Source organism: Chroicocephalus ridibundus, chromosome 2, assembly GCF_963924245.1.
Source record: "Chroicocephalus ridibundus chromosome 2, bChrRid1.1, whole genome shotgun sequence".
Lineage (NCBI taxonomy): Eukaryota > Metazoa > Chordata > Aves > Charadriiformes > Laridae > Chroicocephalus > Chroicocephalus ridibundus.
In genome coordinates this window covers 154,691,784-154,835,962 of record NC_086285.1, presented here as the reverse complement: position 1 = coordinate 154,835,962, position 144,179 = coordinate 154,691,784, and the positions used below count along the sequence as shown (strand labels likewise).

The 144,179-nt window shown below is 41.6% G+C and overlaps 2 protein-coding genes across 7 annotated transcripts in view; both read left to right on the top strand.

Moving 5' to 3' along the window:
• The window catches only part of TAF2 (TATA-box binding protein associated factor 2), a 66,091-nt gene extending 34,513 nt beyond the window's left edge, over positions 1–31,578 (top strand). The window contains exons 17-25 of the mRNA XM_063324092.1: positions 401–511; positions 2,465–2,658; positions 3,247–3,386; positions 9,245–9,314; positions 11,470–11,579; positions 13,964–14,193; positions 16,990–17,142; positions 17,556–17,661; positions 27,061–31,578. Of these exons, the coding sequence (XP_063180162.1) occupies positions 401–511; positions 2,465–2,658; positions 3,247–3,386; positions 9,245–9,314; positions 11,470–11,579; positions 13,964–14,193; positions 16,990–17,142; positions 17,556–17,661; positions 27,061–27,326 (1,380 nt within the window). The 3' untranslated portion in view covers positions 27,327–31,578. The remainder of the gene's footprint in view (positions 1–400; positions 512–2,464; positions 2,659–3,246; positions 3,387–9,244; positions 9,315–11,469; positions 11,580–13,963; positions 14,194–16,989; positions 17,143–17,555; positions 17,662–27,060) is intronic.
• Positions 31,579–53,298: 21,720 nt separating this feature from the next.
• On the top strand, positions 53,299–130,440 carry ENPP2 (ectonucleotide pyrophosphatase/phosphodiesterase 2). Of its 6 annotated transcripts, none has more exons than XM_063327454.1 (25): positions 53,299–53,520; positions 69,589–69,691; positions 75,618–75,773; positions 77,900–78,025; positions 80,104–80,164; positions 81,399–81,496; positions 82,623–82,702; positions 84,005–84,124; positions 93,196–93,251; positions 96,019–96,084; positions 96,805–96,877; positions 105,791–105,902; positions 107,263–107,388; positions 109,754–109,785; positions 110,598–110,725; positions 112,797–112,884; positions 113,013–113,100; positions 114,455–114,627; positions 114,911–114,962; positions 117,466–117,602; positions 118,082–118,217; positions 119,421–119,498; positions 122,040–122,172; positions 122,790–122,946; positions 127,712–130,440. In XM_063327454.1, the coding sequence occupies exons 1-25, from the start codon at positions 53,299–53,301 to the stop codon at positions 127,880–127,882; spliced, it is 2,772 nt and encodes a 923-aa protein (XP_063183524.1). In that variant the 3' UTR covers positions 127,883–130,440. The 6 variants fall into 6 exon arrangements, with proteins under 6 accessions (XP_063183524.1, XP_063183525.1, XP_063183526.1 ...); XM_063327455.1 differs by lacking the exon at positions 53,299–53,520 and adding an exon at positions 69,018–69,148 and having other exon boundaries at positions 127,712–130,439; XM_063327456.1 differs by lacking the exon at positions 53,299–53,520 and adding an exon at positions 69,018–69,148 and having other exon boundaries at positions 114,914–114,962; positions 127,712–130,437.
• The last annotated feature ends 13,739 nt before the right edge of the window (positions 130,441–144,179 follow it).

The following is a 144,179-nucleotide window of genomic DNA, read 5'->3' as shown; positions in this document are numbered from 1 at the left end:
ATGCTTCTCAATGGTAATGGAAGCTTAGACATCATGTTCACAGGAAAACACCCAAATTCAGTGTCTGTCGCAGAATTAGTTCCATCATTGGTTTCTGTTTTTCATTATTTTTCATTTATTACCTTTTTGATATTTTCTTGACTTGAGAGTCTTTTCTTGGGTATACAGCTTTTTTCAAATATGTCTGCACTATGCCTAATCATTGAGCAATAATTACATAGTTTATTTTACCTGAAAATTATATAGCATGTGGTGTGGTTTTCAAAAAACATTTAAATACAACTTTTCAGAGATTTTTGTAAAATTGTTAATTGCTCCTTTTCAGGATGTAGCGCTTTTCAGAGTGTAACTATCATTTCACTAATGCATGAATGATGATAGTATTAATTTCATTAAACAGACTATGCCTGTTGCCATGGCCCTTCTGAGGGATGTTCACAACCTCTGTCCTAAGGAGGTTTTAATGTTTATTTTGGATTTGATCAAGTATAACGATAACAGGAAGAATAAGGTAAAGAATGTGCTTATTTTAATCTCTCACTATTTTGTTGAAAAAAGTCTTAGTTAATATACTGTATGATATTTTATGCCATTAATGTAAATATCTGGCTAGGAGAGTTGATAAAAAGGTGATACACTAAACTAAACAATAAATGTTACAGAATGTGTTCTGTAGCTGACATTTCTGTGGCAGCGTTTCTTGGATATTTCTAAGCTCTTTGTGCTTGTTGACTTACTAAGGACCTGCTAGTCTTCATTTGCACACATACTTTTCATGCTTTACTCTTTTTCATTCAAAAGACCCATGTATTTTGAGAAAATGTGCATTAGGGTAACATGTAGCATGCACAGTTAAGCACTGGTTTGTTGGGGCTTTTTTCAACTTGAGAAGAGTATTTGAAAGAGAAAGGAAAGGAAATAATTATTATTTTTTTTAATGATGTACAGGACTCTGGGATTCAGGGTTCTGAAAGTCAGCACTAGCTCACAGAACTGGATTGTCTTCACCTAGTTAAAAATCAGCTGAAACCCAGGTTAATATTGTTCCATCACTAAATTGAAGCATCTGAGTTGTCATCTAAAGTTCTTTCCCACACAGACCACCTCTGAAGGGTGATTAGACCCTTAAGATCCTGAGACGATACAAAATTCCATCTCCCTAGCTGCAGAGGAAGTCTACAACTGTTAGGAGCCTAGCATAATCTTTCCAATTAAGTATCCAAAGTTAAGTGGAACAAACCTGAAGCCTCTTAAGCCTCACTTTCTTGTGTTGTAGAAACACATACGGTAAAGAGACACTTTTTTGCAAGATACTGAAATAAGAAGATGATAGAGGTAGAGAGTTAGACATGTGAATGCAAGCACCGGTAGTCACAGAATGCAGTCAGTTTTGTGAACACGCTTATAAATACTTGAAGAGTGGGTGTCAGGAGGATGGGCCAGGCTCTTTTCAGTGGTGCCCAGTGACAGGACAAGAGGTAACGGGCACAAACTTGAGCATAGGAAGTTCCACCTAAACATGAGGAGGAACTTCTTTCCTTTGAGGGTGGCAGAGCACTGGAACAGGCTGCCCAGAGAGGTGGTGGAGTCTCCAACTCTGGAGATATTCAAAACCCACCTGGACGCGTTCCTGTGCAGCCTGCTCTAGGTGACCCTGCTCTGGCAGATGATCTCCAGAGGTCCCTTCCAACCCTGTGATTCTGTGAACATCTGCCTACCACCAAAGGAGAGATCCCGCCTCACTTTTCCAAGTATCCCTTCCACGGATGTATTTGACATCTTCTGCCAGATCTGAGAGATAATGGGTTTGTTTAGATTAAATTAACTAATATTCAAGTCTGGTACTTTTTTCTGCTTTTTAACTTTTATTTTTCTACTTTTTGCTGCTTATTAAATTAACACAACCAACAAAAGCAGCCAACGCAATGGAAGAGGTGAAACTGTGAGCCCAGGCAAAAGGACTGAATGAAGAAGCAAGTTTTTCCTCACTAAGCAGCAGTGAACCCATTAGTTCAACTCAGAAGCTTGTGAAATGGCTCTCTAGATAAACTGTCTGATTTTCTGAGGTGCTAAGCACCCCTTAACCTTGGTAACCTTGGTACTGAATATAGAAACAGGTAGTTTTAGATGCTCACATCTAGAAATACTGGCTTTTATTTTCCATATCTGGAAAATATTCAATGCCTGTTTTTTCCATTTTTATAAAACAATGTATTGTTGTTTATAAAACAATTAATATGCTCAGTTTACACAGTGAAGATTAATGATTGATAGTATGCCTGCTTGCTCAATCACTCTCCAGTCCATTTTCAGAACAAATTTATCCCTGTTTTCCTTCCTCATGCAGTTTTTCACATGGTTTTTGGTTTAAGATCTTGTTCTGTAAGAGTGCTTGAACATTTCTTAGCTTTTAAAGACTATATATTGTTATAGTTGCTTGTGTATAAATGCTGTTTTTATCTAGTTTTCAGACAACTACTATCGTGCTGAGCTGATTGATGCCCTAGCCAACTCTGTAACTCCTGCAGTCAGTGTGAACAATGAAGTTCGAACATTGGATAACTTAAATCCTGATGTTCGGCTTATTCTTGAGGAAATTACCCGTTTCCTAAATATGGAGAAGCTTCTTCCCAGTTACAGGCACACCATTACAGTCAGGTGTGGTTTAATAATTGTCGTACATGTGAAGAGAGCAGACACATTAACGCTACTTTTTTGGGTTTTATGTACCCTTCTGTAATTAGTATTTGAAATTTTAGCTTGTGTGTCTTAATCTTAAATGTCAAATCCCTTCCAATTTCCAAAAGCTGATAAACCAAGTTTGTCTTGATTGCTTTATTTTTCAGCCTCAATTTCTATCAATGTAGACTTCTAATAGCAGATATAAGTTGATCATGCTTGTGCCTTTTTAAGAAGAGCATTTATGAAAGTTTTGCAAAAGGTAGCCTTGTAACAGTATCTGTAGAGTACATAACATAATCCGAGCTGTGTTTTCTCTGTAAATTTGTACACTTCTACTGAAACCAAACAAGGGATTTGACATGGTGGGGAATTTTGATTGTGTTTCTGCCTAATTCAGAGGTAGTGAGAGCTATGTGTTAATGTATGGAGGTAATTGTAACATGATAATATGGATAATGTAATTCTAGAAAAATTGCAGTACTTGATTTTGAAAAAAACAATGTTGTTCTTCTTGGCTGACATTCCATAAACCTAATGTAAATTTCCTCTTTCTACCTCATCTAGCTGTTTAAAAGCTATTCGGGTGCTGCAGAAGAATGGTCATGTCCCAAGTGATCCTGCTCTCTTCAAGTCATATGCAGAATATGGGCACTTCATAGATGTCCGAATAGCAGCATTGGAGGCTGTTGTTGATTACACAAAAGGTACTTTTTTTCAAGTATTTTAACACTTCATAACACTTGTGATATAGTAGAAAAATGTAATACTTACCTCATCGGTACTAGGTTGAAATAGCGTCCACCAGAAGAGCTTGTATGGTGACACATGTATTGATAAGAACCTGAGATTTCTGTGAATGTTTTATCCTAGAGAATGCAAGCTTTATGAAGATATGGCGAGCATTGTTTCTCAGTGTCTTGCAAATTGAATCAGATACCTCAGTTTTGAAATAATAAGTAGACAGCACAATGAGTAGTGGTAAGGGCTTTTGATAATTTCTTTTTAACACTTAATTTTCAGTGATTTTGATTCAGTTGAGTTCAGCCATAATTGCCAGTCAAAGTTCTTGGTTTTACTTTACCTTCTTGCTAATCTCTTTAGTTTGCGTTTTGCGTGCATCTTACCATTATAGATTTTTGAAACTTAAAAATCAACCAGTAATCCTTAAAATAATCTGCTTTGTCATTCCTTATACATAGCTTATGTTTGTGAGATGTTCCCATTCTTTTAGTATTGTCTTTATCTTAGTTGACTGTTGCAGGTTCTTGAAAAAAATACTGGGTAGCTGTCTTAAATGCCATTTGAAATTGAAATCCAATCCTGACAGATTTTTCTAGAGGTAGTTAGAAATTATAGCTTTAATGATTTGCATTTTATAAAATGAACTTAGTACTACATTGGCCTGTTCATTTATTTGTGTTAGTCTTTCTCTGTTCACTAGATTTGTGGCAGTTCTTGTGTTTGAAGGGTTATTCCCATCAAAGTCGCCAAATCCTTCAATTCTTCCTCTGTGAGCAGACTGGTGATTCTAGATGTCTGATTATTCTGCCTCAAATTTCATGTTTTCATTTTCAGGATAATGGAGAGTTTCCTTTTGCTTTTTGCATGAATAATTGTTTTCTCTTTCTTTATAAGGGCTTTATTACTTTGGTAATGACTGCTGTCATTCTGTCCAAAGACTTCTCAAACTAGATGGGCAATAGGAGGTTTTAAGGCAACTGGAGTCTTTGAGTGAATGCATCTGACAGAATTTGGACATACACTTACGGACTGAAACCAGACTGTCATACAGAAAACCCAGTGACTTCAAGGGAGGCTGTGTGCTGAGTGTCAGTCTCAGGCTCAGTCCTCAGTCTTCTAATTCACCAGGCATTATGGATCCATGACCCACAGCATATGTATCATTTGGTGACTCTGTGAGTGATCACAGATTCATAGGATCATAGGGTTGGAAGGGACCTCTGGAGATCATCTAGTCCAACCCCCCTGCCCAGAGCAGGGTCACCTAGAGCAGGTTGCACAGGAATGCGTCCAGGCGGGTTTGGAATGTCTCCAGAGTTGGAGACTCCACCACCTCTCTGGGCAGCCTGTTCCAGTGCTCTGCCACCCTCAAAGGAAAGAAGTTCCTCCTCATGTTTAGGTGGAACTTCCTATGCTCAAGTTTGTGCCCATTACCTCTTGTCCTGTCCCCGGGCACCACTGAAAAGAGCCTCGCCCCATCTTCCTGACACCCACCCTTTAAGTATTTAGAAGTGTTGATAAGATCCCCCCTCAGCCGTCTTTTTTCCAGACTGAAGAGACCCAAATCCCTCAGCCTTTCTTCATAAGAGAGGTGTTCCAGTCCCCTAATCATCTTGGTAGCTCTCTGCTGCACCCTCTCCAGCAGTTCCCTGTCCCTCTTGATACCCAGCTAGAATTCAGAGCTCTGAACTCTACTGGTGCCGTGCATCTCTCTGTTAGGCTGCTCACTTTGTTCCTCTCTTCAGAGGGTGTTAGTGGAAAGATTTGCTGGAGAATGGAAAGCTTACTCATCAGCCTGCTTCCTTTAGAATAATCTCCTCGCTAATTCATCCCACCCTTTGGAAAGACAAACCGATAGAAATAATGTTTTCTCATTAAATTCTTGACCTTTTATGGATGGTGTTCACAGTTAATAACTGACTTGGAAAGAAAGTGTTTGTACTGCAAAGTAATATATCTTTAAAACAGCTGATCAAATGGGTTGCTGTATAAGCAAGATAGGGTAAGTTGCTTGAAGTACTCTATAGGAAAGTAAAACTTGAATGGTAAAAAGTAGTAGAAAGAATACTTGAAAAATCAGTGATTGAGCGGAAGGTAATTTTTGGCAGAGCTCACCGTGAAATCTGGAAATGATGGATTAGAGTATTACTGTACCTAACCACCTTGACCCCTGCCAACAGCTTTTTTTCTGATGCGGAGGTAGCAGATACAAATACTTACCTGCTATAAAGTCACTACAATTCACAATACAGCCTACTATCTAACTAGTCGTCAGTACCATTTCTCAAATACAGCCTTCCAGCACTGAACACATTAGCTTCTGCTCCTGCTGTATGACTGGTAAGTTTTTGGTGGAGGGGTAGATCGGGAAGCTCAGCGTACTAACTGACCTCTTCAGCTACTTGAAGTTAGCAGTGCTTGTCTCGCAGAGCCCTAAACCGGGCTTTGGAAGGCAAAATGATTGGCCGTCTATTGCCAAGAGGTCTGATTCCAGTTGTTCCTGGTTACCTGGTTTCCAGTTCATACTGGATGTAAACCAGCAGCTATCAAATGCCTGTTGCTTGTGCCAAAGCTGGCTTTTTAACAGTTCTTGTAAAGGAAGCTGACAGATTTTGTAATTTCCATAAAAAGCAAAGTCTGTATTTTCTGGGGCAGTGTGGAACTCCCATGTTTTTCTATCAACTGTTAGGGTAGGAATAGCACTGCCTTTTTTAAGTTACTTTAAAAGAAATAATTTCTCCATGGAACTGAATAAGTTGTTTTCTTTGCTGTTAATAGCAAGGCTTTTTTTGAGACACGGTAACTCTGTAAAATGCTTGAGGCAGCATATAAGGACGTGGACCATTGATCTAAACTGGCTTGAAGTGAACAGACGTTATTAACTTTTTAAAGTTAGCTTTTGATAGTTATAAGTATACAACAAAGCAGTTGCATGTTTATAAGGCCTAACAGCAAACTGTTCTAAATAAATATCCATAATTATCTAATCATCTCATGAATTTTAAAGTTTAGGGTCACAGAGATGCTCTGCTGTAATTGAGAACTGATACACCATCTCTTGTAATTTGAAAAAATCTCAAGAGGATTTTTACTTCAGAAAGCAATTATTTGTTTTTATGACTACCAGAAGTATGAAAATACACACATCTTTCTTTTACCATAGCTGTCTCCTAGACAAACTGGCAAGACACAGACAGGATGGGTGATCTGTGAGATGGGTAGGAAATTGGGTCATAGGTTACACTCAGAGGATGATGATCAATGGTTTTTATTCAGGCTAGCAGCCTGTCACAAGTGGGGTGCCCTGGAGACATCTGCATAAATTATCTGGACAACAGCATTGAAAGCAGCCTCACCAGGTTTGCTGATGACACTAAACTGGGTGGTGAGGTGGACACGTCAGAAGGAGAGCCATCATATGGAGAGACCTGGACAGGCTAGAAGAGTGGGCAAGCAAAAACTGCATGAAGTTCAATAAAGACAAGTGCAAGGTCCTGCATCTGGTACAACATCACCAAAAAGCCCAGCACTGGCTAGGATCTGAGGGCTGGAGAACCTGCCCTGTGAGGGAAGACTGGAGGAGTTAGTCTCTTCTCTCTGGAGAAGAGGCTCAGGGGGACCTCATCAAAATACTCCAGTACTTCAAGGGCAGCTACAAAGACAATGGAGGCACTCTCTTCACAAGTAGCTACATGGAGAGGATAAGGGGCAACAGGTACCAGTTGCACCAGGAGAGGTTTCATCTTGATATAAGAAATAAATTATTTTATGGTGAGAGCCAATCAGTCAGTGGAACAGCCTCGCCAGGGACAATGGTGGAGTCCCCATTGCTGGAAGTTTTCAATATGTAATTGGACAGGGTGCACTATAAGGAAAAAGCAGGGAAGACTTACGTTATTTCAAGCACAAATAAGTTTAAGAAGCAAAAAGACTTTCTTTTTTTTTTTTTTTACACAAAAATATGGTGTTTTTTGGTTCTGTTTTCCAGTAATATCAGCCTCTAAAAGCTTAATCTCCTAGACTTTTCACTTTCTAATCAAAAACCATTTTAAAATCCCTTTTGTTAGCAGTCGAAATAATTGCAGCTTGCTTACGATTGTGACTTAATGTCTTCACCGTGTTGTGAGTCTTTGCTGCATGGTTATATAATATTATTTTTCTTTCACACAAAACAACTTTTGTATGCACTGTTCTAGGTGCCTTCTATCCCAAGCAAGGGAGCTGCCAGGGAAAGCAGCTGTGCATGGAGTTGAGCACAGGCAGTCACTAATCCCTTAAAAGTATGTCCTAGGCATAGCTTTTCAATGATTTCTCCGGTTTTTAAGGCAAATCTGAGATTGCAGTTCTGGTCTGTATGGAGATTGTCTGTATGGAGTTCTGGTCTGTATTCTGATCTGGAATCATCCAGGACTGTGTAGCCATGGTCTAAACGGTGCAGAACATGAGCTAATACATTCTGCCTCTAAACAGGGCTTGTCAGCCTAGTTCAGTGTCTCACCAGGATAACCAGTTCTGTTCTGGTTGCATTGCAGGAAGAACAGAGCTGACTTGCAAGTGGCCTGCAAAAGACTATTCATCCATCTTTTAAGCAATACTGTAATGTAGTTTTTAATTGCTTGGCTGCCTCCTCCCAATACAGGAAGAGATATTATGTTATAGCCATCCAAAGTATTTAAGAACTTCTAATAGAACTGAAGTGGTAGTTCTCATAATATAATTTATATAATTGCCTCTTCCTTTAAAAGCAGTTTACCCTAGTGAAATAACAGGGGAATAATAGGTATTAGAATTGATTGGACTAAAAAAAATTATGTTTAAAAATTGTTGACTGAAAACTGACTGAGATCAGGAAGGAAAGTTGATCTTGAGGTATTTAGAACTGAAAATACAGTAGGCTGTACAGGGGAAGAAAGAAATACATTGCTAGGACCACAAAGTGGAAAGCAACAGAAATGTTTTTGGAGCTGTCCATACAGGAATGATTATTACACCCCAAATTCTGAAGTAAAGCAAAGCCTAAGCAAGCTCTTCATTGTTTTGAGGAAATGAGATGGGAATACTGCTTTAAAATCTTAACAATTATGCACCTGAGAAAAACATTACATAAAAATTCTTTGATTTTTTTTGTGTAATCAGTGATGATGATATCCTGTGTTGTTTCCTATTTTGCAATGTTACTCTGACAATCGAAGGAATTTTGCCAATGTAATTTAAATTTTAAACTAACAAGCTGATTTTGTTTCCAACAATGTCAGGCAGCAATTTTCTGTAAGCATCTGCTGATAAGTTTCAAAATACATTTTAATTGCAGAGTATACTGATTAAAAAAACTAAAGAAGGCTTCTGAGAGGAGCATGCTTGCAGTTTTCTATAACCCCTGTAGTCTGCCTCTTTCTATCCTATTTATAGATAATAGTCTTTCACGGATTGCTGTGTATGAGCATTGTATATTCTCTGTTCCCTATAGAAAATAGTATAATTGTGATTGTTGAAAGAATATTTGAATATGTTAATTTTAGGAAGGACACAATACCAAGATGATCGTTTACTTTGTGATCTTCCCAGTCAACGCTCACAAGTGACAATTATATGCTAATAGTTAAGTTGGTGGTTATTGAACAGTTGAAGGATGAAGAAGTTTTTGTGCACATTTCTATTTCAATGTAAAGTAAACCACCTTTTATTTTGAATTTGTGATGTAATTAAGGAGGTCCCTCTGGTTGCAGTGATTCAAGCTAATTCAGGAATTTGTGATTGTCTTGATCAAAATCCTTACACTTCATATATATTTATAGGCATTTTATTTTATTTTTTTTTCCAGTTGATAGGAGCTATGAAGAACTACAGTGGCTGCTTACTATGGTTCAGAATGATCCTGTACCCTACATAAGGTCAGTGAGTTAAAAAAGGGCCAGTATTTTTACTAATGCTGGAACTAAATAAATTCTTGGCCCAGAATTGCTAGATTAGATTAAATGCCGAACTGCTTAATACTTCTTCACAAGACTGTTTTTTCTGCTTGTTATTTTTTATAAACTGAAACTTGTTCTGATGTTTCAACAGCTTACCTCTCAAAAACTAATATACTCTGTTCTTATTCTCCATTATATGATTTTTGTCTTTTATGTTCCACCCCTGTTGTGGAAGTCTGAAGTTAGAGGTCATTTCCTGATCATAAATAAAGTATATAAATCTGATGTTGCATATGTCAAAAAGTCTTTGTAATATTTAGAAAAGACAAAGGTTGACACATAGTGCACACAATGTTTTGCCAGCAAGGAGTGTAGAGCAATTGTTAGACTGTAGATGGGGTGAAAGGATAACGTGAAAATATGGTGTAATTTCTAGTATTGCCTGTTTCAACTTTGTTTCACCAATGAGGGATTGTGTATTTTAACATGTTCATTATAAACCCTTGAACAGCGAGGTTCATAATCATTGTTTTTTTCCCTAACACTTTTTTCTTATAGCCACCATTAGAATACTGAGTTTCAAAGATTAATAATAATAATTTTACTCTCTATAGGTGATTTCTTACAAAGATCATAGCTGCAAGATTGTTCTCCATTTTATTTTTGTCATTCTTGTTAATGAAAGCAGATACAGTTAGACTTACTAGAGAAGATTTAGCTTCAATCTTGGAAGGAGATTTAGTATGATTTGTATCTTTTTAAAGAGGAGTTTAAATTTTGTATTCAGTGCTATACATAAGCCTCTTCTAACAGAAAATATAAAAAAAATCTGTAAGAGTTTTCTTGTCCAAAATGAGCAAGACAGCAAGGGGAAGGCTGGCTGTGCAGGAAAATGGTTAAAATAATAAGTAATGGAACAAATAATTATTCTCATTCATTAAATGTTTTCAAGGCCAAGTTTAAAGTCAGAAAGTGGGGAAAAATGTGTCTGCTTTCAGCTCAGTGTATAAATATTGTAAGCAAACATGGTAAGTGCAGAATTTTTATACAGCAATGTAACTTAAGAGGTGACAGTGTTCCTTTCCAGAAGTCACTGGGTTTGGTCCTGTCATTTTGTATCAGTCATAAACATTAAAAGTTATTTAAAAATTCTTTGGTGTCAGTATGTAAGGAGTTTATATGACAATGTTGCTCCTTTTTGGTAATTATAAAGTTAGTGTGCAAAAAAAGATTGTTACTAAACAGAAGAGCATAGTCACGGAATCACGGAATCTTCAGAGTTGGAAGGGACCTCTAGAGATCGTCTAGTCCAACTCCCCTGCTAGAGCAGGATTGCCTAAAGCACATCCCTCAGGGCTGCATCCAGGCGGGTCTTGAAAATCTCCAGAGAAGGGGACTCCACACCCTCCCTGGGCAGCCTGTTCCAGTGCTCTGTCACCCTCACTGTAAAGAAGTTTTTCCGTGTATTTGAACGGAACTTCCTATGTTCTAGCTTGTGCCCATTGCCCCTCGTCCTGTCACTGGGAACCATTGAAAAGAGCCTGGCTCCGTCCTCCTTAAACCCACCCTTTAGATACTTGTAAACATTAATCAGGTCCCCCCTCAGCCTTCTCTTCTCCAGGCTAAAGAGTCCCAGCTCTTTCAGCCTTTCCTCATAAGGGAGGTGCTCCAGTCCCATAATCATCTTGGTTGCCCTACGCTGGACTCGGTCCAGTAGTTCCCTGTCCCTCTTGAACTGGCGAGCCCAAAACTGGACACAGTACTCCAGTTGTGGCCTCACCAGTGCAGAGTAGAGGGGGAGAATGACCTCCCTCGACCTACTGGCCACAGTCTTCCCTATGCAGCCCAGGGAATGTAGCTTACAGTTTTGTACCTAACTGTTAAAAATCATGTCTAATAACTTCCTGCTGCTTTGCACCTTACTTTTTATCTTTAATTTATATTGCTGATGGTAAATCTGTGTCTATCCCTATTGAGGACAGAAAGAAGAGCTAAAAGCCTATCATTGGTTAAAATTTTGGAAGAAATCCTATATTTGAATATTTTGTAAGAATATTGCAAACTGAACAGACTTTGTAGTCTTAGTGTATTCACTTGGATTTAATAAAGATGATCTTTCCTATTTCTTTTTCAGGCATAAGATTCTGGATATGCTCACTAAGAATCCACCTTTTACGAAGAACATGGAGTCCCCTTTATGTAATGAAGCTTTGGTAGATCAGCTTTGGAAACTGATGAATTCAGGTTGGTTTTTGGTTTGGTTGCGGTTTGGTTGTTTTGGGGGTTTTTGTGTTGTAAGGTTTTTTGAAATAAGTGTTGAAGACTTGCTTCAGAATGTTGCCAAGAGCTCTCTTAGTTTCGATAGTTAGAAATTGAAAATTCAGTCTCAGAAGTTCAATGTCACGCATGTACCTCCAGAACTTTCTCAGTGACACAGGGTACCAAACCTCCTTGTTTTTCGTTATTTTGTCTGCTGCTGCAGTGTGCTTTGATGTACTTTGGCATAGAATGATTCTTTGACCCAGATTTTGAAAGCAAATGTTTCCTCAAATGATGATATCTGTGATACCTTTTTCTTTATAGTTTGCTTTAGATTAGATAGTCTCTCTTTGTCCCCTTTTACTAAACTCTGAAAGAATATGAGAGGATAACATTTGTATAGATAATTTAAATGAGATTTTTAGAAGTGTATTATAAATCTAAGACTCAATTTGCCTTGTGTGATTAGGAAAGATCCTAATGAGAGAAGGGCTTGCATCTTTACCATTGACCTGGTTTTCGTTACTGAAGCAGTTTTATCCAGTCCTGACAAACTGCCCTTTAACATCTGGCACATTACTACATTGATTACGTATAAACGTTTATATAGCTTTTTTAGGTCATTGAAGGCTGTCTGTTCTCTGTGTATCATTATTTTTAGTGTTTAAAAGTTTACAGCTACGCTCCAGGGGCTGAAGTGGAGAGACTACTAGTAGTTCAGTTTTGTAGGATTTGCCAAGTGTCAGGCACGGAAAATAAACAATTTTGATGTTCCCATCAGAGAGTTTGTTTTTCCTTTTTCTTGAGAGAAGAGCGCGTGCGGTGTTACTTACAACCATTACCTCTTTTTGCAAGTAACAAATAGGGTATACATTTTTATTATGATTCATGGGGCTTTAAGTACTTAAATTTCTATGCATCGGGATGACATAATGTTTCAATTTATTTTCTGTAAGGGATAACTGCAGCATTCCAGGGTGCCTTGGAAAAATGTTTCTTAATGTGAGACAAGTTAGTAGCCAGGTTTAAAGCTGCATGATTCTAGACTCATGAGTTGCTTTCTTTTAACATAAGCACATGCAATATAAAACAGACTCTGATGGAAATCTGTAATCTTTTTCTTTTTTTTTTTTTCCCCTGTGTTAATCTGCCTTAAATTGATAATGCTCACAAATTCCAAAGGTTGCAGAGAAATTCAGCAACCAATTGTGTTTAAGCTTAGCTGTTCCACTGGAAAAAGAGAGAGATACTGAAGGGCAATTCATCATGTAATTTTAAGATGTACTAGTTTAAGAAGTTTAGTAAATTATTTATAGTTTTAAAATTAATATTTGTGAATGTGTCATTCTCTGGACAGTATTTTAATGTTAGAAATGTCCAGATTAATATTCATATCCCTTTCACTTGTAACTAGGCAAGTGTAGGTACAGCTAAGCATATGCAAAACAGTATTTAGCCCCATGAAACTTACAGGGATAGATCTTGTAATTTTATTTTGTGCTAAGTCTTGCACAGCCACATTAACATGGCAGTTGGCACATCTGTGTCTTGTTTACCAGATACAGTTCTATTCCTGCTGTGGAACAATATGTTCAATAAACTTGCAATCAGTCAAGAGCTGGGCTGAGTTAACACCAGAATCGCTGTATTTGCAGCATTGCACCAGATGTTCGATGTCTTTCTGGTGCGATTGGTGCCAAACGTGCTTTGACCATTTGTGTATGAAGATATAAAAGCAGCACACAGTTTGCAGTGAAAAAGAAAATTGATGCATTGCTTTGTGCAATAAGAATACATATCTCCATTATGAATACAAATTAAAGTATGGAGTATCCAGTGAAGTATGTGACGTAGTGGTGATATCAAAAAGCATGTTTCTGCATTGCTGGTTTGTGTTATCAGTGCAGTTTCCAGAGGTTACAGTTCTCAGTCAAGCTTAAGGCTCCTACCCTATTTCATGGAATACATAGGCAAGTGTGACCAAATCCATTGATAGGGCAACTCAGTTTGGTAACAAAACATTCTATTTAATTGTTGCATAGTAAAAATAAAAGTGAAACTTTAAGAATAAAAGCATATGGTTGTGATTATTTTCCTTTTATTTTTCATTATGTTGTTATAGCACTTAGTTTCCCAGCTTTGTTCTATGAAACATGCCTGGCTTACAACCCAAACAACTTAAAGCCTTCCTTTTAAACTGGATGTGTCAGGTGAGTTTGAGTCAGTAGGAGGTAGGAATAATGAGGGAAGTGTATCTTAAGCAAAGAAAAAGTCATACTCTGGTGGATCCAGATTGCTTAAACTGTCTTATTTGTGGGGGAGAAGAAGATTGTATCTCTGTATTAACAATAATCTCTTTTGGACTTTAGGAACTTCACATGACTGGAGATTACGATGTGGTGCTGTGGACCTCTATTTCACACTTTTTGGCCTCAGCAGACCTTCTTGTTTACCATTACCAGAGCTTGGACTTGTTCTTAATCTGAAAGAAAAGAAGGCTGTACTTAATCCAACGATTATCCCCGAATCAGTTGCAAATAATCAGGAACCTGTGAATAGTACTAACAATCACGGACAGTCAGTAGGATTTCAGAACACCGTAAGCACAAACCATCTGCATACGTCCCATTCAGCTGGCTCTGAGTCCTTGCATTGGTTGCTGATTTAATTTTGTAATGTGTTCAAGCTTCTCATGCTTTTACCTAAGCTACCTTGATACCTTGTTACTCTTTATTCCTTTCACTTGAAAAACTGGCATATACCGTAACTTTTTTGACTTTTTTTAAAACTGCTTTGCATAGCGTATGCAAGCTTTTTACTTGTTTTTTCTAGTCTCATCATTTCTGTTCTTTATAAAACTTTACTTTTTCTGTATTGCTTATGAGACATGAAGTGATTCACAGAAATGTTTGATGCTGTGATGAAAACTTTTTTTCATTAGACTAAGAATATTGCTTATAGGCAAGTTATGCAATTTTCCAAAACAAAACCTTTTATAAGTAAATTTATTACACCTTAAAATACATAGATATACCTCTTTTTAAACAACTTTAAGAGATGTTAAAGTTGGAACTTTAGCACATCTTTATTGAACACTTAAATCCGACTCCTTAGCACTGTGCTCTGAAGGATTTGTAACAACTTCTGAAAAATCACATACATTAAGTTTGATATCTTTCTGGCTTTGGAGGCTTCAGTCCATTGTGTAGTTAGAAAGCTATTCAAGCTTACAAGCTATTCAAGTCATAACTTTTCTTAAGAATAACCATCACTGCTGCAAGACCAAGTCTTTTTGTTGGACAAATTTAATTATGAGGGGAAGGGGGGACAGTGTAAGGAACGGGAAGAGGACAAATTTAATTACGAGGGGAAAAAACTCAACAGACACGGAAACTATGAGTAACGTCCTTAACAGTTTCAAAAACTACATTTGATTGAAACTGCTTAGGAGAAGATCCTGAAAGAGAATGTGAACGTGTTGTTAGCACATTTGGCACTGTTTACACCCTTTTAAATGAGATGGTTCACTGTTCCTTTATCAATCTCATAGTTAATTTCTAAATCGTTTTTATTCAGAAGTATACTGAGAGTGCAAATTATCACAGTACTGTGCAGACTGTTTCCAGTAGGGGGAGAAAATTATGATGGAGTCCAATATCATTAGAGCTATCCTACATCTTTCCAGAATATGTAGCAAGTCCTAGTTTGCTGTGCACAGACATCAGAATTAAATAGCAGGAGACATTTTGTTGGCAGAATTTTAGGCTGCAGTTCAGTGACCATCCAAACCTTTTTAGCAGCCAGACTACCTCAAAAGATTTTGTCTTAACTCTTCTTTTTCTTATACTGTTCTCTCCCTTACGCTAGCACAGTTGTTGTTGCTGCATAGTGAGCTGGATCAGGGGAGGATCTATTTGAAAAATGCCTTTTTTTTTTTTTTTCTTTTATATCAGTTTCCTGGTGTAGTTCATCATGTAGTTATGCAAATCCTTGTGGTGGCTCAGGACAGATATGTGTAAGGAAGGGGAAGAGGCTGCTTCTTTTAGCAGCAGTACTGGTTTACACTACTCTGAAAATGCATCATTAGTATAAGCCTCAATTCACACTTCATCCCTTGTATCTTCTCCTATGCCTCATCTCCATCCTCCTACCCCTTACTTTGTTAAGGTTAACATTTAACCTTAACATAGGTTAATAAGGTTACCTTACCATAAGGTTACCATTAACTCGCCCAAAATTCAGGGAACTGGTTTTCCTTTTAAAAAAACCAAACCAGTAATAGAAAGCAAAGGCTGCTTCTCATATCAGCCAAAGTTTATCCAGAAGTGTTTCACAACAGCAGTGTGTTGGCTTAAATAATAGGGATGAAAAAAGGGAAATATGTATTTGGGGGGAAAAAAGACTTAACCGGTGATAGAATACATCAGATTAACTAGATTCTTTAAAGCAGACTGTATATTCTGAGAGCATAAACATGTTAAAATCGGTACTAATAGACCTGTAGCATTGAATTTGCTGAGGATGCTAAAAATTACCCACTTGAATTTGAATTGTTCAGGGCACGAGTTTGTGGGGCTACAGTGCCCTTTGTAGAACAGAGGAAGAACAGTTTAGTGGAGCAGCATGTGCTCTTGAGAATCTACGATACGGCTTTTATCTAGTTTTTAGTATATCTAGTTTTTAGTGGACTTTTAATTATGTTTGCTTCCTTAGGTACTTTATTTTTCCTTCTATATTTTGTGTATTGGGCTTCTTGAAACCACTTGTCTCCTGTTTTAATGACTCTATGTGTAACTTCGTAGACTCTTCTGCTATTTTTATATTCCTTTGACCCTGTTTTTGTTGATAATCTAGGTAATTTACAAAACAGTTTAACTCTTCTTAGTAAACATTGTTGTGAAATCAAAAAGACCCCACCCCATGTTATATATAAGTGCTTGTTATGATTTGTATTCAGCAAAGTAAGCATTAGCTTTTAAAGCTAACTAAAAGAAGATTTAGCTAAATCTCCTGTGTAGATCAGAGGCTATCACAGTTTTTCAACTGAGATTTGGACTGAGGAGAGTCTGCAAGGCACAGATTTATAGAAAGGCTATTCAGAGGCAGCAAATGTTGTTGCACACCAACAGTACCATGATTGTGAGAAGGGACAGAAAAGATGCCAATGCTAGATATGCAGAGGGAGCAGGGACAGAAGTAAAGAGAAACTATGTTTGTAGGAGAGGTTGGCACAAATCCATACAGGGTTTTAGAAAATACTTTTTGCCAGAACTACAGGGAAAACTTTGTTCAAATCACCCACTTTACTCAGAAGTGTTTTCAGCTATCAGGTCTCTTTTAAGCTGAAACATGGCTCTTGCTATCTTCTAATTTTGGTCTTTTAATGCTGCTTCAGGAGGATGATCATCTTATTAAGGAAACAGCATCCAGCATTTCTGGTCATCAGCAGGGGGTGAAGAGGAAGGCTGATATGCCACTCGGGTCTCCATTGGAGCCAGGGCAAATACTAGAGAAGAATGAAGACAGTAAAGTCAAACTCAAAATCAGAGTAAGAAATGGAAATTCAACTTGCACAATATGTAGGGTGTTCAGAATAACAGCAGTGGCTTCTGCTGACTTCCCTTAAAGCTGTGTTCAAACAAAAGACATGTTGTGTATATGTGTACAGTAGCTGTTACGCTTACTTTGGCAAAATCATTTCCCATCAGATTCTTCATTGGCTGGCAAGAACTAAAGTTGACAGCTAATGCTCTTGTTCACACAGCTTCACGGTAAATTAGAAAGAAGACACAACACTGACCCTTTTTAATTTTACTGAATTTTTATTCCTTTGCAGTGGTAGATATCACTTCCTTTCCCTCTCACCCCCAATTTACCTCAGAAATAAAATATTTTAAGATATGTGTAGTGATATTTCTATGAATTATTAGCATCTGCTTATTTTTTTTCCTGATATCTTAGTTCTCAAACTCTCAAGAAGAGGAGGAAATTGATATGGACACGGTTCATGACAGTCAAGCCTTTATTTACCATCATTTGAATATGTTGGAGAGGCCATCCACACCAGGTATGAGTAAATTTATTTGCAAAATGATAGTATGAATTTTTCAACTGTTTCAGTTGTGGGGACTTTTTTTGCTACTGCTTATTCCTGTACATGCAATGCTGGTAAGTGTTAAATGTTAACTGAATTCAAGAAAGTATGTAAAGGGTGTGTAAAAACATTTCTTTAGCTTCCAGTATATTTATAGATAACTGTGTACATGTGTGTTTTCATACATATCTGAGTAAGGTAACTATGTATTATTGTGTTTATAAAAGTGAAAAGCTAAGAAATGAATAACATAAAGCTGAAATACAACCACATGAGCAATTACGTAAAACTTATTTGATGTAGTTGTCATTGAGAAAGTAATAATTTTTAAGATTAACTTTAAAAAACATGTCAAGACTATTCAGGTTAAAAAAGAATCTCTAATCTTCATGATTTATAACATAACATTAGTAGTTAAAAAACATGCAGGCCTCAAAGATGCTTAGAAGGGCTTTTTGAAGCTGAAAAGATTGCATCTATGAGTACAATGGTTTAATTTCAATCACTTTTCTGTTACTGCTTCTCTTAATATCTTTTTCATAAAATATTTGGCAAAATTTCTTCTCAAAGAATAGTTTTCTTAAAAACCTTAAGGCAGGCTGAACTTCATTGATGAACTTCCACCTTCTTCGTTTATCTGTCACTAGCAAAGAAATTCAGTGGTTAGTCTCATTTCCTCAAAATATTTTAACCACATTTCTTAAGTTTAATTCCAGAATGTGCCAGTGGAGCTAAGCTGAGGTAGTGTGGCTGTGTAAGAAGCATTTTGAGAGATCTTCGATACACATCCAAAATGAGGTTTTAGGGTTGCAATACTGCAATGCTTAAAAGTGAAGTATTTGGCCTTAGAAGTAGGATTCAGAGTAATTACGCTCTTGCTTGTTTTTCTGTTTTTATCCAGTGGTTGCCTAATGTAAAACAGAAGTAGACCTTAGCAGCAGGAACTGGAACGTTGGTTCTGTCCTCAGTGCCCTGGGTCCTGAGCTGCGCTGACAGGCGACCTCAATTGCGTTCCCTGTGACCTGGCAATTTAGTGGCCCCATTTAAGAGAAGGGCTGGTGGATGTTCCTGCTCTGAGTATCCTGCTGAGGCTGGTGCCTTGGTGCTGGCTGGGGGTGTGGAAACTGTAGGCTCATACTCCCTTAGGGCCTAGGACTTACGTTTTTACTTCTTTGGCAGATGCTCTAGCCACTAAGGGGTTTTGTTGTTTTGTTGTTTGTTTTTGTTTTTGTTTTTTATAAAAGGTAACTGCTGTCATTGCTCAGCTACAAATTAAGTTCATGTGGGGACATAAAACACAGGGAGGTCTAGTTTCTGGATTCCAGATGGCCTTTGGTTAATGACATGTGCCAGCTCCACCAGGATGGATTTGTTGTTGGATACATAGAGTAGCAAAACTCACAACTTTTTGCCTAAATCATAGGCATTTCAGCAGAGCGAAGGAGAAGGCTTGCATATAGGTTGCTGTCATGAACTTAGGTGCCTAATTCCACACAGCCTTTAAACCTCTCAGAGCTGCTTTGAATTTTGTCCTCAGTATTATCGTCAACCATCACATTTCTGTTACAGCAAAGAATGACATATCCAGGGCATGCAAGTGTGAAGCTGATCCGCTGAGGATTAGTATTTATAACTCTTACGTGATATTTTGCAATGAATATTTTTTTACTAGATTTACACACTCTATGGAATATAAAGTCAAAAAAACCCAAAAGTCTGCCAAATACTTCACAAATGGGACTTACGGGACCCTCTGTACGCCAGCTCTGTGCTCCAGGACTGTTGCATATTCAGTTTCCACTAGAGTTCAGAAAGGGTAAGGTCTGAGCGGAGTAATGGCCAGTTGACTGCTGCTTTTGTAGACCTACAGCAGACAGAAGCTACTTTGAGTTTCACTTGTGTGCAGAGTGACCTTCTCACCTCTGCCGTTTAGGCATTCAGCACACTGCAATACATTTTCTTTCCTAGGTAATAAATGAGACAAATCCTGGGGTTTGCTACAGAATTCATTTTAAATAATAAGCCTTCGAAAAGCATTATTTGGAAACACTTCAGATTAATTTAATTTTCTTTGGTTTGTGTGGTTAGAAACAGCTCCACTTCAGATATTCTTTGCTTCTAAAATTTCACCTGTTTCTTATTCATAGCATTTTTCTTAGAAGCAGAGATGTATGAATTTCAGACCGAGTAAACGAAGACAGTTCAATCTTTAGGAAATGGCATACTTCTGAGAAGAAATGCCAAACAGATGGGGAAGAATAAAAGCATACGTAAATAAAATTGTTCGCACATAGGAGTGTTCTGTTTTACAAAGGAATTGCGGATAATATTTCCTGAGGGGTTTTGAGTTTTTGCAGCAATGACGGAGGATGGGCGCACTTCAGTGAGTGATTATTGTGAAATAGATTGACAACAGGTTCTGAAATGGTCTCAGTATCTTGTTAGTAAATCGTAAGATCTTGTATCTGCCTCAGTTCTGTGACTCTTACTTGGAACGCAGTGAGCTCTTAGTCCATACTCAGTTTTCCTCTCACAGCTGTGGGTTATGTCCCCACATGTCACATGAAGTGTTAGGTCATCAGCCAAACACAGCCTGCGAACAGCAGCTGCCAGGAGGAGGTTCATGTTGGGTCTAAATTGTGCTGTATCTGTGTATCTCTTCTTTTTTTACACCCCCCACACCACCCCAAATGGTAACTTGGATTTGTTCAAGTTGTTGTAACCCCCATGAAGCCAGGAAAATATTATTTTTTGTTTAAAACCTTTTTTTTCTATATGCTTCTGCTCATAGACGTGAAAGGTTAGGGTTGAGACATACTGCAAAGGCAAGAAAAGAATTCTTGTACTGCAACTCTTGCAGGATTACAGATTTCAGTACTATAATTACAGCACCTTTCATAGTTGTTCATATAGAAAATGTTTTAAATCCTACTAAAGGATCATGTGTACGATAATAGAACTGTGGACTCCGGTAGTTATAAGGGATTCTGAGCATTTTTCAAGAAGTTATTTAAACAAACAAAACATCAGTTGTGAACTGCCTGAAGAATGCTGTTGATTATTCATCTGCCCTAAGGACTAGAAACATGGTAGCCTCCTTTGAGCCTCTAAAGCTGTGCAAGGTCACGTTTCTAATGCAAGACCAGATTTTTATTTGCTACTAAATCATCAAGAATAGTAGTAATGCTCCCTACTCTTATCTAAAGATCAAAAGAATTTCAAGATCAAATTTTGTGTAAGCAGTAGGTTTAAACTCTCACTTCAGGCTGTAAGGTGACTTGTCGTGCATTGTTGACTTCAGTGAAAGCAGATTAAGATACACTTCTTTATTTAGTTTATCCTTTCACATGAGTGAGATATTAATACTTCAAAATTAACCTTGAAAAAGTTCTGCTGTATGTGTCAGTGGTTATTGAATGGCCTGTACTTTTCTACTTCCAAAATAAATGCCTGGCTGTAGCCTGTGTGATCTAGAAGTTACACATCATTATGGCTTAACAGGTCATCACTGATAAACATTTAATTAGAATTTTCCCAACTATTTTTGGTAGTTTGATAGTTGATACAAAGCAGTATCCAATTCTCTCTTCTCTTTATTTCTACAAAAGAAAGAAAAAGTAAATATGGCCATGTTCTCTCTGTGCCCTGGCAGCCCTTTTTCTGATCACATTCAGGAGCAGTGGGGCTTTGTGGACACATCCTGAGCATTCCAGCTCACATCGGAAAAAAATCTTTGGCCATTGTATTAATCCATTTGTTGTTTTCCAGGATAATCAAACTGGAAATTTCCACTGCTGACCTTGTTGGTCACTGTCTTTACCATGTAGATGTACATGAAACTTGGAAGGTCTAGGCTACCCTCATACATGTTGATTGGATTGTGGTCTTGTTTATCACATTTACTGTCTGCAGTTTCAAGAAATAATGGTTTAACTGGATTGAATTGTTTCTGGAATGATTTGAAACTGGATACAGCACGTACTTCCGTAAAGTGTAGAGTGAAACTACTGTAGTTACGATGTTTAAACAGTACATTGGAGCCTGTGGTGCAAATCACTGCATTTCAAGCGTGAATACAGTAGTTAATAGGAATTCAGTCGGAACTGTGTAAAAAGTCTGGTCCTCTGCAGCTCAAGGGAATTACCCAAGTTAGCGATAGGAGCAGCAGTACCTCAGTGTTCAGCCATTAGTTAGTGGCTCCCTGTTAAAAAGCATTACTGAAGCATCAGCACACAGACGAATATATAAACGAACGCTTCTCGGATACCACTGACAATGATGGATTTTTGCTTCACTTTTTAAGGAGGGAAAAGCTGTTAGAACTGTTCTGTTCGACTGTCCTTTAATTACATACAATATTAACATAATATCTGTTTGATAGTATCCATTATGTTGGATACAACACATATGTTGACTTTATTACCTAAAATATAACTGCTTCCAAACTGGTAACTCATAGGCTCTGAGGTTCTGTAGATACTTTTGCCTCACTGAAATAGTATGTGGTTAATTGTACCCTTCGTAAGGAAGGGTGTTTTCAAGTGCTTTATCCTAAAGTGCATGAAAGCACTTTAAAGAAACATAAGCTCAGCATATAAAGTGACAACATAAATGAGAATTGCATCAGTGCATGGCTGCAATGTGTCAACTACATGATTTAATAAAAGCAACATAATATTGTAGCTGTGACTGTCTCTGAGAAAACAACTGAGCGTTCTCAAACCCCTAAGATGGATAAGGCTGGCAACGAAATTTTCAGGTGGACTACCTGAAGCTGTTAGAGGCACCAGGTATTCTGAATTGACCTACTGATTTAAATGTTCTTTTTCTCTACAGTAGGGAATACTCTAGAATTTTTGAGAACATTAAAGTAAATATAGTAAAAGTAACACCACAGTTAAGCTGTTATTTTAATGTAAGGACAAAGTTAAATGAAAGCAAAATGAGGAAATTAGTAAAACTGGTTAAAAGTATATTTTAGTTAAATCACCAGCTCATCTTTACAATACTTTAACGGAGGCTATCCTTTGGTATAGGTATAAGGACTTATCTATCTGGATATAAATCCCACTAAAAAATATGAAGCCAAGTGAATTGGTAATTGGAACTAGTCAAGTTTTTATGTTGGAGCCAAATTAACTGATTTATTTAGCACATCCTCAGAAAAGTTTTGGGTGGTTTTGTTTTTGTTTTTAACTAGACCTTTACTTCTCACTCTCAAACTTTAAATTTTGTCATATGGTCCTTAAAAGAACACCCTATTAGACCGAAAATTGGTAACTTTTTTTCAGAGAGATATAATTTTGAAATTCTGCTTCTTAAGACAAATGACAGGACACTCGCACTCTGGAAGTTTGGGATTATTTATGCTTGGTGACTTTCTGTGTGTGCTTTGTTGATGGTGCAACAGATGCATAAACACAGCATTAAATAAACAAATAGTGTGTCTTAGATGTTTCCAGGGTAATATTAAAAAAGAAAAGCAGAAATAAGGAAAAACAGGGTAATTGTCAGAACAGTTTTTAAGATCTTTTCAGCTTTTTTTAGTGTTTTCTCTTTAGAGAAAAAGCTAGCCAGAGCTACAGTTCAACTGCTAGGCAAAGAGAGTGCATTATTTTTCTCATTAGCAACCTTTCTTTGGGTTCTGGGAGAAATACAGTAAGTGTTCGCATGCTTGTGTTGGTGTCCCCTTCTTCCCAGAGGTGGTCGGCATCAGGTTCTGGAGCACCCGCCTCTCCTCAGCTGAAAGACTGGACCCATGGGCCTTACCCTTTGCTGTGATTTATGAAGTTGTTTTCTCCCTCTCTGACATTTGGATAAATCAGGGTGCGAATGGGGTCATTTTTAACAAGTATCGATTTGGAAAAGTCCTACATAAGCCAGCTGTTTTAAAAAATAGATTGTGCATGCGAAGAAACAGAGACTTGTAAGTCTGTCGTGTCCCACGACACGTCACACAAAATCAGAAATGTAAGAGAGACCATATGGAAGATCTTATGAAAGTTTGTTGGCGTGTTAAAGTCTCAAGTTACATGTTCCCAAATTGTAAAGGTTCAATAAATAAGAGTAAAATAAGTAAAACACTGTACCCAACAACATTGGTTGATGTTCATGCACCGATGATTCTCAAAATGATTTGTCCTGGATAATTGATGAACAGGATGATATAGTTATCTGACAGCAATTTTTCTTGTGACAGAAAATGTTACTTTAAAGCTTATCAAGATCCTGAACCCTTTTCATTCTAAAACTAAACTATGAGATCTGTGGGTAGTGGGTTGGAACTAGATGATGTTTAAGGCCTCTTCCAACTCTAACTGTTCTATGATTTTGTTCTCTCTCATGATATCTACAGCATTTGTATCAGTCCCAGTGACGAGGTGTGCACATAGTTTCTGAGCTTTGTCCTGTGGGTTAGTAATTGTGTCTAATTTTAAACACGTACCCAGTCAGCTGGAACACTGCAAAGCCAATAATTACATTGGAATCTCCACATCCCAAACAGAAGGAGATCCAAGTGGATAGACACGCGTATGTGCATTTTCTTCCAAGGAATGCTACTAACCACTTCAGAAGCGAGCTCCTGGGCTCACCCTCCACTTTTTGTGTGTTTCTGTGATTTGAGAAACCCGGGTTCCAGTCCTGCTCCCTCCGCCAGGAGGAAGTGGGTTCCCTGCAGGAAGAGGGAGTGCTCCGTGCCTCCTTGCAGCAGTCCTGCTATCCCTGTTGACATGAGGATGATATTAATGCCCTGGAAAGCAACTCCTCTGTAGCGTTGCTTTTCTAGTTTGGCAAGATCCTGGCATGGGCTTTAAGTAGATCTTAATTAAAATGAAGAAGTGTTCTGCAAGTTTAATGGTGAATTTTACAGGTACAAAGCTGTAAAATTTTTTATAGACCTTTTACATGTCTGTCCATTTTACAGACAACTGAGTTCAGTAGTCTGTGTACATTCTTTCTGAGACATCGTCCAGGATCAATATATTTGATTCCTGATTTCAAAGCGCTCTTTAACAGTAGGAGGAAATTTTCTGGATAGTTGTTATTTTTCATTTAAAAAACCAACAGATTATAGCTATCATTGACCTCTATGAAGGAAGTGTATGTGTACTCCTAGTACCGGCTCAGTAAATGTAGATTTTTTTTTTTTTTTTTAATGACGTTCTTTCATTTCGTATTGACATTTGTGACATATTACGAATATTGACTGCCTCCTTAAGCATTAAAGTAGCCCTTGAGTTGCAGTTGGATCTAATGGCCCGAGTCAGATATGCCCCTTTTTCCACCGTTTTTTCTTCTGTTTCATGGCTGGTTTTGCATGCTTGCAACTGCTAAGGAAAATTTTCTTACTTGTTGAAAAGCTGTATGCTCTAGAGGAATGAGCTCAGGTTATGGGGATAGATTTAGGTACAGGTAGGAGTTCCTTAACAGAAATATAGTTGAAAATTGTTAAATTGTGAAGCAATCTTTTTGCATCAAATACAGTATACTTGCATGCTGTCTGCATTGTCAAGAACTGCTTCAGGTAACAATGTAAAAAAGTTGTAACTGCATTGAAGTCAACAAGTGGAAGTTTTAATTTGTGTGCATATCTTCTATCTGCCATCATATGCGTAAAAAAGTAAAGTAGTTGTGAGTTCTAACAATAAATCTTTGCATTGATAACATGAGCTTGCTACTGCACAGTTCTGATGAAATAAAAATTAAAGTTTTTTTTTTAAAAAAATACTTGTATATTAGAGATTTTAAGTCTATAGGAAACTATTGTACTCTAGTCTAGCCTCCTTCCTAACATCAGCAGAATTTTATGTGGCACCATATTCACATCTTGCAGTCGACCCTAAACATATTTCTAGAAGACATCACTTCTGCTGTTTAAGACTTTAAGCGATAGGGATTCCACCATGTCCCACAGTAAGTCATTGGTCATCCTCACTGTAAAAATGTTTTGTATTTCTATTCTGACTTCTAAACACTGCTTACAGATGTAGGTTTTGTTATTTCCAGCCATATTTAAAAACAAACAAAAAACCAGAACAGCTGTACTGTCTAGAAACTTTCCTATAGATGTGCTTGATTGAATCAGTTCTTAATCTTTTGGATAAGGCTAGAAAGATTGCTTGGAAATCTTTCTTGGTGCTTGTTTGTCATACTACAGGGAGCTGGCTCTTCAGACTTCCAGGAATCATTACCATAGGCCAGTCATTCTGGCCTTTAAAGATACAAAACCAACCAACCAAAATGATGTACTGGGAAAATATCCATTTTCAAATATACAGAAAAAGATAATTACAAAGCCCAACGTTTATAGCAGCTGTGAAGAAAATCCATTTTAAGTAATACTTAATGGAATAGCTGCCTTCAAAAATCTGATGGTGCTTTTCTACATTTGCCTAGTAGTTAAAGCACATTCTTGCAATGTAAGTGATTTGATTCAATTTCTGTCTAAAGGAATTTGAGCTTTCCTGCCTTCCAGTGTTTGCCCACATTAAGATGTTATTCTTAGATTATTGCCCTTTAATCCCTACTATTGAAGCTTGTGTGAAACAACAAAGTATTAAATGAGCCAAAGAGAGAATGAGAAAGTGAACCAGGGATTAAGAGATCACGGATCAGATTTTCTCTCCTCAGATACCAGGTTTACTAAATATATAAGTAGTTCTAGTGCATTTGTGAAATATATACTTGATAAAGATAGTATAATTGTCTTTATTGGAATTTGCTATTTGTTTAAGAACAAAACTTTGTGTAATCTTTCAAATAGGCTAATAGGTTGTAAGATGCAATCTTTGGAAAAAGCAGTTTAATTCTTCTGTTCACTATCAAAAAGTTTGTATGTTCTTGCAGGGAGCTTTAGCTCCTGACTAATAGGTGTTCACATCCCAAAATTGCACTTTAATTCATGCCAGTTCTGCGCTATCATAATTTTCATAAGCAGTTAGATTTTTATTATTCATGGTATAGTGGCCTTCCTACTCTGTTTAAAAATGAATTTCTGGAAACTAGTATAACTTGCAGCTCCTTAGCTCTCTACAGTTCCTAATTTTCTGGGATACTTTTATACTTTTGAGGGAGGAAGGAGTTCGTCTGTAAAAAGTGTCAGTAGTATGGGAGCTTTAATGGCATGTCCAGAGCCTTTTCTGAAAAAAAAAAAAACAAAAACAAACCAAAACCCAAAAACCAAAACCAAAAACAACAAAAAACCCAAAAACCCCCCAAACCCCAAAAAGCTAATGGTACAAGTATAGTAACAGATTCTGTGTTTGCATGTTTAAAGGATAATGTAGGTTTGATCTAATATTTCAGAATTTCTTATGTTTCAAAAGAATGCAAGTTAAACATTTATTAATCCCACTATATCCATTTTTTTAGGTAAAGAACAGTCTTCGGGAGAGATGAACATGCACCCGGTCTCAGCAGCGCCGATGTCTGTGTTTAGCAAAGAATCAAACTCCTCAAAACATAGTGATCACCATCACCATCACCACCATGAGCACAAGAAAAAGAAGAAGAAACACAAGCATAAGCACAAGCATAAACATAAACATGATAATAAAGAAAAGGAAAAGGATCCCTTTGCTTTCTCTAACAGTCCAGCCAGTGCACGATCAATCCGTTCCCCGTCACTTTCAGACTGATGTCGGTGGCTTCTCTGGAGTTGAACTTGCAATATTCCCTGAATACTTAGAAGGATGTATATAACTAAAGCTTCTATCTTTTTTTATGGAAATAAGAATATGTGAATTGCCTTAGCAATTCAGAAGCTCTGCCACCATCCTTGTTTGAAGCCTTCTATTTGCATATGCGGTTGTTGAAATAATCTGATTCAAAAAATATGTTTTATGATTCTGAGTCATTTTGTATTTCACTCTTCTCCACACCCCTCACACTTTTTTCCATTTTAAACAAAGAAAACAGCCCTTTATGTGAGGGCCCCGTGTCCACTGGCAACCCCCTGCACATCGTGCTGACCATGTGTACTGCCAGAATCAATTATGTTTTAATCCTTTGAAGAATGTTATGAGGCAGGGTATGTTTTAAGCAGAAGCCAATTGCCAGACCTTTGGTGAAGTGCTGTTTCCAGCGTAGTATTGTATAACCAAGCGTAGACCTCCTGAGAAGACAGGGATTTTCTGTAGTCTACAGTTGAGCTGTTTCTTGCTTTAACCATTGCAATGTAATGTCAGAATTTTAAGAACAGTATACGGAACATTTGCCTTTTTCAGGTACTAAAACTCTTCAAAAATTCCAAGCTGCTTTTAAGCTGCAGGTATTTATTATGAACATGACCCTTCGAATATAATGACATTCTGCAATTATGTTTTTGGAATTTTAGCAAAATGCTTAATGCATGTTTTGTCCTGTAATCAGGCTTTTAAAAATCCAATAAAGTTTGCAAATTATTTTGACAGAGGCAGATTTTTTTCTTCAAGCTTGACATTGGAATATAATTCTGAAAGATGGCTTTGCTAAAAGTAAAAAAAATATTTTTGAAAAGCTTAAAAATTAAAAGATTGAAAAAATATATATTTCCTCCTGCTGAGGGGTGGTTTTTTCAGAAGCGTTCTATACGATCAGCTCATGAATCCACAGGAGAAATACATTAGTAGATTAACCTAGGTCTGGGACTTTGAATGACGGATACATTTAAATTTCTTCAGCTGTGTTTTATGCAGTGTACTCTTTACATCCAGCATTTTTTTTTATTTAAAAACTTAAGTTTTTAGAAGTTTTGATAATGGAGAGAAATCATCTCTGCCACTTTTTATGTGTTTTCTTTATTTGTGTGTAGAGGCAGGGGGTTTATTTCCATGCACTGGTTGACTTCTGTTGCCCAGAGTTCACTTCACGTTTAGCTTTCTAGAAGATGGTATTCGGGTTAAACGTTTTTTAAATTTTTTTTTCCCAAATTCCTGTGTGAGACTGATTCTCCTTCTTAGGGTAAAGAGAGAAAGTTCAACAGGGACCCAAGAAGACTTTTTTAAGCCATATTCTATTTCATGAAAGTTAATAAATACTTTTATATTATATACCTGCTGTTGAATCCTGTAGTTTTTGTAATAACAAATTATCTGTAGAATGGAAAGCTGATAGACTGAGGTGTTTTGTAATACGCATATACTTTGTTATTCAAACGCCATATGCCTTTATTACTGTTGTGCTACTAGTTGTGCTAATCGTTGTACTCGGAACACGTGTTAAGGTGTATTTGGGCTGGATTCGGGCGTGCTGGACCTGGGCAGCGTCGCAGCCTCTCTCCTTGGGGGATGTGGTGCCCATCTGCTGCCACGCCAGCAGCTCTTCGCCCTAGGCGAAGCCCACCTTGGTGGGATCTCTTTCCTCTCTGCAGTGACTGTGAGCTCTTACAGCTTAGATGAGCTGAAGGTGCAGCAGGAAGAGGACACCCAAGCGTGGGTAGAAGGAGGAACTGATGTGTGTTGGGTAGACCAGCCATGTGTGCAGCTCAGTTTGCCACCTCTCTTGGGCCAGCGGACCGTGAATCACAGGGAGAGGTGGGGAGGCTACAGCAATAGCTCCGTGGAAATATTTCTAGGTGTTTTTCCCTTGGCTAAGGAGTGAAGTAATGCTGCCAAAGGTGTTTGTGGGAGACCTGGGCTAGTAAGCAATGAAAGCTGGCATTGTTTGGGAGAGCGAAGGCAAATGCGTTTATGTTTTAAAAATGAGGTCATGGATAATTTAGGCTGGTGTAGTTTCTGCTTTTGGAGACGGGGATTTACACTCTTAGGCTGAGGGGAAACATATTGTCTAGTGATACGGGCACAGAACGGAAGCAGAGCTGTAACGTGGTAATTCCACCATCGTATATTTGGCTGTATGACTTTTAAGTGAACTATTGAATATATGTAAAGGAAATAAGTTGAAGACACCGTTAAGAGAAAATTGGAGGGGAAAAAAAAAAATCTGAAAAGACTTTTCCAGTGCAATTTCTGAGGTTATGTCATGGTTCAGAATATCCCTTAATGTGTTTGCTGGACTACAAAGTCAGTTTGAGGTCTGCAGGTGGTACGGCGTGGACAGGCAGCGCTCGCAGGCTGGCGGGTGTGCTCGCGATTCGCAACAGCTGGGCAGATTGCACAGGTGATCCTAAAGCAACAAACTAAAATTCAGTAGGAATGAACGTGAAATACTGAACTTGAGGGAAAATTAAACGCGTGAAAGCAAGCCGTTCCCCCCCGACCTTGCAAGACACAGTGAGGAAAAAGAGCGTGGGGCTGCACAGAGGCGAGCAACGTGGGGCTATGGCAAAAAGCAAAATTCACCTAAGGGTTAGCAGGAATTTTTTATGTAAGATATGTAAGATGTGAAAGCGCCAGGGATTTTGGGCAACACATTTTGAGAAATGGCTGGGCAAATTCCCCCAAATGGAAACAACAGATAACATTGCATGTAAGAAAAAAAGAAAAAAAAAAAAAAAACCAACAACAAGGGGAACTGCGTGTTCTCGGTCTAGAATAAAAGAAGTCCGAAGAGGGAACTCTCCCTTCTAATACCTAAAAGATTGCTACGAGAAATGTTTATCGATTGTTCTTGGTGTTTCCTGTGGGAAGGCAGGGATCAGCTGTATTTGCAAAAAAAGATAGTCTTGTTCAATGTTAAGATGGAAAATATAACAGGCACCTAATTGTGATGTAAAAGCTCTTTTCTTGTAGATTTTTGAGCAGCGGGTTGCAGAGGTCTGCAGGGGATGTTTAGGGGATGCTGTGCCCTGCCACAGCGCGGGGACCTCACTGCTTTAGTTCCTTTTCGTCATTCCTTTGATCTTCCAGGTTTGTCGGCGCAATTACTGCGGTGGCTCCCGGGGTGTGACGGGCACTCGTGGGAGCCTTAGGAAACAGAGGTCCTCGCACCCATTGCACCGTAGCTTGGGTTTTTCTTCTACTGAGAAATCAATTGATGACTACTTACAAGTTATAACCTGACAGCAGCTCAAGTTTAAACTTTATCTGGGCGGTGGCTTAAGCTCTTTATCCTCGCCACCTTCACAGCTCGCAGGCTGGCTGTAACCTGTGCAGTTGATTTTGGTCCGAGTTCTGAGTTTCAGTTAAGACTTCTGGTGTATAGCGCGCTGTCCTTGAAACTAAAGGAGAAATAATTGATTTAGGTGGGATAGTAACTAAATGCTGGAAGAAGACGCGTTACACATACAAAGCAGAAATGCATGTGTTGTTGAAAATGTGCAAAGAGGTCAAAGTCTGGAGATTTTATTTTGACATCTCAGTTCATGAATTCCTTTATTTTGTTCATTATAAACACTATAATGCACACAAGTGTAGGGCAAATATCTAGTATTAAAAGACCTATATGCATTTTTAATGCAGACTCTTCGTTTATCTTGGGGTTCTTTTCTTTATTTCTCAGCATAATTATAGAATAAAATGTCCATGAAGTAACTGCCGCATCCCTTAGATTTGTAGACATGCTCACGTCTCTAATTAGGATGCGGCTTCTTTCCTTGGGTGTCCGAGTAAGCCTTTGCGCTTTGGTGGGTTGGCTGCCAGGCGCTGTGGGTCTGTCCTGGAGCTGTGGGGGAAGGACAGCAGGACGCGACTTCCCCGCGTGCTTGGGTGAGCTGGTGCTCTCCTCCCAGCCTGAACTGGGCCGTCCCGTAAAGCACTGCGGCGGGCGGTGGGGTTCGTATCAGTGACAGCGAGGTACCCTCACACCGTCTGCCTCTTCAGGGTATACAAGCTGTTCAGTGTTAGTTGATTGCACATTTCCAGGAATCGGGTAATTTGTGTGAATTTTAATATAAGGAATTTTTAGTCCTGTCAATGTATTTTGAGTTCCTTAAGACAGTTAAGTCACAGAAAATTAGGAACCTGATTTTTAATGCAGCAGCAGTATTGCATAGAGGCCCTTAAAATGCACACCATAAATATGAAAGTTTGGCGTAAGATTTAACTATCTTTATCTATTTTTATATGTGTGTAAATACATATATTATTTATTAAATATATTTATATTTTGTTTCCTGCCTTTATAATTTAAAAGGCAATAATAAGATATGAGTGTCTGCACGCACGTTAAGCCACGGCAGCTAATGTATAAAGCCTGTGTTATTCCATAGTCACCTGATATCCTAAATATAGTTTTGCTAAAGGCTTTTCCAAGGTTTTATTATTATTTTTGTCCAGATAAATCTACAGTGTTAGTAACCTTTGTTGATGCAGATGAGTCAGGATTTCATTTGAAGGACTTTGTATTTTGTCGAAGCACACTTTGCCTGGTGTGAATATGAATGTTTTTGTGGTGAACATCATAAAGTGACAGCAGAAATTGAAAGTGTATTTAGCTATGTTATTTTTTTTCATTTCTGAGTAGAAGTGAAACTGCACGGGTGGCCGCTTTGGGCTGACCTAACAACTTGCCATGGGGGAAGGAGCCATTTCTCCCCCCAGCCCCTGACCCCGCAGTCCCACGTGGGACATTCTGGGTGCGAACCGGGCTCTTCAGGGGCTCCGTTCAACTCTCTCAAACTTTGGGGGAGAGGCTGGGGGGCGGCGAGGCCGATGCTGGGCTGGTGGAGCCGGAGAGTGGAGTGGGGAGAGGGAGGGCGGGGGGCGCAAGTAGGGACAAAACCCTCTTTGGCCGCAGCCGCTGATTCCTTTGGCTCCGCTGCTCCTTGCGACTTCATGCCGAGAAAACGGCACGATAGGGTGAATTCAAGTGCTTACATCTGCGCCTCTCTGGGAGTCTTCATTTTGTCGTGAGTTGGTTCAGTGAATGTTTTGAATCGGATTCGCTTTGGGAATTTTGGCAGGTCGGAGCGAGATGAGCGTGCGTGACTGGCGGTTGGTTTTTTCTTTGCTGTGTTATAAATAAAAATGGAACAGTCTCAACAATAACGGGCAAAAGAAACTCTTCAAAAATTACTTCAAAGGTCATATCAGGTCAAATAAGGCTTTTTTTAAAATTCTTTTTATTCTTTTTTATGTATTATTATTCTATTTTGTTCTATTCTATTTTACTTTTATCTACAGAATTGAATTTCAGAAGTGTTAATATGAAGCATTTTGTTCTGAAAATGCACTTTTCATTTTCTAAATCTTCCTATATCTTATAAATAAATCACACTGTAAAATCTAAGTAACGGATAAAACTTCTAAATGAAAATATGCCCTAAAAAGAAGGAAAAGGCTTGACAGCACATTAGGAATGAAAGCATTTTTCAAGACCTGATTGACTTCGCCCCTTTTCAAAAACTTATTTCTGGAAAAAAGTCCCTTCTGGAAGTTATCTGTTCCTCACCTTTCCAGGAAAAGGAGGGATGACTCACAAACTTGCTGCCGATTTAAAAGCTGTTTGAATCCATGTGAGTAACCCTCTGTTCCTGGTGGATGCTGGAAGGGCTCGTGCCAAGCCTCGCTGGGTCTGCCCGGGTGTGGGATTCAGCGCTGGACCCCAGGGGACACCGTGGGAGCAACGGAAAGGTGGCCACAGTCTTCCTTCAGCGCCCAGCTACAGCCGATGTAGAAGCCGTCCTCGACCTGTTTTTCCTTACGCTACTGGTTCTGCTCAGCTTCTAGACACTTTGTTAAATCTTTCAAGTTTGTTTAGTGCCTTAAACTTTGGCATTATAGAATCATAGAATGGTTTGGGTTGGAAGGGACCTTAAGGATCATCTAGTTCCAACCCCCCTGCCATGGGCAGGGACATCTCCCACTAGACCAGGTTGCTCAGAGCCCCATCCAGCCTGGCCTTGAACACTTCCAGGGATGGGGCAGCCACAACTTCCCTGGGCAACCTGTTCCAGTGTCTCACCACCCTCATGGTGAAGAACTTCTTCCTAACGTCCAGTCTGCATCGTTCCATCTCTAGTTTTAATCCATTCCCTCTAGTCCTACCATTACCCGACATCCTAAAAAGTCCCTCACCAGCTTTCTTGTAGGCCCCCTTAAGATACTGGTAGGCCACTATGAGGTCTCCTTGGAGCCTTCTTTTCTCCAGACTGAACAACCCCAACTCCCTCAGTCTGTCCTCATAGGAGAGGTGCTCCAGCCCTCTGATCATCCTCGTGGCCCTTCTCTGGACACCTTCCAGCATGTCCATATCTTTCTTGTAGTAGAAAAGACTTTGGTCTTTTGGTAGCTCATCTCCCACTCAGGAAATTGAATTGAAGGACATGTGGGAAGAAGGGGTTTTAGCAGTATTGGAAATATTTGACATCAGCTTTTCAAGCTGATATGAAAGTTATTGACAGTGCATCCTTGTTTTGCTAGTTCTAATTACTTAATTCCTAATTTTTCTGTACGCTGAAGAACTGGAGGTATGGAAGAAGGAAGAGGAGGGACTGAGATGATCTGTCACCACAATGAAGAGAGACTTGGAGAGATTAAAGGTGTTCCGTCAGTTCTATCACTCGCCTTCCTAAGGCAGTTTCTACTGCTTTTAGGTATTTAGCACTCACCCATGGAGTTGCTTTCATCTTCACTTGTTTTCCTCCATTATTTCTTTACCTTCAATTCTTATTCCAGCATATTGATGTAATAGTCACCTGAGAGATGTCCAAGCTTCAAGAAAGGCAGATCACTCAGAGACGTCCCCCAAAGCAGAGGGTTTAAACTGCTTTGGAGCAGGATGATGCCCTGTGCTGGGGATTTGAGTCTCTTCTCTTGTTTTTCCATCGACTGTTCCCAGCTCTGTGGCCAGCAGGCTACTACAGTTTATTTCTCCTCCAGACATAGATGTTCCTTATGGACATCGTACAGTTCCAGAGTCTGGGCAAGCATCCTTCTTACTTTTTCTTGTTCTTGGAGCAGTATGGATAGAAAATATTTCTCTATCTCAAATGCTTTTATCAAAGGATGCGGTCATTTTAAAATGTTGGAATTGATGTGTTTGTTATTGAGTACTTGACAAATTTCAAAACACTGAACACTTTCAATTGCATTAATTTTAAGACTGAGATTTTTAAAAATAGACGTTTGTTTTTACAGCGCCGAAAATCTTCCAGGTACTTAATAAAACACTCAGCACTTACAAGCTAGGACAAGACATAGAGGAGGGAAGAGAACAAAGGGGGTTTGTACGTCTCTTCAGGGAAGAGAGAAGTGCAATTGTAAGAGAATTGATAAAGGACTTCAAGGAATTGCTAGTCGACTACTGCTGTAATGTAGGAGTTATGGAAACCTAAATAAAACAGTGTGGAGAGGGCAGCTGAATGCAATACTCTTTTTTTTTTTTTTTTCAATAAAAGTTCAACAATTCGATTGGAGAAAAATGCATTTATAAAATGAAAACAAGACACTGATAACTTGTGTAACATGTTAACAGCTGCTTAATTTTTGACTGTTGTCCTTGAGCGCTGTATTCCGTAGTGTTAATTGAGAATATAGCAAGAGCAACTTTTCTTTTCCGGAGTCCAGCAATTTAGCATGACTGAATACCTGTCATGTACCTGAAATTTTCTCTTTTAATTTTCCTTTAATGATTTATTCTATTAAGAATAGGGAAAGCTTCTAAATATGTGATTTACAGTTGTTTTACAAAAATCAAACCGGATTTCCCTGTTCTATAATTACGAATGTAAGATGTACTTGGGCTGCACAGAAATGCCATTGGGAATTGGCCTTTGTGCTCAGAGGAGCTGGAGTTTTACCAGTGTGTATTTCTGGTCGGGGTTCTGAGTTGAGCCAATGATTTGTACCCGTCCCTAGAGTCTGGTCCGGTTTTAGGTAATCGGTGCCACCAGTTGGAGCAGATATTACCAGACCATTGCAAGCCCTTCCACTTTCCCCAGTTGGACTACTGGTTTTTCTCATTCATCTACCTTTCTCGTACTTCAATATGATGCAGGCTTCACCCGAGGATGATCGGGAGATTCAGTCTGGGCAGACTTTCAGGATGGGATGATCCTGCTCCACACACTGGGCTCCTGAAGAAACTCCTGAGGGTTACCTGGGAAAAACAGGCAATCTGTGGAACTTAGGGCATTTTTTGAAACTCCTATTTAAAGCAAAAGTGAATTAGTATAAGGTATCCACAGTGCCTTATACTGTTAAAAGAAGCTCCAGGTGGTGAGATGTTGCATGTCTAGTAGCTAATATTCTTGGGGCTTTGACATTGATTAAGGGACGTGACTGTCCCAGCTTTTTGGATCCTGGTATCATTCAGGCTGGGTTTTTGGGGTTTTTCTTGCATCTGCAGAGCTCCTCTCTGTCAAGGCAACTTCCCTCTTTTCTTTCAAATTACAGCTCAACTCCTCTATTTGCGTGCAAATGACTTCTCTGCCCTTTCGAGGAGACCAGATAAAATAGACAAGAAATACTTGAGCTCACCCGAGCTGCAGTTGTAATTGCCGGGACTTTTTCTCCAAGCGCTCCTGCATGGTGACCAGGCTGTCCGTCGGCCACATCTGCCGTTTAGGTGAGTCATTTAGGACATTTCGTCCCCTGCTTATGCTGTACTACCACCTTGCCAGGCTGGGGAAGGGGGAGAGACTGGAAGGGGAAGTGTTGTGTAGCTCTCACAAGCTGAATTCACTGCATGGACAAGGGCCACCTCACACCACGTCAGTTCTCAGGCTTCTTCTCTTCTCCGTGTCCCAGTCCCCTTGCTTTTGTGTCTCCCCATTTCCTTCTCCCCGTTTTCTTTTCCTCTCCTATTTTTATTTCTTTTTTCTTTTCTACAGCCTCAGACATGAGCTGCTCAGGGTGTCGAGGCTTCAAACTCCACTGGGATGAAGAGTAGAACCAAGAGATGGAAGTATATTCACGCAGAAGGTATCAGTCCATGCCACCAAACAGTCTTTCATGCCCTTGAGACAATTACAGAGATGGATAAAACTGTATGAGCGTGCCTGCTGGTGAGGGCAGTCTGCTAATTAGCGGCTGTGTACGCCCACAGCTCGTTGTTTTACTTTTTCAGAGGTTTTGACTTTCTCCTGTGTGTTTCCGACCACTCGGATGGATACCGTTCTGCCCTCAGCTGCCCGGCGCAGCTCCGGCGTGTTGGAGCCCATCGGGGAGAGGGTCGGTGCCGCTGCCTGGCGTGGCTCTGCTTGCTGGGCGGGGGGTCACGCTGTCACTCCGGCCGCAATAACCCCCTTGTTTGGTCAAGATGTAAGCAGCGATTCGCCTCCGCACGCCGCTTGCCTCCAGCACCGTGTTTACAGGCTGGCCTGTGAACAGGCAGCTGAGCAGCATTTTCAACTTGGAGGAAAACAAGTAGTTTTGTTTAGGATTGGGTATCTTTTCTTTCTTTTTAAAAAGCTAGCCTTCTGTTAAACATATTAAGCACGTTAAGTTGAGCTAATCATTTACCATGCCCTTTCCATTCACAGACTGTAGATTTTTTCATATAAAATTTGTTTTGAATGATTGCAGAAATTTTATATAAATTGACTTTATATGGCACCGGTCACATCCTTTGGAGCTAATAATGCTCATATTAAGGTTTGATTCTGAAATATAGCAAAACCTCAGTAGGGCATATGGAAATGAGAGGCCCCGTTGTGAGCTAATGACCTCTGTGAATGAACGAACATGTCAGCACCGTAAAATGAGATACACTTAATAGCTTTTTACAATGGATGCTTGTATACGATACACATCAGCGTACTGTGAAGTGGCTTGTTATGATAAGACCATAATATAGAACTTTTCTGTTGAAATGGTTCTCTCTCTCCGCTTCTTGGGAAATATTTGTTCAAATAAATATGTGGGTTAGTGAGGCAACAGATAGTTATTTGTCTCTCAAGTGTGAGTAATGTAATATGAACAAGCATTAATGACCTAACTCCTTAATTCAACAGGAGATCCTTATTTTTCTTACACGCTATCTTATTTCTTAATATTTTGGAATCCATTGCTCAGTGTGTGTTGTGTGTTCCCAGGGGAGCTGAGCACAAGCTACAAGCTTTGGATAACTCTCAGTTCTGCTCAACTTTATCATCTCTTGGACACTCTCTTAGACTTCTTCATCTCAATGGCTGGCAACTATGTGTATCTGCTCCCTGAATCATCCACTAACATCTGCCTGAAATAATGAAAAGACTTGCAGTTTTCAGTAGACATGAGAGGCAGAATTGGCCAAACAGTCCATGTGATTTAGAAGCCTTTGCCCGATTTCCAGGAGAGGCTCCAGCATGGTGAAATCAAAGCCCTGTGAATTTCTGTGAGACTTACCACTGTGATACATGGCTGAAGCAGCTCGCAAAATTGCTGCCCCCAGGGCAGAGGCAGCAGGAGAGAACGGGCGCTTTGGGCTCAGCTGCTCCACACTGAAGTCTGGTGGTTTAGACTGACCCCCGATGAAGGTGAGTCAAATGTAAAATAGAAAGTTAAGCTAGCCCAGGGAGTGAGGGAACTAAGTAAATGGATCAAGAACTGGAACAAGGAACGAGTGATAGAGAATAAAGTCAACGGAAGATCTGAGAGGGAACGGCAACAAGGAGGAGAAGCTGGGCATTGAGGCACAATGGGCAAAAATGACAAGAAAAAATCCCTTTGAACCACAATCCCCTCCAGAAGTTGGGTTGTAATCAGAGGTTCAGGAGTCTCGTTGCTCCTGGGCAACAGGTTTTGTAGCCGTTTGCTAAAGTGCACACTTTATTCCTCTGTAGGTATCAGTTACCAAAAGGATGGCAATCTACAACATCTCTTAGTTGCCAGTCCCTCGCCTTGTGCGAGCCCAATGTTTTCCAGTGCTGCTGTTGAACCACAAAAGAGTCAATGTGCACCACATCATCGACACACTAGAAATTATTCTTCGAATTCAGTACTTTTTAAAGAAAACAAACCACTGAGTATTCTTTTTGGAGAATATGATTAAGGTTGCAATTCAACTGGAGATAAGACCATCTGGGCAATTTTACTCAGCTCCTTGGCATCCAAGTATGATTCTGTGACCTCAAAGCAGTGCCTCGAGTGGGGAATGGGGCTGCAGGAGGAATCAGGTCGTGCTCAGATCAGCTCAGTCTTGTTCTGGAGGGCTGAATGCTGTTTCTGTGTCTCCATAGACAGAATTATTATGGGATACTGCCAGGTCATTTCAGCTATAATTTTCAGAAAAGGTCATTTTTAACTTCTCTGCTCAGCACTCAGCTTGAGACGCACAGCTCTGATTAGAACTGCTGAGTCTTGATGGCTTCAGCTGGAGATGACAGGGGTCTGTGCTGCGCACACCCAGTACAGCAAGTCTCTGGTAGCGCCTATTACAGACCATGGTAGTAGTCCTATATAATGCTGTGAATTCTAAAAATTAGGATTCTTGAAGTCTTAAGGCAGGCTCTTAAAATTAGTGGAAATAGTTTGTTAATGTCTCACCTGAAAATAGTGATAATGCTGCCTTTACCTCAAAGGAGTGTTATCACAATATTTTGGAAACTGCTTGGACACCACCGCAAGGACATCTCTTGATCATCTTGTCCAGAGAACAGTTTTGGATGCTGCTCCGTAAATAAAGAAGTCAGGAATGCGTATGCGGTGTCTGTGCTGGGCTTCTCTGTGTTGCCGTTGGTATCACTGGCAGACCTGGAAGATTCAGCTGGTCCGGCAGCCCCAACGTGCAGCCGTGGAGCATACGATCAGCAAGGCTGGGGTGCTGTGCCCCTTTCTTCTCAACACTTAACACTGGATCTGAGAGAGCAAGCTGGCTCAAAACTTCTGATCTGGAACAGCTGCCTGGCTTGGTTTGCAGCGTGGTGGTGATGTGGGGAAGCAGATGGAGCAAGGGTGCTGTAAGACCATCTGATTGTTGCTGTGGATGATGTAGTTTGAAACAAGGATCTGCAGCCCCAGGACCAGTGCAGAAAGCACTTGAATAAACAGGACACACTGGAGTCAGAGCAGCAGAGCCATGGCTTGCCAGAGGACACGCTCCAGTGGGAGTGGGAATCTACCCTGGTTTGAGTCACTCGGAGTGCATTTTGGGAGATGTATTTTGCATTTAGGTGACTATGCTGATACCGCTAAGGGCATGGTGAAGCTGGTGGTTGCAGAGATATAAATATACAAAAAAGCCCAGGAGAAATGTTGGCCTGCATTGGCATCTTCTGAACACAAAATTGGTCTCTGTCTTGATCAGGTCCTCAGTAGCAAACACACAACCAGCTGGGAGCTCCTGTAGAAGGCAGGAGGCTGTCCCTTAGCCATACTGCAAGCTCCCTTCAACCTTGTACTGCATGTTGGACACCATGTGTCTTCTCAGTATTTGATCACCATTTGTATTTGACAAGCGACCTTGGAGCTGGGATGGAATATAATTCCCATCAGTGGCTACTTGCCATCCCTTGTTATATCTGCTTGCTTTAAGGTCATTGCAAAACATTAGATGGACTTCTGGTAAAAATAATTGGTTTTCTCTTTGGACAATGTTCCAAATTTAGCACATCCTCTCCGAAGCTTAGCAAAGCACTTTCCTGGAGCTGCATCAATCCCCAGTGTTCAGTGTTTAAAGCTTAGTGTTAATGCCTGTTGGAGATGATGTTGTAACAGTTAGAAGCCCCTGTCACACTTTGAGTGATGGTCTTGTTTTCTGGAAAGCTCTCTAGCATCTTGGAGATGTCAAATTTTGGAATCAAACGCTGACTTTAATGCAGAAATGTTCCCCATGGGCCCTGATGTTTTATCCAAAAATCCAAACCTTTGTATACAGTTGTTGCTGTTGATTTCCAGTCTAGGGGATTGTCTCAAATTCCCCCCAAGTTTGGTGTCACCAAAAAAGCTCACATTTCTTCGCAGCTAATCAGAGAGAGGGGCTGGGCATTAGAAAATCATCTGAATTTGAAGACATTGAAGGAACCCTGGATTACTAGCTCTGGAGCTGAAGATTTATAAAGTGATTTTATGTATTGTATTCCTTTTCCTGGAGGGACTGAATCCCTCTCTTGACAAAATGAGACATCCCTTTTCTGCTTCTCTCCATTCTGCACAGTTCACACTCCCTGGGGATGGGAGGAGTTCCTTCAATGAAATATAAACAAAAAAATCAAGATTCAGTTGCTACATAGAGAATAGCAATTAGCATTTTCACTGCGAACATTTAAAACCCTTCACATGTTTTAACCCTCTTGTTCTTGTTTTCCAGGTGAGGAAATTGATTTGGCTTAAAGCTCTCCAGAAAGGCCTGGGCAGTCCTGTCACTGAAACACAGGATTTCTTTGTGTAATGGATAGAGCGTGAGATTAGGAGCCAGAAAGTGCCAGCTCCTGGATTGTTTCCTCAAGCACTCATAGTGGGCATGGATTCATTCAGGCAACCTCTCAGTTTTGTCATGAAGTGTGAACTCCGCCATCACATTGTTGCATCTCCAGCTCAAAAGTATTTTGATGGGAGTGAGCTCCAGGTAAAATTCACGTCCAAGTTGCTTCGTGGCACCACGTGGAGGGTAAGAATTAGTGTCAGGTAGAGGAAGGAATCCCTTTTCTGAATGAACAGCCCAGCTGTGCGTTACTGCTCTGCCTGTTGCTAACGTTATTTCTGATGAGGCGTGTTTACTTACTTTCACCATGACTGTCCGGAAATCCCATGGCAAGGAGCGTCAGAACATTTGCCAAATCACTACTTCACCCATCAAGCTGATTGTTTCATGTCATTCGGTCTGGTTCACATTAAGGCTTTGCTCCATCGCTGCCTTTTCTCTTTGGGGGTATATTGATTACTGCTGGTGGGTTTTATAACAAACAGCCCTTTTTGAGGGATTGCTCCCCCCTTCTCTCACTGAGCCTGTGGCGTGTTAGTAAATATAGTACTAATCTCTTCTACTTCAGCCACGGTCTCTCTAAGGCAATTCATCCAAAGGAATCAAAAGCAAACTCTTTCTACTGGTTAATTATTATTGTAATGTCTTTTGCAAAGCAAACAAGAAAGAAACAGCCTACCTATAAAATGGAAGGAATGTAATAAAACTGAAAGGGGCTTAATTTCTTCTCCTGACAGGTATCTTATTTTTCCATACATCGAAACTGGTGTAAGAAAGAGAACTCCTGCAAGCAGAGGGAGGCCGGTGCTGCGTGAGAGCCAACTGGCTACGTGAAGGGAAAGTCTGGCAGCCTGGAGCCCGGCTGGCTGGGGGAGCACACCGCCGAGCCCCCTCGCGCCAGCACAACCCGGGGGGCTGAAGCCTCTCCAGGGGGCTCCTCCAGAGCAAAAGAGGAGATCTGGCTGATAAAGGCAGGCCTGAGAAGGCTGTCTCAGACCTGTTCTCTGCAGTCCCTGTAAAACTCCGCAACGGACAGAGGGGGCCTTTCACAGCCCGGGCTTGGAAGCCTGGCGTACTCCCCAGCCTCTGATTTAACAATTTCGTCTTACTTCCAACCTTAGATGAATGGCGAAAGCATAAGTGATCAGAGAGAGAAGACTGTTGCTTTGCAAGAGAGAGGCAACACCTTCTTGGAAGCCTTTGCAAGTTACATTATTGCTCCTCTTATTTATTTGCACAGTTCCACATTGATCCTGCTGTTTTTACCTATTGGTAAAGAATGAGCTGAATTAATAGAGGGGTGAAACTCTGCTGGAGAGTACATGCTCCAATAATTAGCTTTAAAAATGGGTTTCTTGTTTTATTTCTGCTATGCGTGTGTTGTGTTTATACCTAAGTTGGCTTTTCGTTGTGCTTCAAGAATTCCTGAGTGTCTTACAGGTAACTAGAGAAGGAAACAAGATGGGATTGTGCTCTGCAAATCCTTTAAAATGTAGGAAGGTACCTTGGAAAGCTGTTTTTTAAAGTATATTTTGTGCTTAATTTTACTTTTGAGATTCCTATTTGTCCCCTGTGAGGGCTGATAGTTCAAACAGCAAAATTCTACTTCTGTAGTAATTACCTGTTTTCTGAAGGTGCTGTGAGCACTTTGTAAAAGGTGAAATGTGTTTTTTTGCACGAAGGTGTTTATATGCTAAACATTTTATGGAAATGACTGTCAATGGGGCAAGAAAAGAAAGTGGAGGAAGGACGGGCGCTGTCACCCGTTAATTTGGCTCAGGCTTCCCTAGGCTTGTTTTGTGAAATGCTTCTCTCTCTCTCTGAAGAAATGAATTTATGGGTGGGATGATAATAAGAGGCATATATGGCATGATAATAAGAGCCTGGAGGTTTGTCCACCTTTTGAGCCAAAAGGGGCGGTAAGAATATCAACACTGGTACTAAGAATAAAGGACCTGGAGGAATGGAGTTACTGAACCTTAGAGAGGAACCAAAGAAATCTAACCTTAAATTAGGCTGTGATGGAGAGCTTTTTGGAGTTTCCCGAGCCAGTTCAACAGCTCTTAATTAATTGTCTAACATATGTTGATTTCAGTATTGTGGTCCGTAGCAGCAAAACCCGAATGGAAGCCCAAAGCCAAAACTCAGCTTAACACAACTCGTCAAGTTGCTGTGGTGTTTGAGTTGTAAACCTCTCTTGGCTACATGGATACGTTGCAGAAGAGGTTACAACAACTTAAACTGGAAATGCTCACAGCCCTGATGAAAGCTCTGATATTTGAAACATGGAGGAAGATTATGCTTTGGGCACATGCCAAAAAAATGAGAGGGAGGAGCTGACACCACCTTAGCTGGATTTGAGCTTTCATCGGCTGAGGAGAAATCAGCTGGGAGAAGACTTAAGAAAAAAATGCACCTCTGGTGAAAGGAAATTGTGTTCTTAGACATGCTGCAAGGGATTCCTTGCCATGCTGTCCCATTCCCCAGCATGCCTGTTGTGAAAGTGGCTAAAAGCTGTCAAAAAGCACAGTGCCAAGAGACATCATGTAAAGAAAATATGGATGTTCAGCTCCTACCTGCCCCAGGCCTCTTCCTTGACATCCTCTCTCTGTTCCAGCCTCACAAGTCCTGTGCACATGGACTGGAGAAGAAAATAAAAAATAAAAAAAATAAAAGGAAAAAAAAGCCTGGAGAAACATCTTTCAAACCCCTTGTTTAATAAAAGGTGGCTAAACAAGTCAACCTGATCACCAGCTTAAATTCACATGTCTCTGCTGGCAAGTTTGGGAGTCCAGTTGAAAAAGAATAGACAGAAGTAGCATTGATGGTAAGAGATCCTGCAAGAACTAAAGCAAAACCTCAGGACATGCAAATAAACATCCATTTCTTGGTATTTCTAGACAGTGACTTGCTGCTGCTTGTGAGCAGCATGGCGCAGCTGAGAAATCTGATCTCATTCCTTGGGTCCCGCTTACTCTTCACCCTCCTCAGAAGGGATACGGTGCCATTGACTTGCCTCCCTCATTTAGGCCACCACTCTGCAGTATTTCATCTCATCGTGCAGCTAATTAAATATGCAAGCACTTATTATAAATTATGGCCTATCAGTGGGAACATTCTGTCACAGATAAGTCTCCAAATTCGCTGCTGTAAATCTTGAATGGCTCATTGACGCGTGGTTAGAACACAGCCGTAAATCTCTTTGTGAGACATGCGGTGAGGAAGGAAACACACGGGGGTTTTTCATGACAGCAGTTACAAGTTAAAAGCTCAGAACTCCTCGTTGCTGCCAATCCCACCCCATCCGTGTCCGAAGTAATTAACGGATTCCTGGTTTTGTACCACGGCTGGAAAGTGATAAAAAGAAACAATCAAGTCGCTTTTACCTTGATTCCTGTCACTGAGAAATGCAAACACCCATAAAAGCCTTCAGGTGTTTTCACTTGAGTTCAAGTCAAACATTGCGAAGTTTAAGGTTCGCACCACCCGGTTTTTGATCTGGAGTATGATGTAATCAAACTGTTTGCATCTTTAACTTAAAAGTAGGTGTATAGCTAACATATACCAGCTCTGAAATATGCTTAGATGCTGCTGCAAATCTGTCCAGGTGCTAAAATTGCCATTGTTTTCAGGAAATCTACACTAAAATATGTTCTCATATTTTTGTATTGTAAAATGCAGACACAAAGGAGAAGGTACATGGAGATAGAGAGACTCTGGGAAGGTTATATGGAGCTGCTGCTGTCTCTTTTCTAATTAGGGTGTGATTCTACAATTAGTTAATCCAGGACTGCTGAACTCCTGTCCTCCTCCCACTCCGCATCTGGGGATTCCCATGCCTCAGCCCAGAGGCTCACCTTGGTGGGGTCGGTCAGCCAGAAACCAAATCCAACCAAAATCAAGGGGGGAAAAAGTGTTTTGTGCCTTTTGGGGACCTAAATTAAATCCCCTAGGGGGCCAAGTGAGGGCCAGGGGTGGTAGAAGGAGGGGGCAGTGGTGCCAGCTGGGGGTGAGACCCCTCTCCTGGGAACCAAGGGGGACCGAACCCCGTGGGGGCTTAAGCACTTGGTGGTGTCCAGCACTAAATGGTACTTGGCAAAAGGCACCTCCATCGTGTAAAGGACAACGGTGCAAAGCTGTGAGCCGGAGGCAGCTGGGACGCAGTGGATTTTGCGAGGGGATTTGGAGGAGAAAGCCAGCGTGTTTGGGAACTACAAGTGGGAGGCTGTTCCCTGCCTGTAGCGCGGGGACGCAGCTATATGAAAGGAGGCATTAACGGGAGCGCGGCTGCAGCACCAGCTCAGGAAAGCTGCTCGGTGCTCGCTTACGTCCCTTCCATTCCATCAAAGCTCGAGCACTTCGCTGAATAAAGGCATATGGGAGCAATAAAGCAGATTTAAGGAGATGGAGTCCAGGTGGCAAAAGGGTATAATGGGAAGTGACTTATGGGAAAATGTTGCATTCAAAACTCTTCTGTTGGTTTAGGTGACCCTGTAAATCCAGGCCCTGCTTTTAGTCAATGGGACTACTCATGAGAGCTAAATTGCTTATGTTGCAGGATTGAGCCTACTGAAAGGAAGACTTTTCAAGGAGGTCCAAATAAATGTTGTAACTCATGCTCATAGTGCTCTTGTTTTTTAGCACTAACCCAGTTGTGAACACAGCCAACCAATTTGCCATAATTTGTATATTTGGTTGGCATGTGTTTACAGAGGGGAGATCTGGATTTATTTTAAAGAACTACTTTGCCCCTGGTTTCCGTATCCTTACCTTAATCCCTCTCCACAAAAGAAGTTCAAACAAAACCCCCAAAACATCCCTCCCCCCCACTTAACTGAAAACTTGAAAGCAAACCCTGCACAGTGTACCTTTCATATGCACATAGGTACCTTGCAGTGAAATGAGAAACAGCAGAAGAGCTTTGTAATATCCATGACAGAGCGGGCAAGGAAAAAACAAAAAGCCTTCAGTAAAATACTGCTTTGTTAGATCTTAATAACAGAAAAAGTCCCCCTAGAAATAAATCCTCAACATGATTGTCATATGAAAGAGAATCCTTCCACGTTGAAACCAAATGTTCAAAAGCTCTGTGCTTTGTTTTATTAATGCCCATAATTTATTCTTCTTAGAAAACATCCCTCGCAGGCTGCCAGAGCACTCAGTGTGGTGTACATCATAATAAAAACAACTTAGAAGGCAAAAACGTTAGAACAAAAACAAAACTCTGAAAGCTTTAGTGAATAAAACCATGCAGGGGGGTCTGGGAAAAGGACACAGATGTTGTGAGGAATCAAAAGCAGAAGATAAATTATAAGCAGGAATATAAACTGAGCTTTGCAAACAAACGAGTCATTTTAGAAGTCTCAAATAGTTATATGTAAAACTCAAGTCAGAGATCATTTGTGTAGCCCAAAAACCTTCACTGCACAGTGGCTCCTCTCTGCAACCTCCAAAACCCAACAGGCCAGTTTGGTCTCATTTCTTTCCCCAAAACTGAGTGCATTTCGATGCAGAAGCAGCCATCACCATCATCGATACCTGCTCAGTCTAGCACTCAGAAGGCCCTAATCTTCATTGCAGTTGGGCTTTTGTCTTCCTTTCCCAATGGATTTTATATGAGCTTCACTCGAAATGCAAGGATTAATTGTTCACTCACTTGAAGTAGCTTTTATACCCTAATTGCAGGTGATAAGAAATAATTATTATTTTTTTATTCCAAAAAAATCAACCAATTTCTCCAGCCCCCAAAAGATTGAAATCATTGGATCACAGAATTGCCTATGTTGGAAGGGACCTTTCAGATCGAGTCCGACCATCAACCTAACACTGACGAAAACCCGTCTTTTAAATACTTCCAGGGATGACGATTCCACGTGTTTATGTTCTCTCCAGATTATAACTTTCTTTTCAGGGAGATGAAAATCCAGGCACTACACTAATGGTGGCCAACCTGTTGGTCTTGCATTACAAGTGCTGCGTGAACAACCCAAGTCATACCACAGCTGTTGGACCAACAGCTTCTTGCTGGCGCAACAGCTTCTTGCTGGCGCAGCAGCTGGTGAGGGGTTGAAATTCCTCACTGTGCTTCAAAGGCTGAACCTGCAAATCCACCTGTGTGTCCAGCCCCTGTCCTGCAGTGGGACCCCTTGGAAGTCATCACTCCTTCCTCTGTAAGCCTTTTCTGGAGTTTTCTGGTTTCTCAGTTCTCTAGGGTACGTTGGCTGTATTTGTGGCTGCGTTTGTGGGCTACTCTCACTTAGGGATCGGTGTTGTCATCCGGTGCATTGCTTTTTGGTGAAAAGGGTACAATTCATGGGGAGTGTGTAGTTATCATATGGGTTCATCTCTTTTTTTAAATTCTTTTTTTAAAAATTATCTACATATCCCTTGTTGCTGGTGGAATATCTCTTTTTAAGCCTTTACCAGCCAGGTTTCAACACCGAATTTTCTGTAGCAGATGATAAGAGCACCCTCAAGATTTGTGGTGTTTCCTGTTGGGGCATATATACATATTAAGTTTCTTGAAGGATTTTATTAACTTGGTCCCTAGTTACAATTTTTGAATTACTGTTTCGTTTAACAAAATTGTACGTCTTGTTTCAAATGTGGAATTTGACATAACTTGTACGTACTGTGCAAGACTCAGAACTTCAAAATGAGCTGGAGCTGTATCTGTCTTAGATTACAGAGATGATGTTTGGGATAGGGCATAGGGACTGGCTTTGGGCAAGAAAACCAGTAGGAGAAGAGGAGGCTAGGAGGTGTAAAAAGCAGTGTTTCAGTGATATGGCAAGTAGATAAAGTATCTGTGGTGTCAGCCCTCAAGCCAAGGAGCAGGATCTTGTGTGATGTTGGTGACTGTGCTCTCCCCTATGGCCCTTTTTGGGACTTATCCAGGATCTGGAGTGCCCTGCATGATGGCTCAAGTGATAAAGCTTTAAGCTATGTCAGCAAGTTCGTGCTCTCTCAGTGGAAACCTTCAGCCCATGCAGAGCCTTTTCATGCTGGTCAGGGAGAACTGAGCTTTACCTAAGATCTTTATGATTCTTCATGTATCCATGCTTCGTCTCCCAGCGCACGTTTACCCAGAACTCCAGTTTATGGCCATTTCTCTTCCACCCCGTGGTAGATACCCTCAAGGAGGTGAATCCTGCTGGTGCAGGTTTGTAAAGCTGTGCTATCTTATAGCTGCTCGTAGCCTGGGTATACAGTGGTCAACAGAGCTTGTTGAGAGGGGGAAGAATGATTTTTTGATGGAGGCTCTTTAGAAGTTCTGGATCTGATGACTTTTCAAAGTGAAGATACGGTTTTGCATAAACTGAGGATAAAGGATACCCTAACATCTTTGCTGGTGGCTGAAGTCTATTACAAAAAAAAAATTCATGGCAGCAAAAATGTTGTTGAATAGAAGCGGTAAACATTTGGAGTTTGAGCAAAACTGTTATCCAGCCCAAATACTGTAAACTAAGGGTTAAGAAGAGGAAAATATGTCAAAGCAAAGCCAGAGATACAAGACCACATCATCCATTCAGATTGCAGAAGGGGTAACACCAGCCATGCCTAGAAGGTAGCCAGACAAAGTATGTTTTTTCCATTAGCTCAGCTCATGCAATTATGCTTGTACAGAATTACATATTTCTGCACAATTCTGGCCACAGAGGCCATTTCTTCATGCTCAGACCTGTTTGCAGGAGGTGAAACTGAGCCGGGACATTGGAGCTGCAGAGAAACTCCTAATGAAGCAAAACCGCATGAGGTTGTACTTTGCAGGGGGTGGATGGTTGGATTAGGCGGTATACTAAGTAATCCCCCGGGATATTTTTCAACTGTAATTCACACTCAATCATAAAATATGGAACAGATTAACAGGAGGAGGGGTTGTATATTTCTTGTAAGTCACAATCTCCTTTTATTCATGACTATCTACAGTGCAATTTTTTTGAAGTGCTGTTTTTTATGGTTGATTTTGGTGCTGTACTACCCGTGGCATATTTAACTGCCAGTACAATTTTCTGATGAATGTATTTGCAACAATACTGTTTAAAAATGAATGCAGAAAATGAAGGGATTAAAAGGACTAATGTTCAAAAGGTCTTTATTTCTAGCAGGCTGGGGCATCTGTAAACACAGCTTTTAAAAATAGGATCTTAATGTTAGCTCCGGAAATCCATATATAGGTGCTCAATGTGTGGCCTGATTTAAGTATATAGCTACTCCCTCTAATTGCACAAGATCAAGAGATGTTCAGATTTCTTATTCTGATGAGGAGAACAGCTGCTTTAAACGTGAGCCTGTATAATCTTTTCTCCTATGTTGCTGCAGACGTTCAGTCTTACCCACTATCATCTCCTTAAACACTGAATATTGAAAAAGAAATAATATTTTTGATAGTTTAACATTGCAGTATAGCCTGGCCTGTGCTACATATGAAAGCATGGAATCATAGAATGATTCAGGTTAGAAGGGACATTAAAGATCATCTAGGTCCAACGCCCCTGCCATGGGCAGGGACACCTCCCACTAGACCAGGCTGCTCAAAGCCCCATCCAGCCTGGCCTTGGACACCTCCAGGGATGGGGCATCCACAGCTTCTCTGGGCAACCTGTTCCAGTGACTCACCACCCTCACAGTAAAGAATTTCTTCCTGATATTTAATCTCAGTCTCCCCTCTTTCAGTTTAAAGCTGTTACCCCTCATCCGATTGGTCTACTCCCTGATAAAGAGTCCCTCCCCGTCTTTCCTGTAGGCCCCCTTTAGGCACTGGAAGGCCGCTATAAGGTGTCCTTGGAGCCTCCTCTTCTCCAGTTTGAACAACCCCAACTCTCTCAGCCTGTCCTCATAGGAGCGTTGCTCCAGCCCTCTGATCATCTTTATGGCCCTCCGCTGGACCCATTCCAACAGGTCCATGTTCTTCTTGTGCTGAGGACTTCAGAGCTGTTCGCAGTACTCCAGGTGGGGTCTCACCAGAGCAGAGCAGAGCAGAGGGGCAGAATCACCTCCCTCAACCCGCTGGCCACACTGCTTTTGATGTAGCCCAGGATGCAGTTGGCTTTCTGGGCTGCAAGCGTGCATTGCTGGCTCATGTTGAGCTTCTCATCCACCACAACTCCCAAGTCCTTCTCCTCAGGGCTGCTCTCAAGCCATTCTCCACCCAACCTGTATTTGTGCCTGGGGTTGCCATGACCCAGGTGCTGTTTCTATGGAACTATGTCCCTCAGTACTTCTCTCTCCTCATTTACAAGAATGCATTTGTAAAATCAAATTCCTGAATACCCATTTCTGAACCTAGGGTATCTGGAAACTTGTCATTTTGGTTTTCATTAGACTGGATGTTTTGCATGATCAAAATAGGACTTCGGTGGATTTTTAATTCCTTATCCAAGAATTGCAATCCACTGTGTGTCCAGCTGAGCTGTTCCTTCATATGGGAAGTGTCTGCCTGCCACACCTGGAAATTTCTGAAGAGCAGCAGCTATATTCCCGTGCATGTCCAGCCCTGCCCTGATCTGAGCAGCTTGTGCCTCGCTGCTGCCTAAAGCCAAGGCCAGAAAGCAGATCTGACAGCTCTGGCCATAGCTCACGGGAGATACACCGCAGGGAGAGGATGTTCGATAAAATGCAGTGACGGCCACAGTCTGTAAGAGAGTGGTGGTGGCAGTGCACAGATGCCCTCTTAGGGGTCTTCACTACCTGTTTAGATTTATACGCATACGAAGCATGTGTTTATGGATAGAAATCCATTCCTAAAGCCCTTCCTGTGCTTTTTGGGCCCTTAAGGATGGGCACTGGCTTCCACTTGCAGCATTGTGTGCTCCTCTCACCCTGCTCTGCCCCTGCCTGAACTGTGCAAGTTGGTGTGCGTTAATTCTGACGAAGCATTATCTAAAGCATTACCCACCGCTCCCCATGACATCTAGGGACAGCAGCGTCTGTTTTGCTAAATAGCCGGAGTTTGTTTATACAGACTGAGAGAGAGTTGACTAAGATTTATTTGAACTGAGTATGACTCAAAGAAGTTGATAGCCATATGAGCTGTGGTGTTAAACAGGGGTAAAGATCTACCAAAATATTTTTAGATTGCAATGAATATATTGGGAAATACTAAATCATGCTAGCATGCTAGTTCCTGTGAACCATGCTGAAATGAGACTAAGTGGGGAAGCTTGTGCTTGTCTCCAGATACAGGTAATATATAAACTCTGTCAATGTGGAGAAATCATTTATTTTGCTATGTAAACATGTCTTTATTCAGCAGAGCACTTGCAACGAGTTTAAGCCCCTCTGCTGTAGAACGGATATATTTTCCTGGGGCAACAAATAATTAGAAGTGATAAGCTGAAATTAAAAAAAAAACGAAAAATTATATTAAAGTCAGATGGGGATCAAAGGATAAAGAATTGTCAACGGCGCGGCAGGCTGCACATTAGCTTCTAAGGGAAGTGAGAAGCATCTTCTTTTAAATAGAATCCAAAGAAGTGCTAGGGAGCACAATGCTGGGAACAGCCTGCTGTGAGGTGGGGAGACCTTCTGTGAGTTTGCTAATTTGTTCCTTCTTCAGTACTCTTTTTGCTCCCTTGTGTTAAGATGCTCAGATATTTTGCTCCTAGATATTGCAGAATATTTGTTTTTTTTAAAAAAATTACTTGCATTTAGTACTTATATAACTGCATTTGTACCTAAAATTCTTTGACCTGACATGCAAAAATATTGACACCGGGTTTTAAGATTTCTAAATCAAACATTTGAAATCTGGCTGCTCCTGTGGTCTCTGTGCGTTATCACGTACTCTGTGCTGTCTTTCCAACAGTAGCCCTGTTTCCTTTACCACGCAGGACCCACCACCTATTCAGCAGCTCCTCTGAGCTTTGATTTTGTCCTCCTTTCCAATGTTCCTTCTCTCGAGGGACTGACGGTGAGGGAAGGGGCTCTAGGGAGCGTGGAGGATGGATGAGGAGTCTGTGGGGAGATTTCACAGTGGGGTTTGATTTTGTCTGGGAGATGGGACAGGATTTATTTCAGGACAAGGAATCTCCTTCCCCAATATGCACTTTTTACGGGAGAGATGTGGGCTCTGTGTGCAGCTGTGCTGGGAGGGGGGAGGGTGTATGACTGGCGGACAGATGGACATGACCCCACTCCTGGATCCCCTTGTGACTGTGAGCACCTTTTAAAACTCCTTTCCCTTGAAATAAACCTACAGCGCGACCCGTGGTCTGTTAGAGGCTCAAAGACACCCGGAGAAGATGATCTTCAGAGAGCTCAGCCGTCAAGTGTGAGCAAGTTGCACACAGTGCTGAGCACACACAAAGATCTCTTAAAGATTTATAACTTGACCAAATCTAGCTGGAATTTGATAGGGATGGATGAACGTATTCACTTAACAAAGGCCATTCTTCCCTGGTCCCTGAAATCCAATCTGTTGCTTCAGGGTATTGAAGCCTGAGATCTGTTTATGGAAAAGACAATGAAATTTGTTTAACGTCAGTAGCACAGCAAAGTATTTACCTTTGGTTTTATTCTCAAAAATGGTTGGTATATCTTGCCTTAAATTAAAAATAGATTAAAAACCGCCACGCTTTCCAGCACAAAAATGGTCAGTGCAAATGTTAATTTGTCAGAGTAATAAAGAGCAAAAATCAAGATCTTACAAAGGAAAACATTGACTAACCTTAAAGAGGCACACTGCTATTAACCTTCCCTTGTAGGACCTTCCTATGACCTGATGTAGCTGCAGCGTTTGCTACCGTAACCCTGTGTATGGGTGATAAAGCCCATGTCCCCCCCACCTCCTGCCTATCTATAGTGACATTTGGATTTCCTGTATGCTACCTTCCGACAGCTTCTGTCTTCCATCCAGTCAAGTAGGGAGCCTTCAAAATACTTAAAAATAAAACTACAACTAAAGAATTTATACAAAATAAATAAATAAATGAATAGTCCCTACAATCCATTAAAAGTTCAAAAGCTCTGCTGTTTTCATCTGGATGCATCAATTTAAAACTACACGCACTCTAGCAAAGGTGGCTTGAGCTTGGAGACAGCTCATAGGCTGGCTCAGGACATGGGATGGAGAGATAGGATACTCTGGTTTTGTAGTTCAATTGCTAAAAGCAGACAAAAACACTCCAGTTAGTAGATTCTGGTCAAGACCTTTGAAAGCAAAGAAAATAATCCTATCTGTTACTGAATAGCTCTATTAAATGATCAGAAAGAGCTCGGCACCACCTTGTTATCTGCACATGACCTCTCCTGAGGCATCTGTCGCCAAAAAAAAAAGAAAAGGGAAAAAAAAAGAGGACAAATTAAGCAAGCGCCTCAGACTGCTGCATTTGAAAGCAGATCTTCAGGACAGGGACGCTTTCCATAGAGTCATTTCAGGCAAAGGTCACATGTGTGCATATAAAATAATTCCTGAAAGCAGCGCCTTTGTCCTCCAGCCATCTCCCAATGGAGCCATTGTCCCGCCGGGGCAGCTGTCACCCTGACTTCAGCCGCGCGGCACTGGGATCCCAGGCCCAGGGTGGCCAGGCATCCCCCCGGGAGCCGGCCCGGGGCCGAGGCAGCCCGCGACCTCCCCGGACAAGTGCATCTGCTGGGAGCCGCTGCCGGGGCCAGGGTGAACTGAAGTTTCCGCATCAAACTTCAGTCATGGAGAAAAAAGATCCACTGGTACGGTAGGAGCATCTTCCCTCCCCTTCCGTCCCATGTGTTTTTCTGGCTTGTTGAAGTAGTCTTAAATAAACATAATTACAAGCAAAGTCAGGCTATGAAGTAGCGTGAATGTGTTTTTGCCAAGTGCAACTTGGATTGGGATTTGGCAAGTTGGAAGTCTTTTCAATATGCATTCAGGGGTGATGTTGGAAGTGCTCTGATTCATAAGTAAAGTAGAAAGTATTATTTAATGCACAGAGATGAAACTATGTTTAAAAAATCATAGTAGATCTCTTATAGCTTGTTTTGTCTTCTGGAGATGCCTTCTCTCAACATTTTTAATATAAACTGCCTTTCATATGTATTGTTTTCTTATAGCAATGTTAAAATTGGCATCCAGCACAGACACAAGCAAAGTATCTTGCTTTCTGTTTGTATTTACCTCCTACAATATTAATATTAGGCAAATATGTAATTACAAGTTTAAAACTCACACGTCACTTAGCTTTTGATTTATATTAAAATTTCCAGTGTCTGGAGCTTCACTGGCAAAGTCTTGGGCTTAAAGTCAATCTGTTTAAATAAGGTTCCTATTACAGGGACTTCTACCTAAGCCTTTTTATCCAAAGGAAATATATGAATTTCTTTAATCAGGGCAGTAACATCTCAAGGATCTGTAATTTTTTTTCATAACCCCTTATGCCACAAATGTAAAGTGCTAATTAGAGAGGCAAGTTGATAAGGAGTTAACAAAGCAGTGTATGCCCTGTAGTTTCCCCTCCATATGTTTGGACTCATAATGGTTTTGATTACTCTGATTTTGAAGTATTAATCATCGCGTCCCTCTTTTGAGTCTCTTTTGCTTCTGATTTGCTTAGATTTTAATTGTGATTTGCTTCTAATTACTACTGATCTGCGTAAGCTTCCCGTCAGCATGCGCCGGTGCTGCGCAGGCTGCTCCTTCTTGCCACCGCATCTGTGAGGGAAACGCTGAGCTCTGCAAGTCAAAGCGGGGCGCTGACTCGTCAAATTCAAAAATAGAGCATTTCTGTGGCAAAGCAGGTATTGCTCCCCTTGTTCGAAAGGCTTGCGTTACCGAAGCGGTGTCAAAGCTCTTGTCTGCAGCTTACAGGAGTGCCCCAGACCCCCTCGGTGGACCTGCCGTGGGGAGGTGGGCTGGGGGCCAGCAGAGTAGGGCCCAGTGGGTAGGGAGAGGTAGCAGGAGGATGCCTGTACCTGAAAGAAAGAAGAGGTTGACTCTGCCCCTACCAGCGGCTGCCCCCAAGTAACCTGCCGAACTGTTCAGGGGCAGCTACGGACATTTTTAGATTAAGAAAGAGCTTCTCTTGAAGTCCAAGGCTGTGGAACTATTTCCTCCTAGCAGGCCTGTATAGGATGTTAAAAAAATAAAACAGCACTCCATTTGTGTTGCAACATTTATTCTACAAAATCTTGCCTTATTTCAGAGGATGTAATAAGATGGTTAAACCATGAGTTTAAAGTCACCGCAGCAGGGAGGTTTCCAATTATTCATAAAGGATGCCGGTGGGGTTTGAATGCCAGGTAGCTAACGATATGTTAGCATCATTCTTGAAAGATGGAGCTGTTAATAACAGCGCTCGGAAGCAGCCTTTACCCAGGAATGCCAGATGTAATCCTTTGACATCAGTTGAACTGGAAATGGAGGTAATGAATATTTCTGAGAGCTGAATGAAAGGTGGCGGCATGAGACTGTTCCTGGCAATGCTGGGGCTAGCACCACCTTGTCCGAACTCCCGTGCGCTATTGTAAGTGCTCATCTATGGCGCTTCACCAAATTAACGGTTCACTGACGGAAATGGAGGAAAACGTGTTATTGCTGACACACCAATAACACAAACTGGTTTTCATGTGCTTGCAAAGCTGGAGGAATCCTTGACCTCTGGCACACCTTGCGGGATGGGGGCTTTTGAATCTCCCAGCACTGCTCTCCCCGTGCAGCCCACGCCAGCCCAGCTGGGATGCACACTCCCTCGGCCTCGCCACCAGGTGAAATGGTGACTATGTCTGCGGGGTGTTAGACCAAGTGACCTCACAGGCTTTCTTTGTCTCAAAAGCCATGAAACTGTGTGCACTCCGTGCATTTAGAGTAAGGGAGAACAGGGTCACTGTCACTTTGATACAAAAAGAAAAGTAAACACATATATAAATACATATAGGCTCTGTCAGCATTGGAGAACTATTTTGCTGTTGTGTACTGTTTAAATTGTGTTGCTTAGAAGTTCCAGTGGCTAGCGCTGTACATGAAAAATTGGATTAAAAGAGATTAAAAATACAAAATAATAGCAGGTGCTATTAGGCTCAGCTCCTGTCTTCTCGCCCTGAGACAGACTGAGCTTTTCTCCTGTTGCAGATGGACCGTTTTGCTCCTAGATATTGCAGAATATTTATTTTTTTAAAAATAATTACTTGCATTTAGTACTTATATAACTGCATTTGTACCTAAAATTCTTTGACCTGACATGCAAAAATATTGACACCGGGTTTTAAGATTTCTAAATCAAACATTTGAAATCTGGCTGCTCCTGTGGTCTCTGTGCGTTATCACGTACTCTGTGCTGTCTTTCCAACAGTAGCCCTGTTTCCTTTACCTTCTTACATCTGTGACTGGGAGATAAATTGTGTCCTCAGATGCCTCCTCTTCTAACACAATTCCTGTCCAGCCAGGACAATTCCAGCCAATTCCTTTCTGTGTGAGACTTCATGACCTCCTTCCACTCTTTTTATTGGGAAGTACCTCACAAGTTTAATCTATAAGCATGCTCCTTTGTTTATCTAATTTCATAATATCTTGTTGAGATTTTTAATAGAAAGCTGTGGTGGGTTGACCTTGCCTGGCTGCCAGATGTCCATCCAGCCACCCTCTCACTCCCCTTCCTCAACAGGACAGGGGGAGGGAGAAAACAAGAGAGAAAAGCTCGTGGGTTGAGATAAAGACCGATTAGTGTCATGGGCGAAATAGATTCAACTTGTGGAAAATTAATTTAATTTATTGCCAATTAAAATAGATTTAGGTGGTGAGAAGCAAAGACAAAAATTAAAACAGTGCCTTTCCCCCACCCTCCCCCTTTTTCCAGGCTCAACTTCACTCCTTCATTCCTGACTCCACCACTTCCTCCCCACCACCCCGGGTATCCCACCCCGGGTTGTGATCCATCCATAACAGCCCCTCTCTGCTGCTCCTCCCTCCTCACACGTTTCCCTGCTCCAGTGCGGACCCTTTCCCCGGGCTGCAGTCCTTCAGGATAAACCCACTCCACTGGGGTCCCTTCCATGGGCTGCTGGGGAATGTCTGCTCTGGCACCTGGAGCACCTCCTCCCCTCCTTCTTCATGACCATGGTGTTTGCAGGGCTGTTTCTCACACTTTTTCCCACATTCCTCACTACCTGCACAGCGATCTTCACCCTTTCTTCAATGTGTTTTACCAGAGGCAGCCATCTTGGCTTCAGTGAGTCAGTTGGAGCCAACTGGGACCAGCTGGAGCCGGCTACGTCCAGCCCAGGACAGCCCCGGCCGCTCCTCACAGAGGCTTCCCAGCGGGCCAAACTGCCAGCGCCTGGGCATGGACACCCAATACAGAAGCCTTAAATCTTGACCTCATATCTACAAAAATAATGGACTCACAGCCTCTGATCTTCTGTTTCCATGTATTTTTTGACTATTTAAAGATTTTAACCTGAAAGCCTTCTAGTTTTAGAAGACATGTCTGGCTTTACTATCACTCACCTCTTCACTGGCTTTCTCTTTTTTTTTTTTTTTTTTCTGAGGACTTCTTGGGAACTCATCCTTGAACATGACCTTATTTTTCCCTCCCATGTCCATCTGGTGTAAAAACCTGTACATCATTTGTGGAACACGGTCAGAGTTCCTCCTGTTCTTCTGAAACCCTCCCTGGCAGCTACCTCACACCCCCATCACTGCAATTTCCCATTTTATTCTCCTCGCAGCTCTTTTTTTCTTGCTGCCTGTTAAATAGGATGTTTGGCTGAGGTCCTTCCTCTCACCCCTGTGGTGCTCAAAGAACTTGGGAAATATTCACTAGCCTGGGTGATACCACTTTGCTCATACAGGCTTTTTGATTTAACGCCAAATTTCAAGCTTCTGTCTTTGTATTGGCGTGTGTTGAAGTGCAGGTGGCCGTTGGGACAAGGCAGGGTGTGCTTCCTAGTGTGACAGGCCACACGTGCGCTTAGCCAGGACTAACGCATGAGGAGATGCTCCCAGACAGGTCCATGCACTTGTGTTTACCCACAAACCAACCCACCAGGTCATTCTTCTGCCAGACATGGACAATTTGCAAGGGGGGAACGCGTGGACTTGAAGAAAGGATGATTTTACTGCTCTGTGCAAAAGTTGTCAGAGTCAGCGCAGACTGGGCTCCCCCAGGAATCACTCCAGGTTTTACAGAGAGCGCCGTGCAAACCTGGCACAGGATTTGAAGACTTCCCTCAGCACTTTGCAAACAGCATAACAAAGCAGAGGGGAGGAATACAGCCCAGGGATGCTCCATCCCACACTCTGTGTTTTCAATGACTTCACTCCAGCAGCTCAGCTCTGCAGAATTGCTTCAAACTGCCCTATTCAAGTGCAAGTCCTTGAGGCAGGATTTTGGTGCAGCACTCCTGACAAATAGCAGTAAAAGGGGCAAAGAGAATAATATATAAAGGGCAAAGAGAAAAAATTTCAAGGTAGAAGTTACTACCTAGAGAATATTTGCTTACTTATTGCTGTATATTTCCCCTTACAGAAAAACCTTTTCAGTCCTATTAGCTGTATGTGCCTGGTGCCATTGATGAATATGACAGCTGAAAAAGTTTTCTGGCCACAGCAGGAGAACAGGGAACGGGCCATGGGCTGGTGGGGGTTACTGGAGCTGGGACAGGATGGTGGTGAGGATCCCGTGTTGTGGCAGCAGCAGAGGGACTGGGGGATCAGCCCTGCATCAATTTCAGTGTTAGGGCTACCAAAAGCTGGGATAGAGAAACTCTGATTACAGCTGCAGGGACTGTTACAAATTGCCACTCCTTCAGTTGCTCCAGTCTGCAGTTTGGTATGTCAGCACAGCCTCTGACATGAGTGGGATGGTGGGAAGAGGCCAAAGGCAGCCTGGTCCTCATCTACATCAGCATCAGTGCAGAATGTTAGGTGCAATACTTTCATTTCTAAGATTTAACAGGTTGTATAAAGAGAAAGTATGAGTTGTTTCAGCCATCTTTGGAGAAAGAAGAGAATGAGCTTGTGGCTGGGGTCTGGTACCTGCAGCAGGTGACCCATGACGGGATCTGAAAGATGGGGATGAGGGCTGCTCCGTCCAGCCTGAGTGTGTGGCTCAGGCCTGGAAAGTCATTCCTCAACGCGTCTCTTGCCACCCCCAAAAGGAATTTGGGCTGAGACAACAAAAAACATCCTGTGGATGAAAATACAGCACTATAAGGGGGGGAGGAGAAATGTCCAGATGAAACAACACTTTGTAGATAATGAAGTTGCTATCACCTGTAAATACTTTCTTTCCTTTCTTTCCATGCTGAGGCTGGACAGCTAAGGTGGCAGTGAAGACAACAGGCGAACCCGAAACAAGGTCACCCCTTTGGGGTGGGACAGAGGGAAGGGATCACTACTATAAAATTGGGTGAAATTCCCTTGGAGCTGATGGCCCTTCATTCAGTATAAAAGTAAGCAGCTCTTAAATGCCTCATGGATAGCCAAAACAATAGGATTCCTTTCCCTGCTCAGGGAAACAGCATTTTTTTGTACATTCTTTGTAAACGACAGGATTGTACTAAAGAATCGATTGATGCCACTATCTTAAAGATGCCTCTCTTAAAGAAATCAACCCGAAGGGTCTCAATCTCAGCTGGCTGCCAAGTCCAGAAGGATTCATTACTCAGGTCATTTGTGCTTGACCACATAAATTCAATGCATCTAAATAGGCTCTAATTTTTCAGTGTCCTTGAATGTATATTGCACTTGTGCGGTACAACTGGAACAGAGCATTAACAATAGACTAGAGCTCGTGAGGACGGTTTCCTCCCCCCAAAGCCCCACAACAGGGGGAACAAGAAGGAAGGATTCCCTTTGGAATCTCCAAAACTCCACTCTCCTCATATATTTTTCTGGGGGGTTGGACTAGATGATCTCCAGAGGTCCCTTCCAACCCTATGATTCTATGATTTTGTCTCTTTTCACCCCCAACACTGAGATGTCTTTTTCTGCACTTCCGTTGCTCTGCCCAGTCAGACTAGTGTTCCCTACAGACGGTAGGAGATGGCTGTGACAGTCATGGGATCTCGGGTGCCCTTCAGCCACCGTGCTGTCCTGGCAGCTGCTGCTGGCAGTGTCAGGCCTGGTTTATTTTGCTGAAGCTGCCACCTCCCCAAAAGCCCCGTGTCTGCTCTGTGCCCTCTGTCCTGCAGCCTGACCGTGTCCTGCAGCCTGACCGTGCTTCCACCTGCCCTTATACCATGGGGCTTTGGGGTTGGCTTCTTTGTTTTATTGATAACGAGTCAGAGTAGTAAGCAATGAAAGCAGTTTTTCTAGTGTCGTTTTTTTAATCCAATATCTTCAAAAACCATGCCGAATTATCTGCAGAATCAAGCAGATGCTTCAGCAGGCTTAGGCTGCCTACCAGCAGGGGTATGAACATGAGGTTATAGTCCCATATTCATTTGCAAAACAGCTGACGTGGCCTAAGCTGCCACAGAGGAAGCCTGTACGTGCTCCTGCTCTGTCTCTGCAAAGTGAACCTCGTTTGCCCCAGGGGTAGGGGTGCTCCTCCTCTCCTGAGTTCACCTGTGTCGCCGGAAGACACTGCTTCTCCCTGCCTGCTTCCATCGCCCATACTGGCTTCTTTACTCGAAGTCTGTCGGTTTTTGCTTTGGTTTGGTTTTTGGTTTGGTTTGTTGTTGTTGTTGTTGTTTTTTTTAAATGAGATTTAATCACAGTATTCCTCAGCACCAGGCTGGAGGAAGGTCACGCAAGCAATGAAACTCCAGTGGTCGGTCGGGTGCAGTGCAGAGGAGGAGGAGGAGGAGAGGCAGTCGGGCAGGGCAGCTCCTCACCTGAAAGGCTGAAATATTGAATTCACAGGCCTGAGCGGCGACACCAGGCACTGGAGGCCTTTCCTTAGGCTGGCAAAGCTATGGCTGGAAAAGGAGGTGTCTCCACCCTCTTCACCAGAGAGGTAGTTTATTCAAGTCCTTTTTTATATGGGTTGGATCAGACGTTGCCTTCAAAAGTGCTTGGTTGCAGTGTGTTGGAGAAGGGGCAGCAGCGGACAGTGGAAGGGCACTAAATTAAATAGCCACAGCTGTTTTTCTGGCTCTCTGTGGATGCTCAGCAACATCTGTCTCTGCCCTGAGAAACTTCAACATATATAATTACAAGCTGACTTTAGTCTTGTCTGATGTGAAAAAGGGATTTACTGGGGTGGGGAGGAGATATATCTCTTTTCTGTGAAGGCCGAGCAAAGCAGAGCTGCTTTTGTTTTACAGCAGTCGGCAATCATTAAACCAAGGAGCCGAATATTTCTGAAAATCTTGTATCGCTAGATGAAAAAAAAAAAGACGAGCTAGAGAATCAAAACTTAACTCAGTAAACTATTTGCTTTAAAATACTGAAGTAATCTATTAATATTAAATTGGACAGTTTCCCTACAGTCTGCTTGTTTAATCCATTAGAAAAAATGATTCTTTATTCCTTTCCAAAGTTTTATGCTGAAAAGGTAAAAAAAGTACTTGCATCAAAAAACTTTTGATAATCCTTATGCAAACCCATGCTAGCACAGAGCTGCATACTTTTTATTTCTAGCACTTTCCTTCATTTTTTTATATTGCATTCCTGCAGAGCTTGAAATTTATTCTGTCACACATTATGATATGGCTTTAACAAAAAACTTCCAGCAATGGATCACATTGTTTTGTTGTTAAAATGTCGCTTTTACTTTTCTCACCCGGGGAAAACAGGGAGTACTGTTCCAACAGGATGTTTTTCCCTTTGTACTTATATTTGTCATCTTTGCACTTGGCTGTAATCAGAAAAAAAAAAAAAAGCTGGCATTTAACTCAAGTGGTGGTGACACAGTTCAACTTAGGAAAATTTGTGATGCTTGGAAAGTGGCCCATCTGTCCTAAATGACCTAAAAAAGTAATATGCGATTGTTTTAAGCTTTTGTGCTTTGCCATTAAAACAGGCGGCAGCAGATGCATGTTCAGAAATGCGGCGAGCTGAGCCTACGCTTCGGTGACAGTGACACCACTCCCCTGGGAGCAGCAGCGAGAGGCGGGGGGAGAGAAAAGCCTGTCTGTGCTCTGCCCCCTGCTCCCCTGGCCGTGGGGTGCTGCTTATTTACAGTGCCCGGCTTGGGGTTCAGAAGCGGTAGCAGTTTTCAGCTCACTGTATCTCACAGGCACGCTGCTTCCAGGCCTGAGGACCAGGGAGCTCCTCCAACTGCAAACCCTGTAAAAGAAAGGGAAAATTTTAACCTGTTTTGACCCACAGCGTGGCCCTGGGAGTGGTTGGTTGGGGTGAGGGGGATGGGAGTGACAAGGACGAGCCAGTCTGCCAGGACTGCTTGTAGACTGTGTATCTGGACTGTACCTGCTGGTTTTACTTCTGTTCTGAAGGAAAAGGGCAGAAAATCCAGTTATTTCCAAGCTATTCAGGTATCTTACTCCTCCCAACAGCTGTGATGTGTCTTTCAAATAAGAGCTAAATCAGTACCCCCAAAAAGGAGTTGCAGATGGGGCTAAGTCTGTGACAGCGTTAGCTGTGTCCTCATTCTATGCATTTTTCTTTGGGCAGAAGCCTGTGCCGTTCCTATTGTACGCTCCTCCACATACGAGTTCATGGGGCCACTCGGTCAATCAGATCAGGGAGTTTAGTCGGCTTTTAATAATTGTTTTTTGTTTTTTTTCAGAGGTCATCTGAAAAAGATGTCCTGATTTCTTCAGGATTTTATTTAATAGAGGATTTCCTTCTCTTATGCTGGCCTGGTTGCATCTAGTGCTGCAGTCTTGCAGTCCTTATGCAAATAAAATAGCTCTTGCACTTGAATTGGACTTGAGTGAAGTAGGTTCATGCCCCAGGAGGCCCACAGCCTTTTTAAATCTTAACTACAACACTGTCGCAGCCTGTCCTACGTTCGTGCATTCGTTTACCGCGCCAAAAAAGCTTTCGTAGGTACAGGCACCATAACAGCAGCCAATTCTTCAGTCTTGAGATGCCTCCTTGTGCGTAGGAACAGGTGGAAAATGTGCCCACCTGAGGACCTGTGGGGGAATCCTCTGTTTCCAGCCTCATCCCGCTTCCCTTCTTCCCCAAAAGAAGTATGAGTGCTGCGGAGAATGGATGGCCAAAGCCTCAACTGCAGGCAAGCTGACAACAATATTCATAGTGGCATATCTCTTTAAACCGAAATCAAATAGAGTTTTGCTGTTTAGAAAATACCAGGGTTTTTTTTTTTTTTAGATTAGCGAGAAGAAAAATATTAATTAAAATACTTCTTTTTTTTTTGATCCAAGTGCCAAAAACATTAAAAAAAAAGAGATTTAAAGCAAACAAACAGAACTCTTGTTTGGCAAAGAAAACAAACTCAAAGTAAACAAAATGGTATTAATTATATCCACATTTTACTTGTAGGGAAGAGATTAGCACTTGGAAATTTTTTAATCATAACCAAGCCTTGAGCTTGAAAAGTGTGCCAAAACAGAGTTTGGGGCGAGGATAAATATGATTAAGTAAGAGAGATGTGGTACAGGATTATTGTAGAAGTCCCCACAAGAAGCTTTATATACTCAGGAAATTCAAAGCTAATATTCTACTGAGAAAGGTTTGAATGAGGGAAACGATGTACATACAAGTTACACAACGAAACTAGGAACGTGAAGTCTCGAAAACCTGCTTTATTGCATCTTTAAGTAGCTTTCCCATCTTTGTTCTGTTTGATTTTGTTTGGGTTTTTTTCCCTTTTCACTTTAACTCATTGTTTTTAAAGGGTTATGGTTTTTGCGGAATGGAATAGGTTGTATCACTTGTAAAATCCAAATAAATTAACAGGGATTGTATGTGGCATATACAAGGTATCCTTGAGGCCTCCAGGCTACTGGTAGAGTAGGTGGGTGATTTTCACACCATGGAAGCCTACAGCTTTTTTAAAAAGATGCCTCTAAAGCCATTGATGGGCATCTGTGATACCTGTCACCATCTCAAACAGAGGAAGGCAAGGATGAGGACCTGAAGACATACTTAGCCTCGCATGGACTGCATTAAAAACACATATGGGCTCTTTGGCTCCATGTTTTGCTCATTCATCCCCTCCACGCGAGGTGATTTTTCATCATGGAACGGTTATAATTCTGCAGCATGCCAAAATTTTTATATACGGCTATCTTAAGAAATATAATTCTGAACTCAGTGCATTTTGGTGAAGTATTTGTGTTCCTTCATAATAATAATATTGTCCAGAAACTGAACTGGGAAAACGTTAGCTTCTTTGAAGGTTATGAAGGTATGCATTGGTAATGCTGTTATGTCATATATGTGGTTCACAGGGAGAGGTGTAACACCCTGTGTTGGAGCAGTTGGTCTGTTAGCTGTAGTACTGCTGGGAGGAGGGAGATGGGCATTCAGACACGCAAAGCTTTCTTCACGTCACTGAAAACCTGTCTCCTTTTTCCAGCTACCCTAGCTACTCTGACAAAAGAGGTGACCTTGCTTCTAAGTCTTGCTTTTTCTTGCGTGTGGATGCAAATGGTGATTGCACGTGTAGGACACACTTAAGCTAAAGCCCTTCCTCAGGCATCAGAGGCAGCTTCAGGAGCTGCAGTGCTCTCACCAAATCCACAGCCCTTGTTTAGCCACCCAAACTGCCATATCTGACATGGGGTGTGGGAGAATTTATTCCCGTACTGCATAAACCCATCCTTTTTTTCAGCAGGCTGCCCAGTGGGGTTTCAGTCCTCATCCCAGTGAGTATACAAGTGTTTTGCATCAGTAGAGCAGAGACTGGGACTCGGGTCCTCCCTTGGCTGGGGGTTCCTCTTCTCTTTTTGGGTAGGCAGAGCATGTAGGCCCAGTCTCGGACAGCTGTACACCCAAGACACCTGTGTTTGGTGCAGGACGTGGTTTGGTAGCCATCCTGGAAGGGCATTTACAGGAGGGTGAGGCAAGGAGGGATGCGACGTGCTTTTCTGGTTGACGTGCTTTGTTGGTCATCCTCCGTGAAGTTTGGGTTAGATCTGGGCGCTCACCTCCCGGCCCTGTGAACCCTGCAGGCGTTATGTAGGGTGCTCAGAAATGTTGATGGGCCTATAGGTGCCTAAGGCACTTGGTGCCTCAGGGGCTGGGCTGTAGTAAACTGCAATTTTGAAGACTTTAATTTGTCCGTGATCGTCCCTGAGGGTCTGGCACCCCTTTATGGATCTTTCTGGCCAAGAAAGTGATCCTCAGCAGACTCCTTCAGCACACCAGGCACTACAGTTTGCATACCTCTCCCCTCAGGGCGGAGATGAGCAGACAGATAATTGGTGACTGTTGTCAAGCGTCGAGGTGTTGTCAGGTGGTGTTTTGAGGCACTGTGGTGAGGATGGTGTACTTTCATAAGCACAGCCTGATTTGTGGGTCTTCCCAGTCTCATGGGGTAGCGGTGGGCACAGTGGTGCAGCTCCTCCGCAGTCGGTCCTGTGCCCTCTGCCAGGGAAATCGCCTCCTTGCCAAATGCAGTTTTACATGTGTAAGAACAAAAGAAACTGGCAGAAGCTGCTGCAACTCTCACATGTCCTAAGCCCAAGGAAGGGACGGTCTGACCCTTGTCTCTGATAATAGCTTCTTTTCCCCTATACCCTGCCTGCCCCCTTAACACACCCATGAGAACATCTGTGTCCTCTCCTACCCGTTATGGTCAGATTGTAATTTTTTGTTTCCAAACCAGCTTGCCAGACATTTGAAATCTATCACTTGCTGAAGTCTTTTGCCTCCATCACGTAAAGAGGAATTCTCAGCCACCCTTTTTTGGGGTCTTCAGTGGTACTATCACAAGCTGAGCAGATATAGGTCCTTCATCCTTCAGTAACTCTTGTGTATTTTTTCTGGCATACCCAAGCTGTGCAGTCACTTGTCTGGGCTCCGGTATATGGCTATAGCCTGGATCTGGGGCTGATCTCTGCTGAGGGACTGCTCATCACAGGTTGTCACCCTCCTGTACTGACTGTTACTCTTCTCGTCTCTCTTTTTATCATCAGACTGCTGACCCTGGCTGGCTTTGCTGTCCTTTTGCTGTCCTTTTGCTGTCCTTGCCCTCACACACTCGCCTTCCCTTCCCTCTCCTTCTTGTTTATGAGTCACTGTACTGGCTGAGTGCTGAAGATATTTGGTTTTGATCTATAAAGTCCTATAAAAACATGGTTTAAAGTCCTTTATACACAGGAGTCAGCTTTTCTTGGTATGTCATGCCTGTTTCGGTTTGCTAAGAAGCCTCAGGGTGTTTTCAGCTTTCAGAGAGTATTTTCATCTTCCCATGTTCACTTTGGCTGCTGGGAATTTATTTGGCTTCACAGTGCTTGTATCTGAGGAGACCCGATGTGGACACTGCTTGAATTTCTATAGTTTATCAAAAGGTTTTGTTCCTTGAAGTTGCTACTTCATGTACCTGACTAACTGTTTTTCTTGGCCACAACTATATGTGGAAGCTGTGTTTGGGGGGTGAGAGTTCCTGGACATTTTGGAGAAGTCCTTCACCTTTCTGCCTTTCATGCTTCTGTTGAGGATACTGAAGGCTTTCACCTTGGCTGATGTGGCTGCATCCAGCAGTGCAAAGTGGAGATGAATAGCTGAAAAGGCTTATTTCTTTCGAGCCCACTCCATCCCCCACCTCTGACTCAGCCAATATATTTGATTTCTCTGCATTTTCTTTTCTCATTTAAAAAAAATGCTCAAGAAAAATCAGGTTTATGTAACACTGCAAATATTGCCTTTCTTCTGTTAACGCTGTGGAATAGCAGAACAGGAATGCTTTTAACTGTGGAAACGTTACAGTATGAACTTCTCATTTAAAGTGTCACCTAGTGGCTGGCTGGCAGTTTTGCATCCCGAGTTAAATAATAATCAGTATGATCATATAAGCCAGAAAAGCCAAAACCCAGTTCTTTTGCACAATAACTGATGAAGAGGCATTTCATATTCTGTTCATCTTGGTAAAACTCCTTTTTAATTTGTTTAATCAAGCCCTAAAACTTTTACTGTACCGCTGCATTCTTGGGCCTGGAATACGTTATTTTAGCTTTAGTCTTTCCTATTCTGATGAGTATCACAGCAATCGGTTGCTGAAAGAGTTAATTGCCAGTGATCCCAGCAGTGAAATTTTGCCTGAACAAAATCATTATACCTCGTTTATGCTAATAAGTTCCTTGTGCATCTGTGGGGTGGCTTCAGGCAGAGTCCTTGTGACAAAAAGATGATTGTGCATCTGAGCATGCGGTCAGTTCAGAGCTACTGGAAAATGTGTCTACATAACACATATGAAAAAGATTAGCGGTTTCAGAGTCGTCATCATCTAGAGTTCTAAAGGATATTACAAAGGAGGTTAATTACTCGTAGCATGGACCAGGAAACATAAAACGATCTCCTCCATTTATGTGAAATTGTGCAGTTTATAAGCTCCAGAGAGGTTACATGAAGGGAAAAATGAAATATGTGTTTTAAAATCAGTAGAGGTCATCCATGATGCAGTACTTTTGGGTTTTGTTTCTTGCTTTATTTTTCTGGGAGCCCATTTTTAACTTATGTAGGGACTTACTTTCAAAAGAACCGAGCACCTGTGTGTTAGGAAGATATGCAGGAACAGCAGAGGCTCAGCATCTCTGTAAATGAGGCTGGACTTATTGATTGGGCACTCAAAATTGGCCAACAGATTTGAAAATTCGGTTGTGTTTTGCCTGGGTCATTCGCTGACCCAAGGGTCCCAGGCTAGAGGAGAGTCTGGGGCTGCTGATTCCCTTGTTTTGCCCATGAAACCATGAACTTCATTACTTGAGACACATAGGCAATCCCGTTGAGCAATTTTATTTGTGACATGTTTGGTTTCCCTTCTGCTGTCGCACTCTGCTGTACTTACCTAGTGCTTAGGGGTGAAGTTGTTTAACCACAGGATATAGCAGAGGCTAAGGGTGAAGAATTTTATAGGAACAGCTAGTAAAAGCTTTAGTGACTACTTTTCTCTATACCTCTGTGCAGTTTTTTTACTAGAAAAATATTGCCTATTGCAACCCATTTCCTTTTCAACCCAGCTAGTGATGAGGAGCACGTTAGAAGATGGGTCTTACCTTCACAGTCCTGGTCTGTGCAAAGGAGAGGAATACGATGTAGGCCTTCTCAGGCTAATTACTTTTCCCTGAGGCTTGCACTGCAAAGATGCAGCTGCACAATGGAGCCACTTTGGGTTAAGAAACTGCATAAAAAAGGATCAGGTCCTAGCAAAGGCTGGCAGACTGATAAAATGCAGGCAGCAAAGAGGAGGGCTTTTTAGCCTCTGCCCTATGAAGCTACACGGTGGGGAAGGAGAGATATTGGAGCAGGTAAAAGGTACCTCTAAACAAAGCTCAAAATTGTACATGTTTAATATTGCAAGATAGTTTAAAGAAAACTGTACTGTTTCTTAATGCCATTATAGAGTATGGGACAGGTCACAAGGAAAGCTCAGTCCATCTGAGAGCTTATGAACCTTGACTCTGTCCCTTTAAATGTAATTGTTAGTAAACACTTTAATGAAAGAAGCTTTATTCAGAGAAAAAAAGTGGCAAACTACACTGGTAAATAATTTGCCTTGGCAAATAATATTTAAGCCCCTGATTGGAACAGTAATTCTGCTCAGCATTATCATTTGCTTTGTAAATAGACGTGCTTATCCAAACAGCCCAGCTTTCTGTTGTTGTTGATGAAAATGGGAAAATGTGGGGCAGAGGGAATGTGTCACTTCCCTTCCTTTCTGGAAGTCTGTGGTTTCCAGCTATTCAGATAAAGCTGCTTGCGTTTCCATTGATCCGAGCCTTGCACCACCACAGCAGGGCGGGAGAACAGCGTGGAAAAATAACCCCCGCTCTGAAGGTGTCCCCAGTTTGGGGGGACTCTGCTCCGTGACCGAGTTAGAAACTTCAGGAGCAAACTGGGAGAATGAGATGGGCTCCCAAGGTGCCAAAGCCGCCCCGTCCGTGGCAAGGCCAGCAGCTGGGGCTCTGTGCTCGCCCCATGCACCAAGCCCACTGCGCAGGGTGACGTTTGAGGGTGGCATGGGGAGATTTTCAGCTCGCAGCCTCAAGTGAGCTTCCCCCCCTTCTCCTCGCAGCCAGATGGAGATGCATTTGGTTTCTCTTTTAACCATGTTACTTTTGCGAGGAGAATAAAACAAGCAGGAACAGCTATTGGCCGCAGCAACACAAGAAAGCCCTGCTTTGCCAGAGGAAACCACATAAAAGCGTGCGTGTGTGTGTGTGTTTGGGGGGAGGGCGCAGCGAGGGATGATGCCTGGAGCTTCTTGCACTCGGAGCTGTGATTTGTGAGTGAAACATGATGAAATCACCCCCTGGACAAATCACACGAGCCTGTCAACCTCACCAGGTGGGATTACTTGTAGCTAATAGCCCGAACTCCCAGAGCAAACAGAGCTCTGTGCTCACTATAAAGAAAAGGCGACGGTGCCGCGCAGGCTTTTCAAGAATTCTCTAGTATGGCTAAGAAGGGCTGCGTCCACTCGCACCAGGTAGGGGAGGAGAGGAGCATGTTTGCTTTTAGAGGAGGAGTAGCCCGTCTCTCCTGAATAAGTTCCTACAAAAAGGAGCGTTTCAGCTTCAGAGAGAGATGTTTTATTCATAAACCCCTTCTGGTTTGTGTTACTCTCCAACGGTGACGCTGTCAGCTGCTGCTCCAGTGATGGGAACTGCAGTGCTGGGGAGCTTGAACGTATAGAGGACCATCTCTGCCCCTTTAATCGTAATGCTCTTAGCACCGAAGCCCTGCTTTTTGCACAGTTTGCTCACTTTGCTGTTTTACTTTTGCAGGTTATATCTTTATTTGCTTTTGCCTTTGGAGTAAATGTCTGCATGGGATTTACAACAAATCGATTTAGGAGATCTGAAGAATGGGATGAGGGCCCGGTCTCAGGTACAGTAACGAATGTAAATCGTACATCGCAATACCCTTATGTTATATACTGTGGCTAGAAACCACTCCTACTCCGAAACAGTAGTTTGCTTGTTCCTTTTCCCTGTAGGATATAGAGAAGAATAAATAACTCGGCGAGCCCGAGTCAGTTGACCTTTGGGACTCACCTATAGGTCTCCTATTTACTTAAACTTTTGCTCTGTGTGCATGTGACTATGGAAAATCTAGCTTATTTTAGGACTGAGCACTGTCAGTCTCACAGAGACCGATCTCATCAGCTCCTACGTAGGATTTGCTGTGTTTTGTGCTCTGCACAGTTTCCTTCTAGAGCTCTAAGAGACACTCCCCCATGGGTTTAAGGGTTTTATTTTGGTAGCTATTGAAGCGGTTTCTTGCAACTTGATTAGTGCTTTCAAGAGGCACTGGTGAGAAAAGCTTTTGGGATTTCTGTGGCTCCTGAGGTCATGCTGGTTTGTGAACAGTAGACGGCAGACATCTGACGGCGGAGAGGGCCGGGGAGAGGAGAGCAGGTGTTCGCCCAGATGTGCTGTCACCGAGTTGTCTCTTTTTCTTTCACCTCCTACTTTTTTCTTTGGAGGAAAACAAGAACATGCCAGAGAAGGGACTGTTGTTTGTGTTCTGGGGCAGTATAGGGTTTTGTGAGCTCAGGCATAGTCCGAGTGGAAAAATATATAAAATGGAAAACTAGTCTTTTTTTTTTTCTTAAAAAAAAAAAAAAAGTAGGCTTGACTTGTGTCTCTGTTCCTTCTTTTGGCAGGAGAAAGAAAACTTGTGGTCATTGACTTAGAGCTAGTTAATATAACTGAAGTGAAAGGGTTGCATTTGCAGTACTCGTCTGTAATGATAGCTTGTGAATTTCAATTATAAAATTGTTTACCATGGCCTGAATTTGTTGTGTTCCTGGTAATGAATTTGTGTCCCTCCCACCCCCCCTCCCTCCCCTGGCTCCGTGTTTCACAGGAATTGATGTCTAATCTCAGCCGTAATCAGGGCTGCTGATCATTGAGCAGAGGCATTTTAGTTAACCAAAAAGACAGCAGCTCTTGCTTTTGATCTTTATACAACAATTAAAAAAAAAATTGCTTGAAAACCAGATTGATTTCTATTTTTATCTTCTAGTGCATTAACTGTAGAGCAGTTGTGTAGTGTGTGTAATATTGACGGGAAGGATTTGCATTTCACGTCTTCAACACCTGAATGCCCATTGCTTTGCTTTCACTGTTGACTGTCTAGGCTTTAGGGCAGGGCTGTTCAGCTGATTTTTGCTGAAGCCCCAAAGCTCTGATATTGGGGACCCATTGCAGCTCACCAGTGCTAACTCTGCTGAGCCAACCAGCACTGGTCGACACCACCAGGGCTGGCGTCGGTAGCTGCCTGCTGTTTCCAATAGCAGGAGCTTTAGCTCAGTGTTCCAGGAAAATCGGAAGAAATACAGGATCACTTGAAAGAGGGCAGGACATGGGGTACTTTTGGCAGTCTCTTGAGAATTTGCTTACAGGTGGGATTGGAGCAGCACCTGGCATAGAAGTAGTCCAGTCCAGGGTGCAACAATGAGAGTCAGAAACGTAATGGAGGGGTTTGTGCCTTCTGTGTTTACGCAGCTCGGTTATTTTTATTGCAGTAAAAAAAAAGGATGTGATAGCAACGAATAAAGTATTATAGTCACATCTGTCTAAATGAGAAAGTAAAAGGTTACACTGGAGAGGTGCTTTTCTTAACAAAATCAAAGCACTGTGATGAAAGAACCTATTTAGGCTCTTCTGGTTGCACGACTTGCAGTTGTACTTCTTCAGAAGCCCAGTGCAATGAAATATCTAGAATAAAAGATTGTTATAAATTCTTTTTCAACTCCACTCTGCTTTGGCTTATTTATTTCCAAGTTTTTTGGTGTTCAGAGTTAATTATTTTGGGTTGAAAAAACACTGTCTCTTTACCATTACCGTATATGACCAATTTGTTCTTTCTCCAGGGGTATGCCATGATTGTAAGCAAATTGCAAATTTTAGTTTTCATCTAGCATAGAACTCATCTACAAGTCAAAAACAATATGGGTTTTTTGCCAGTCTCTTATAAATGCATGTCAAAGAAGTACCATAATGCCTAAACCCCTCTTGTTCTCTTTTGATGTATGTGTACATATATATGCCTTTATACATTTAGAATGTTTAATAGTTGTACCCAACAAATTATTTCATTGAAAAACATTTTTTACTTAAAATTTCTAAAAGGCATTAGAGAACCAAGGCTCCCATTTTTTTATATCCTTGCCTTTATAAATTGTTTACTTTGTGAGCTTCCTAGACATCTTTGTGAGCACTTTCAGGGGGTACTTAGTAGTTTCTTGAAGCATGTTCCTTGGTCATGATAGGATGATATCTTAAATTTTGGAAGGAGACACACTGAAAATTTTCTATCGCTTCTCACTGTATTTCTAAGCATGTCATTGAAAAGGGAGTCCTATCTTTCTTGCATTGGTACAGTTTGGATGTATTTTTAAGTTTATGTGACCTTTCGTTGAAATTTTACTCATTGCAATGGCATTCTATAAAATGAAATTCAGGTTCATAATATGAATATCATCTACCAAAACTGGTGTTCCAGATGTTTTTTGTAGGTATTTGGTTGATCCATATAGGTTCCATATAGGATCCATAAGATCCAAAATGGCAAATTCTTACCAGATAGTCTCCTTCCTGTAATGACTATGTAAGCATGTCTATATTGTGTAGTCCTATGATTGAAATACTGCTGGAAGTGAACGGATTTGATTTTTTTTTTTTTTAAATATTGTAATCAGATAGAATCAGAGCAAGTAGTTCGATATGGCGCTTTCCAAGGTAAACATAACACATTTACAACAGAAATGTAACAACCTCCATGGACTGAATCAGGAAGGCACTATTGTCCTGTGTAACTCTTCTGTCTCTAACCTATGACATAAGAGACAATCCTTGGGTGGTTGTTTTGAGTTTAGTTGGCCAAAAAAAAGAATGCGTGGGAAAAGATGTAAAAAGCTTTATGTATTAAGTAAGCAGGGGAGGATCTTCATGTTGAGATCCCTCTGCCTGCTGCATGGTCTGATTGCAGGAGCTGTGGAGGGATGCAGGAATTTGTGTACATTTGTTCTGTACAGGGGCTTCTGTTAATTTGAAAATGCTCAGCAGGGATGGAGCTCCTGGTGATATATTTTCAAACTATTCTGCATGCACCAGTACCCGTGCCATGGCATTGTGCACGACCTGAAAATCATGGTCTGGCTGCAAAGGCAAGGTCAAGCATGATAAACAAAGGAAGGATCTTAATGTGTTCAGAGATCAGAGGAATTAAACCAAGTCCTCTTTTGTGTTGCTAAATGGAAAGTGTCCTACACTGACTCACAAGGTGTGACTTGAATTTGCTAAGTAATGTGGGATAATTTGTTACATCAGTAATGAAGCGGTTGTCAAGAGATGTGAAAAAAATAACTGACAAGGTAGCTGGGGTAAACCTTTCTTATGTGAAACGGAAACCCTACTTGCAATTATAGAAGACGGAGCTAGAGAGGAGCTTGAACAGCTATGTAGACCTTCCCTGTATCCCAAGACGTGGTCAGTTATTACTGAAGTGCTCCTGACAGATCTTGGTTTAACCTGTTCTTCAAAATCTCCAAGATTAGAGATTGCACAGCCTCTGTGGGCAATTTGTTCCAGTGGTTTCTTGATAAATGAGCTGCTCTTAACAACCCCTAGACATTCCTTGAGCTGCAGTTGACTCTGTCCCTTATGTAATCTGCAGCCAGATTTACACCTTCTCTTTCCTAAATGCTTGTTGACATGTGGTTTTTGACCTTCTGAAATCATCTCCCTCTCATTCCTTTGAAATGGAGAGGGCAGTGCCAGTCTAAGGGATATATGGTGTATGTTACTATGTAATACCTTTGAGTCCGTAATGCCTGTGATTTGCAGCTTACTGGATCTGTGATTATGCATTACCTGGCTTCCAAAAAGGAAAGCAGTGGAAGAGGTTAAATAACATGGAAATATTATTTAGTAACAGATTTTCAGAAGCATTTGGCAGGAAACAGCTGTCATTAAAAATAAGGAACAAGACTTCATATCTCTGAAAATCTGAGAGCTTTGAAACAAAAGTCTGCGTGCTTTGAAACAATTCTCATGCGATTAATTTCTAGCATAGCTTTGTGGCCTATTTATGTAAGCAAAAAAAAATACTGATCTGTGTGTTGCCAGCATAGATACATGAACTTTAGCTTCTTGGAAGTGCAGATGGCCAAAATATTGATGGCTCATTAACAGCATGCTTGTGGGGTATATACCTATAGAGCGAAACTTCACTCTGTGTGTGATGTTACTTGCTCTGAGCATTACTCAACTGATGACAAAAACACAAAAGCAGAGAAAGACACAGTTGTCTACTACTACCTTTTCCAGCAGTCACATGAGTGAGCCTTGCCACTGCCATGATCCATGACTGTGTCCGTGGTAGGTTTGGTTTTCTTACCCATTATCGTGTTGTAGAGCCAGGTTTGGCCCTGAAGTGGTTTATGCTGGTGTCCAACCAGTGCCAGTGGCACTCCAAGGGAAGTGGTGGAGCAGTAGTACTGGGGATGGGAGCTGGTGGGACACCAGCTATTCCAATGTCACTTCTGCACTCCCCCTTCATCTACTTTTCCATCCATTCTCACGGTGCTGGGATAATGCTGTCTCGTTTGGGAAGAGATTTGCCCTCAGTTTATGTGGAGGCTAAACTCTCAGCTATGTAAAAGAGTTGGGGAAAAATATATAAGAAAAGATCAGAGCAACTGTTTCCCAAAAGTGCCATTGCATCAGTCCTCTTAAAATCGTACTGCTAATCATGGTGAGGTTTGCCAAAACCAAAACCAAACCCAAACCGTGGTCTAAAAGAAAACAAACCCCAAGACAATTTTAAAGACCTAATTTTAATAGGTCTCTCAAGGAACAAGAGGCATTGTGAAATGTTCCTTGGAACACCTCTGTTTTAAAGAATAACTTACATTCATTATTTTATTTCGTAAAATATTATTAACCCTAGAGAGCAGCACACAATTTTCCTGCTTCATATAAGCTGCTATGTAGGATTCTCTTATAGGAAAAATGTATAAAATGTATGAAATAGTAAGTTTTGAGAAAAGAGCAGAGAAGTACATGTCTGCTTTGACAGTAAGGGCCCTTACTAATAAACACAATTATTGAAGTATAATACATTATTCATCGTTTTCAGACTGGCAGCCCTCCATTTAGTTATACACATCAAATATATTGTACTTTTGTATTTTCTTAAGGTTTTATAATTTAATGCTCTGCAGAAGCCCACCAAAAAGCCTTGCTTTACTTCTCCGTTAATTTATAGAGCATCTTACAGTTTTCTTTCACACTTGACATTGATTTGGCGCCTTCCAGTATACCAAACCAAGCCCTGCTGACTGCATGTAGATTAATCGCAGTCCTTTCCTATGCAAACGGCCCAGCCAGCCATGAAAATGTCACTTGGTTTCTGAAAACAAAGGCCTGCTGCTTCTGAGGAATAGCTGCAGCTCCTGGAATGGGGCCTTGGAGACTTCAATACATTTCTGCTAATGATCTCTTGATTGCTACAGAGGTAAAGCCAGAGCTGTTTCTTTGCAGGACGTTATCACAGCACGCTGCTTCCTTCTTTTTTTTTTTTTTTTTTCCCCCCTCCCCCAAAAGAGCAACCATTTTGGAATTTGTTCTTTTGTGTTGTTTTTCTGGTTTTTGTTTCTTCAAGCAACCCTTCTCCTCTTCCTGCTCCCTTCCCTTCCCCAGAGCAGGGCAGCCGAGGTTTTGCTCATCCGAGTGGCTCAGGGCTGAGCCGCCCGTCCCACCGCTGCTGGCCTGACAGATGTTGCCCTGTTTCTTGTTCCACACAGTCCTGTCAGATTCCCCCTGGATCAGTACCTCTGGCTCCTGCAAAAACAGATGCTTTGAACTTCAAGAGGCAGAGCCTCCTGGCTGCCGCTGTGACAACCTGTGCAAGAGCTACAACAGCTGCTGCTTCGACTTTGATGAGCTGTGCTTAAAGACAGGTACGATGGGTCTCCTGTCCCGCACTGCCAGGCGCTGCTGACACCTGGTTTCTGCCAGAGGTCGGGACCTGCCTGATAAACCGTTGCTCCCTGCCATAACCTGCATCTCCTCCGCACCTCACCTCGCCGGGCAGGCTTGGCTCAGCCCAAAATGCAGCCCAAGTTTCCTTGCAAGGAGCAGTAGGGATGTGCACCTATCGCTCCTCACTGCTGGGCTTTGGCCATGGCTTCCAGGGCAGAAAAAGCAGGGTACTGTTCGTACTACATGAAAAGTGGATCTTCTGATACTCAATTAAAAGCAATAATCAGTGTTCAGGCACCAGTTTGACCTCTAGGTTGCAATGAAAAGAGACATGGTAAAGGCTGGAGGTTGGTCATTCCATGTCAGCCATCCTTTTTTCTCCCACGTGATAACTTGATACTGGAGGAATTAATGCTCACCTGTGGGCTGTGCATTGCGGTCACTCATGAAGGCGCCTCTGAACCTGGGTGCATTGAAGCGGTGTGGGTCCTCTTGGAGTAAGCTGCAGGTGACAGGCTGGGCTTGTTATCCTTGCCCCAGAGTCCAATTTCTACATGTCAGGATGCATATAACACACTGGTAAAAATGTTTGACTCCAATTCATTGGACCCTGGGGGATGGAAATACAGCACTGGGTTCATTTTCTTTTTGGTTTTTTCATGAGTCCTAGGCAAGGAAAACTTCAAAGAGGGCCATGAGTTATGTTTTACTTCTTAGCGTAGTGCATTTAAATTATTAGTTGTACCCATCTCCTTGAGTGTTTACACAGTGGTCAAAGTTGACACAGGTGCTTTCTACTTTTGCCATTAAATATTTTCTTGCTTTATCAAAGAATTACACTTACTAAGCAGCCAGAAGAGAAGTCTAATGATTAAAAATATCATTGCCAATGGTTGTGCCATACTTGAGGGTCCCGAATCCCTTGGTTCTGTTTATGATGATATAATTTTAATGGTTTGGTACCAAAAAATGGTGAGCTAATCTGGTATGAAAAACTACTATGGTTCCAGGCCAAAAATGTCTGACTTCTATGCTAACGCTGGTGTAAATGACTGCAGAATGAGAGGCTCTTTTTGAAGTCTTTCAGCACAATACAAGATGTTTGCTACCAAAGGGCAAGTTTTCAGTTCCTCAGCCTCCTGTCCGCAGCGCACCATGTCCACATATGTGTATGGATACCCGCGTTGCCCTTGGGACTGTTGTGTGAATTGTCATATACTCCCACAGGCATTTATTAAGGCAATTATCACATGTACAACCTCTGAATATTACATATTTATAGAAAAAAGCCACAAATGAATGAGAAAAGGGGATAAAAGGTGTTGATCTGGTGTGGTGTGTTTTTTACTGGGTGCATGTTTTCTAAAGTGATTTTTAAAGTTTCTTGTTGGTTGGGCCAGGACATGGAAAACCATATGCTTACATCTTTAAGCTTTATTCCAAAGTGTAGCAATGTACCGCCTTTGAGAGAGCACCCTAATTTAGTCAAGCCCTTACATCCTACCTTCATGCACAAGATGAGAAGAGCTGGAGTGTTTTACAGCAGCTGTGCCATGTTTTTCCTTAGAACAGCAGCTCTTGTTCTCATAACTTTGCAGTTGATTCTGAATCTCACCCTGTGGGTATGGAACTGATGGGAGTAAAGCACCAATTTACATCCATATAGTCTCTTTTCAGCTTTCTCTTATTTCCTATGGATTGATCTGGGGACTCAAATAGTTGGGAGAAAAAGAATGGATTTACTCAAGAAACACCAGAATTCTTAGTTTGTGCTCCAGGCCCCGCCATTTATCTCTCAAAATACTTTCTTGTCTTCTCCTTTACACACTTTTTGTGACATTCAGGTTGTACAAACCCTGGAGTACAGCACCTGAGGGTAGCAGAAGCACTTGAGTGTGGGTGGAGGAACCCTCCTGCACCTGTGGGACACAGGAGTCTTTTTTTGTTTCTGGTTGACGTACCTACTTCAGAGGTCTTGAAATCGCTAAAATGGGCCCATAAAATTTACATCCAACTTTAACGACTAGATTGTTGTCATTATGGCTTGAGTACTTTTTGTTTTGATTATTATCTCTCATTCTTGCTTACCTTGTGAATGATTTAGCTCGGGGCTGGGAATGTACCAAAGATCGTTGTGGAGAAACCAGGAATGATGACAATGCTTGTCACTGCTCTGAAGACTGCTTAAGTAGAGGAGATTGTTGTACTAATTACCAAGTCATTTGCAAAGGTACGACTTTGGTCTTTCTACCTCTTATCTTTCCAAACCTGACATAGGACAGCCCTGTGGGTATAGAATTTTCTTCTAAAGAAGGAACCCTCTCCTTGTTTGGTTCTGATTTTTGGGAGGAGGGGGGAAGAATGGGGAATTACATTTGTAATTTTTTGGGCACTAGCAGAGGTGAATAATTCTAATTTGTTGATGGTAGAAGGATGTTGTCTTTGCCTGTAGAGATACTGATGGAAAGAGAAGAGGCGTGGGTGGTGAAGAGTTTAGAGTAAAACACAAAATTGTTCAGATGCGCTTGTCCGCATCACAGGGAAAGCAGGGATATCTGATGGTCTTGAAGAAATGGAGCATTCCTAGATATGCTATCTCCATCTCAAAGACCTCTCGACACCCCCACCACAAAAGCTCCTGCTCAAACTACTTGGCCTAACACTTGTAGGTTTTATTTCTTGAGGGAAAGGGATTTTGAGAATACAAGGGCTGTATTTCACAGATGGGATGTACAGGCTTCAGAGGACATGTTGGTTGGGGATGACCATGCCACCTTCTCGACACACCATGGCTGGAGTACAGCCTGCACTGGTTGGTGGGTGGATGGGCTGTGAAGGCTTAATTTTCATCCTCTACCCCAATCTTCTGGAGCCAATCTTCGGCCTTGTGTAATGTATCTCCCATTCAGAGCAGATCTTCTGATCCTTGGTAATGAACTCTACAGTTTCTCACTTTTGTATCTCAGCTAGTTCTTAGTTTTTTCATTCATTAACTTTACTGGTGGAAGGGTTACAGTTTGAAATTTTTTTCCACACCATTTTGGCCAACTGCATATGTTAAGAAAATTATAACAGTCCAGATCCATACACTGAAAATGGACTTTTCTTCTTTACTTGAGGTTTGCTGTTGGGAATCCAAATGATATATGTATCTTCCAGCAAGTCCCCATAGATTAGGTTCTTCCCCTTCCCAAAGAAACCCCTTATGTGAGACCACTTAAATAGTGGTATAATTTTCAGTTCCTGCCTTTTTTGTGAGCTCCCTCTTACAAGGGTCAAGACAGAGGAATTTACATGTCTCCAGTTTTAATGTACATAATCTTTGTTTAATTGGCTAATAACAAATGATCTCAATGACCCTGGCACTCTGACAGAAGTAAGCCTTATGTGAGAACAGTGTTTCCTCTTTATTCATGCCTTTGCCTATCTGGGGATAGTGTGTTGGGTTGGTTTTTTTTTTTTTTTTTTTTTTTTTTTTCTTGGAAATTGTCCCTCCACCTCCTGTCATGGTCAGTTGGAATTGCTGCAGGACACATTTCCTGCAGATCTTTTCTATGGCGTTTTTTGTTTTGTTCTTTTAATTGAACTGCAGTTCCTTTAAGAGTGCCAGGTCAGGAAGCAAGCCTCATTAGCTAATAATTTGGTTTTAAATTGACCTGTGAAAGTGCAAGTCATAAGCCACTCTATGGTGGGCATTCAGCAGTGAAAACCTAAAGAAAATGATTACATAAAGTAATTTTAACTAATATAGCTCTGAAAGAGTATTAATGCTTTTTTTAGCTGTGTCTGAGTCTCACCTGATCCATGAGCTGATCAGCTCTATAAACCAGCTGGAAACTATTTAGAGTTGTTTTTCTTCCCCAGAATGAATTTTGTTTTGTGTCTTTAGCCAGCTGAATCAGCTCATGGAGCCATCAGAGCTGGTGGGGAGGAGGGTGGGAATTCACAGCCAGAAGCAGCACCTACCTGTTTTTGACGGATCGAAAATAAAAAAATTTAAATAGATGGCCACTGTGCCTAAAGCATTACCACTGTCTCCTGTGGTCAAAAGGACACTTTTAACTCCAGTTTTAACAGCTACTTCTAGGAGTGCTAGTTTGGCTGTTCTCGTTGAATAGAATATAACCAGATCATTTGTTCAGCTTTGTGAAAAGACCTCCTCATTATTCATGGGAAGAAGGACAAGACAGTTCATTAACTGCAGCTAGACTTTTTTTTTTTCGTCATTTTTTGTGAAACCTGTAGCTGTGTCCACAGACTTTTATTTTTTTATTTTTTTTTTAAACTCCAATGTGACTTTTCTGGTAGGAGAAACCCACTGGGTGGATGATGACTGTGAAGAGATAAAGGCTCCTGAATGTCCAGCAGGGTAAGTGTTTTGCATGCAACTGCAAAGTCAGATGTAGCAAGGCCAATGGTCCTGGCTCTGCCCTGGACCTCTGAACACCACATTTCTGCACTGGCCCTGTCACACAGCCCGGATGCTTGTGGGTTGGATGCTTTCCTGTGCTTCACCATGTGTACGATGAGGCAGATAGATAATATTGTAACACATTTGCCTTTGAGCTGCTGCACGAGTAGTGGTGTATGTGTTGGGCTGAACTCTTGGTCTTTGATCACCTGCCGATGGGTTTGCCAGCTTCACTTACCCATATAGGGAAGGTAACCAAACTCCCTTGAAGTCAGTGGAAAGGTTTAGGTTTTTCTGATTTCAATAAAATTCAAGTTGAGTCATATGTGAGCACAGTTCGGGCCATTTTTTTTAAATTTAATTTTGTACTCTTAGTGTTGTCTTCCTAAATGAAAGGATTTCTAAATTGCAGTTGACTTAGTGAGGTATTTGAGCACATGAGTAACATTGAAAAGTAAGCGGTTTTGAAACCAGTTGGCTCACTATTATCCTAAAAGGTCAGCATCTGCTCAGGTGCTGTGTCGGCTTGCAGCTCAGCCTGTGCTATTAGGAGGAGAGTTTGGAGGAGATAGGAGCCCCTGCTTCTCCTTCTCCTGGTGACAGTGATGGCTGCTTACCCCCGCAGCAGGTGACTAACGTTAAAAGTCCAGGTGTGTCCATCCAGGACACACCTCTGCCAGCTTAGGGTCAACTCCCAGTAGCAGTAGTAAATAAAAATGTAATAAAATAACATAAAATACTGACATTTTGAGTATGTGAGGATGAGTTCTGACTCACAGAGCTCACTCAAAATGCCACGTGAACTTTTGTTTGAGAAGAGAGGAGACCAGCTGTCATGAGACATGTGGTTTTTAACTACAGATTGTATGCTAGGGTGGGTACTCATGCATACTATTTTTTTCCCTTCTCCATCTCCTTCTATAAGCACTTGCCTTTTGGGGCTATATGTTTTTAGCTATGCAGGGAAGATGTCTTTTGTGTTGGAGCTCAGCTCTTTCGCTGAGTGAACACTGGATGTTACTAAGCGTGAAGATAATCAATTTGTGCTTCTCTGTTAAGTAAGCAAAAAAATTATAGACCTATAACACACGCACTAACTGTAATTTAGATTCTGTGGAGTCTCAGTGAGCAAGTGGGAGAAAAAGAATCATTTTGAAATGCTGCCTGACACTCCTGCTGCTTTTGGTTTTAGATTTGTTCGTCCTCCTTTGATCATCTTCTCTGTTGATGGTTTCCGTGCATCATATATGAAGAAAGGGAACAAGGTCATGCCCAATATTGAAAAACTGAGTGAGTACCTCTGTTTCCTTACAATAAACGAAAGACAAACTCTTGCAGCCTAGTTGTTGTCATTGTTCATTGAGTAACAGAAGTCAGCATGGAGCTCGCGGGTAGAAGGGCTGCACCAAATGTAGTGTTCCTCTGCCTGAAAGGTCTAACAAAGATTAAGTCTTTTTTTTTCTATGCAAGCGAAATGGCAGAAGTCCCCTTTGGTTTAGATGGTATCAGCTGGTGGCTTGAAAGCACCCTGGCTAAAGCAGCACACAGCAGTTGGGGAGGGCGGAGAGAACTGCTGCTTTGGGGAACGCTGCTTAGAATCGGTGACCTTCATATGGTTTTGTCAGCACAGAAGTGCATCGTCAGTACGTGGTCTGTATCATGCACCCTTATAGGCCAGTTGGGAGGGGCCCACAAAATTTTCCACCTGATTCATTTGATGTTGAAGACATGGGTAAGTGGGTGCGGGAGCTGCAGTGAGTGTGTGATAACTGGCTGGGGACGTGCCCCAGGCATGAGCAGCCCCCCACTCGCCTCTGGGGGAGTGGGCATCCACCTGGGTTTGTGGAGTATGGGATGCAATGCATATTTGAGCTTCCCAGAATAGCATGGGAGTTTGTCTGCGTGCCCAGAACCTTGAAAGGTGGTTTTTGGTTGTTTTTTTTTTTTTTCCCCTCCTATGTGTGTGCACAGTCCCTCGTATTTGTGTAGCCATCTGGGGAGCTGCGGCCAAAGCCCATTGTGAAACTGCAACTTTAGTATATTCATCACTTAAAATTAGCCTGCATTTTCTCATGTTGTATTACTTGGCGAGATACTTCCAATGACTCTGGATTCTGGAAGGAGGCTAGCTCAGAAAGGAGAACAGTCTACAGAAATGTAGCTGGTTCTGTAGTCCTCTGGCTGCATTATTTCAGTTGTTTATTGTGAAGTACAAAGAGCGCGCGAGTGGATTTACTACTGTTTCACAGAAGACCTGCCAATGTTAAGCAGCAGAATGTTCATTTAAATTAGTTAAAATTTAACCAGTTTCTGCAGCATTCTGAGTCACAGCAAATGACTTTTTTTTTTTTGTTGTTTTTGTTTTCTGTGTCTGAGCTTCACTTCCTAATGTTTGCATGCCCTATCGATTTTTCAGGATCTTGTGGAACACATTCTCCTTACATGAGACCTGTCTACCCTACAAAAACCTTCCCCAACCTGTACACCCTTGCTACCGTAAGTCCCTGGGAAGGATTCTTTTAATGATAAAATGTTGCATTGCAGTAGAAATGTGGGTTGTGGGAAGCAAGATATATATATATATATATATATATATATATATATATATGTATATATATATATAAATAAATATATATATATATTATTAATATAATATATATAATATATATATTAATAAAACTGCTTCACTGACTTCAGTTGGCCTTCAGTTATGCTAAGTATTTTCTTCAGCATTTTGAAGTTCTGAGATAAAGTGTATCTCACCACTACACACTGTGTTACAGCTTTCCTGTGTTTTCCCATGCCTGCTTTTGCAGTTATTTGTACTGCTGTGTAATTATAGTTCGCAGTTTTTCTGGGGAGGGCGGGGGGGGAAGGCCATTGAAACCCACCCAGGATACAACCAGCAGTTGTTCCTTCCTTGCAGTAGTTGAAGTCAGAGGGGCTGACTTAGCAGCTGACTTACAATTTACAGCTGCTGAGCACGTCTGGATGCTGCGTTGGCCCTGCAGGAAGACAAACCATCACTTTGGCACTCTGGTGGCACGGCTGGTGGCCAGGCTGTCCCCACCCTGGGATGCAAATGCTCCTGTGTGACAGTGATCCCAAAGCTGGGCTAAGGGACTTCATACCTGCGGCTGTATTTTTTCCCTGTTCTTTTTTTCTTCCTGCAGCCTCTGCACAAAGGTTAAATGGGAAGTGAAAGGGGGGGATGAGAGAAACGAATAGCTGGGGATGGGGGAAGGGCAAGAGAAAGGGAGAAGAGCAGAAACCTCTTACATTGCCTTTACTGCTGGACAAATTGTGATATAAGGCCATGGCTTTGGGTGACTTGCCTCGTTTGTTTTTTCTTGGAAATAACTCTTATCTCACAGAGGCTCTTGTGAAGATAAAACATTATAAAATGGAAATGCTAAGTGTTACTCATGTAACGAGAGAATGAATTACTGTTTCCAGAAAGGGAATTCATGAAGAGTAACTGAAAGTTCAAATCAATCTTCTTTTCATAAATTTTTGCTTACTTTAGATGGCCTCAAACTAACTTTTAACCAGTGTGAAAATACTTCAAAGTATCAAGTAACAGGAGTTCTTGTGCTCTTTAGCACAATTCAATCATCTCCTACTGGTTTCATTACTACAGCCAGTTTTAAATTTGCTTATCTTAAAGTTACAACCTTTTCTGGTCTGCAGTTACAAAGATACCTATTTTAAAGTAATTTAGTGATATTTGCAGGTAGCTATGAAGAACTGGATTTGTGTGCGTTAGGGTCTTACTAATTAATCTACTTCTGCACAAAGGGACTCTATCCTGAATCACACGGAATCGTTGGCAATTCGATGTATGACCCAGTGTTTGATGCCAGCTTCAGCCTTCGAGGGCGAGAGAAATTCAATCACAGATGGTGGGGAGGTCAACCGGTAAGTTTCAGGTTCCCTCCTCCTCCTTCCCTCCCCCCTCTCCTCCCCTCCCTCTGTGCTGTGGAACATAGCCAATAATAATAATTAAAAAAATACATCTGTGAACAATTTGTACCTAATCTCCCCCCCCGGCTGGCCCTGAGTCTATCAATTTAATGTAACGTTTTGAGTTGGCTTGGGCTTTTCAGAATAATAAAGCCATTGATTATGGAAAGGTCCTTGCATTGATAAGTATAAATTAGACGTGGCTAGGAAAAAAAAACCTCACTTAGGCAGCAGTTTAACACGAATTACTATATTTTTGTCACCATGGCATAACGTTTCCTTTTCATTATGGGTTTCTCAGGTTTTTCTCCTAGTAATGTTCTTGTGGCAGTTTTAGTATTAATGTTCTGTCAGAGTAGCATGGCACAGCTTCATAATTATCATTTGTTAAGTCCACAAGCGAGCGCTGTTACCTGACTTGCTGCAGAAGCTGTAGAAGTTTGTGAATTCATTTCTGCCTTGAGCACAGCAGCTGTGGCTGAACTAGGTCCTCTCTCTTAGATTAGTGTGGGACTTGTTGGTTTCTCTAGCTCCGAATCCTTATTCTGGGCAAGGAAATGGCCTCCTTCAAAGTATTCTGCATGACTACAGCTCAGACGGTCCCCTTGCTTCTGCTGCAGTTTCCCCTATTAGTGCACATGCTTGTGGCTTGCTTTGCCAACAAAAGTGGGTTTAAATTAAACTAATAAGTTTTACATGCAAGCAGCTAAGGTACGTGCACATTTCATTGCACTGCTTCTTTAGGGAACTATGGTTTAAAAGCTCACTGACCAGTTAACCCCACAAGAGAGTGGGAGAAAGAGACGGGGAAATCAGAAGGGCTTTGGGAACATCATCATTGCTGTTTGCTAAAGTGATCAGCGTCATCCCCCAAATCTCTTAAAACAGAAATATCCCAAGAGACTAAAGGAAGTTACTCAGATGGTTTTAGGCTTAGCGAGTGTGTGTGTTATTTGTCTGCATGTGGGTTTAGTCCACAACAAATGCAAGACAAGGCAATTTAGAGCCGCAGGCAGATGCGTGACAGGCAGATGTGTCTGGCTGTAGCTGAGCCAGAATGAGGTATTCGTGCTCTTGTAAAATTTGTCAGCGTAACAGGGAGCGCAGTCGCTCCCTCGCCCAGCTACGACCCGGGTTAGCTGTTAGCATGGGCTGCCAGGAGAGGAGGGGGTGAGGAACGTGCCTGGCTGTTATCCCCCCCAGATGTGAGTGAAGAAGCAGGATCAAAACTAGGAGCAGTGGAAGGGCAGCAGCGGGTAACATCTCCCTCCATCTCAGTTACAGCCAGACCCACGCGGCTAACAAACCGTGCCGGCAGCAGCCAGGCATCGAGCTCATAGACAATATTGTGGCTCAACTCCTGTGTGAAAACTTGTTAAGCAGCTGTAATTTAATTATGCATTGCAAATTTAATTATGCATCTTACCTTAATCATAATTGGGTAGGAGTTAGTGGGGAACTAACTTTTGGGGACTGTACAAATGTCTCTATTTTTAAACGACGATATTTTAAAAGTAAAATACAAGTCTAAATACTTCATCACCTGCTGTGGTGAGTGGGGAATATTGGTAATTCCCACATCCATCCACTAGAAACACCTATGCTGCTCCAGAGAATAAAAGTCACTCCGGACTGTAAACAAGGGTCAGGAAGAATGTCAGCTGAGAAGAGTTCAAGAAAGTTACACAACAGTGGATGACCATACGCTGGATGAAATCCTCAGAGGACAAGGGGGGAGTGTTGTGTACACAAATAAGGATGATAAAATAAACCATCTGATCTGAAGAAGTGTTAAAAAGGAAAACCACACAAATAATGTAATAAACTGGAAATGTCTTTGGAGAATTGGAAACAAATGCATCGAGGAAGGGCTATAATTCAATCCTCTCACGCTTCTCATGAGGGAAACCTGTAAATTCGGCAAGCCTGATAAGAGTGGCCATAATGGTTGGGTGACAACGTGGTAGATCTCGTGCAGAAGTATAATATAAATTACACGCTCTCTCTGCATGTGAAAGATTTGCACATTTGATAAGAGAATTGCAGATTTTTGTAAGAAAAAAATTTATTTCCATCTATATATAGATTAGATACAGTCAGTTTCTAACTCCTTTTTATAATTTTCTCTAAATATCACATTGACATAGACTGCCAAAAATAGCTGGGAATTGAAAGATGAAGCAGTAAAACTAAGGGGGGAGGAAAGGAAATATGCTCAGCATGTCATATCACATATTCATCCGGTTCTTTTTAGGTCTTGGGGCTCAAACTGGAGTACACCCTGGAGGTGTTTAAAAAAAGGGTAGATGGGGCACTTAGGGACATGGTTTAGAAGTGGCTCTTGTCAGGGTAGGTTAAAGGTTGGACTCGATGATCTTAAAGGTCCCTTCCAACCTCAACAATTCTATGATTCTACTTAAACAATTGCAGAGTGGTACCTGGTATGCAGAGAGTTGGGAATTATTATTTTCCTGCCCAGGAAGGCAGAAAAAGTGTCTGAGACCCCCAGCCTCGTATTATGGCTAAAACTGCCTAGAAAAGAATGTCACGTAATGTTGTTAATTTCTGAAATACTTTCTTGCTCCTGGAAACTGGCTTATTATATTTGGCTTTGTTAATTTTTTTCCCCCCTTTTCTTTTTTTTTTAAATTGTTTAAATACTCGGCATCTTGCTCGGAAACAGCCGGATTACCATGGACATCAGTGGGATTTGGCAGATGAGTAGCTGAATGTTTCTACACCGGGAATTATGAGAAATTAATTTTAAGATCATTAGGAAAGGAGAAGGGGGGAGATGGTAGCTTGGAAGTGTTTCGATGTGCTCTGGCTGGTTGTGTGACTTCCTGAAACCCAGTCTTCTGATTTAGTATACAACCTTGATTTATTATATAAACTTAAACCCACCTTGTTTTCAGAACAGAAGCGTTGATAGGAAACAGCCGCAAATCCACTCCTCATATTGCTACAGCATCTCCCCATCAGGGCCCATGCTCTCAAAAGGGAAACTAAGTTTACCGCTCATTTTTCTTGGCACTGAGACTCTGTTTTCATCCCATGTAACTTTAAGCACTGAAGCCCTGGCTGCCTTTGGCTTCTGTTAAGCAGTAGTTTTTCATGTCTTGATTTGATGTAGTGAGCTTAAGTTTATACAACAGACAATGCACTGGGATTTTTTTAGTGATATTTCGTGATCCTTAGAAATAATCCATTCGCCTCCCCAAGGTCAGAAGATGACAGGTCTAAAACTGCTGGTCTGTGGTTAATGGGGACCGAGAGGCTCCTTCAGAAGGTAAAACCAGCTTGGATCCGAGTTTGGCTCCAAAGATGCCTATCTCCAGAAATATCTTAATTATAAAAGTACTGAAGGTTGTTTAGGGCACCTTGTATGCAGCTTTATTTTCACTATTAACTTTTTAAAGAGAACACAACCCTCAAAAAGGGCCCAGCTTGAGATGCTGAGATAATCCTTAAAAAGGGCCCTGTTGTTCCTAGGTAAGTGACAACATGTCATGAAGCTGTCTTTAGAGCCTACAAGGTATGCCTGTAGACACTAGGCATCATCGCTATACATCTTAACTGGATATTCCTGATTTTAACTAAATTTCACATTCTATATCAACCTTTGGGATAAAACCATTTTGCTCTCCTGTTTATTGGATTTTTGTTGATTTTTACTATCTGATGATTACAGAAAGAAATTATTATTTTCATTTTCTCGCCTAGTCAGCCTGAGCACTGGCAGGATAGTTACATCTGGGGAGCCCAGGCTCTGCAGAAATCTGCCTTTTTGTCCCGAACACATTTCGCAATCACCTTGTTGATTGGTGGGGGAAGCAGAAGGAGCATGTCTGTAATTTCTTTTTATAAGTATTTCTTTTCATCTAGCTTGAGCCATGAACAAGCAACAGGGACCTTTAACTCTGCCTAATTATTCAATAGGTTTCTTATACCAAAATATTCTGTTTGGGCAAGAAGGCAATGCTTAGTTGTCAAGGCTGTGAGATCGTTTGTGTCCTGTTAAAGAGTAAGGAGTGTGTAAGGGGCGTTTTACCTTGTTGTCAGGACAAATTGCAAATGGCACAGGAGTGTAACATTTGGCACCACCCTGGTATTAATTCTGCATGCTTACACCAATCTCGTATGTGTTTCTTTGCCTGGGAAATGCCATGATTTCCCCCCTTCCCCCTTTTCCCTGGGCGTGGAAGGGATTTCCCACTCCTGCATTACCAGCTCTCTCTAACACTCTGAGGAGTGTTAGAACGCAAGGGGGTTTATCTTCTGCCAAAACCGCTTGGCCCCGCTTCACACAACAGGCTGCAGTGGGTGCGTGTGATTCCTCTGCTCCTGACATGAATCTCCTTCCCTGGTTGACAAGTGGGAGCATGTTTGCGCAATTTGGCCCAAGGGCTGGACTTCAGATCCGTCCCTCCCATCAGCCCTGACCTGAGATGTGCTGCTGCCAGTCCTTTCATAGTGCAACAAATACGGGGCAGCCTTGGCAAAGTTACGGGCTCTTATTTATTCATGGGAGATTAAAAGTAGGGAGGTGCCCCACTTACTGTGCAGGTTTTCAAAGACAACTCAACAGCTATCTTCAATAACTCTGTACCTAGCATTTGCGTGCAAACCTGTCTAACAGTCAAAAGAAGGGAGGGCTTGGGACTTCAATGTTCCGTATGGCATTGCCACCTGAACTATTGCTTAGCTAGTCTATTTTTATCCATAAATAAAGGAGAAGAAATATAGTCATTCAACACAGAGGGTATGAAAATGACAGTAATTCAACTTACAGGATATGTTTCATATACATCTAGAAAAACATGTATATTATTCCTTGGGCCATTTGCCAGTGTACTAAGGTTGAATGTGTGCGTCCATAATTTAACAGATCTTTTTGCATTGGCGAAGTTAAATATTCTCTAATTCCTGTGGCATGGTATGAAGACAGAGTGGTTAATCTTTGATTTTTATTATTATTTTTTTAATATTTATTCCCTTCTTCTCTGCTTACGCAAATTAATTCAGAAATAGGCCTTTATATAGCTTGCAATAGAATAAGGCTTGTACCATATGCAACCCAAGGGTGCACATCTGACACAGTTAAACAGCTGACTATAAAGTTCTAACATATTAACAGTTAAAACCCATGTATTTACATATAGCAAATAAATTACATAAGCTCACAAATGGTACTGACCTTGCAACGCCTAACACAGCAAACTTTATGATAAGTGACCTGAACAGATGAGACCGGCCACAGAGTGTATATAATGCATTACATTTACATGCTCAGTACTGGAACATCTAGGATTAATTAAGACTGCGACTCTAACCAACAGAAAGGAAATGGAACAATAGCCCTTATTCCCTTCCGAAAGGCATCAGCTGAGGTGGTTTTTTTTCCTATCCTACATTGACTGAAGCGTGGACTCATGTTGGCCTGTAGGAGGCATGACTTGTAGCCTGCTTTGAAAGACAATGAATTTAATTTAAGGACAGTGAGGGATGCTCACTGGTGATTAGGCTGCAGGAAAACACGCTGGAAACTTGATTTAAAGCTTGCTAAGTGCGGATAGAAATTCTTCCATCTAGATGGCTGCTGCTTCTCTGCATGCTTAAAGACATCTCTGCAAACGTATTTTTATGAGTAGCAGCTTTAGGTACGATGCTGAATAGTGTTGTATTTTCTTATTTTGGTTTTAAATAAAAAACAAAGGCTTTTTTTTTTTCCCCCCCTTAAAAAATAGGAGGGCGGAGGTCCAGTAGTACTTTGTTGTAACCTTGAGTTGAATCAGGCCCTGCCTGGCAAAGTCAGGATGGAGTCATTGAGACTCACTTCTCGGATGTTGTGGTCAGATATGGGCCTTCTGATTTGCTGGTCTTTGACTGCAACAGATCATTGTCTTAGCTGTTGAGCTTATTCCAAGTGCAGCAGACACATGTCCTCCTCCAAACAGTGAATGCCAATGTAAATGGCTGCATTCCTGAGGTGAAATACTTGGGAGCAAGGAGGGCGTGCTTGGGAATGTGCAACTAGGAGTGGTCTCTGCTTCCTTGTGTTACTCCCTGTTCAGAAAGGTGTTGATGCTGCTTTCACGTGACCCTCGTGAAACACACTGTATGCTCAACAGGAATAAAAAATAGCTACCACCTTCTTGCAGGCATGCTGGGTACCTTGGCAATGTACATAGGGCTTAATTATTCCTCTGTCAAGTTGACTACTATTTTATTTCCTTGGCCAGAGGGAGGACGTCTTTTGGCACATGTTTAAAATCTCTGCCTAAAATAGACAGAGTCACGGGTGATTTCAGCAGCACTAACAGTCAGCAGCAGCATAGGACAGCTTCAGCTGCTGAGGGTGGAACTCGGCTGGGCTGATTTGGCCAACCAGGCAGGCTGGACCACTTGGACCTGTGCAGGCCAAAGCACTAGAAAGTCAAACTAGAGTTAACAGATGGTAAAATCCAAATACTGAATTCTCCTGGACTTAGTTTGTTGGTACCTTCCCAAAGATATCTGCAAAATTATTTAAACTTTGCAGGAACACAAACACTTTCAAAGAAAAATAAACCTGCTGCAGCTCTGCAGGGACAATGGTTTTCCAAGTACATCAAGACCAAAGAGCATAACAGCAGTGGAGCTGACACTCCTCATCCTGAATTTGTATTTGACCTCTTTTCTCTGCCATGCCAGGGTTCTGCTCTCGGAATAACTCTGCAATGCAAAGAAAAATGTAATTGCTTTAAGCGTGGGCCCTTTTTCACCCGGGATGACCATGAACCACCAATGAGTAGTTCCTGCCTTAGTTAGACACAGGGTTCAGGCTGAAGTTATGCACCCTGTGCTGATTTATATGACACAAACGAGCCTGCGGATGTATCTTTGCATTGCAGTCGCACCTCTGACGACTGCAGCAAGTGGGCTCAGCGACATGATCAGTGGATTGCAGGCACGCTTCCTCGTCTCTCCTGTTTACCTGCATCCTTCTGTCCCATCCTGGCAGGCCTAGTATCGTGCGAGCATTTGAAAACAATATCCCTGTTATTCAACGATTCAAAATCAAACTCCAATATAAATTCAAAGCCTTTTTTTTTTTCTTTGTTTTTGGGGAGTTACTTTGCAGTCATATCATCTTGTGGTCATCGTCACCATACGGACCCCAGGGCTGGTGGAAGACTGGGGCTGCAGAGGCTGGGGGAGATGCCTGGGGACTCCCCATTTGGTAGCAGCTTGAGCATAGGTTAATACGAACCAACCCTGAAATCGGACTCTTGAGGAGAGGCAGCTGAAAACAGAGAAGGGTGCAAGTCCATGGGTGTTCTGCTCCTGCTCTTGCTGCGTTTATTTAGAAACTCACCATTTTAATAGAGTTACCATGGATGCATTCTTCCCTGGAATAGGGGATACATTACCAAAAAGTTAGAATACAATGAAAACAAATGATCTTTTGTAACTGTGATTTTAATTTAACTGGATTGAGTCCAGTAAGATTTGGAAGAGTAGAAGATGAGAGATAAGTTAAGGGGTGTGTCCAGGGCACTGGAAAGGCAAAGATGACCAATTTTCCCATAAATAACGTAACAATAGCCAAATTTAATTGCTGTTAACTGTAGCCTCAGTGTGCAAATGATCTTTCATCAGACTGTGCCAAATTTATTTCAATTAAGACTGACTCATAAATAGTTCAGGTTTGTCTCTGGAATAGTGCACGCCCAGATGACAGTGTGTAAGTGCCGTTTTAAGCAAGGTAGAGGCGCCTTGAACGTATTTTCAAAAAGTTGTTTTAAAGTAAACCAAAGATTTTGCAATTATTAAATACAGGAACTATGTTTTGGCTTAACTGCTCGTGAAATGGATAAATTGCAGTATGCATAAATAATGGGAAGAAATAATCTAGATGTAAACGTAATGGTGGCCTTTAAGCCATTGCCACTTTTGAAATGAGTTTTGAGATAATTTGGATAGCTCCTTACAAGACAAATTTAGTTCTGTAGGGCTACAAGTTCATATTATTTGCTTTCCTTGATTGTGGACCTTTCTGATGTTTGGTCATTCTCATTCCCCTGCCTTGCATAGATATCCATAGAATAGAAAAGAGAAAAAGGGTGACGGGGGAGAGAGACAGAAGGGTAATGAGAATAACCAGGGGTACGGTATGGCGTTCATTAGAGAAAGATCAAACAAACCAAGGCTACTCTTGCTCAAAAAGAAATAAATAGAGGGGAATACCATGAATGTTGTATAGAAGCAGGAAGAGACAGGATTAATAACCTGTTTTCCAAGTATGAGAACAGTACCCTAACCCCAGTGAAACTGGCAGGTTTAGACCAAACACAAAGAAAAACAGTCATGCAGTGTGCGACTACATTGTGGAACTCGCTGCTACAAACTGATTTATAGCCAGAAAAATATATGGAATTTGAAGGATTGAAAAAAGGATTTGAAAAATTCACAGAGATTGTTTCCATCATTTCCATCAATCACTTCAGGTGAGCCCAAAAAGCTCTTAAATGTCTATGGAGGAAGGTGTCCCTCCCTGCTTTCTGCAGGGTACACCCCTGCTCACTCATCTGTGCCTTTTTTTGGGTACATTTTCTGGCTACTGATGGTAGAATATGGGGAAAGAGGGACATCTATGCAGACACTGATTAGTCTTGAGCAATGTTCTTTCCTAACTGAGTATCCTCCAAAGCTTGAACGCTAAGAAGGCTCAGGTTAGATATGGCTGGCTTTTGAAAATTAAATTGGGTGCTGGAGAAATTCCTGGCCGTGAATCTTAAAGCTTTGCATTAAAAGCAACACAGAGATTTAGGGGTGAAAGTCTACAGCACAGCGGCTGATCCGCTGCTACAGAATTTGCATAAGTTTGTCACTCCCTGCGTTCAAGTTAGGGACACGGATGAAGACTGCAATTTTTGCTTCTAGGCTCAGGGTAGAAGAATGTGTCTTGAAAACATTTTCTTTTGATTTCAGAGGGTCATTAAAGATCTAAACACATTCTAATCCTCTTATATTTTCCTCATTAGATTTGGATTACGGCAGCTAAGCAAGGGGTGAAAGCTGGCACGTTCTTCTGGTCTGTGTAAGTGCCCTCTGTTTTTTTGAGATTTGTAGCTAATAATTCAGAATTAATTTGATGCAAGTGTTTATTAAGTCATTTTCCTTACTTTAAGCATTTGGTAGCTTGGAGACCGTACCTGTAACCCTCCCTTGTTTCATTTGCGCAATGTTTCTGATAACTAAAACTAATGCTACAGTTGGCTGCTCTAAGTTCATGCACTGATTTTTGGAAGTTGTCTGAAGAAAAGACGTGTGGCTATGTAAAAAATTACTTTCTTTGATCTCATGGTGTGTTGTTTTGCCTTATTAGTATTGCTAGAAATGTTTCCTAGTCCTCTGAGTGTTTGTGGAAGACTTTTATTGTTCTTCTATGTCATCTGACATCAACAGCCTAATTGACTCAAAAGCCTGACTGACTCACTCATTATACAATCCAGTCTGACCTTTGAGTAAGATATCCAGTTTCCCTTTCCTAAAAGACAGCCTTGAGGATCTTTGCTGTTTATTCTTTTGTTTAATGGTTCCAAATGATTTTCCCTTATCCCAGCTAAGATGTAGCTTCCTAACCAAAAATGAATGAATTTTTGATCATTTCTGAGTTCCAAGGAATTTATGTGGATCAATCTCTATTTCATTTTAGTAGCAGGATTGCAGGAGCAAAAAAAAATGGGCAAACTGTCAAGATTGAAGTACTAAGGGGGTTTGCCTATTTTTTTTTTTTGTGATTCCATTAGGAATAATGCTCTTTGCTACTCCAAATATTATATAGCATATGGAGGGAATAACAACATGTACAACATACAAAGCTAATGACAGGTTTAGGCTTGCAAGCCGGTTATCTGACACAGCTGCAGCCTCGTGCTCTACGAAACAACAGTACAAAATGGTAACAATGGACAAGGAGAAGGCGGAGGTACTCCACAGCTCTTTTGCCTCAGTTTTCACTGGCAACCTCTCTTCCCACACCCCTCGAGTGGATGGACGGCAAGGCAGGGACTGGGGGAGCCAAAGTCCCTCCCACTGTAAGAGAAGATCAGGTTTGGTGACCACCTGAGGAACCCGAACATACAGAAATCTATGGGACCTGTCGAGATGCATCCCAGAGTCCTGAGGGAATTGGCTGATGTAGTTGCCAAGCCACCCCCCCGTGATATTTGAAAAAGTCATGGCAGTCAGGTGAAGTCCCTGGGGACTGGAAAAAGGGAAACATTGCACCCGTTTTTAAAAAGGGTAGAAAGGAGGACCTTGGGAACTATGAGTCTGTCAGCCTCACCTCTGTGCCTGGGAAGACCATGGAACAGATCCTCCTAGAAGGTACGCTAAGGCTCATTGCAGGGGGGTTGGACTAGATGACCCTTAGAGGTCTCTTCCAACCCAAACTATTCTATGATTCTTCTAAACACAGAAATTAATGTGATTCTCAAGTCCTACAACTACATAGTCACCATAAACACCCTGGCCAATGCATGCTTGGGGATATAAAATGTTGTGGAATGTAACCAAGGATATGTCACATGACTGGCAATAGTAAGGGAGTGAGATGGCCACTTTATGTATGAATTAAATATGTATACCTTAAATCTGTATTATTTAAGTTGAGACACAGAATGTTTTTTTGGGAGAATGCAGGCAAACTCTTTTAGGAAAACAGAATTGTTAAAGACATCTTAGTCATAAATGACAATTAAAATAAGGGATTTTTTTTTCATATTGCACAATTAATAAAAATTTCAAAACTGGGCAAACCCCAAGATCATTATTCTGCTTTATGATATTGCCTTGTTTGCAAATTTTAGCATAAACGGTCTTTTTTATAGTTGTTTTGCCACCAAAAGTTCTCTGTGTAGTTGGAGACTGAGGACCACCATTCTACAAGGCATTAAAAACTAACATACTTCAAAATGGCTGTTGGCATCTCTCTCTCTCTGTCAGATGTTCCCAAAGGGTGCTGTATTTAATTCAGCAGGGTGAATCCAAGGTGGTTGTATTTGATTCCCACCCTGGGATTCTGCTGTTCATCTAATGGAATCTGGACTGACTAAGCTGTTGTATTAAAATAACCGCGTGGTCAGTGACCAGCGGAGCTTTCCGAAGAAGAGATACTTGGAAGTTTAACAGCTGTTTATAAAATTAGTCATTCTCATAGCATGAACTTGGCCTCCGCAGCCAAGTGAGAAGTCTCAGGATACAAACAGTGAAACAGGAGGAGTCTGTTCCGCAGAGTGAGAAGCTTTCAAAGCTGTGCAAGTCAGCGTGCTGATGGCCTGGTGTTTCAGATGGCTCTGTTTTGATTGATTTACACCAGCCTAGCCCTCAGTTTGGCTACTATTAAGTCAATGGGAACTTTTCCAGTGTCTTCAAGACTACCAGAGCGTGGTGGTCATTTAAACTCGTACTGATGTGAGCAATTTAACGGCTTTTATTCATGCCAGCTATCCAGTGGCAGCACGATTGTGCATAAAAAAAGGTTAGTCTGGGTTAAAGCTACCAGAATGGATCTTTACTCTCTCCTGTTTAGAACAGTTAGATTTACTGCCTTGAGTTCTGACTCCAGTTACAAACTTTTAATCATCTTTCTTTTGGAGTATGTGGACATCCAGGAGACCTGAAGTGACTCTGTTTGCAAAATAAGAATCAGTATTAAGCAAGAAAGAAGATACAGCCCACTCAAAGCAAATGATATTATTATGATTGATTTTAATCATGTTAGAATCAGTTCATAGCAAGACTTTGTAGGTGCTTTTTGTATTCTATGATAACAAGGCATATTTTTGTATTTTGTCATCCAGCGTCATCCCCCATGAGCGCAGAATATTAACAATACTGCAGTGGCTCACGCTTCCAGACAATGAAAGGTAATTCACTTACTGTTGTTACCTACTGTTGGGTAACCACTAGCTTGTCATGTCCCTAAAAGTAGCTGAAAGAGCAAGGGGAAATTTAATTCTAAAAAGTATTTTTGTCTGTTACACGCTATCACTGATTTAAGGATTTGCTGGGCGGTTGTGTTTGGGGTTTTTTTGTTTGGGTTTTTTTTTCTGATCTCAGCTTTTAACCATCAGCATTTTGATTCTTCTCAGTAACTGTATGGTATGAATTTATTTCTTATCAAGAAGCATTTAGTTACATGGATTAACTCGGATTGTTTTTATCCTACTGAGTCTAATATGGTTTAACAACCTTACAGGCAAAGCCAGTTGCAGAACTGGACCCTGAGGACTTGGAAAATGTTAAGATTTTAATTATGAGTATTTTTTAGTACACAAGTTCCCACATGCTGCTGGCTGCAAAGCTCAGGCGAGCCGCTGTTGTGATCTCTCCTACCAGACTTAGAACGAGCGTGTGTCCTCAGATGGTACCCCATGTGCCTCCCTGCATGTGTTCTTGGATTTAATAAAACTGTTGAACAACTAATTGCTTCATCGTACCACAGAAACATGACTGAGAAACAGTTCTTTTTCCATAAAGTCAACTCTCATTGGAAAGTCGACTTGATTTGACTTGACCTAACAGGTCCGGGGCTTTCGTTGTTGTCAAAGGAAAGCTATCCTGAACCAGACCTTTCTTTCTTTCAGGCCTTATGTTTATGCTTTCTACTCTGAACAACCCGATGCTGCTGGCCACAGATATGGTCCTTTCAACTCAGAGGTTAGTATAGATTTTCTTCTGCAGAAAAAGCACAGGGCTCAAATACATTTTTGGAATAATTGTCACTGCTCAGGGGTAACATTTTTAGCAACTTTTTTTTCATCTATTTCTGCAGAATGCTTTCCTGCTGCCAGAGAAAGCAAAGTTATTGTCTTAAAGATATATCATGTGAGACTCACTTCTGAGAGAAGGAACTGCCTGTGCCTTTCAGGAGGTTATTTCTCTGTGTGATATAATAATGCAAATGGAAAGATTTATTTGGCAAAGACAGGAGTATATTTGGGTGCAACAGCATAACTGAACTTTCCTCAAATAATTTATCCTTATTAAAAGTGATAAAAATATAATGCAGAAAGCATTGAGGAAATATGCAGAGAAGAAAAAGCTTTGTTTAAAGCTGACAGCCTGCAGTAGCCAAAGTAATAATTCCAGTCTGTCATGAACTGTAAAAAGCTGCTATTTCCAGTTTCATATAGGCCCTGCAGGCGTTCAGAAAGCTTTGCCAGTACTGTTCCCTCAGGACTGCACTGCTGAGCCTGGAAAAAGTTTTGAAGCAGCGTAAGGTATTTTAATGAAAAATTATGTGCAACACACTACAGTCGTTAACCCCTTGTTTGAGCTTTGCATAGCCGGCTGGGACTGACGAGTACGGCTTCGCTGCCAACACTGTCCAGGGGACACGAATTTAAAGACGATGCACTTGTCTGGGAGTTGTGGGGAGGGGAAGAAAATTCTGTCCCAAATATCCTACTACTTCAGGTGGCTGGGATCTGGCATCTCAGATGATCTCTGACATCTGGCAAAGGTCCCCTCGTTTCAGTGCAAATGTATGCCTGCAGATTGCCATCACAAGACTTCAGGAGTTGTTAGACATGCTTCTTAAAAAGTAAACAAATGAGTGTATCAGATACCTACTCTATGGAAGGTGATACAAATCTCCCCAAGCAGCCCGGTACCCAGCAGTAGTTTCTTACTTGTTTGGTATACATCTGATAGCTGTTCTCTGGTGGAGGAGAGAGCAAAGACAAAAGCAGCATTAATCTTTTTAATATGCTTGAGTTATTTGGGCTCTTTAAATAAGTTTGCAGCGGTTATGAACTTCCTGTGGGTAGCATCCCTGTTGGAGCGCTTTGAGCCACGGTCCCAGAGCAGCAGGTGTGAGGAATTATTCCAAACCAGCACTGAAACATCATGCTGTATAGGAAGAAGGTAGTCCTTTTTCTGGATAAGCAGCGGTTAAAATCTGCCAACACTCTCGCTAGATTGACAGGCATTGATATGTCTCCGTGTTGTCATTTGGCTCAGAACAGGAGGGATGTCTGACTCAGTCACGCAAGGTATCGGTAACGAGGGCTCTCTGATTCAAGGTTTCATTACTCGATGATGCTTTATAGTTCCTCTTATTGGAGTGTTGCAAATATTTTGTGTGACTTATGGATGACGACTCTAATTTTGTTTATCTGTAGACAACCACTTCCTTCTGAACAGAGTTGTTTGGGCTCATTCTGTGGACTTAAAGGAGAATATGAAGATGATGACATTGAATTTGTTCTTTAAATTGTAGTCTTTAACAAACCAGTTTAGCATCCAATGCGGTAATCTAGTTTCAGGTTAATCTTAAGTGTCTAAAAAATGAAGGGTAATTGTATTATCATAGGAAAAGTCATTATAAAAGCAAAAAGCCCCCAAAGGCTCTTATTGTTTCGGTGTTCTTCTGGATGGTTATCTGAAGGTTGACCTCTAATTGCAAGGCAAAGCTTAGGCTCTTAATAAGTGTGAATTATTAGCTTATGAAAGTTTTACAAATAAATTTAATTATGTTATTTGTGTAAAACACAAGAAGAGTGTGAAATTGATTTTTTGCAAATTGAGAACAGACGAGTTAGCAGATGAGCATGTATGGGTTTGCAGTTCAAACAGTGGCCATAACTTTGTGAATGGAAATTTAAATAAATGAGTACAGCTGTGTAAGTACACAGATGCTGAGATTTGGTAGGGGCGTGGTTTCAGGATAGAAAAGCTAGGAAGTATTTTATATTGTTTCTCTTGACACTGTTTTCAATATAATTTTTAGGAGCTATGAAATTTATATAAATCAGCTGGGAAAAAAGTCCTCAAAGGGATCCCTTTCAGCTGCTTCCTTGATAGCAAGAGCATGACCTCCCTGTGAAATCATTTTTTTCTTTTATACAGCTGGCAGCCGTTAGACAGCTGGAGTAGTACTGACCACTTCATTTTTCTTCATGCAAAGGCAGATCAGCCAAACAATAATGTCTGAAAACAAGCTCTTAACAATTTTGTGTTATATTTAAGATGGGCTGCTTATTCCTCTTTTGAAGATTTTATGCTGAGTTTTTCTTGCTGCATTTAGTATCTTGAGCAATAGTTTTATACCTTGAAAACCTCCAAATCTTACAAATGTCCGTTAAAGTGAATGTTTGCTAGAGCTTATTGTAACAATTAATCTTCTAAATGTATTTTAAATGTATAATCTTAAGGGTCTAATGGCATCCGCTACTGATAATTTTCAGCTTCCAGACTTCAGCAGATGGCACTTAGAGCTTCACAGGACATGCACAACGGCCTATGCGGAGAGCGTCTTAAAAGCTAGAAATAAAGGGACTTAGATGCACTTAAACTTAAATGGTGAATTGCCAGTGTTGTTGATACAAATGCAATACAGATGATGGCCAGTGTCCACTAGCGTAACTTTGTGTGTCCTCTGACATTATGAATTTCAGTGTAAATGAGTGGGTTGTCTAGGTTTTGGGGTTTTTTTCTGGCTTTGGGTTTGTTTTTGGTTTTGGTTTTGTTTTTTTTTGTGGGACATGAATGAACTCCTTAGGAAGTATTTCAGTGGGTACCATTATGTTTCCAGGAGTAGTTACGGGAGTTATCAAATATGTGCTTGCTCTTGATTTACTTCCGCATTTTTTTTTCTTTCCCTCTGTGCTTCTGCAGTTGAACTCTGGTAGGTTGGTCCGTCCGGGTCAAGAAGCAGAGCTTTGGCTGGCTAGTTACCCTTGTGATGTTACAGTTCCCTTCTGTAAGCGGGGAGGGATTTGTTTCCCTCCTCCATAACTCCATTCTGACTCTTCTCAAGCAAGACTAAGATTTGGCTGGTTAAGAACTTGGCTTTTTTTTTTTTTCTCCTAGCTAACTTTTTTTTTGAAAATAAAATATTCTAGAAATATACTACCATAAGAGCTCTAAAACACATCGAAATCTGGCATTGCTAAGCCATTCCTGCTGCTCCTCTAACATGCTGTCTTGAGACGGCCATTTCCAGTGTTCAGACCTGGGTCTCCTGCGCTCGCGTGTTTCTGGCATTGTGGAGCTCTGAGCCGATTCAGAGACAGTAAAACGAGAATCCTTCCTTTCCCTGCCGCTCCTCTCATCAGGACTGCACAAAGCTTGAAGCGTTTTAAAAACAGAAAACTCTGGTGCTGCTTTATTAAAATGCCTTTCTGGAGAGAGACGAATGAGACTGGACTAGAATCTCCTTTCCAGCTGCTTGCCTTGGAAGCAATGAAACAGCATGGCAGATGGTAACATCCCCTTCCTTCCCTTCCCTGTTTACATAGCTCCATAACTGAACAACTGTGAGAAGCTGCCTAAGTACGTAGAAGTAAAATATCATCATAAATCTCCGCCTCTTCTCAAACCCACTCAGCGTGCTCCATTACACGCAGCATAGTGTAGTTACTGTCTCCTGGCAGGCGTCGTTGTCACTGCTTCACACGCCATCCCGCGCAGTGCCAAGAGCCTGCAATTTGTGTTAAAGTCAGTGAGAGCGGTACACTTTAAAATTATGAGCAAGTTGACTAATGGGATACTAGTTTTTCCAGTTAAGTCTTCAAATTTTTTTTCCCTTCTGTAAGCCTTCCTCGGGTACTATTTGTGCATTTATGAACAATAATATTACCCAAGAAGACACCATCCTGAAAGTGCTAGGAAATTAAATTGCCCCTAAAGGTGGTAATAAGGCAGGTGGCAGTGCAGCTTTCTGATGCACTGCCACTTAATAAATACGGCCTGCTGAGCTCATTTGAAGGATACAAGCTCCATGCTATTTGAGTCTCACCTTTGTAGCTCTGTCCTGCAGACCTGCAGTCCCCAAATAGTGGCTAGTGGGGTTTTGGTGATTTCAGTGGGGTGCATGGCCTGGCACATGATGGTGGCACCTGCTAATGATACTGATGAGAGTGCCTAGTGTCACTGATTCAGCCAAAAAGTGTATGTGGGAAACCTTTGCAGAAAGTCATTTGGACTGGCCAGGCTCTAGTACTCATAACTGAAACGTCATCCAAGTGAAAAATTGTGTTTCCACCAGCACTCTACCCCAGACACTCATTAGATTGCATGCAATGAATTTTACTTAAATTGAAATTAAGTTTACTTAACTTTTGATAATATTAATAGACCAATATTTGAGCAATAAAAAACCCCACCAAACTATATATTTTCAAAACCAGAAGCCCCACCTATCTTCTGAAACGCCAATTTCATTTGCTTTTATGCTGTCCGCTCTCGTAACTGCTGTTCTGCTTTCAGTACAATTTGGTGGAGTCCTCCTTAAAGAGAGACAGATCCTAAATTGTCCAAATGCCTAAATTTTTTAAAAGGCCACAGTAGTTATACTTCAGAATTAGCTGGCATAGGTACTATATCTGATGTGAGTCGAGACAGGCTTTTTTTTCTGAGTCCAGACATCTCTCCCCGCCAGTACAGGAGAGTAGTTATGGCTCCCCTCTTACTCCGCCCAAGAGACCTAAGAGAAAGCTTCCTCCTAAGAGGAGACAGGAAAGACCAGTTGCAGCTCCAAAGAAAAGAAGAAGAAAAGTACATAGAGTGGATCAATATGCTGCGGAAGCTCGTCGGAAGAAAGTAAGTTTACATATGTTCCAAAATTTTATGATGGAAGTGCCACTTTTTAGGCACTACTCTAGCTTTGTTTTTTTCAACTTGGGAGTTCACTCCATGCTTCAGGTTGGGATTTTGCAGACAAAACTTCTATAAATGTACTGAAGGACACAAAGGAAAGCAGCCAAACCAGACCAAGTCTTCTGGGAGCTATCTATGTGTTTCTTGATTCAGACTCTGTTTGTGTTAAGGAAACTCATCTTTATAATCTCTTTATATTTTTAAATCCAGCCATCAGCTGGAGGCAATGTCGGATAAATCCCTGAGAAGACACCACCAGTGTTGCTAACCCTTCTGAGCTATTACAAACTCTGCAATATGTTGTAGCCTCCTCAGCTCCCCAGCTCTTGGGAGCCTGGTGATTATTTGAGATTCTGTGTCTAGTCATTGTGGTTGTGGAAAAGTCCTGACAATGTGACTCATGAAATCTAAAAGGGAAAGAACTTTGAAAACTTGTAAAAAAAAAAAAATATTTTAAAGCCAGTTTGTGACTTTGGAGGGTAGAGGATTCTTGATTACATGATTTCTGAATGCTGTATTTGCAATAGAAGTGGTGCGGGCTGTTTTCACAAGAAAAAGGTCAAACAGAAATTGCTTTACTAGAAAAAGGTGCAAGTGGAGGAAAAGGGTATTTCTTAGTGTATTGTCTTTCTCCACATGGCACTAACTACACACTAGGAGGGGTTATAGACCACTTCAGTATAATTTTTGTTTCAGAGATTTAACTAAATAATTCAAAACCTCTTCAAATAAGCAAGGTAAATATTTCTCCTTTAGGCTTTAAACAAAAGCCTTGACACTGCACTGTATCCTGCAAGAGGCTATAAACACTCTTCTCAATAGCTTCTGTTGGGGGTGTTTTTTGATTTGTTGCATGAGCCAACTTACAACGGTTACTTTGAGATTGACTCTTTAAGTGTAAAGACATGGCAGACAGGGACATGCAAAAAATTATCAGTTATAATAAAACAAGAATTTTTGAAAGAAATTTTAACACAAATTTACCTGAGAGGAAAACCGATAACTGGTATGGATGATATTGCTATTACTTATTAACTTGCCATTCCAAGTTATACCATTCGAACACCTCTCTCATGAAGAAAGGCTGAGGGATTTGAGTCTCTTCAGTCTGGAAAAAAGACGGCTGAGGGGGCACCTCATCAACGCTTATAAATACTTAAAGGGTGGGTGTCAGGAAGATGGGGCCAGGCTCTTTTCAGTGGTGCCCAGTGACAGGACAAGAGGTAATGGGCACAAACTTGAGCACAGGAAGTTCCACCTAAACATGAGGAGGAACTTCTTTCCTTTGAGGGTGGCAGAGCACTGGAACAGGCTGCCCAGAGAGGTGGTGGAGTCTCCAACTCTGGAGACGTTCCAAACCCACCTGGACGCGTTCCTGGGCAACCTGCTCTGGGTGACCCTGCTCTGGCAGGGGGGTTGGACTAGATGATCTCCAGAGGTCCCTTCCAACCCTGTGATTCTATGATTCTGGCAGGAAGTATAGTAGGTAGCTTGTAACATTCCTACCGATGTGAGTATATGTGATTCTTTCTTTTTTTTTTTTTTCTTTTCTTTCTCTGGATGAAAAGGTCATCCAAACTTATCCAAAATCCTCCTGATAGGTCAACGTTGAAAATTTATCACTTTTTATCAACTCTGAAAATTTATCACTTTGAAAATTTATCACTTTTCTGATTTTCAGAAAAAACATCCCAATGTTACGCAGTAGTTCCTATCATACCTGCAAGTTGCTCTAAATTCTTTCTTCCTTCTAATCAAGTTTCTTCTAAGGTAAAACTCAGGAGATAATCCAATTGTGGTCCGTATGTCTCGGATCCCATACGCAATGCTGTCACAGTAGTAACAATTGGTTATTGTAGCACCACCTTAGAGCTCCATGTATCTTGAAAGATTAAATGTTTCTGTACAGCCTTCCAAAGTCTCCATATCAACATATTAGGTGAAGAAAGGTATATGCAAGAGTTTTATTTGTTTACGAATACCTCTTTGGAAGTTGCATCTGGGAAAGAACATGATCTGTGAGAGCAGCATGTCCACACAAAAAATCCCTGCCTGAATATGCTACCTACAGCCGCCAGCCTTAGGCTGTGAAGACCACTTGGGGAAAAACTTGAACGTCGTAAAGAATAACAAAAGACAGCTGAATTCACAAATTGAAGAGAGACAGAATGTAATGAGATGAAGAAATACTGGTGAAGGCCTTTTTAAGAGCTGCTTTGAACACAGTCAAGTAGTGAAAACTGCTAAGTTGAAGAGGGTTTTTTTTTGTGGTTTTCTGTGTGAGTTTTCTTTCAAAACCAGGATTTTTCATTTATATTGACTTTCTTACAGTTTCAGAAATGTCTCTGCAGGTTTATGGCTTAAATTGTTGAAGAGAGTAGCTAAACAAAATTACTATAACTTGAAATTCTTGAAATCTCTGCAAGTATTGTTGCTCTTTTTAAAAAATTATTATTATTTTTTAAAAGAATCCTCAAGCCTCCTGACAAAAGTAAACATTAATGGGAAAACCATCTGTATTTCCAGCTTCCTTGAATAAGCTTTGGGTTCTGAGTAAAAGTTGTATTTCCTTAGTGATTGATGTTATACAAATAGAGTTTCATAAAAATGGAATTCCCACTCGTTGAAAAAATTCTTTGTATTTGAGAGTGGAAGAATGCCGAAACAGACAATTTTCTTTATTTTCTAAACTCAAAATGTTCCAAAGTTTTAACAAACTGGCTACTTAGGCTTTCCTGAATTAAAATATCTGTAAATTTCACCCTTTGCCTGAACCACTTCCATATGTTGCAGAAACTGTTCCTCCTGTTCCCCACCGTGATTCCATCTCTCATGAGCCGCTTCTCCGTGTATTTATAGTGCCACAAGGGAGATGACATTTCCTGTCTCATAACTTATCAGACTCGTTTAACATCCATCCCTTAATGACTCAGGCAGAGGGAGAATTTCTGAACCATCTCTTTCTGGGTCACGCTAACGTGGTGTTTATTTTTTCTTCTCTGAAATTTCTGCCAAAATCTAGTTTTTTCTCATGCAAAATTTGTTAGCATTCTGTTTGTCACTGGGAGGATGTTTTGTTGCAGATACTTGGACCAGCCAAATCAAACAGACAAGCAAGGAGGAAGTTGGCATATAGTGAAAAAAAATGTTTTCTTCTCAAAACCAAAACAAAATCTGACTTCTCTGCCTAAAATCTTACTTTAAAATGTTTCTCTTCTCTGTGCCATCTGGTAGAAAATGTTTCAGTTTTATATAGCTGAAAACACAATTCTGTGAACATGTCTTGGTGTTTCTGTTTTATTTCTTAATGAAAAGGAAACTTAAATGAATAAATCACAGTACTGTATCCATGTCTTCTGAGACCTGCTGACAATTTTGCCAAAACTGTCATTTGAGATGTTGGAAACTCTTGGCTTTGAAGCTGAAGAACGCTCCCTTCCGGCCCCATGTGCTACTCAAGTGACTTGCATGTTGTCATCCTAGTATCAGATGTCCTTTGAAGTGAATTTCATTAAGTGACTTGGTATATACATCCCAAGTCCAAAGCTTCATTTCATTTTCATGTTTTGACTAAATCATTCACATAAAATAGCCTTTTAAAAGTATTGACATTTATCTATTTATAGTTCAGTATCTATCCTGAACACCAAAGTCACCTGCATTTTTCTAATATCTATAATTTGTTTTACCAAATGTACGCGTGTCTGTGGGAGGCCTGGGATCAGCCATAAAGATCTTTTGCTGTCTTGTGTCAGCATCTCAGCGGGGCTTTCTTATGGCGAAATCACAGTGTGGACACAGGAAAGGAAATGGTACGATAACTGTAGGTGTAACAGCTCAGCCAAGGCTTTGCCTCTTGACCTGGATGGTTATCCTAGCAGTTTTGCCAAAGGACCTCCATTTGTAGAAGGGGGAACATTGCAATGCCAGAAATAATAACTTTTTTTTCCTTTCTGCATATTTATACAGATGATGGTGAATCCCCTTAGAGAGATTGACAAGACAGTAGGACAGCTAATGGACGGATTGAAACAGTTGAAACTACATCGATGTGTCAATGTCATTTTTGTTGGTGATCATGGTAAAATAAGAAGTATTCTTTACCAGCATATAAATGCTTGAGCAATGTAGCTGTACATATAATAGGTGGCTTAACTGAAAGGTCCATTTAAGATATTTTTGTGCTGATTTTTTCTGGTAGTTAAAAGCCCCCAAACCAGCCAGTGGGTGCAGATTGGCCACTCAGCTCATCTATTAGTTGTCATTGAAGGACACTTCTCTTTCATAACAGTGATCTGGGTATTTACATCTCACTTTGAGTTTTTCAAAGTTTGGCATTTTGGATATCACATCCAAGTGCATCTCTCTTTGCATGCATTGGAAGGCTATAATGTGCCTAGAGTAATCTTTTTGGCAGTTTTTATGAAAGGAAACAATTTAGTAGCACTAAATAAAGGATTAGGACTTTAGAGCAAGATGTTTCCATGGCAATTAGCGGGTCAGGTTATCCTACTAAGAGAAAGACTGGAATATCTGTAAGGGACTGTGTCCAGATTTGGCAGAAAATGTCATCAAAATAATGGAAGGAAGGAGGAAAATGGTAAAAAGATATTTTAGGGTGAGATAGAGAGTCTGCCAAATGCAGAGATACTATTTGGTAGGTCTCATTCTTTCAGACATCAAAAGAAACTTTACACTAGAAGAAACAGTAAATACTAGCAAAGACAAAAAGAAAAAGAAAGTTTTACTAAAGAAAAATGAGACCATGTTTGAGTGTCCTGGTTTTGCATAACTTTTTAATGATGCTACCATGCTACCAAAGGTCCTGTTCTGTTTAGATCTTTGTTTATGGAAGTCTCACAACTGCTACATTAGCAGTAAAATGGAATATGCCTCCTTTCTGGCTGCGGGGAGAGAAGGGTAAGGGGCAGGAAGGATTTCCAGGGGAGGCAGTTTTCTGCTGAGAGCTGCCTGTGACTGGCAATACATTCCTCCCCGCCACAAACGGCTGTAGGAGAGAATTGTTTATCTGTGGCTGCCTTAGAACAGACCACCAACAGACAATACCTTTTGTGTGCGACTTCTCTTAAAATCCTTTGTTTAAAAAAAAATAATCCCGAAGTAGTACACTAAACTGGAAACAGACTTTGATTTTTCCATGAGCTTAGTTTGGAGATGTGTCAGTGTGGACATGGTACATGTGGTGACTGCTTCTATGAGGTCGAGAGTGGCATTTCTCTAGTGTAGGCAAATGCAAAAATCACCCCTAGTTAGGTTCTTAATGAGTGCCTGATATTGGAATTAGATGACTGGAAAGAACAAGAATAAGATTTGTCATCCAAAAGAACAGAACACTTAAGCTGTTTGGGGTCTCTTTCTGTGCTGTTTTGGAAAACATGTTCATTTGCAAACTGGATTAATTTTGCATTTTCCTTCTGCAGGGATGGAAGACACTACTTGTGAAAGAACTGAATTTTTAAGCAACTATCTGACTAATGTGGAAGATATTATTTTGCTGCCTGGATCTTTAGGGCGAATTCGCCCTAGGTCTAGCAATAACCTAAAATGTAAGTTAATTCAATTGTACCCCTTATGGTCTGAGAACTAGATTCTGACCCTTCCTTGGGCTGACCTTGTAGGAAGGGTGTAAGTTTGCAGTGTGTCAGCGGGACATTCAGAGGGAAGCCCACTAAAGGCCAGCTGCTCGCCCCCTTCCCAGTCTGTAGCTCACAGATCCCAGAGTGGCAGAGCTGTGGGAAGTGGATGGCTGAAGCGTTCTGGGCTGAACCCCACCCTTTTCTGGCAAGGAGAAGTGGAAACTCCTGAAGCTAGTTTTGCATGGCAGCATGCGTGCCCTGAGTTTACTCACACACTTCGCTCCTCTGTCAATGAAAATGAGACTTGAGGGAGCTCAGCACAGCACGGATTGGATATAAAAAAAAATCATCTGATCCCTCTTCTGAGCTAATGGGGGAAAAAAGCGAATTTTTAATTTCGTAGCTTCTTCATGCTTTTGGCAGAGATGAGAAGCAGCACAGATGAGAAGTGGGTTGCTAAACAGCAACAGGCTGGGGATGCTGAAGGATATAATGGAGCTGTAGAGCATGCATTCAGGACCAATGCTGATAGTAAAGCTTGCTGATTTTTTGTACCATGCTGTTAGAAAATCACCCTGACAGTGTTTGAGATTAGCTGATCTTTGGTGAGAGCACACGGGGCTCAGGCAGGAGTCCTCCGGCAAAGCTAACCCTATGATTTAAAGCATTAAAGACCCAGTTGGCCCCTAGTGCTCCGCTGAGGACTACCACCTCCAGGGCAGCAGCACCAGGATGGGGCTTGTGCCGTCACCATGGCTGCTCTGGTTCAGCGTACCAGGGCATGCCTGGCTTTGCCAGCAGTTTAAGCTATCATGCAAACCATGAAACTCAAACTAACCATACGCACCTATGGTTTTTGCAGTCCATGCTACAAGGATGATAACTTTTTGTAGAGGGGAAGATCAGATAGTTGGGACAGCCAACTGCCTCCTTGTAACACCTGGGGCTTACTTTGGCTGAGGACAGATTTCACAAAAAATTGGTCTTTGAAGACTGAAAATTTCTAGAATAGCAGCAGAAATCATAAGAATGTGGTAAAACTTTCTTAGTTTTATGTATGTATTTATTTTACTATAAGCGAATTTACCTGGGTATTTATGCTGTAGGAATATGGGATGAGTGTGTAAAGCTCGGTTGAAAGTAGTGCATACGTTGACACAACTTGCTAGACTATCATAAAGACTGAATTTCCTGCACTTCACAGTCTACTGAAAACTTATATTTCAGTTCTTCTAAGAAGATTTTTTTTTTTTAAGATCTTTCAATCCTTCAATTCCCAAATTGCTGAGAAAAATTAGTTTTCTTTGGAGGATGAATGGCAACATCTTCCAAAAAGACCAGCTAGCCTGACTGACCTCTGAGTCATACTACTGGTTTTCCCACAATACCATTTTCCTCTTCTGGCCTCTGTCCACAGCTTCCTAGCGTGAATATTTGCGATTGTTTATAAATCAGCAGTTTGAACATAGAACAAAGAAGCATATTCCTTAGTTTTAGAACGGGGGTTTGCCCCCTTAAATAGCAAATTACCAGCTTTTTTATTCCTCCTCCATTTTCCTATTGATATCACTGCCTCAAGGCCTGCAGACACACCTTTGCAATGGGTAAGCCTGTAGCTTGTGTTTTGAGATTCAGTACAGCTCATCTCAAGCTCAGCAATATTGTGCCTTAAGCAATGAAGACAATATTTGCTAAGCAAAAGATTTTCAATTCCTAAGATTTTCTCTTAGCCTGTTTTTTCTCTCAGGACTGAAAAATGCTTCCCCCACACACGCTCTGCAGGAAGAGTTAGTGTGGCCTGTTGCTGGTTTTGGGCTTTCTACGTCTTGCATGTACCTTTAATAGCCCAAAGACGTATCCAGAATATTTTACTGTGGCTTTTCAGTTACTCTGTAGTAGCCTATCAAATGTTAAAAGAGACAAAAAAATGCTACGTATTTTTCTTACTGCTTCTAAGGAAGTCCATTCAAATGTGCTTTCAAAATATTTCAAGGAAAGTCTCTGTGCTTGGGGACGATTTTTTATTTTAGCGGAAAACAGTCAAAAGGCTTGAAATTATATGTTTTCAGAAAAGAGAATAAATATTAAGCTAAGGCCCTAATCATAAAACAGTGAGCAACTCTACCTCAACAACTAAAATATCACTAAGTAAAGGGTATACAGTCAAACTTTAGTTCATTTTCAGGGTATCTTATCTGATATATACAGTGTAGTTTTAGTAACAATCAGCTAACTTTTAATAAGATCACTTCTGTAAAACTACGTTATTACCTTGTGTTTTCTTGTGCTAATTGTTCATCTTTTATATTTTTGTCTTTTTTTCTTTGCTTAACAGATGACCCTAAAGTGATTGTTGCCAACCTTACAGTAAGTCTGTAGGACTGGGAGGTATCTCTGTCTATGCTGGATTGCTCACTTCACATCTTAATTTGGGGCATTATTCAGCATTCTCTCTTCACTCTTCAGGCAGGAAACCCAACCATTAACATGAATAAAGAGTGTTAAATGGTGCCCTTCATGAGTACAGATTAATGTTTGTCATAAATTCCACTGTTTGCTGCTGTAGTAGCTTTTATAACCTTTTTGGGCAGTGCAGAGCCAGAATCTCCCTGACCATCTTGACTCCCTGAATTGAGTCTATTTATTCGTTCCTTCAGAAATGGAAAGTAATCTTTTAGGGTAAATATTTTACTAGTACTTTGAAGACGCTGAAAAAGTTCATTTGATAGCCTTCAACTAGAACCTTGCTTTTAATGGAAAAAAAGTGTTTAAAATAAAAGCTGATTAAAAAAAAATCAAATTTTGTAACCAGATGGCTTTAAATATATCTGCAGATGAGATGTATTTTGAGCATTCAGCTTTCCTCTGAAACTTAAACTTTGGTCCAGTTAGAATAAAATTCTTCATCTGTGAGCTAAGTAAGTGTGATGTTTTGCATGATGCTTTCAAAAAGACTGTCATGAGAATGAAGCTTTCCAAATACATCTTTGAATGACTCCCTGGGCCCTGGTCTTACGTAAATACTGCACGGAAAGGGCTGGACCACGTACGCTACATGTACACGTTGTTTTCAAGACATCATCAATAATGACCTTAACAGCTTGATTTCTGTAGTTCAAGGTTTTATGCTTGTCTAAGCTAACTGACAGCAGTGTCATGTTTAACCATTTATTTTTCAGTGTAGAAAGCCAGACCAGCACTTCAAGCCTTACTTGAAACAGCACCTGCCTAAACGCTTGCACTATGCTTACAACCGAAGAATTGAGGATGTCCATTTACTGGTGGATCGCAAATGGCACGTGGCAAGGTAAACTCTTGCTTTTGCTTCCGTCCTGTTTTTCAGCCTTTTTTTTTTTTTTTTCCTGAGGAAATGAGACACTTGGGATCGCCCTGTCTGTCAGCATCCCGCCCCTCTACCCCATGAGCAAGGGGTGTTTTGAGGTTCTCTCATATTTGGTGCAGGTGGATGTGGCTCAGGACAAAAAATGGTTATAAAGTTTGGGAAAATCAGTAGCTGTATAGAGGGTAAAAACCCAGACTGGTTTCCTCAAGCAGCTATGTGGTTTTTGACTGATTAGCTCAAGTGTAGGAGCTGATAAGCTTTTTTTTTATGAGGTGCAAGGTTCCTTCCAACCAGGAAGCAGGGAATATGGTAGGAAAGTGAAGGCATATGTGATCAGGGGATGCTGGGGAACAAGAGGCTGAGTGGATGCAATAGGTGAATGGGAAGAAAAGATCCTGGCAGAGTGGGTGAATGCCTGAGAACATGTGGAAGGGTATGACAGGGTGGCCATCAAAGTGCTGGCAGTGTATTATGTTGCAAAACAAATCCACAGAAAACCAGGATGCTTTAGCTCAGAGAAAACCCTGTTTTGGGTTGTTTTTCCCCATATGGCTCTGAATTTTCAATTAGAAAAAATGGGCAGTTTTTAATATTCCTAGCTAAAAACTGAGTGAGGAAAAACAAGTTGGCACATATACGTATAGAGTGATCAGGGGATGAGCAGCTTTTTTTTATGAATTATGCACCCCTTTCTGTTCTGTTTTAATATATATTCTTTTTCTTGCTTTGATCTTTTGACACATGTTGTACATTACAGTACAGGAACAAGCTGGGTCTTTATGCATAAAGTTGACTCAGTGGTTCTTGGAAGATGACACAGCTTTTGGCTCATGGCAGTCAGTGATGAGCTTTAAATTATGGTAGGCTTTTTTGCCCATATAGCTGCCAGGCAAACACACGGTGTGTTGTAAGTGCCTTTTGACATCTGTGCTTATCTTTCTGTGAATTATGCAAGGATCGCTGTGCTGAAGCAGTGAATGAGAAACCCCAATTGGTTTCTTGCATAACTCCACTTGCTGGCTGGCCAGTTGCCCCGTGCAGTTTCTGTGGCTAGGGTTCATGTACGTTTCAAAGACTCACACCCTGAGTTTATGCCTATAAATGTTTTCATTTTAAGAATTTTACTGGAACTGATGGGATGGCCCGAGTTGATTGACATTTAGTAATTCCATATAAATTACATCAGACTCTTTGGCTTATTTATTCATTGGATTTTCTGAAATCTCATTCACCAATAATTTATTTGTTAATGTAACCTTAATTCATTGTACATTCACAGCCAGGAAAATGGTAGTTAAAGACCTGATTGCTGTAACTAGTTATTTACAAGGCCAAAATAAAACTCTGGCTGAACATCATTTTATTGCGGATGAAGAAATTAATTTATAGGATAATCTGGTCCACTGCATGTATTGCCTACACGTGGCCCTCATAAAAATGTACTCTGGAACAAGCTGGTAATCAATTCTTATAACAAAACACTTATTTTTCCACATATTTTGTAAAAAAAACCAACTCAGTAACAAGCTGATGATTAGCGTTCCTATTGATACAGCACTTATTTTCTCAGCTATTTATCTTCATTATTCTTTTCCCTCCAGCTTTGTTTCTGTTCCCCATTTTTGTTTATTGGGTGGAAGGCAAACAGGTGAAAGCACTTTCCAGCATTTTATGACATTTGCAGCATTGTAACATCCCTGAAGTGCTTTCTTAGAAGCCTCTGTTGGCCTTTTGAGGATTGGAAGAGTATGGTCCAAAATATCTCCAGCCTGTAGGAGAAAGTAAGCGAATAGATGCTAACGTTGTTATCAATTAGTTAGAGTTGGCTCTTAGGTTTGTGTCCTCTTATAGTGGGAGCAGAGGGGAAAAACCCTAGGGTGGTTGGATGAGCCTGCAGTCCCCACTACTGCCACTCAAGAAAGATGAGCCTTGTAACTGCCATGTAACTTTATCCCTCCTACCCCCAAAGTATGTTGTCAGGTCAGCTGCCGTATCTACACCTTTGAGGAAATTTTCTAATATTTTTTCAATATAGGAAAGCTGTGGACGTTTACAAGAAACCAACGGGAAAATGTTTCTTCCATGGAGACCATGGCTATGACAACAAGATAAACAGCATGCAGGTATGAGCTATGCAGTAACCTTTGTGGGAAGGTTGCTGAAGGCAGAAGAAATTGGAGGTCTCTAAAATATATTAAAAAACCCTATCTTTTAATGCTCTTCTTTTGTATGCTTTTTTTTTTTTTTTAAGACTGTCTTTATAGGTTATGGTCCTACATTCAAATACAAGACCAAAGTACCTCCTTTTGAAAATATTGAACTTTACAATGTCATGTGTGGTAAGTTACCTGCTTGAGAAAATGCAAGAGAAACGCGCTGTTTTACCTAATAGGACTGCGCTTAGGCACCTGTGAGCTCATTTCCTGATTCCCTCCCAGTGTCCCTTCCCCAGTCCCCCTTTCCAAGTCATACGAGGAGAGGCTGAGGGAGCTGGGCATGTTTAGCTTGGAGAAGAGGAGGCTGAGGGGAGACCTCATTGCCCTCTACAACTACCTGAAAGGAGGCTGTAGAGAGGTGGGTGTTGGCCTCTTCTCCCAGGTGAATAATGACAGAACCAGAGGAAATGGTCTGAAGTTGTGGCAGGGGAGGTTTAGGTTAGATATTAGGAAGAATGACTTTACTGAAAGAGTGGTCAGGCACTGGAACAGCCTGCCCAGGGAGGGGGTTGAGTCACCATCCCTCGAGGTGTTTAAGAAATGTCTAGATGTGGCACTTCAGGGCACGCTCTAGTGGCAGAGATTGTAGGGGTTTGGGTTTTTTTGTGTCTGTATGGTTGGACTCGATGATCTCAAAGGTCCTTTCCAACCACGAAGATTCTATGATTCTATGATTCCCAAGCACTTGCCTTTTGGTCAGGAGGGCTGAAGCACTTCTCAGGGTCCTCAGTTTGCTATACTCTAGCAACTGGCCAGTAAAGGGGGTTACCATAGTTTTGGTGCGTGCAGCTTGGCAGAGATCGAATAAGCACCACTACAGTGCGTGGTGCCCACACCTCAGCAGCCGAGGAAGGAGGTTTCTGTTCAGAGGCTGCTTCTGCACTTGCACGACTCATGGAGCAACTCAGGGGCATCACTTAGTTTTCTATGGCATCTCCTGGTATGATTATGTTTCCTACACTCCTACTGTGGCCATGAAGCAGAATCTGATGATGTATACAGATATTCTTTATGATCTTTTCTTTAATACCGATTTCCCAGGGTAAAAAAAACTTTATAGCTGAAGGTGTAATTCACTTATTTAATTTTTTTTTTCAAACATGAAATACCAAAAAGGTGACTAGCCCTTGTGTCTAAAGCAGGTGACTAATAACACTGTGTTCTGGGTGGCTGGCGTAGAGTCAAAATATTGACTGTAGGTTTGCACTGGAAGCTGCAGGAGTAGTTACAATAAAACTGCTTTCCAGTGTCTTGATGCAAATTAACCTTCTTGTCATAAAGACCACCATACTATTCAGAGAGAGTTTGCAATTTTGTGATTTGGAAACAGGTCAGGATTTTTATTATATTAAAAGCATTCATTCGCATGTCATGGGTGTAAACAGTATTGAAAATAAATGTCTTAACTCAGTAGAGATGCTGCTGCATACATGTTTGCAATCTAACCGTCCTTCGTTTATCCTTGGTGTTTTCATAGATCTGCTTGGATTAAAGCCTGCTCCCAATAATGGCACCCATGGAAGTTTAAATCACTTGCTGAGAGCCAACTTTTATAAACCAACTGTGCCAGATGAAGTTGCTAAACCACTCTATCCTGTTGCTCTGCCATCTGCATCAGATTTTGATATAGGATGTACATGTGATGATAAGGTAGGTGTTCAGGATCTGCTGATGCTTCCCCTGTTAGCAGCAGTTGCCTAGTAAAGTTGAAGCCATTTTATCTATTTTGAGAGGGTTTGATCTGTAAGAACTTCCAGATCCTTCCTATGAAGTGTTTGTGCCCTTTTGGAGCAATTATAGCTTTTTGTAAAACAGGAAACAAAAAAATTGTCGGTGTTTTATAGCACTAGTTTTGTTTTGCTAGATGCCTAGTAAAACGAGATGTCAGAATGCTCCAGTGGTCCTAATCTTGTTCCTTTTTTCTATTCTTGAGAAGAACAAGTTGGATGAACTCAACAAGCGCTTTCATGTCAAGGGAACAGAAGGTAAGAGCCTGGCATCAGAGTCAATAAAATAAAAATAACAAAGTTAGTTTGCATCATTGATACCAGAATACTCCTGCTTTGGTTTCGTTAATGGGTAGTAAACCGTCTTTTCAAGTAACTGTCAAAATAGCACGTGGACATACATGCGATACATGGGCAAGAATAAGTGCTGCTCATGTCAGGAAGTGCACGCTATCTTTCGCTGTAACCAGGACTAAAGTGTCACGCAAAGTGATAGGAGTTTTAGCTCTTCCTTTCCATCGCTGTTAGGAGGTTTAAGCTCCACTGTGGAAGTGGAGAGATGAGGAAAAGAGAAGGAGCATGAGGCAGTGCCCCACTCAACCACAGGCGATAGACGGGATGAAAAACATAGATGACATCTGTGCACTGTGTTTTACCAGTACTGTTCAGGCTGAGGTTTCACCAGGTCAGTGTTAGAAAGGACGGTACAGCTGCTTTGACAATCCCTGACTGGGTCATTAATGCTTGGGGTTCAGGGTGCAGGTTACCCACTGAAACAAGTGCAGAAATGCTCTGCTGGTTCAGGGATGCTCAGCACCGTTCTGTCCCTCATCAGCGGTCAAGTCAATGTTACTCCCAAGAGAAGGCATCTGCTGCTCTCCTGGACACTAGTTCCCGCAGCCTCCCTGCTGTGTTCCAGCGCTGACTTCTGTGTGTCTGTGCTCCCAGCCGCGGCAGGGCTGTGGTCCAGGTTAAAAGGGAGCAGTAGGAGCAGAGGGGAGGGGAAGGGAACTGCTTTTCTGAGCAGCAACACTGGCAGAAAGGCACACCAAAGCAGAGCTTTCCTTCCCCCAGCTGTGATCCCGTTCAGCATGACAATTCACAGCGTTCCCCTCACCAATTGCCAAATTAACAGATTCTGAAGTGTTTAGACATGGACTTTTGAGATGCTTCAAATCATAGTGCTCAGATGAGTAAGGAGATTTTTTTTTTTTTAATTCCCTTGTGAAGCTACTTCTTCAGTTTTTCTGTTGTGAATAGGGCATGCGGCCTAGCCTTTAGTTTCTAGAGGTGAAATTATTCCTTTTCTTTGAGTTAAATGGCCTTTCTGCAGCTTTCACCTTGTTAAACTGATTTTTCCAATTAGTGAAGAGCTACTCCCTGCTGTGGCAATTTCTGGCTTCAGGAAAAAACACCCTCACCATTGTACTCATAGATATCTCAATATCTTTATTTTCATTTAAGGTTTTGATGCTTCTTCACTTCAGTAGTATAAAAATAGTATTTTTGATATATTTTAAGATATAAGCATTTAAACCAATTTCACTTGCTTGTTTGTAAGTTGTCTGTTAAGTGGAATGAAGTGCCCCTTATTTAAGCAATAAGCAGTTCTGCTATGCGCAAGTTATTTTGTTGTATTTTATGGCAGGCTGTAGCACCAGTTTATGGATTTTCCTGCATTTACTTAGTAATTCCCTTCTCCCACATAGTGGACCATATATATTTAGCTGATGCTGTTATTCACATGCAAAAGAAAAAGATTCCTTCAGCTTTTTACTAAAGCAAGTTTATCATGTTTGTCCTTAGACAAGGCTTTTTGTACTTTTCTTTCTTGTATCCTATAAAAATATCCTCTATTTGGGCTCAAACACTAACAGAACATGCCCTTTTCTTTCAGATTAAAAGCCTATCTGAATAGTGTTAGGCCATTTTCCTTGTTTCTATGTTTTGATTTCCAAAAGCGAGCCAAGCCTGTTTGCCGAATGGTTATCAAAAGCAATGAACTGTGCAGCACAATGAAGAATTAGCCAGGAAATTTATTTTTCTTTTATCTCTTTCAATGATGTTCTGGTCTTTTTATAAGCAAACTTATCAGAGGTATCTAACAACATTTAACCATAACAGATCACCAAGACAGAAGAAAAGCAAGTTTTGCAGAGTTGGAAGTACCTTTTTGTAGCCAAAGTTAAGAAAAGGGTGTGTCTGTTTGTTTCTTTTCTTTGATATCACTGACAGAAAATAGCACATCAGTTTTCAGAACATCATCTGTATCAGCCAAGTGGAAAAAAAAAACTCTTTTAGTGAGTGAGCATTTTTGCAAGTGACTTCACAAAAAACATAGGAAGGAGAGAAAGTCTGGAGAAGACTGGCAGGAGTGGTAGGATAGGGGCTGATTTACAGCTACAAAACCCAAAAATGCTTATGACCTCATGTGTGACTGAAATGCGGACACAAAGATCCTTGTGGAGTCCCTTATGTTTGTAGAAACACCCTCTCTCCATGCTATGACCCCAGCAAGCTATCAAGTGCAGAAAGGACTTTTAACCTCCAAGTGGGTTGTGAGTCTGGAATGGGATCCCAACAAAAATATTAGAAGAACTGCTGCTCTCTCTGTTACAAGATTTCCTTAGCAGTTATTCAGGGTTAGTACCCCATTAAGGATTACTGTGAAACCGGCATGTGCTGGAAAGCCAACTCCTCTTTTTTTTCATCTTTAAGGCTTTCAGTAATAAATGTAAATATAATTTCTTCTGATCTGTAGAGAAGCATCTACTATACGGGCGCCCCGCAGTACTGTACCGCACAAAATACAATATCTTGCATCACCATGACTTTGAAAGTGGCTACAGTGAAACATTCCTGATGCCTCTCTGGACATCCTACACTATTTCCAAACAGGTCAGTGCTGTCTTTGCCTTTGGAAAGTGCTTAAAAAGTCCTGGGAAAATCTGTTCCTTTAGTCCTAAAATTCCTCTTGCCCAAGTAGAGTTTCCCACTGGTAATTATGTCAAATACCATTGAAAACTATGCCAAAATCCTTTTTTCCCTTCATGAGAAAAGAGTTTTAAGACAGAAGGGCTGTATATTTCTGTTCCTGTTTGCATTTTCTTTCTATATTTTGCTCGATGGGTGTTCGGTTTATTATGATAGCATAATCAGTGACTTCATTTGAATTATTTCCCATGGTGACTTCTGCTACCTGAAGGAGGGGCTCTCCCGTAGGCAGAGGAGCAGGACTTGGTTGTGCAGCTGAGTAGTTTATTGTACTCCACACAAGGCCTTCCATCTAATCTGTTGACTATATGAAATTGTTTTCTTTTGGCTATAAATGCTGGACTTAACTTTCTGGTCATTTCTGTGTATGTTCCTCCATGCAGGCAGAGGTATCAGGTGTCCCCGAGCACCTGGCCAACTGTGTGAGGCCCGACCTCCGCATTTCTCCAGGAAACAGCCAGAGCTGCGCAGCCTACAGAGGCGACAAACAGCTCTCCTACGGCTTCCTTTTCCCTCCTCGTAAGTTCAGATAGCTTTTTAATACCTAGAGGTTTTGTAATTTTCTTTTTTGTCAGGGAAAAACTTAGGTACAAAAAAACCTTCCTACCAGATATCAACAAAGTGTTCTTTTGAGATTGTTAGGAAAGAATATAGGTAGGAATTGTTTCATTTCCCCTGCTCTGGGCTGATTTCTTCATCCATGATGGCTTCTCAGAGGAGCTGCTTCTGTACCAGTGCCACACAGGGGGCTAAATGGGATGGATACGTTATTCTTGCTGCACTCGCTGAGGACCAAGGGCCCAATGCCACAAGTTGCCCTCACGGCTCTGGTCCCTCAACTCCGCAAGAGCTGCTCCAAACTGGTGCCCACCTTCGCACACCATAACAGTGAAGTGTCCCAGTTTAGTTAATAAAAATAAAGGAGAGCGAAGAATTGCACTGAGTAGGAGTACAACCTAGAAGACAATGTTCAAAAACTGTCCCTTTAAAGTCAATTAATAGATACTAGCTTATAAGAACTGGGAAACTAGCCAGAGGTTTTTAATTTTTAATTCCAACATCCGAAAGGTAAACGTGTATTTAATTTATAAATCCATTTAGACTCTTGCACACTATGGTAATTTCTGACATCCTATAGAAACAGTGCTAGTAGAAAACCTGTGTAAATGAGTTTCCTGGATTCTCCCGGTGCAGCCTTGGAGCAGCGATCTGGGACTAGTAAATGTTCAAGGGACACCACTGTCTCACAGCTGTGAACTTCATTGCTCTGCCTTCCTCACTCAGTGGCTGAAATATTTTATGGTGGGTTTCTGATATGGAATTGGTGGCGCAGAGCCTTGCTCAGAACTAGAAGTCGATCCTGCAGTCTGCTCCCTGGAAATTGCGTGCCTATTTTGTAAAAGCCTGCAGAGAATCTCTCTGACTTCTGACAGTGCAAAAATAGATGAACTATAAAAATATTTTGAAATGGTTGACAGTTGGAGCAAAGATAAAATCCTTACCTTCCATGTCCAGCTGCCACATTAAAGTAAGAATAAATGTTAGGCATATAACGTGCACTTGTGAATATAGGATTCAGATTGCTGTTTAGGTTACAGTATTACTTTTGATTACTCTCTGAAGTAATTCTTATGTTTCTTGAATAAAACATAAAACATTTTTATGTTTCTTGAATTTCTGATAGTTCATTTTATTAATATTTTCCTGTTTTATTGTTTTCAGAATTAAGTTCCTCTGCAGAAGCAAAATATGATGCTTTTCTAATAACAAATATCATTCCAATGTATCCTGCTTTCAAAAGTAAGTGCCCATTCCATGGCTTTATTCTCTTTCCCAACATTTTTTTTTAATATGTGTGTTGGACAATGGAATGGATTGATGGGAGAAGTTTAGAACATAAAGTTCAGTTACCTGTAGCCAGCAGATAATACGTGTGGGCACCAGTATATTTCTAGGAATGGGCAGGCAAAATACCACAAGAAAGGTTTAAGCTTTAAGAAAGGCTTATTTCCCTTGGTGCTGGGCTAAGATAAGAGCATCAGATGTGCTGTAGTTCAGCAATTTTGCTTCACGCCACAGTAATTCAGTTTGTGCGAGACTGCCGAGATTTCCTTGTCTGTAGCCCAAGTTAGTGCAGCGCATACTCAAACAACATGTTTTTACTTCTCAACACAAGCCTGGGAGTGTGCACTTAGCATGTTGTTGTAGTTCAGGAACAAGTGATTATTTTTTATTTTCTATTTATACCCTTGAGAGGGAGACCAAACGTATTTATTACCTATAAAGAAAAAGGAAGAGAAAACCAATTTATGGAAAATGAGCAATGACTTAAAGCTGGCTGAAACTTTCAGTGCTGGAGGGATATAGCATTAACTTTTCTTTTGTCTGCACATCCCTTTTCTCTCTAGTTTTGCCAAGAGGTAGGAAAACCATCAGACTATTCTGGTGGCATTTTTGGCTTGGCAGGAATTGAGAAGCCTTGGAAGAATCTCAAGAGCCTGTTCTTGTGAGATTTCCAATTCAGATTTTAGGCCAGAGAGGTTTGGATAAACATCAAAGCCTATGGGAGGCTTTTTCTTTTTAACCAGAAAAGAGTGTTTTTTACTGAAAAACCTCTGAGTAGGAACAAGTGGTGATGTTTGCTGGAAATTGGAGCAAAGGCACTTAACTGATTACAGAGTGCAAAATTATTGGGGATTTCCCACTCTCAAATCACTTCATAAAAATGCTCTTTATGCTAATGTTAGTCTAAGCAAATTAGCCGAGATGCTGATCGCAGGAGAACAACACACCACCAGCAGCTCATTTTGGCTAGTGGCCTGTATCTTTATCACAAGTGGGTGAAAGATTCCCTGAGAACAAATGCTGGAACTAATATAATTCCTGGGGAGTCATGAACCACTACACGTGTGCAGGTTGCAGTGTAGAGAGCTGATTGTAAGATCATTATACAGAGCTTTTTCCACAGCAGGGAAAGTACAAAGTGACAGCTTTACGCTGTGCTGGCTTTGGGGGCAGTGCTGGCTGCAGAGAACCCCTCCTCTGCTTTGTTGTTTCTTTTTTTTTAATTCACTGTCCCATCCCATCCTCCAAGGCAATAATTCTGTGTCTATCTTTTCTGTAGCGAGTCTGGCTTAAGCAGCTCCCACTTTGCTGGAGCTGCAAGATGATGCCCCTGGGCTGGCCCCTCCATTGCACTGGTGTTTCTGTCTGTGTGGCTGCAGTGGGAACCCAAGTGGGGAACTGGTCCAGCTGGAAAACTCGGGGCGGGGCGGGGGGGCAGAACTTTCCTTTTGGGGCTATTTTTATTCTTATTGCTAAGGCTGATGCATTGGAGGAGCGAGCAGCTGGAGGAGTGGTACTGCCAAGTGGTTCCCACAGCTGTGGTTCTTGTTAGAGCATTGCTGGTGGGGCCCTCTGCATCAGCCTGAGCGGGGAGCTCAGGTGGCACCGGGCAAGTCACAGGACAAGGCGTACGGGGGAACTTGCTGAGGCTGGCATTGCTGTCAGTGCCGGGGAACCACGGACTCAACGCACTGAGCTGGCAAGACAAAAGTTAAACTTTTACAAGCTTGAGTTGCTTTGTTTACACAGACTTCTGTTAGTGTTAAAATAAAAACGTGAAAAAAAAAAAAAGGAAAAGAATGATGTAATTGGAGATTACAGTGTGTTTCCTGTCTCCGCAAGCATCTGAACTTGTTACGGTTGAGGCGGGTGTGTTGGGATGAAGTGCAATGCTCTTCCCAAAAGTCGCCGTAACGAGATGCCAGACCATAGTTTGGTCATCCTTGACGCACCTAATGTAAAAGTTAGGCATTTTGTGTCCAAGGAGAATTTAACTGGAAGAATATGACTTTTGTGCTTCCCTTTCTTTTAAAATGTTTGTGTTTTGCTTTTAAACATGGTGCTGTTTCCTTTCTAGAATTAAAAAAACCCCATAGCATCATTCTCTGTAACTAGATAAGAAAGACAAAGGAAGTGTTTACAGGGACATCAAAAGTGTGTGAATAGCTGTTTCTACTGCTTGGTGAAGGAACAGGGAGCTCTCTGTGCTGTGTCTATGGCAATGCCAGCCTGGGAGTGGTACCGTGCATTTTCTTTATCACTGGTTGGGGAAAAAGATCAACAGAGAACAAAGAAGTCTGAATAGGCTTTATTGACCAAACTGAATGAAGCTGCAGTAAATCTGTAATGCTTAATCTTTGATTTCCCCTAACATTGTGTAAATGATGTCCACTGGATTTTTATTTTCAGGAAAAAATATTGTTTACAATCTTGACATATTTTAGCTTATCCAAATTTGGGGGTGTTTTATTTTTTCTTGCTTTTTTTCCCTCACAGAGGTATGGAACTATTTCCAAAGGGTTTTGGTGAAGAGATACGCCACTGAACGAAACGGAGTCAATGTTATAAGTGGACCAATCTTTGACTATGACTATGATGGTTTACATGACACACCCGACAAAATAAAACAGTAAGAGTTTGTCTTTACATTGGTTTGGTGTTGCTTCTCTTAATGGTGGCTTTATCTTAAACAATTCATTATGTGCGCTTTGTTCAATTTTGGGGAGGAGATGTAATTTTCTAGCACTTTCTAAAATTATTGTTCATCAGGACTGCCCCTGTAGGTAGGACAGTGGTAAAAATAAGGAAATGGCAATTGAGCAGTTAACTGCTCACCTTGACTTTGAAATTAAGTGTTCATTCATCTTTGAGATTAAGCTGAATTATGTTCCAAAGAATCTATTTTCTCTAAAACTCTCCAGAACGTAAGAGTTGACAACTGGATACCAGAGCAAATCGTAGCAGTGCTATTGAGTTAGATACTCAATTTTGTTAATTCAGTAATGTTTTCTCGCTATGTCCCTGAACCGAAGAAGCCTTTCAGCACTGGTGTGTGGTATTTCTATAACATGGTATCAAAACATGAACTAATTGAATGCTCATTTTCAGACCGTGCCTAGGAATCAAACACATCTCAACAACGTATGTGTGTCCTCACATGTAGGGGAGGGAAGACCATGTTGTTTGTGTAACCTTCCTCCAAACAGGTTTATCCTTTGTGGATAAATGTTTGCTTTATTCCGCCAGGTTTGTGGAAGGCAGTGCCATCCCCGTTCCTACTCATTACTATGCCATCATAACCAGCTGCTTAGATTTCACTCAGCCAGCTGACAAGTGTGATGGACCACTCTCCGTTCTCTCATACATCCTTCCCCACCGGCCTGACAATGACGAGAGCTGCAATGTAAGTTCTGCTGCACTACTGTAGCCCCATGGCAAATATGTCCCTGGGACACGTGAAACCCCATTACAGTTAGATACTAGTGCTCGCTGATGTCTTGAATAAAAGCATAGGATAGGAGTCTATTAAGTGTCATGTTCAACTCATTAGACAAAAGCACTCCTCCATAATATCAGAGAAAATATGGAACTGTTAGTGCATCTAAAATTGTCTGGAAGATCTGACATAGAGCAGGTTGGCAGTAAACAACCTGTGGTTTCTATGTTTTGGCAGAGACTGTCAGTGTAACCTCAGAGCAGATTGGGGGGAGGCCGTGTGCGTAGATGCATTGTGCTGGCAGCCAGCCGGCTGTTTTTATTGAGGTCTGTTTCCATATGCAGGTACAATGTAGTCTGTCTGTTATGGCAGTCTGAGTGCATCAGACAGCGTGATTACATCCAACCCACACAGTATTAAAACTATATGCTAAAACCTGCCGAGGGCAGAGTGCCAGCTCTTGCTGCTTCCAGAATGTGTCTTGATTCATGGGAAAAGTTTGGATTCTCATTACCAGAGATGACCAGACACCTTCCTGGTTCCTTTCCTATCTCCCTTTAGGATGCAAGATCCTATAGTGTAAGAATCTTGGTGAAGTATAAAGGCTTCAGTCTGATCAGCACTGCACACTCGGCAGCTGATCGTGCGGCAGGAGAACGGTCAGGTCCCCACGGGCTCCAGCGTTCTGCAAGGACAGACGTCCGTCCAGGCAGCTGTATTTAGACTTGTCCTTCCGCCTGAACTTGTTCTCCCATTACACAGCTGTGCGGATTCCTGCACACAGACACTTCACTATAGGCTGCCAGGAGACCGTTTCCTGAATGAACGCATTAATGTTATGAATTTTGTATTGGCACAAAAAGTTAAGACTCCTATTCCAGCTACAGGCAGAAATAGTCATTCCAACTCTGTACACAATTCACCTGGAACACTGTCTCTTTCTCATTCATCAAACATCGCCTGCTTTCAGGTCCCTCTTTTTAAAACCACGCTTTTGGAGCGGTATCCCTCTCTATTGAGCAGGTCTGGCTTCCCCCTGTTTGGACTCTTAACTGCTTTGGGCAGAGATGTCTTCCACCAGAAGTCTCGGAAAGTCCTACATATATATTTCATCGTGGTTTCTCTCTGGACTGCTTTCATCTGAATCAAGATCCAGTCGGTGATCTGGAAGTTACTAATCTGGCAGTTATTAGTGCCTCTGTCCTTGTATCTCTGCCCATATGTAATTTTATGACAAAGTCAATTTTTTTTCCTCCCTATATTGAATGTCACGGTCCTCTTAAACTGCTGAAATCTTCTTTATGAACTATTTAGAATAATGGCCTCTTTTACTCCTTGATTTCCTATATTCCAACCCAGGCTTCTTTTCTCTGTAGGTCATGCTACTTATTGTGTATGTATTTACGGTTCTGGGATGAACTTCAGGTCATCAGCAGATATTGGTCTATGCTTTTTACATTGCAAAGAACCACTCCAAAAATATTTAAATGTAGCTCTTGAACGAAAATGCAGTTAGGCAAAATTTTGCCATTCAAATACAGTGTCAGTCTTACTTTTGCACATTGTGTTCCATCTTATTTGTTCAAAGAAGTGATTGTGTAAAACCTCACATACTTCATGGATGAAATGCATGGATAATATAGGAATTTTTCCTTAACATCTCCACAGCTTTCTTTTAAGATCTGAAGAAATATTAGCTTTCCCTCCACTCTGCTCTTGTTGCACACACTTTCTCTCTCTTCACACGGCTGTTGGAGAACACCACTACTCTTCTCATTTGAATTTGTTCCATTTCCAAACTGTGTTTATTCATGGTGAGGTTATACCCATTTATTCTTGTGTCAACATTTTTCTATGGCTTAAATAGCCCTTCACTGAGCTTCTTTGGGATTTACCCTAGTGATGATTTATGATGAATCTCAAGGCATATACTTCTCTCTATTCATGGGAGACCCAGGATCTTTTTTGCTCCTCTTGTAAGAGAGGATGAGCATTTTAGTACCTTCCTATGCATCTGTTCCGGTCTGAATATTATATTTTTTTTTCGGAACATGAATGAGATAAAATTCTCCATCTGAGATCTCAAAATGAAAATTATTTTCTTTCCACTGGACACAACTTCTCTGGTACTATCTAGGATTTGCTTTTTCCATAGCTGTTTTATAATGGTGGCCCACAATCATACATAACTAGTAAACCCAGGTCCTTCTCTTCTATCTGCTGTTTCACTTGAGAAGCTCCCAGCTTAGCAAAAACTTTTGCTGTCAATGTGGATAACCCAATTTCATACTATTCCAGGGACTTCCCCATCTGCATCCTCTGATATGCTATTTCAGTCTTCCTCTGTATTGACACGGGCTCCCATTGTTTGGGGTTTTTTTGGTGGTTTTTTTTTTGGTGTTTTGTTGGCTTTTTTTTTTTTACTAGCACACTTATGACCTTGGCACAAAAACCATGTATGAAAACATTACAACAAAATCCTTTCCAAGGCCAAAGCTGGAGGAACCCTACTAGAAACTTCCTCCAGGCCTCCATTTTCTCTTTCAGCGAAACCTTTAAATTTCTCTTTTAATAAGCGAGTTCCTCACCCACCTGTCTACACTCTGACCATGTTCAGCTTTCCAAATAATAATTTGATATGCAGAGAGATTCTTTTGTCCAGAATGTCTGGTATCTTCTCCAGTTGATTTTAGGCAAGTCTCCTAATTGATTGCCTATTTCTATTTACTTGCATGTTTTCAATTGTTATTTTCTCCTTCTGAGACTCACTGTGCTGTTGAGGTGAGACTAACCAACACAGATGGATAAAACTATAATTTTGAATGTGTACACTTCATTCGTCGTTCTGCGGTAATATAAAACCACCTTAGCTGATCACAGTGTTTATAATCCTTGCTGCTGGACCTGAGGTTTTATGGGCCAGTTGTGGAATGGAAAAACTTAAAACCTAAATCAGTTGATTGATTTTCTGGGGTCACGCAAATCCTGTCTCGTTGGACTTGGTTTAAAAGCAATCTCACAGTCCTGTGATTTACTCATATTGCAGATCTCTTGCAAACTCTTAGGAGTCCTCCCTGTATTCAAAAAAGTGAGCTTTGTGTAGCAACAGGACTTCCCCCTGAGCTCTGTAAAATGCAAATTTCCTGCTCAGAAGGACGGCTTGTAGACAATGGAAATGTGACAGTGATTGCGTTTTGCAGTAATAACCCTGCCGAGGCCCGTTTGCAGACAAGCAACCTGATGGCCAGGCTGAAGGCTGAGCTAGAGGCTTCCTGCAGCCACCGCATGGCACCAGGGACGAAGGGGAGCAAGCAGGGCATGTTCCCTTCTTTTCCCTCTTAAGCTGTACCTCTCTTTCCATGCTCCAGACCTGGTTTTGGGCCTCTTGTTGCTAGCGTCATGAAGAAGAAAGGGGTTCTAGAGCTGAAAATCTTCAAAACAGACGAGTTCTAACAGGGTCACGGACGTTTGCTTTAGAGCAGCCAGCTGTGACCTAGCTGGTACTTCGTGTCCTCTCTGTGCAAACGATCACACTCACCCTCCTGGCCTTTGCCGGGAGGCCCACTGCCTGTGGCACATATGCTGCCTTGGGTAGGCTTCTGGCATTGCTGAAGCTTAGTCTTGATCAGCGAAAGAATCTTGCTGAGACCGTCAGAAAAGGTCTCATTTTCAGGAGTAAGCCCAGAAATAGATTTTTACTAGCAAGATTTCCAAGTAACACATGGAGTGCAAATGCCCAGAGGCACAACCCTCCATTCCTAACTTGCTTCCCCGACAGCGCTGTAGATGTACCAGCCGGAGAGGCCAAAGGGGGGAAAAGTCCTGTTTGCTCTCTCCTTTTCCCACGTCTGCTCCCCGCCGTGCAGTCCCCGGAGCTGGCTGCAATGCTCATGGGACATGTCGCTGGGCTGGTTCATGCACTCAAGCAGCCAGTAACTGCAGTGTTTTGCAGAGCTGATTTTCTGACGCGTTAGTGAGTTACATTAGTTTGTGGATGGCTCCAAAAAGCACCAGAGCTGGCACAAGGCATGCAGCAGGAGCAGTCCCTCAGAGAGATTACACGCATGCAACCCAACCGCGATCAGTCTGGCAGCATCACCTTCCTGATTTACTTTTTCTTTTCTTCCCATATTGGTAAATGGTTAGTCAAAGTCTTTTTTCAGTGAATAGTATGTATGGTCTACTAACAGGTTTTTACAGGTACCAACATAAACCATAGTCCCAACCGTGTAATGAATCGTAATGGTCTCCTAACAGTAAAGTGGAAAGATTAAATTAATATTGTGTTAGACGAGATGCTGGTCAGATGAGAACAATGCATAAGGCTAGGGTTCAAAGCTAAACAGTGCAGAGTTTGGGCTTTGGTAATACACAACTGATTAAAATGGAGCTCCTTCTGTAAGATAAAATAATATGTAGTGGCCAGTGGATCTTCCGAAAGCATATGGCTGTTCTTTTGAAACACCTGCAACATGGGGACAGCTTTTCCTAGATGACTATGGTCATTGTCTCAACCCCATCCTAAAATGGGTCCTGAAATAAATTATTTTACATGTTAAGTTTCAAATCTGTTTTCTTGGAACTTGTTTACCTTAGTCATTCTCGACTAGGGCACAGAGATTCTTCAAATGGACCCAGTGTTTAGAAAAGTCACATTTGCTCTTGGAGCAGATTTTTTAACATGGCATGTTATAAAACTTTTTTTTTTATTTTTTATTCTTTTACATTTCAGAGCTTGGAGGATGAATCAAAGTGGGTTGAAGATCTTCTTAAGATGCACACTGCACGTGTGCGTGACATCGAACAGCTCACAAGCTTGGACTTCTTCCGAAAGACCAGTCGCAGCTACACAGAAATCCTCTCCCTAAAGACATACCTGCATACGTTTGAAAGTGAAATTTAGCTTTCTAACCTTACTCAGTGCATCCTTTTATCATCTGGTGTATATTTTTATATTGTTTTTATATTTATTAATTTGAAACCAGGACATTAAAAATATTAGTATTTTAGTCCTGTATCAAATCTTAAATATTAAACCCTTGTGTCATTTGTTTTGTTTCTCTAATGTTTAACATAGCTATGTCTCTTGGTTTATTTAGTAGCGCTTGTAATACTGCAGCTTGAGTCCTTACTCCGAGCTTTTAAGTGGTGCTGCAGGATTTGATACGTGCGTCAAGGAAATATTAATTTCCCATGCTCCTTTACCACACTTGTAGTCCTGTACTGTGTATCAAAATACTGAACATGTAAAATTACATTAATTTACTGTTAACTATGTGACAAACGTATTTAAACCCTATAGGCAAATAGCATCTTAAATATAATAAACCACACGTTCAGGTTTTATAATGTGTTTTGATTTCCTTTCACAGGGGCATTCGGAGGGACTTGCGGGCAGCTGAGTGCTGCCAGATCTCTCGTGTGGATCTGAAGGCAGAGCCCCTCTCAAGAGCTTAGGTTTGCTGGTAAGGGGACTGCCAGGAGCTCAGGTGCCCTGCCCCAGTACTCAGCAGTCAGACCATAAAACAGACAGCCACAGTAGTCATTACTGGTTAGGTTTTGCCATAGGGACAGAGCTGCTGGGGGAGAGGAGGTTGGTTGGTTGGCTTGAGGCCACTTGGTACTGCTCTAGAACTGTGGGGAGGATGCAAGGTGACATCTGCTGTCACCAGTCAGGCTACGTCGCATTCTTTCTCCACCGCTGCTGCTCTGGGCTGGTTCCTGGGAATACCCGTTCCATCATCTTTTGGTTTGGCTTTAAGGGAAGCTGAGATAAGGCAGATGCTGAAGGAGGTGACATTGCTAAATACCCAGCAGTGGACTTTTACCCGGAAGGAGAAAATCTGATTTTCATCTTCTTGGCCAGAATTTGCGGATTTTTTCCCCTTGTCTGAGTCTGAAGCTTAATGCCAGCCCTCATTCTCAAAGGAAGCCCCTGGGCCTGGTTGCACGTATAGAAATTCTGGTACTGTGAACCCCATACGGTGCACATGATTTACAACCATCACCTACCTGCTCAAGTGGGTATCTAGACAGTGACCTGATTTGGCTCGGACAGCTTTTATAGAAGGCATATGGTATGGAGTATTAGCCTTAATGTAGTTAGATGATGTAAGAGATAAATTATTGTTTGGAATGCTTCTTGAGGCTGAAGCCACTAGTGGCACTATTACGAAGCCATCAGGTGGGGTTACAGATTTTCTTCTCTCTGCCCAAGTGGTTTGTGTCTGTTTTCTCTTCGAGGGTTGCAAATGCTGGAGGGAAGCGGGAAGGGCTGGAAAGCATCTCAGCCATGTACGCAGACGAATATCCGGGTCTCTTAAGTAAAATTATTCTGGCACAATTTTAGCAGCTTGCATCCCTGTAGCACCATCTAAGAGGAATTAGCAAACTGGAATTAATCATGTTAACACTGATAATAAAGTTCTTGTGACTGGTAGACAAAATTTTGTTATTCTAGGTGCCAAATTCTGTTGAAGTTAGAAGAGCGTAAAACTTGAATGCTTTAAATTCCCCCCAAAATGTTAGGATGGAAACTCTAATAACTGCACAAAGCTCTGGGAAACATCCTATTCTTGCAACTTAAAAATTGTCTCTTGTGGTTGTCTGGTAGCACAGAAACATTTTTCCGTAAGCTTTTGGCAGGGCTTCCTGCCATGATAAACTTTATGTTCTTACATGTGCTACAAAAGGGTATTTCCTCTGGATTTAAAACAGTTTTCAGTTAAGACCTAATTTCTCTAACACTGACTTTAGCAGTGATGTAATGTGGTTGTTCATAAACTAAACCAAAGACCACCGCTACTGTGTTGCTTTAACATTCGTCTGTTGCTTTGTTTGTTTGTTTGTTTGAATTAAAGCTAACAAATGATGTAATTATTTTATTTTCTCCCAAAGTAAGATGACATTTATAGCAAAGGAACATTTAATCTCTGAAAGATACTCATGTTCTTGCGTTCAAAGAAGTTTGCTTTTGAAATGCAATTAGTGATGATTGTTGAGAGGGACAGTTTACCTCAGTTTCGCTAAAAAATGATGATTAGTGTGTAGGGAAATGTGATTTTTTTGCTCAGCTGCCTACTGTGAGAATAAATACTTGTAATTTACTTCTACTTACTTGTCTTCAGCCCTTGGCCCCGTGCTCTGGGATGGTACTGCTGTTTTATTTTACCGTGCTGGCAGAAGTGGCTGTGTTGGGGAATGTTTGTGGCGACTTCTGTGAATTGCACGGAGATTTTTTTTCCTGTTGAAAGATGCCTTATCAACACAAAAGCTGCAGTGCAAAACTAAAGCCTTGTAAATCCCTCTAAGCAACATGAGCTCTGCAGGAACAACAGATGTTTTTAAGGAAACTTATAATTTCCCTTTGGTATTCATCAGGGTGAATGTTAGCTTAGGGCAGTGTGTAGCAAGGAACCCCTCTGCTTTCCATTCCTGTTTGGCCATTTAGAAAATATGAAGTACCGCTTGCTTCTGTTACATGTTTCCTTTTCTTGATATTACTCTGGCTTCTGCAAGAGGTCCATTGAGGAGAACAAGCACTGGCTTTTTCTCTCGAGCAAACACCCGTTTTGAGGGTTTGGGTAATTACTGTTTGCAATTGGTGATGTAAATTTGAGGCATGTTTAATGAGTTAGAGGCAGTTCAGTTGAGCAACTTGCAAGGCAACAAAAGCTGTAGGTGCCCTGTACACCTAACAAAGTCCTTTTGCTCTGGGAAAAATCCTCCAGAGGTAGTTATGCAACTGGAACATCCCTGCTACAGGAAACTGTTACTTTTTTTAACCCCTTTTTCACAGTCACGTACCAGAACAAAATCCTTAATAGATAAGCACTGAAAGCAGGTCAAGTAACCTGACCAACAGCATGGTAGTTACGGCAAAATTATAGCAAAAGGCACCATCCGATACTGGCAGTACTGACATACTTAATTGCCACTGATTATTTCCTGTCCTGGTCAGCTAAGAGCTTGATTAGATTGATACTTTCTGCTCGCTGCTACTTCCCTGTTCTTCATTTCCAGCCTTTAGTCCCTTTATGGCGTCACGTGCGGCATTCACCAGTTTCTGCTCTCCCTTGGACATTGGCGGTGTTTTGGTAATAGCAGATCAGTTTGTATGGTGTTATAAAGCACTTCCAGCTCCCGATGAACTAGAAAATTAAAAAATATAATTCTCAGGTCTATGCTGTCTTGTGATGGTTTTCCAGTATTCACAGGGATATCGTGTCAGTAAATTTAAATACCCGTGTTTAATTAGGCCAATCTTGCTGTGTCCCTGGAGGCTGCTCCAAAACAATCCTGCCCTAGTCCCCAGCTTCTCAGTGCTTTATATGAAAACAGTCAATCAAAAGATTGTGTGAAGGTTTTGACAAATGAAAACATGCACTTCTTCTAGGAGAGACCAGAAAACAAAAGCAGTGCTAAAGCGATAAGAAAGTTTCCCACTTCAGGAGACAGAAGAGGCTGAACAGGTTGAAGGTCTAGGAGATGCTGCCAGAAAGGAACCGGGGCTGGAGAAGATTTATTTGGCAGGTTTATGAAGTCTCTGTTTCCCCTGCATCTGGCTTCTTCCGAGAGATCAGTCCTTCACATACAACAGACGGAATAGTTCCCTACTTTCCGCACACAGCCAGGAAACAGAAGACTTCTCAGGAAAGTTGAAAGAGTTGCCCTCTGAAGGTGTTGCGGGTTGCAGGAGCAGCACATGAACTCTGGAAGCATCAGGGCCCGTACAGTGAGGATAGAGTGCAGGATCTGACCTGAAAGAAACAAATTCATAGCAGCTGGAGCTGATGTTCCAGCGGTCCTTCCCTTCAGTCTCACCTCCATCCCAAACACCTTTAATAACTTTAAATTTGCATTACAGAGCTGTGCAGCTTACCTCAGCTGCTCTCTGCAGGAGACAGGAGATGTTGCTGGTGGTGCTAAGCAGCATGAGAAAATTCCTTTTTTTTTTTTTTTTTTCGAAACTGCAAGTCCCTTCCTCCAGGAGGGCAAATGCACTTGTTCTGCCCTGCGCGAGAGATGGGAGAAACCCAGGCTGTCCCAGGGCAGGGGAGTGTGTGGGTGCTGCAGACCTGCCGCCTCCCCTCCACTTCAGCGTGATGCTCTTCAAACCCATTTTGCACTTATGGCAGTGGGGTTTATTCTGCTGTTTTGGCCCAGAGGAGAAACAAACCTTCGCAGCCTTCCTGGGAAGTGTCAGTTCTCACAGGCGTGGATGAAACTGCGGCATGCAGAGGTTGAATAATATGTTTAAGGGTGTGCGTATGATAAGCCCAGTAAAGGTGGTCACAGCACTCCTGCATGGGGTTTTAAAAACACTTCTGGTAGTGATACCAGCGGTGGGAGGGCACAGGGTGAGTTTTGTAAAGTAGAAGCCTCAGAATTCACGTGGCTGAAATAAAATTTGAATACAGGGCTGTAGAAGCAAAAGTCCTTTGGGGACTATAAATCATGCTGAATTAGTTTTCTGTCAATCCCATCCATCAAAATGCTTGTGACAGGCCTGGTTCCTTACCAGAGTCCTCCCCACATCTGCCCATCCTGTCCATCGTTCCAGTCCAGCTTGGTTTTGTGACTCTAGTTTCTATTTCCCTTGCTGCGGTCCCAGGCAGCCTTTGCACTTGACCTGAGACACACGGTATAGTCATGGTAATACAAGTATACTCTGATCAGGTCTATCCTGCCAGCAAATGATTACTACCCCACGTTAACCGTACATCTTCCAAGTGGGGCCATATGTGTTTGAAATGTTTAAAGTTCAGCCCTTGTTCAAGACAGGAGAAGAAAAAAAGGCATTTGAAACATTGTGGAAAAATACCTAATCTCCTTTCTTTGCACTTGTTGTGTAAATATAAGATAAGAGCGGTATTCCCAAGGTTACTGCAAACAGCCCGTCACTACAGAGTACAAGCTAACATTTACTAAAATGTGTGTTGACATAAAAAGCAGCATTGCTGCAGTCAGCTGTGGTAAACAAAACCACAGGTTTCTTTGCCTTTACACATCAAAAGTTTGGGACGTAACCTATTCAGACCTGCCCTCACAAAGGAAAACCCCTGCCCTGCTGTAGCATCCACAGCATGTGCACAGTTGTTCTACCTTACCCGCTCTTTTATACATGTGGTAGGGAAAGGCAGATGGAGGTCACCCTGGTTTCATCTGCAGTTTTCACCATGGAGAGATCAGCAGGCAAAGTTAGTAATTGTGGATTAGCACAGCTGTAACTGATTGACCCTAAAACTGGAATTTACTAGAAAAGAGGTGGGATTATTTGTCATCATAAACCCTCAACAGAAAAGGATGAAATCCATTTCAGGGGGTGTTTTCCTGAAAAGTTTTCTGTTTCCTGGCTGTGTGCAGAAAGTAAGGAGCTATTTCATCTGTTGTATGTGAAAGCCTGATCTATCAGAAGAGGCTGGATGCAGGGGAAACAAGGATTTCATAAACCTGTAAAACCAATCTCCAGCCCCAGTTCCCCCCTGGCAGCATCTCCTGGACCTTCAACCTGTTCAGCCTCTTCTGTCTCCTGAAGTGGGAAGCTTCCTCTCTTATCTCTTTATCGATGGTTGTTGTTTTGGTTTTGATTTTTTTTTTTCTAGCCTCACTGTTTTTTTTTTTCCAGCTTTGATCTGCTCGTCGTCTCCAAATAGCTCTAGCGTTAGCCTAGCCAGTGCAAGTTCTGTGCACATGCGTATCTCTGCAGCTTGCACTGCCGCCAGCTCTCCCAGCTCTTAGCTCTGTCAGGCCTTACACATTCCTCCTGCAGAAGAGAGGACTTGAAAGATCCTGATATATTCCCAGTTACTTCTCCAGTACAGTTAAAACCCCAGGGCCAGCTTTTGCAGGTAAAAACCCTCTTCAGAGTATTTAAGGTAGTGACCTTTAGCTGTGAGCGTGGCTTTGTATGGAGGCATTTAATGTCATTGAGGGTAGGATGTCAAAGATCTGGTGCATCAACCAGAAATTTTCCACATAGGCCACGATTGACTAGACCATTACTAACAACTGAGAAAATTAGCTATTAATAATGTCAGTATTTTCTCCTCTGGGCCTGGGAAGTCCAGACCCAACCCAGACATATCAGAGGTCAGGATCTGTCTCAGCATTGACTTCAGTGGGAATTGTGGCAGACCGTCTTCTCTGCTAATCTGACCCTTTTCAACTAACAAAGTCCCTAGGACAATGGTGGTGGCTGTAGTTTCACCTGCTCCCTTCCTGACGCACACTGTAATTTTTATGTCTAGTCTTTTTTGTGTTTCTAGCTGGCTGTTGGGATCTGTTTTGGAGTGCATGCAAGTGGTGTTCTGGGTCAACAGCAACCGTACCTTCCTCTTACTCCCCCATTGTGCAACCACACGAACAGTTGTCCCTACCCACCGTACTTAATCAGATGCTCATCTGCCGTGACCACCATTGCCTCCCCATGCCCAGGGGCCTGTGGCTGAACTCAGGGTCTGTAGTCCGGTTACTGGCCGCATCTGCAGAGTTTAGTGAAAAAGGCAGGTGATAGATGATGTGTTACATTCTGGCGGGCTGTATCTAATCTGTGTGGGCCGCAGCCTGGTCAGATGTTGACAGTCTTTTCCCGTGTGAGAAAAATTGAATCCCCAAACGTTATTCACGAGAAAAATCCCTTTAATTGCAAAGGTTCTCCTCACTGGTAATACCAGAAGAAACGCTGCTGCTTCAGGGATCCAACACCTGACATTTTTATAATGATTCTTTTATGGCAGTAGAGAAAAAGAAGTTTGCAGAAAAACACTTCCTTTTGTTTCTCTATTTAGTTGAAGACAAAAGCCATTATATGTAGTGTTCTGAGACGGCCCAGCAGATGTCCAGCCTGAACTAAGGGTGCAAGTCCATGGCTTTCGTCTTCCATGCCTCACCATCTATTTCTAGCTTTCCTCAGAAGGTTTCCATATGCATTCATGAAACCTGGGAGCCCTCCTGTGGTCAAAATCATGGGCTATTTTCTAGTTGTTACCCCAAATCTGATGGAGTCAATCCAGTTTTAAACCTTATTGTTGGAGTAGTCATCAAGAAAAGTTTCAATCAATTAAAAAAAAAAAAAAAGATAGTTTCCTGGGTCTTTGCGGGCAGTGACCTCATTACACCTCACTCCCCTTAGCCATGCTTTCCACATCTCTTTTCCAAGGTTGGGGGATTTCCTGGCAAGCTGCCTATTACTTCATCTTTCTTCCCTCCATACTCCTCCTCCCTGTTTGCTGCTCTTCATAGGCTTCTTCTGTTCTGCTCTGATCTGGACAGGTTCTCACCACAAATCTGTCTAAGGACCTTCCAGTTGTGCATTAAATAATGTAATTAACATAAATTCCACGTTTATTGTCTCATTGTCTTCCAAGTTGGAGAAGTATGTGATTTAGAGGGCTTTGGTGTGCTTAATTTTAATGTTGTGCTGAAGTTTGAGAGAAGGTTTTATGTTTCCTCAGGGAGTTCATTTTGTGGTCTTTACCCAGCCTCCGAGGAAAATTTTGTTTCCAGATGGACAGTCGCTTGCTTTTTAACAGTGTTTCATTGTGCAGGAGAAGAAAAATTGTCAGTTATCTGGAGCAGGTTTATGAGGGAGGAGGAAAGGGTGAGGTGAAAATTAAGAAGGGCAAGAGGAGCAATAGCCTCTTTGCTTTTGGCTTTAAAGGGGCTGATGCTGCGTGTTCTTCCCTGTACAACTAAAGAGGAGAACAGGCACACAGTTGTGTATCTAACACCGGGGACATCGTGGCTGCTTGTGGTCTACATCGCAGATCCCAGCAGGATGGTCCATTGGAGATGTTGGACTCACTGCACAACAGAGTGACTAGCAGAGAGGGTCTGAGATCCTCAGCTCTTCCTTGTAACCTCTCTGCCTCAGAATATGTAAATGCAGATGGGTATTCATGAGGGTAAATACTTCAAGGCTTGTCATTTGTAACATAATACAGCACATACCACAAGAGCCTGAAAAAGGTTTGAGGCTTCTAGCCTGTGTGACTGTTACAACATTTGAAGATATGGAGATGCACAGAAAATCCCATCCACAATTTCAGCATCAAGTATGAACTGAGTAGGTCTCACAAGGCCAGCCTAGGATGAAGCAGAGCTTGGAGCTTTGCTTACATCATAAGCATTACCTGACAGAGAAACAAGTAGCCAAAACTCCACAGTCTTGGAGTCTTCACTTCTGAACTTCACTCAAAAGAGTGCACAAATATTTTCAGAAGTGAGACTTTTTCAGACCACTGCGTCCCAACTTGACACTGAAGGCAACTGGTCTAGGAAACTGCTAGTAAAAACCTTAACAAGCCGGAGGGTGGAGTTGAGCTGTTGGCCTCACTGCTCTAACTGGAAGCTAGATCCAGAGCTGTAATGCTAAAAAATGACAAGCCTAAGTGTGTTCATGGTCAGTTTATATCTTCTTATCCCTTTTGTGTTAACATCATTCTTATCTTAACAAGCTCGCCTTCCTCTCTGGTATTTAAATAATCCACCCACTCCTTCCCAAGTTTGGTTTTGTTTTTTGTTTTTTTTTTTTGAAGCTGCAAGCACAGTTCTTCCGAATAAGAAAAGAAACTGTTGCAACCGATTCCTGGAAAAGAGGCTTGTTTAAATTTTGTATTTTATGCCTTTAGATTTATGGGAGTACATGTCTACTTTTTATGCCATGGGTACCTTTGCTTAATTCTAGTTTTACAATATGGATGTCATAGAGAGGACTGTGTTTCCCATTCTCATAATTAAATGTACACCAGCAAATAAAGCTTGCACAAAGATATCATTCTCCAGCAGCCACTTAGTCCATCCCCACAGAATTTAGTGTTGGTTTTTGCCTAAGGATATATTCTTGTGGGACTTTCTGGAATGGTTTAACAAGTCACCGCCTCCACCAGAAGGTTAAATTTCTTGGCGTTGCAGAAGCAGATCGTGTGATGTTCCCGGGCTTTGGACACAGACTTTCAGCTGCACTGAGTTGGCTGAAGAAATTATCGCTTCCTCTCCTTGCAGGGATTATTGTTTCCTCGGGGCCTGCAGAATTGCTCCCCACTAACCCATGCCCGTTGGAGTGACAGATTATTTCACTGAACAGTTTAAACACTAGAGATCTACTCGTGTGGCTCATTTTACTTGGGAATAAGTTGGGAAGCAACCCATGTATGGTTATCCCCATATGGGTATGGGCAAGGATGTGCCTAGTTAGAAAACCAAAAAGAGTGGTAATTAGTGATGGAGGGACTGAGTTGATCTAGTGGGGACTATAGATATTTTCATGTGAGACAACTGGAATTAGGAAAGATGATCCTTCACAGCCCTTGTGTAGCAATGCCTGTTAAACAACACATTGCTACCTAAAGGAATGGCCGTACCCACCTTAAGCATCTGCGTGCTCTCAGCTCAGCCCATCTCCCAGCACATCATCCTGGGGCTGCTCTCAAAAGCAATAGTTGGGGGCACCACTATGGGCCTGTCAGGTGTTAACAAAGTAAACTGCTACTGCTGTTCATGAAAAGTAAAAATTAATGAGTCTGTAGAGTATATCCATGTATCAAAGAGTATGCCCTTAGCTGCAGTGTGGCAGAGTTAAGCAACTTTCTTTTTCCACTATGCTTTCTTCTAACTATCTCTTGCTTAAGAGAGCTTCAGTCCAAAGCATGAGGACCTTGCATGTGCTGAGGTCGTTATTTTACAGTAGGTAAAATAAGGTAGCTGCCTAACTACATTTTGTTCAAGTAGCCACACAACTTCATTTTTAATGGTGCTGGTAGTTTCTGTTGACTGCAGTAGGATTCATTCCTTTCTCATAAATCCTGAAAATAAGGCCCTGACTTTGCTGAGCTCTCCCTTCAGCAAAGCATTTCAGGAGCTGCCCAGGTCCATGTATGTAAATATGCTCCTTTCTGGAGCGCCAAGTATTTCTGGCCCGGTGGCCTGATCATGCCATTTGTGTGATCTCCTCCCTTCAACAACCTTTGTCTTTGTGGGACTATTTCAACCCACATAACTATTGGGCAAAGGTCTGAAAAATCTGGGTCCAACAAGTGCCACAAATACGAGTGATGGTCTGGCCAGTGCTCTCCTTGGGAGGGGACCTTTGCAAATTGACGTGCAGACAGTGGCAAATCACAGACCTGCAGTCAGGAGGAAGCAGAAGAGACAAACACTGGCAGTACATTTTGGCATCTATACATTTTTTTATGTCCTGTACATGCCACTTTTCTGAAAGGAAACAACCAGCCATGAGGTGAGAGGGGTCTGATAGGATCCAATGTCAGCCTGTTCTACTGTACCAGACTCTATTCCTGGAAAAATCCCCATTAGATGATCTTATTCTTGCCCTGAAGTGTGTTCTCGTTTCACTTCAAATGACCCGAGGGCTGGGGTTTAACTACTTCATAGGTGGCCTGTTGCCCCTCCCCACAGGCCTCCTTCTTGGGACTTTTTCATCCTGCACCCAACATTTTATTCACTGGTTCACACCTTGCTTCCAGTTGAAGATCTTCTTGCTGAACCCCTTCAAGTCCCTTTTAGGCAATGAGATTTTTTTCTGTTCACTCAGTTTACTTTCTCAGTAGGTACATTTGCAAGGCTGAAAGAACATCAGAAGCCATTTTTGCAGCACTTCACTACAAGAGTCAGTGTATGCAGGATCTCTTCTTCAAAGTGTGCTTAACATTTGAATGAAAAAGCTCCTATTATTATCTGATGCACCAGGTGTTTTCTTTGATACCCTCTATTTGCAATGTAAAGAGCAGTGTTTCCCTCTGAAAGGTGCTTAATCTCTTTCTGCCTTTCACCGTGGTTTTATACTGAATTATGTTTAGATCATGAAATCTCCACTGCGAATTATTTTTTTGTCCTCTCTGCCCAGGTAGATCATTGCCAAGCCATTTAGTAGCCACATTTATTAAGAGAACAAGGAGATTAGTTTTACATTGGGCCCTACATGTGGTTAAAGCTTGGGATTCTCCTGGTTACCCACGTTGTAGAAATTAGTAAATTTAAAAGTGTAAAACAGTTCCAAGAATTTCCTTTCCAACGAAGGGGAATTTCTGTGCTCCCAACCTTTCCATGAAAAGAAAAGGCCTACATCCCAGGGCTCCGGATCAGATGCACAAGATGAGCATGGCACATCTACCTTCCGCTCAGACCAGAGCTGCTTCCAGAGCCTCTGAAAGCCACGACTGAGAGGCAGCAGTAACTGAGTCTTCAGCATGGAACCTGCCTGGACAAACTTCCCAGCTGGAAAAAGCAGAGGCGCTGCAGGAATCATGGCCTCAGGGTAGCTCTGATTAAACTGAAATTAAAAATGTATGTTTTTCTAGATAAAGCAGGATGTTAGCAAGGGAGAAAACTCTTCTCAGTGACTTTACTCTTTCGTACAGACACCTGGCCCTTCGCAGAACAGCTCCTGGGCAAAATACTGGGGTACTGTACAATGGGTATGTGGTACCATGCGACTGCCTTGGCTTTAAAAAAACGCCTGTTACTGGACTGTGGATTTGCTCAGTCACATCAAATCTGTGTCGGTGTGTAATGCAGCAGGATGCTTAAGTGTATGCTTAGCTCACATCTGTATACTTAAACCCTTTTGATTTTTGATGGCACTTGAGCATGTGTTTAAAGCTGTAAAGTGTTTTTCTACATTGGGTTTTACTTTGGGGGAGGAGCACTTTTGGGGTGTCCGAAAAAAATATTTATAAACTGCGAATCCTTTTGTACCTTTTGGCTTGCCTGCTGTGTCTGCCTTCCCCTCTGCAAAGCAGAGTAATAATCTTATGTACATTTGCTAGAGCAGTGTGAGGATTAGACAGTGCCACACTGTGCTTTCAAGTGTAGAATGCTGTGTCCTACTGTGGTCCCAGGCTTGACTAAAGTCTGCTCAAGGATAATTCTTGTTACTGTGGCAATAGGAGGCTTTGTACTAAAATGTGTTTGGTCTCTTACACCATGAATTATAGGACCGAACTCTTCTACATAGTGATACCAGCTGTGACTATGATACATGTTCCCTTTGGAAAGAAATCACAGTTTCCAGTTTTCCAAGTCTGTCTAACCATGTCCTTGGCAAATCACTCAATCATTACTCCAGTTCCTAACCTGTACTAAAAATAATGTAGATTGATTTTCCAGAAATGGTAATGTATGGTTGAAAACAACCTTGATCTTTATAAGTAAGTATTATGTCTGTCATCTGCAAATTATATGTGTAAATTTACTTGCCCGTTGCATTTCTGTATAACTTCTACATGCTGGACCAGTAATTGTTTGCTCCATTAGCTTGAGTTTATTCCAAAATGCATGGGGTTGGAGGGTTTCTTGTTTGTTTATTTTGTTGTTCTTTAAGTATGCTGAACTGCAGTGAATTCTTATATTCATTGATTACGCAAAATAGCATAGAAAAGGAAATGAAAAAATAATTATGTATCTCGAAGACTGCCTGCAAAACAGCAATGATTAAAAGGCTGATTAGTGTGCAGTATTTCATGGCCTACCAGGTAGTGAGGTTTTAGTAAAAACAAACAAAGCAAGCAATCTTTATCTGTTGATGAGATGTTTGGTATTTTAAGTTATTGAACAAAGTAAAAATTGCCTTTTATTTTGGTTAGATAAATTGCCCTGACCTGAGGTTGTCCAGGAAGTTGAGAAAAGTGGGAGGAGGGAAAAACAAAATGGATTTTGGCATTTTGACATCTGGCTTGATGTGGGCTGTTGACTACCCTGTAGTGTTTGTGCTCGTGCTGGTTTGGCGCACAAGTTTCAAAGCTTAATAATTTCTTTAACTCTTCTAAAAACACACACTTCACTTGCAAGCGCCTTTCAAAATATGGGGTTTTTCCCTGTATTTTTTAAGTGGTACATTCATCTCAACTGATTTCATCTCAGTATGGATGAAATTTTAAATGTTGAGCCATGGAAGATTTGTAAGCACTTAACACTCAAAATAGTTCTTAAATAATCTATAAAATGTTAAATTAAAATCTCTCTTTACAGTGAGGTAAAAGATAAAACACATACGTAACAGGTATTAAAGTTACAAGATGTTAAGTAGCATCCAGGCCACAAATACCAAGCTAACATCTTTTCACACATCGATTAACCTGGTTTACATATATATATACAGTCTATTTTTGACCTGTTGTGTTAAATCTGTCCAAATATATCAGTAAAGCTAATGTGTTAAGAAAAGAAGATGACCACAAAACATGAAAAATGAAGCAGCAGCTCATGGAGCTTTTTCTTGGTGGGGAGGCTCAAATCAAGTGCATTTTCTTTCCCCAGGTTAAAAGATTAATTCAGAACACAAAAATCCTTAGTGTTTCTAAACTTTTTAGCAAAGCGAGCTTCTCAGCTAAGATTTTCTTAAGCAATGCAGGGCATAATTTAAAGCAGTAAGTTTTCATTGAGCACCATTCCTTGAAATAACTGCTAGGGTGAGAGATAACTGTATGCTTAAATAGGACTTAAATCTGGGAGCATGTCTGAACAGTTTCCAAAGAGATGCCCAACTATTTTGTTCCCCCATCTCGTTGTCTTTCTCCAGGAAATGCTGTTGCAGCCATCTCGGCAAGGTAAGAGGGTGAGATGAGAGAGCTCACAAAAAAGACCGGTCATCAAATAATCTAAGAAGCGAAGAAAACCCCAAGGGGTGAGGGAGGCCCCTGCAGAGGACCCCACCAGCAGCATCACTCCTTGAAGCAACACAGTGGTTGCAAATAAAAGCTCAGTGAGCTTTTTCTCTAGTCTCTATTTCTGTGTAGAAATATATAGAAATAGGGTTATATTTCCAGTCCCCCTTGCTTCCAGGGCTTGCATGCCTCTCCGAGTAGTTTCCCCACTGCCCTCCGAGGGTCCCCGCTGTGGAGGGAGCACTGGGAGCAGCCCCGGCTCCCCGACCAGCTGGGCACCAAGGCAGGGAGGAGGCGCATCAAGCCGTGCTTCCCTTATGTGTCGCAGTTTATTTCTACGGGTACCGGCATGATGGTTTGGGAATCCCATCTCATCGGCAAAAGAAAAAAGGACCTCACATCTGACCTGGATGAAATTCTCAGCTCCTGGCTGGCATTGCCCGAGGGCATTTCCATGGTGGGAGCCAGCTCAGTGGCTCCAGCCAGCCACAGCCTCAGCATGGCTTCTCGAGGTCACAGAATCATAGAATTATTTGCGTTGGAAGAGACCTTTAAGGTCATTGAGTCCAACATACTGGTCATTTCCCAGTAGCTCTTTCCTCTCTGGGCTGTCCCTTAAATGTGGCAGAAAAATGCAGCAAAGCCCCATTTTGCTGAAATGTGTCTGTGGTTGCATTTCTTCCTTTTCTAGCCAGCAACTGTCTTAATGCTCCTTCAGTTGTTCACCTTTTTTTTTTTTTTTTTTTGTTCCTCAGGAGGATGGGCCAGAAAAATATTATTTTAAGGCTTCCCATAGAAGGAGGCAATACTAATTTTTTGATTTTTTTTTTCCCTTTTGAGTAATATTCAATGCAAAAAACTTGTCTGGAGGGGGTGGAATTGTGGCAATGGGCTAAAAGCCCTCCGGCTGGTTTTGAGCCTTGGCTCCGGGTGATGTGGGCTCTGAGAAGAGCAGGCGATACCCAGCAGTCTCAGGAGGGTCTGTGCCTTTTCCTGACAGCAAGCATGCCTGGACACTGGAGCAACTTGTGAACTCTATGGCCAGGCTTTACTGGAAGAGAAATTACAAGAAAGCTTCAAGGAAATTTGGGATTAAATTAAGAAGATTTGTAAACAAATCTCAGTCCTGCTCCCTGTGTCCTTACAGAAAGATCCTTTCCTTCAAGCCTGAGCTTAGTCTTTCCACCTCGTGTCAGCTTCTCCAATTGCATCCAGCCCTCCCAGTCCCCTCTGGGCATCTGGGAGAAATACCTCCGTCAAAGGGCTCGCTCTTTGCCAAAGGAGGGACGTTCCCTCTGCTCACCGCATCCTCATGCCTGACAGTTTTCTCCCCTTCCCAGGATTTTCAGGGCAGATGCCATCTCCCTTCCCCACGGACGACTCCGCCTGAGCCGCAGCGCAGCAGCCAGGACGAGGCAAACTGGTAGCCTTTCTCTCTGTTGCTCGGCCAAATCCTTTCAAAAGAACATAACGCATTCACATACAACCAGCTGTGAGCAAAACACATACCATCTGTCGCAGCAATTTAAAACCGCTGTTCTCATGGCCTGACTTCTTGGAAGTCATCGTAAATGCCATGGATCAAGTTAGCATAGGAGTCTGGACTTTGCAGTCACTTTAAGGATGCCTCTTGTAGGGCAGATGAGCATATTTCCAGTGAACACTAGCACTGACGTCAATAATCTTTCAAGGGTGGGGTGTGAGGCTGCATTATGGGCTAAAGGAACTGGCAGAAAGCCTACAAAACCCAAGAGACTGTGTGCCTGTGAAAGGTCCCAGGCCCCGCCAAGTCGGAGACTGTGGGAGCTGGACATGGAGGGTGAAGGATGCTTTCTGCTGGCTCCACTCATGCCTGATCAATTGCTACTGGCTGTGGGGACCAGACATTGGCAAGAAATTCAGAGGCCTGGATTAAGTGCTTAACATGTACGGCCTTGGGTAGGTCATACTTGCTTTTTGGGCTCCTGAGTTATTCAGAGACTAGCTTTGTAACTAAGCACACAGTCTGTGCTGCCGTGGGTATGGTGCATAAAGGTGGACAAATCTGCAGCATGGGGGAGGGATCTCCTGCAGAACGACTCCATCAGCTTGTAAAGCTGAGTAGCGTGGCCTTCTCCTCCTAATGTGCATCCTCCGAGACCCCAGGGGCACCGTATGCCTGACTTGGGATCCGTGGCAGGAAAGGGACACAAAAGGTCCATCTTCACACCTTCCCTGCCATGCTCTGTCCCCTGGATCCCGCTGCCTGTCTCAAAGGAACTGGACTGTGCTACTTTGGGTAGGCTCTGTTGAACACATTTAATGAGCACCAAAACGAATTTCTGCCGTTGCATTACTTCTTGCCTGTTCTTCAGTTCTAAATCGAAATCTCCTTATGGAGATTTAAGTACATAGTGGCAACATTATGACCTTTATCGATAACATTTGTAACTTCAAAAGAAAGAAGATATGTGTTTGTTTGACAAGGTCTGTTTCTCATGTATCTGTTGCCACCAACTGTGTTTTCTGCCTCCCCTTCGCTCCCAGTTCTTTACTAACTCAGCCCCATCACAGCTATTCTGTTATTTTGCCTGTGCT

Excerpts from the sequence above, each read along its gene's own strand:
- ENPP2 (XM_063327454.1), top strand. The coding sequence starts at position 53,299 with ATGGAGCCATTGTCCCGCCGGGGCAGCTGTCACCCTGACTTCAGCCGC. Across the intron at positions 105,903-107,262 it reads CATTTTTGTTGGTGATCATG|GGATGGAAGACACTACTTGT; the intron begins GTAAAATAAGAA and ends TTCCTTCTGCAG. Across the intron at positions 122,947-127,711 it reads ACAATGACGAGAGCTGCAAT|AGCTTGGAGGATGAATCAAA; the intron begins GTAAGTTCTGCT and ends TTTACATTTCAG.